Source organism: Bicyclus anynana, chromosome 1, assembly GCF_947172395.1.
Source record: "Bicyclus anynana chromosome 1, ilBicAnyn1.1, whole genome shotgun sequence".
In the NCBI taxonomy this organism is placed as follows: domain Eukaryota; kingdom Metazoa; phylum Arthropoda; class Insecta; order Lepidoptera; family Nymphalidae; genus Bicyclus; species Bicyclus anynana.
This window is the reverse complement of record NC_069083.1, coordinates 19,002,805-19,127,640: the sequence shown is the minus strand read 5'-3', so window position 1 is coordinate 19,127,640 and position 124,836 is coordinate 19,002,805. Positions and strand designations below refer to the sequence as shown.

Below are 124,836 nucleotides of genomic sequence, written 5' to 3'. Positions count from 1 at the left end.
AAATGAGACTATGTCAGACTTTAAAGAATCTTGGTTCAAAAGTCAAAAAATAGTATGTATGCCCACGGCTAGTACCTAGGTATACATCAGCTCTCATATAAGCTCGCACTTAATGTTGTAATAGGTGGACATAGGGAAAAGGAAACAAATTCTTTACTCGTCAATGTTGACATATGTCAAAAAATTTCGGTCACCCAAGTCTCGAACACTCGGAAAGTGTGACATCTCTCTAAATTACATTCCCTTTTACGATCTGTATAGCCACAAGAAGTCGTCCGACATTACAAAGAAGCTGAGGGCTATCCACTGAACGGTTTTTACAACGACCAGTATACCGTTCACAGTAAACTTACTCCGTTTTCGAATGTTAGCCTTTATTCACGTTGAAATATGGTTGTAGTTCCTTTGAATTGATAAATAAATGTGATTTATGGAAGCGTGTACGACGATTTAAGATAAATAATGTCGTATGGCGCATCTGCGTCGTGATAGTTTAAAGTAATTTATAGCAGTTGAGCGGCTGTATTGATGGTTGCGGCGGTTGAAGCTTTAATGCTTTATGATCTCTGGGATTTAGAGAAAATCATAAGCTATTTAGCTTATTTAGCTAGTCCAGACGAGTAACATTAATCGCGTGAAAATCGTTTTTCTTAATTCCAACCTTTTTTTCCTTAAATTTGCAAAAATTTTTAGACCTCTTTAATCCGGCCCGCTCGTGAAATCCGTTCGTAGCATACGTCCAGTATAAACTACCTCCATGCCAAGAACTTGCTCTAGAACTCCCGTATAAGCGCAAATTAATTCATTTTAAAACCGAATTCCGACACATCATAGTTCTTCATGCACCCATACATTATTATTAAATAAAAAGTGTCTTAAATAACATTTTATTATTAATTTAATGTTTATGCCTTAAATCCCTGGCCAGACTAAATACTCGTGGCGCTATTTGTTGAAAAACAGTTCCCCACGTGCAGAGAGGTCGATTTACATTTCTGTTTAGTAATCCTCTATCAAAGTAAGTGCTATCCGATCCCGAACGTCTCTATTTTCCGTCGCAGAGATCAATTCCTTCTGATAAAGGAGCAGGCGTGGATCATTTCAACGGATGACGAGCGATTTGAATAAAGATATGATGAGGCATTGATAGCAGCGCCAACGACACACGAACTAAATATATACACACAGACAATGGTAGTTTGCAAATAGTCTTGTCTCGAATGACTTGTAAACTAAACCTACTTGAAATAGATACATTTTGATTTTGTTTTTTTTTTACATGCACATGTCAGCTCTTTTATTTCTTTTATTCAATGACAAGTTAGACTTGCCTTGATGCTATCTCTGATGTAATTTAAGATGCAGTCAAATGGAGGCTTAGTTGGAAGAGGTACGAGCTTCTAGTACACAAACCTCTAACTGACGCTTTATACTTAAACTGTTGAGGGTTTGGATTTTGGGCCCTTGTTACCTGCTATCTACCAAAGCCGCCACAGTCCAAACTGTATATTTGGTTACCATAATTATCTATGGTAGGAGCATAAACTGACAAAATTGCAGCCTTTCTATAATTCATTGGAGATGGATGAAATTTTCTATAATGAGGGATATCTGAGTATCTCTCGAATAAAGACTGGGACTTAAACGGTTATCTAAATCACAGTATTACCACAGCCAACCAACTTTCCAACTCCGGGCTCAGAATAATTGCTGAGAATATCGCTGGAAGAAATAAAAGCTCGACAATTCATAACCCGGCCGGATTCATAACCAGGACCTCGAGTTCTGTAATTGATACTGTGCTAATAAGTAATAGATACTGTATTTATGTCTATAAAATCTCAAAAAAAAATATCTCCGTATCTTTGTCCTCACTATATCAACGTGATCAGAATGTAATAACTCTCGATGGGGACTGATAAGAGGATTGAGATATTTTACGCAAAATTCTGAGCTCCGTTTACCTTGCGATTATTTTTTTGATTTCGATTAAAAGAATTTGCTCTCAAAGACACGGGGGTGTAACACCACCATGCAATATGAATTGATACTAAATATATTTCAAAAATCCTCAATATACTCAATATATTATAATATATGTGTACCAGGCGTCCATAATCCGAAGGCATGTAGACTAATCACTGGACTAACTAGACAGGAGAAGAATTTGATGAGCTCTTATAAATCTAATTTGCTGAAATTCTGCACTTTTATTTAGTGCTGAGGGAACTTTCTAACTAGCAACATGAGATGTGAGGCTCACATCTCAGTTATAATGAGGCACGCCCGCAGGGACGCCGCAGCCGTGTATCTCCATATCGCCTTCAAATTACTCGTACATTTTCCGGTTACCATATATCGAATATCGAAGTTACTTTGCATAGCACATTGGAATTTTATTCGATTTCAATAAGGAAATTACTTCAGTAATTTCTTTTTTAAAACCAAAATAACTGTAATAACTTAACGCGATTACTTCTTGTGTGTTCTGGTTCATTACAGATGAAAGCATCAATAGTTCCACGATAAAGAAGGGGTTGGTTGGGGTTGGACATCACCAAGAGTTTATGGTTCAATAAGTCAGCTCGACTATTAAACTTATAATTATTGTAGTCAACCTGTTATTTTCCAAAATAAATTATAATCAATTATAAATTAAAATAGGCCTTACGGAGCACACGAACAGTCTGCATTGTAATCATCTGTGGGATATCTTAGTATGAGCTTGTACTTAAATGTATTCTGTGGTAAGTATGTGGTAAGTCGATAGATGCAGATAGATGCAAAATCCTTCCTATAGACTAAACGATAAAAGATGAAGTTGACCTGTTCACTGTTTCTATCTCTATTTTATGTCTATTATAATAAATGGATACAAGCGCGACCCGCTGTCACCGGGCTCTAGGGATTTTAATACACACCCAAATGCTATACGAGTGGAGTAGGTAGTCCCTCAGCACGAGGTTAGAATAGCACAACATTTGTAGTTGTAGATTTGTAAAGTATCGCAACTATAAACGAAATTTCCTAAAATTAGCATTATTTAAAATCTTAAGCAAGTGCGAGTTGGTTTCACTCACGCTCAAGGTTGAACTTATTAATTAAAAGATTGATCTATTCACAGCTTTATCCTGAGTATATTATGGTTTTAATTTCATCAATCATTCGGGTCTAGACAGACAGATAACAACGTGGTTCTATAAGATTTCCGTTTTTTTTTTTTTGCGGTACGGTGCAATGATAATTTACACTAAATTATCATTGGTACCTATTGGTGCTTTAAAAAGTTTAAAAATCCAATCAGGCCATCCGTTTGATATCTTTGGTGACACTTTATACATACATACATACACACATACGTAGATTCCACATACACATAAAATATACACTCAATAAACTTATAATACCCCTTTTTGTTACAATTTCCAATGTTAAATATGAGATAAGATGTATAGTCCGCGCGCATCGATAGGAAACACTTTATCCTGGATGATTTATTGCGAAGCCATTTTATTTGCTCCGCTTGCGCTGCGGAGCACGGAGGGGTGAGAGATAGCGCAATAATTCCTACTTTATTGTGTTAACTGCAACTGTTTGCTGCTGTCCGGATGCCAGTTAAGTGTCTCAACGCCGACGCTTGCAGTTTTATGCAGATGAGATTTTTACATTTACATTTTGTTGAAAATGTATTTTGTTCTGCGAAAATTACATTACGAACGAGCGTTGTGAATGATATTTTTAACGATAGATCAGATTTTCCTCCTTAAAGGCGAGGGATAAGGAACTTGGACTTTACGCTGACTCAACGCAGGTTGGAGAAGTTATAGTTATAATGTTAACCTTTATTAACCGAGGTCTCCGAACGCAGAGCTCAGTATTCAGAGCTCAATAAAGGACTCGAACCCCGGACTTCATGGTCCGAAGCCGCAGGTTGTCCTCTGGACCAAGGAGGCAGTTATAAAAAACAATGATGTGACAGGTACCTAGACACCTCAATAAAATAAGATATCTACTTTATCTGCCACAAATATAACCATTCGGTTCTTTTAGTGCACAATTTCTACCTTATTTCGTCATCAAGGATCTTAAATCGCCTCGTCCTTTTAAATCAACTTCCAATATCTATTATTTGGGCGTGAATTGTTACATTTTGACCTCTGTTGGTCATTCACCTTAAGTATGAAAGCGTAAACAACCTCTATTATTATTGGTTTCAAAATCATCGAATATGAATTTCATACAATATAATAACTACGTGGAAATTTTATATGGAAATATATTTTAATAAATAAGTTATGAACCTCACAAAATCAATTATTGGTGCCCTGGTTTTTCGGAAATCGGTTAAATAGGGCGGCGCTATTACCGGTGGATTCAACCGATGTGGCAAAAATTCACCAATAAATTGTACTTCTTACCTTGTTAGTGTAGTATTTACGTTGAACCAACGTGACTTCGGATACCAGGGTCTTGAGTTCCTATGAAGTAGCTGATTAGTAACACCTTTTAGTAACTTCGTCATTGATACAAGTTAAGTGGAGGGTAGTTTACCACAAGTTGTTACTAACCAAATGTTTTTTTTTACTGTTGCTTAATTAATAGTTATACAATTTAACAGCCACAGTGTCCTACAAATTGCGTGATACATTGTCTCGTTTCAGACGGTCAGAATTTTTTAATACCTGGTAACCCAGTTAGATACCAGAATCAAGAATTTAAATAAAGAAGTCGGTTAAAAAGTTGAGCATCTCATCAAGATGAAGCTACTCACGGAAAATTAACTTGATAGTAATCAGTTCCACGGATCCCGGGCTAGAGTGAATATTACGATATAAAATTTATAGTTGGGTTGTAGACACAGGATATATTGGTGTTAAATATTTTCGATGTGTGAGTTTACCTCGTCCTCCTCAAAAATCGACAAACAATTTTGTTGATGAATTTGAGTGCGATTCAAGTCTAATGGAAGGTAATTGGTCTGAGGAGTGAAATTTCAGGTCCAAATCTTTGCCCTAAGGTGACAGCAGGGCGGCTTAATAGACTTGCTCCTTGCATGACCTTGAAAGTCCTACGTTGTTGTAGACGATAAACAATATTGCTTGGAAATGAAATGTATTACATAACAGGCTACTTATATACCTATTGTTAAATGGTAATAAACTAAAAAAGGATAAACTTGGCTGAGTTTGTTGTGGGCTCTTCTCGGACCAAGGCGCGATTGGAACCCTCGTAACTTTAATTTCAAGTTTTCGAATAATTATTATCACCATTATCTTAAGTTTAATATTATTACCTGACGTTTCGAAAGACTTGTAAACTAAGCCTATTTGAAATAAATGAATTTTGACTTTGACTTTGATGGTTATCTACTTACCTTCAGCATAGACGTATAAAGGGCGGAGGTCAGGTGGGCCGTTCCCAGTGCCCACCCTAGAATGGACCTGTGATTCTGGGCTACCGATATGGTATTATATCGTTACTAATAATAAATGGACTTGATGTTGAGGGCCAGGTCCACCCTAGGAAATAATCCTAGATACGCCAATGACCTTCAGATGGACCTTCTAATACCGGCTTAATGGATAAAGGTTTCCATAATGTCAACAATATACATTTTTATATAATAAAGAAAATGATATTCATCAAAAATATCAGCCGCAGAATATAATAATAAGCTCTTGAAGGAGTTCAATTTATCAATTTTCATAGATTCAATATCTGCTCGCTCCATTTAACACAATGACTGATCTCGTTACGGGGTTTAACAATTTACGAATTGTTTACAATCAGCTCACGTTTCAGCAATAGAGTAAAAGGAATATGTTCTTCTTCTTATTTTTAATGTAGTGACTCTACAGTCTACAGATATACATACAGTCCCTGTACCACCGCTTCCACCCGCCCGCGCTGTAGCATGGTGCGGGTGACAGTTGCCTTATGACGTTCATAATACGTACTATTATCGTAAATCGCGGAAAATTTTAAAAGTGAAATGAACCGTCACCCGCACCATGCTACAGCGCTCAAACTATAAAGTTCGACAACTTCTCTGACGCAGTTGACAGTGCTGTGGCTCTCAACGGAGAGGTCCTGGGTTCGATTTCCCACACGGGTTAGATTCGGATTTTATAATTGACTCAGGTCTAGTTTGTTGGTAGGCATCGGCCGTGCCTAGTTATCACCCTACCGGAAACATCCTCCTTAGTTCGCGTTAGTACTTCAGAAGCAGCTTTATTAAAGAAGGATTTTACTTACTTACTTTACTTTAGTGTTTCATTCCTAGAAGTTTTCTCCAGCGATTGAAAGTGCCTATATCGTAGTAACCGTTGGTTGGCAAGATGAGTTTAGCCAAGCGTTTAGATTAACAGAAAGGCTGCCTAGGCTCATCTGATATAATTTGTGTGATATCCTAGCTTCTTGTTTGTCTGTTTTATCATTCCCAACTATTCCTGCATATCCCTGAACCCAACGAAGAATAACCTGATTGCAGCTTTCCAAGTTGTTTAAAAATTTTTCAGCAGTTTCCGACAAGCCTTGAGATACCTCAGCAAATAAGGTAAACATTGCAAAATACGATTTCAATACAGAACCTCCTTTTAAGTATTCAATTAAAACATATGCATCTAAACTGAATGATACGAGTACATAAAGGGTTATTTGAAGAGATCTCTCTCATTAACCGTGAATTAGAAGTGAAGCTTGTCATTACCTTCGTGCATATTTGACGACGCGCCACCAATGAGCTTAGAGAGCTCGTAGTGCGACGTGCATACTTAATAACCGTGCAAAATGTTGAGCAAAATGTACATGAATACTAAAATTAATTAAGTAGGTAGGTGTGTCTATATAACAAATTTATTTTAGTTATTCTTTACAAGTTAGCTCTTGACTACAATCTCTCACAGAGAGTAGAAAGAAAATCCACATTTCTTTCGATTTCTACATGATATCGTACCGGAACTTTAAATCGCATAGTGCTATTTCTTTGCCGGTAGGTTGGTAACTAGCCACGACTGAAGCCTCCCACCAGCCAACCCGGACCAATTAAGAAAACTTCAATCAGCATAGCCGGGGATCGATCCCAGGTCCTCCGTCTTGTAAGTCCACCGCGCATAGCACTGCGCCACGGAGGTCGTCAATAGGACGTGTGTCTATAATAAATACATAATCAATAATGTCAGTGTCTGTCTGCTCGATGGATCAGCCGTTAACTTGTGCGGCTTCGGATCTGAAGGTTGTATGAGGTCGACTCCTGAGTCATCATCATCATTATCAGCCTATTTTAACGGCCTATTATGGAGCCAGGCCTCTTTTCTTATAGGAGAGAGGATATGGAATTATGGAGCTGTGACCCATTACGCTGTTCCAATGCGGGTTGACGGGCTTCAGGTGATAATGTTTCATTAATTATCGACCACTATCATGATGTTATTGATAGTGACCTGAACCGACAGCTTAACGTACTCTCCGCGAAAGATAGCATGTAAAACCACCAATTTAACCACCAATTCATTCCATCCAACGCCGGGCAGAGAATTTAACAGAAAATTTCTTAAAAGAAAGTAAAACTCAATCTTAACATATAAATACGAAAGGTCATTCATCACGAAATTTCAAAAACCGCTTCATTTTGCGATAGGGCCGGATTAGAGGTGTAAGGGCGGACAGAGTCGCGGACGTTCGCTAGTATATCATAAAGCCCGATCCAGGATCCGAACCCATGACCTCATTCATGATCCGAATAGAGATCCATTTTTTCAAAATATACTCTGCAGTAGCCCAGATTAAAAAAGCTAGTGACGATAACAACCTCGTACCTCGAATAGCACGATAAAAGTGTCTGATCAATTATTATCAACATGCATCTAATAGCGATCGTTAGAATTAATATAAGCCATCACCCTGTGTGTGAAACGTGGTGAATCGAAACTCAAATTCTCTCTCCTATACAGCGAAAGGTCTCTGCCCTATAGTGGATTAAATATGTGGTGATGATAATGAGACATACTGTATGCATGTGTGTGTGCGGACAAGCGTAATGTCGGATTGTCCGCCCCGTTACACGCTCATTTGTATCGTGCGCCACCGGTCACGCGAATACTCAACTAAATTACGTGCCTACATGGATCTACTGATGACCTACGGATCCCAGACGCGATCGCTAACAGTGCCTCCATTGGTTGAATGAATCTGATTTCATATGAAGGCTCAAAATCACTCAGCGCGCTACATATTTTTGGAGTATCTCCGCGTCATCGAATCAGAAACGAGGATGTATGCAGAAGAAACAGAGTCAACGACATAGCTCGAGTCGCGAAGTTGACGTGGCAATAGACGGGCCATGTTGTTCGAAGTTAATATAAAATCATTCGCTACCACCCTGTTTAAAAAGAAGCTAACAAAAACACCCAATTATTATTATTAAATAAATACATAATTTGCGTTTCCTTTCAATTTTATATACGCACATAATCGATCTCCTTTGAAGAGGGCACATCCATCTTCAGCATAGAGATGTGAAAAGGTTCGCTAAAAGAAACGTGTCTTTATTTTGAGCTGATGCGATTTGAGACAATGAGGTATTTTTATTCGTTCTATCTCTGCTTTTTGATATTAAAGGTATCTGCAATGTAGTGCCTTTGATACGTTGTACACGATTCCTTTCTACAAAGTCCAGTCCTCTGGTCTTAACAGGGATTAGGGAGGCCTGGGAGCCGGACCTGCCTGCTCTATGTTTATTTTTATAATTCAGCAAAAAAAAAAAACAATTATTATTATCGATAGAACAACAATGTGACAATCAACTCCATATACTTGTAAAAATACTGGTTGTATCCACTGAAGGTAAAATTATATTACCCACACTTACTCATAATTATATTTTTTATAATAATTAATTAACTATAAGAACTTGTATTTAATTAAAATTCAAACTCCTTAATATTTCATACGTAAGTTTAAAACAGTTACTGTAAAACTTACCTATTTAACAAACTTGTATTATACATACATTATTGTCTTTTTCTGACCACTGTAATAGAATGGTCAGTTAATTTAAATTTTCTTATTAGATATATTCCATACACAGCTATTTCTATGATTGAAATAGTTTACTCACTGTTGAGTCATTTCGTGAGCCTGTGTGCCGATGATGTGGTGATATGGTTCATCATCATTTATTCATTTATATCCTTCAGTCGCCCTGCCCTATTACACCGTTTCCATCTTCAAAGCAAACAGCCCCGTCCTGAGGCTTACAAATCAATTTCTGAGTCTTACTTGAAAAAAAAATATCGTAAACAACTTCTTTTGATGTTTCATCGGGAATTAGCCTAAATAATATTTCTCATTACATACTTCAATTTGATTTTTATTTGCTATTTTATTGAAAGCTGATGTACCCTACTAATCGAGAGAGTTTAAAATTAAAAACCAAAATTCATTTACCTACTTCAAGTAAGGCGACGAAGTTATCCGCACTTTTCTACTCGTATTATGCTGGAAATAATTTCTGACGTGAAAATTCGGTATTTATTTAAATTTATGACTGTCGGGGGCGTTTAAATTTTTTTAATTTTAACTTATTCCTCTTTAATTAAACCTTGAAAAACGCCGATAAAAGTTTTATCTCCCAGGTGCTGTATAAATAAAATCTATTAAACAAATACCTCTTACAGCACTCTTAAAATTGAAATTAAAATCTCCCGTAGACCGAGTCCCTCGGAGCTTAATCTATAACTTTGACAAATCCCTCCTCCCAATAATCTTCGTCCCGCTATGACATAATATTTTATGCATTAATTCGGCGGCACGCAGCGCTTTAACTTTTTTAATAAAGAAAATCCCCGAACTCCCGCCCAGAGAGGGACCCGGCCTAGCAACAGGGCGGGGTGTGTCTGATAGCAAGATTCTTCACAGAATACAAGTTATTATCAGTTGAGTTTTCACCGCCGCGCGGTTTCACCTGCGTGGTCCCCGTTCCCGTAGGAATAATGGCATAATATATAGCCTCTTTAGAAATTAAGCTTTTAGCCTTTCTTGATAAATAGGCTATCTAAAACTGAAAGTATTTTTCAAATCGTTCCTAGAATTTAGCAGCGCGTTTAACCAACCAAACAAACAAACTCATCAGCTTTATAATATTAGCATAGATGAGTATGTTACGCTGATAAGGTCGTAAACTAAAATCGTTAAAAATTTATTTTTATCAAAATATTCTCGTTAATCGCATAATGTGATGTGACCTTTTAAGAAGACTCAGAATCACTCAGCGGGTGATGAGTTTCTCTGCGTGATCGAGTCAGAAACGAGATGATCCGGCCATAGAACCAAACTTACAGACCCGACAAAGCTTAACGAGTCGCTAAGCTGAGGGACAATGGGCGGGGCACATAATTCGAAAAGTCGATGGACGTCTCAAAATGCAGGAATTCATCAGAAACTGATCTTTGACCTCCCATTGGACTGGTGACATTCGCAGGGTAGTCGCCTCTGCAGCCAGCTCAGGAATGTCCATACAAAAGGCCTATGTCCAGTAGAGGACGTCCGTCGGCTGAAATGATGATTATGATGATATCATTACCTTACCTTACCTTATCAGCCGATAGACGTCCACTGTTGTACATAGGCCTCTTGCATGGACCTCGAAGCACAACGATCTCGAGCCGATGTCATTATACAGTTTATTTTAATTTCATTATTTAAGTTGTATGATGAGAATCAAATAAATAATTGTTAAACCCGCTGTCAATCGAGGCACACTCACACGAGCTCACAAATAGCAGTTCGTTACCGTACAGCGAGTTCGCAACTTGTGAGTTGTGAGTTCGTGACAGAAGTATCCCTGCTACTCCGCCGGGCCCGGCGCGCCGAGCTGGGGAACTTCGATAGTATATCTACAACCACAGCGGCGGTAGAGTCAATACAGACAGACAAACTAAACGTTTCAAAAGTGCTTTTATACTAGGTATTTTGAAATTAAACTTACAAGCAATAAGCACTAATTTATTTCGACTTTCGAATATAGTTAATGAAATAAAACCTCAATATCTCAATAGTTTTCTTTGTACGTTATTAATGATAAATCGACGTAGATACAACTTACCTTACAAAGATAGGTACCTACTTGGTACTTATTACTTACTAGTGAAATTAAAGAAGCGTAAGTAAATGATCTAGATCTAGATCTTTAATAGATCTAGACTTACAACAACCACCAGAACAAGCAGGATTTAGAACAAACTACTCAACATGCGATCATCTACAAAGCATACAACAAATAATGGAAAAGTCAAAAGAATATCAAATAGCCCTGTTCATAGCATTCATTGACTTTAATAAAGCATTTGATTCTATTGAACACAAATCACTATGGAACGCCTTGAAAATGGATGGAATACCAAAAGCGTACATTGAATTGATCAGAAAACTGTATACCAATAACGAAGCACTAATAAAACTTGAATCAAAAGGCAAAAAATTCCAGATTGAAAGGGGCGTAAAACAAGGAGACCCAATGTCTCCAAAATTATTTAACTCAGTTCTTCAGAATATATTCTTAAAACTAAGGACTAAGTGGGAGAAATTGGGAATTAAAGTATATGGTCAAAAGTTAACGAACCTTCGATTTGCGGATGATGTCGTATTGTTTTCAAACACTGTAGATGACTTAAAAATAATGATACAAGGTTTAGAACTAGAAAGCAAATCAGTTGGGCTATCTATGAATATGAAAAAAACAAAAATAATGGGAAGTACAGACGAATCTATAAATATTGAAATAAATAACACTAAATTAGAAGTTGTAGATAAATACACATATCTAGGACAAACCGTATCATTTAAAAATTGGCAGGAAATGGAAATCAATAAAAGAATACAACAAGGTTGGAATAAATACTGGAGCCTAAAATATATCTTTAAAAACAAGGACATACCAGTAAGTCTCAAAGCGAATACTTTTGATGCATGTATAACACCATCCCTTACCTATGGTTGTCAAACATGGGCATTGAATAGAAACCATATAAAGAGACTAAAAACAACACAACGCAACATGGAAAGAAACTTCTTAAACATAAAATTGATTGAAAGGGTGCCAAATACCCATATTCGACTAAAAAGTAAAGTGAAAGACGTAGGAAAAATAACAAAGAGGTTGAAATGGAACTGGGCAGGACACATAACAAGAAAATTAAATGACGATTGGAGTAGCATAACAACATCGTGGTGCCCAAGGGAGGAAAAAAGAAAAAGAGGCAGACCAATTAGTAGATGGAAAGACGATCTGATTGCCTTTGAAGGGACATACTGGACCCGATCAGCAATGGAAAGGACACAATGGAAGAGGAAGGGGGAGGCCTTTGCCCAGCAGTGGGATGAAATTTAACTTTAATAAATTTAACTGTAATAAATATTATGTAATTTAGATTGTAAAGGCTTAAATAAATAAATAAAAGTAAATGATCCTTGTTTTTTTTCATTTGTCATCTCTCAACCAACTCTCAACAAAATAATTTATCATAATTATGTCTGTGGTTACTGAGCAATGTATTTTTGGGAAACGGGTTTCATTGCCACACGCCTCCCTCCATATCACTCTAAAGTCTAGAAACCAAAGATATCTATATACACACTGTATATCTAGCAACACTTAATTTAAAAATTTAATGATTTTCTGCTGTGTTAATGTTTCTTTAGGTTACACACACAATACAATCATGTACGTGCAATATCCAAACTAAAGCCAACCTGTCTTTCAAAAATAAAAAAAAAAACTATACCTTACCTTAGGCCGGCCATACACGGGCAGCTCGAGTAGTTAGCCAGTCAACATACGTGGACCGATCTTGCAGTCATAGTAAACTTGAAACTGCCATTGATAACTGCTCGAGCCGTTTGCTTAACTGCTGGAGCAGTTGAACATTTCAATTGTAATTCATGTTCTAGTGTTTTTTTTAATTTATTTATCGCGTCACAATCTACGTTCTCGTTATTTTTTTTCAATAAACAAACGAAGCACAAGCAAGCGGGCGGGTCGTGGAATGAAGAGCGCGGGAGTGAGTAACTGCGCGAGAGCAGTCCACAGCTCGCGAGCAGTCAGTGGATGCCACAGAGTGTAATAGTACCCGGGGCGTAGCTACCGCCGTATCAGCCGTATTAATAATAAGCCGGGGCCCTTGGGCTACAGGAGCCCCTTATGTGTAAAACCAAAAATCACCGTGCTGCCAAGCGCGCTAAGCAGTTGCAACTGCTCAAACTCACACAGAAATGTGTAGTTGGCTATGTCGATCCTGACCGTTCGTGTATGTCCGGCATTAAACGCACAAACCGTCGCGGGGAATAAGCAGGGAAATGTAATGAATTTATTCAACGATAGGCGCCATAAAAGTGGAGTAAATCATAACAAAACATTATGTTTCCATCCCGCCGAGCCGCCGCCCGCCGCGACCGCCCCGCCCGCCCCGTTCGCCGCGCGATCGTTTACGACGGGCTTAATTTTTCTTTTACAGCCAATGCTAACGGTTTTAGACGAAAAAGACGTTTCACCGAATAAAGTCATTTATTTGACACGCAGGGTACCTAAAGCTAAATTGGCTTTTAATAATAAAACATCCGACTTTCCATTTATTAGCAAATAAATTATTATGAAAGACTTGACTTTCATAACCGCGACTCTACTCTTATGAGCGACTCGGCACATGTCCACGAAAACAGAAGAAGATTGATTGTTTACCCATTAATTTTAATGTAAAACCAAGAATATTTTTTTTTGAGAGGTCCGATTTAGATAATTCTCCTTTTATTGGAAAGGTTATATTCCGAAGATGGTCTCGTATTTTGAAGAAAACAATTCGTACCATAAGGCTAGGTAAACAGAGTACAATAATTGATTGTCTACCCATTAATTGTACCATTGGCACTGAAAACAAAGTGAACAGTAGGTAGATACTAAATACTAGTTGAGCGTAATGCTTTCTTTTACTTATTAGGTACTATTATTGTGTAAACAATACACGTCCCCACTTCAAAAAGTTTCTGATTTCAAACAATATCAAAAAACAAACTTAATAAAAAAAACATCAAAAACTGAGCCATTACTAAGGACTTCAAAAGAAAATGCTCTATTGATTGGACTACAATGAGCTTAACAGCTATGCCTATTTGTATTTAAGCAATGACGTGCACTTTACACAATCGCTGCAGTACATTGACTCGAACTGGTACTTATTTAAGTATAAGAAATCATCTAAATTAACCAAATCTAAAAAATGTTACACTTTTGCTGCAGTTTAAATCGTGCCCCAAGGCATAATTTAAAAGCCAATACAACCAGCCAGCGTACAGCTGCATGGTTTCATATTGCAGTGTATAACGACTTAGGTATTTAAGGTAGGTACCTATGCAGCGAACACGTCATTACAACATTAGAACTTAATGCATTGGGTCTTTAAAAACTCATTAGCAAAAAATAAGTAAAGGCTTGATAATAATGAATGCGCAATGGACAGCAGTAACACAGCTGTAGGTATATACCTAGGTAGGTATACATTACGAACCTATACACTGCTAGTTTATAGATCATCCTTTATCATCCGTCTAAAAACGAACGGTACTATTTTAAATCTTAGCAAAGAGTTTTTATGTTTTTATGCTCAATATTTTATGAACGCAAACCCAAAAAAATTTAAACGCTGGTGTGCGCACTTCGTTATCTGTGCAAAAATTACAAGCGCATCAAAATGTCATCTTATCGTAAACAGGCAAAGATGCACATGGTTTTCAGAAGGAAGGTGTTTCATCTCAAATGTGTTTTAAAACGTCGTATGACATACGTGCGCTTTTTGTGCCTCTGCTTTCTTACTATAGCTCTCGCCTTTGGCTCGGCTGCAATATCGCCTCGGCTGCAATTTTCAACTTACCGCACTTATATGATAATGTACTATACTTTACGGGTACAGCCAGGAGCTCAAACCCAAATCGTCGTCATCAACCCATATTCGGCTCACTGCTGAGCTCGAGTCTCCTCTCAGAATGAGAGGGGTTAGGCCAGTAGTCCACCACGCTGGCCCAATGCGGATTGGCAGACTTCACACACGCAGAGAACTAAGATAATTCTCTGGTATGTAGGTTTCCTCACGATGTTTTCCTTCACCGATTGAGACACATGATATTTAATTTCTTAAAATGCACACAACTGAAAAGTTGGAGGTGCATGCCCCGGACCGGATTCGAACCCACACCCTCCGGAATCGAAGGCAGAGGTCATATCCACTGGGCTATCACAGCTCAAACCCAAATAATACACTGTAATCTTTGCTCAAACTAACCTAGCTAGAAACCAACTAGAAACTAAACTTGAGACAAGGCGCGACATCTATGATGTGCAGCACAAATCGTATAGAGTAATATCTTTTTCAGCATTTTTCAGTGATTTACTATAATTTATTTTAAGCCACTTAAATAATTGAAAAAATTACCGAAACCTCGATGCAGGAATTTGACTAAGATTTACCCAATTTTTGTAAATATAGGTCTTTATATAAGTACCGTAACTATTTTTAAACGTTTATTAGTTGTCATTGTCAAAATGGTGACTAAATGTCACTGTCAAACTAAATGTCAAGATAAGTAAAATCAAAACAAACCTCTGCTGATATGTGATAACTATTTGTAATTTGTATCAATAGATGATATTGGTTGCGTTATATTTTTTATTTATTTTTCTTTACTAATAACGTCACTTATTCTTAATAAACAGTTACGACAAGATAACAGCCAAGGTCATGTTAATGTAGCTCTGTTGCTAATGCACATACATCTGTGAAAACGAATTAACAAATAGTTTGTTTAGTTACCGACGATATGTCGCTAAAAGCCGTTTTACTAAAGTAAGTTTTTGTTCTTTTATAGATAACCACTCACTGTTTTCAACAACCATTTTCCTTAATCAAGTAATTTATGAGCAATGAATTACTAAAATGCTTTTATTCTCCGCGTAAACCTACCTCTTCTTTTTTCTTCGTTTTATGCCTTTTTTGATTCTTCAGCTTGGGCCACCCTAACAAGAATGTAATTTGTAAAGTCAAAATTATACTACTATAAAATTAAAAAGTAAAGTCAAAATTATACTGCACTCTCAGCTCTTGTTAACTGTTGTGTGACAATGCAGTCCAGGACAGTAGTGGTAATTTGAAAAATATAGCACCAAATGAATCTGCTTTGAATATGAGACAAATAGGCAAGTGTACAAAAAAGAATCCTAGCAGGATTTTAAAATCTGCACAGTTCAGTATTGCAAATTTAGAGAGGAATAGAAACTTAGCACATATTATTAAGATTTGACCTAGTAATCAAAATCCAGGATACTCTAGGAACAGCTATGGAAATTTTGATTGTGTTGTCACTTATGAATTATTTAAATTACATACATATTGTAACATACTTAATTATCAATTTGATTTCAGAAATTTACTAAGGCAAAGTAGGCTTAGCAGCTACACACCCATAGTAATTAATTACCATAGAGATTATAGATACAACAACACTGGCAAAGAAAAGAAGCATAACAGAAATGCTATATACGCTCTGTTGGGGTCTGTTATTGTTGGATCAGCAGCAAATAGTAAATAATATATTAATTTATTAAACATTTTAAGTATTTCTGTACATATAAAAGTTTAAGTATAAATAAAAAATAAAAAACTGGATTTTTTTTCATATTTGCAGTAAAACAGAAGGAAAGTAAAAACAGAGAGAAAGTAGAAGCTGGTGCCAAAAAACAAGGCTTACCCACTTATACTGCAGAGGAAGTCAGCAAACATGATAACAAGTGAGATGTTGTTTGTTTATTTGTACTCATAGGTATTGTATTGTATGGGTTTATTTCAAACTAGCAAACATCACACGGTTTAATCTGCGTAGTTCCTGTTCTCGTGGGAATACAGGGATAAAATATAGCCTATGTTTGTCAGGGATAATTTAGAATTTTAATAGTGAGAACTTTTCAATTTTCGGAGCCTTTTCAATGCAAACAAAAAACAATCAAATCTTTCCTTTTATAATAGTTTAGATTTTCAATAAAAACTGACAAAGAGCAAATTACTTGTAAGACTTCAATTATTTTATTTTAATTATTATTTAAATTCTAGGAAAAGTTTTTGGGTGACATACAAGTATGGAGTATATGATGTGACATCATTCCTGCCCTCCCACCCTGGGGGAGAGCAGATCTATAATGCAGCAGGACTTAGCATAGAACCATTCTGGAATGTCTATGGCATGCATAAGACTGAGGAAGTGTATAAACTTCTTGAGAGCTATAGGATAGGTAGGTACTTAACCAGATAATATCTATCTAATATTTATTATCTTATAATAATAATATTATCTTTGTATCCATACAATCAACAGTTATCATTGATATTGACTACGAAGACTTCAATAATTATTTTCTTTCACTATCAATCTAAAATTTCTTCATTTAATAAACACATTCAATAGATACTCAGACATCATATGCCATAATAGCTCCTCATTGGACTATCGGACCAATCCTAATACAGCCTTTCTAACTAAAAAATATTAAAAAACTAAAAGCCGTGTAGGCTCTTTAAAAACAGCATCTTGATGTGGAATTTCTTCCAACTTCTGTGTTTCCTGACAAGTAAGATTTGTGCACTGAAGGCAAGAGTGAATAGGCAAGGAAAACATGCTCCAACTAAGACCTCATCATTGCTTTCCACCAGGCATGATTGTAGTCAAGTACTAGCCCATTATGCATAAATAAAAAAAAGTGTTATATGTGCGTATATGCGTGCGAGTGTGTATGTGTGTGCGTTTGTACGTATATGGATTTTTCCATCACTTATATTCCAAGGTAACCTCCACGACGACGACGTGGTCGATCACAGCGACGACGAGCTGTGGGCGAGGGAACCGCACCGGGACCCGCGACTGTTGGTGATGACAGCAAAACCGTTCAACGCCGAGATACCGCCCCACTTACAGGTCCAGAACTTTGACACTCCTAAGTAAGATATTAACTGTCTAAATAAAAAAACGAGTGTGCTTGAGACCACACAACTGAAGTAAAACTTTTACAAATAAAAAACAAAGTGCCTCATACATAACTGCATCCCAATAGGTTCTTCAAATGTACAAAAAAGGATTGTTTCAAAGTTCTCTAAGAACGCCATCTTTTGGTAGTTTAAAAAAATACACTGTTTCACTGTACCGCTACTGCTGGGTTTCAGAAGCAACTAAGTGGGTTAACTAATAAAAACAACAGAGTATGTCCAGCAATTTTAATATTTAAACATCACAGCTAGCTCAGTAACGGAACATAAATTTATAAGTCGTGGGTGTAATACTCAATACTCTCCTTGTGAATCTGGCCGAAGATGTTAAGCTGCCTTCCGAGCACGGAGATGTAGGAAGGAGTTACGCGGCGTTTCAGGTCTTCCTCGTACTATCCTCGGCTTTAGCGCGCACGCGAAGAAAGCAGCCGGCAGCGTATATGCCCGGTTCACTGGTAGTGCCCATCGACACGTAATTCGTTGTGAGGCGTAGCCGCAGCTCCTAAAATAATCGTAAACCAAACTATTAAAAATTAAAAAGAAAAAAGAACTACAACAGTCATTTAAATTTCGAAAAATAATTAGGGTATAATAAATAAGAAAAAATAATGCTGATAAAGTACAAGTAAACGTAGCAACAAAAACAAAAGGAATATTTAATTTGCCCAAGTAGTCGAAGTATAAGTATCACTATAATTAATATTAAGGTATTATGTGTAACACAATTTTAAAATAAACGATTTTTGTTGTAAAATTTCTTAATGCACACTTGACTAGAGGAGTAAGTTATTGTATGCGTTACGAAAAGTGTAAACGGGTGAGGCTTTTAAGATGCGTACAGTCGTCTATTATAGAGGCATAGTGAAAGAATTTGTTATTTTAAACTACCAGCAGATGGCGTTCTTAGAGAACTTTGTAACAATCCTTTTTGTTTACTTCAAGAACCTGTTGTGATGCACTTATTATTAGGATCATAGATAACGCTTAGATTTTTGTTTTTGAATAAAGTTTCATTTCAGTTGTGTGGTTTTAAGGCAGTCGTTTTTCTTTCTTTCTTTCGTCCTGTCTAATTTAGTCCGTCCTATGCTAATGTAGTGATACAAAGCGTTTGATGATGTGCCAGCGAGCTGTTCTACGTGCGCCAACACATGCCGGTGCCGGAGCTGGACGCCAAGGAGCACAGGCTGCGCGTGGTGCTGGTGGGAGACACCACCACCGTGAAGGAGTTCAGCCTGGAGGAGCTGCAGCAGTTCCCCGCCGCGCGCCTCAGCGCCGCGCTCATGTGCGCGGGCAACAGGCGCAGCGAGATGAACAAGGTCGGTATACTCAGTATTCATTTTTAGGAAAATATGAAATCCCTTCTTGCAGACAGGTAAAAATGTGGCCTGCACCGCAAAGGCGAATTCCTACCGGCCCATACAACGTCGGCCCAAGGGATCCAGATATACCCCCGTATAAAAGTATATGGAGATGATAATTATGATGTATAAATGTGATCAAATAATTGGCTTAATAAAAGTATGCATCTTGAAGAAAAATGCTTTTTTGTCAGTCTTCTAGGGCAAAATATTCGCCGGTGTACTAAAGCGGCGAAGTAACAGCTTCACAAACAATAAAACGAACAAACAAATCAATCATAAGCCTTCAAAAATATAGTAAAACTCAGGCTGTATGGTCAAAGATCTTAGCTTGTCCCCGTTGTGGAAAATTTAAAGATGAATTAAAAATGTCGCGAAACGTTGTAGCAAACTCTTTTTTGATAAAGTAGTGACTTCATTATTAAAAGTAGAATTATCAAGAATTTTTTAGATGTAAGTAAATTGCCGGGTGGTTAGGGTCGGCCTGGGCCGGGGATTTCCTTTTCCAATCTGATATAGTTTAAAGCTCTCAAAGGATCATTTTCTTTTCCGTCGGTCTATCTGTTCGCGCAAAGCTAACACTTCCTATCTCTCCTATACACCAACGCATCCTATAAGTATCTCTGTCCCGCATAAATTCCCGTTACTTCCTTCGCACCTTTGGACACTTATCCAAATGAATTAGTCGCACGTTATCTATATATCGCTACATACGTTTTGCGCGCCGCGACCATTTTGGTAAGTTACCAAAACTCTCTTGGCTGGGATTGTAGAAGTGAAGATATGAAGCAGTTTACAGTAAGTCCCTTTACTCCTTTCCCGAGCAAAGCCAAACGCGAACACTATCTGTTAAAACCCGTTTTTAAATTTAACTCATATTAGCAGTTTGCAGACAACATCATGACTGTGTGTCTCTCAGTGGTCTAAATTTAATTGTCAGAATTGAGAAAATGTTGAACGACCATAGCTATGTACGTCTAGATAAGTGGGTTTAAACATAAAGCAATGAACAAAGTCAAAAAATTAAGCTCAATAGAGACGTCATGTTGAAGTTGTTCAGGAATACAACCTCGGCAAAATTCTTTTACTTTGCAAAAATAACTCGTTAAGGCGGATGAATGGCTTGCATTTGGGAAATTCTTTTTTTTTGGGTCGAAAGCCGTTTTTACCCCAAAGTATGTTTTACCTAAGTTAACTAGAGAGCTAAAATGCCATTGACCACAATAATCTAAAGTGATTTATGGTTTAGCAAACCATAGATCACTTTTAGACTGATTGAACAAAAATATGAGAATAAAAAAACTGATTTCAAAAGTATCTCTCAATATTATCAACCCATATTCGGCTGAGCTTCATTGCTTAGCTAGCGTCTCCTCTCAAAATGAGAGGGGTTTGGCCAATAGTTCACCACGCTGGCCCAATACGGATAGGCAGACTTCACACACGCAGAGAATTAAGAAAATTCTCTGGTATTTCCTCACGGTGTTTTCTTTCACCGTTTGAGACACGTGACATTTAACTTCTTAAAATGCACACAATTGAAAAGTTGTAGGTGTTGAGCCTACATCCTCCAGAATCGGAGGCAGAGGTCATATCACGGCATCTCTCTAAGTATGCTTGACAATAAAAACTGTGTGTCAGGTGAAGCCAGTGAAGGGCCTGAGCTGGACCACCGGCGCCATCAGCAACGCGCAGTGGGGCGGCGTGTACCTGCGCGACGTGCTGGCGCACTGCGGCCTCGACTTCGCCGCCGTGGAGGGGAAGCACGTCATAGTGAGTCTTCATCAGTGGTATGCGGTAGATTTGCAAGACGGAGGTTCGGTTCGATCCCCGGCTGGCCGGATTGAGGATTTCTTAATTTGTCTAGATCTGGCTGATGGGAGGCTTCAGCCGTAGCTAGTTACCACCCTCCGGTAAAGACTTACCGCCAAGCGATTTAGAGTTCCGGTACGATGTCGTGTAGAAACCGAAAGGGGTGTGGATTTTTCATCCTCCTCTTAACAAGTTGAAAGTGAAGTGCTTCCACTTCAGTTGAGTTGGCAAAATATGTCAATCTTTTCCATTCGCAACATCATCAGTCAACTCATCAACTGCTTTTACACACATGTGGTATATTGTGTGGTGAGCATAGCAGTTCTATATTACAAGTGAAGTTGCTCAGCAGAATTTGGAATTTTGAATATCCTGGGGCTAAAAGAAAATCTCTGCATATTACCATTACGTTCTTCATTGCGTTATGTGTTCATTGCATTGCATTGAACAGTCTAGAGTAATTAAAAAAAATAGGGATTTAGTAGAATGTTTACTATGTTTTATCGCAGTTCACGGGGTCGGACATAGACGCGACGGGGGTGAACTTCTCCACCTCGATCCCTCTGTACATGGCGCTGGACCCCAACGCGCAGATACTTCTGGCCACCAGCATGAACGGTGCACCCCTGCCGCCCGACCACGGCTACCCGCTGCGGGTCGTGGTGCCCGGCGCGCCCGCCGTGCGCAGCGTCAAATGGCTGCGTGAGTATGTACCGCTTCCTGCAGCTCTGACCACCACACGAACGGTGCACCCCTGCCGCCCGACCATGGCTACCCGCTGCGGGTCGTGGTGCCCGGCGCGCCCGCCGTGCGCAGCGTCAAATGGCTGCGTGAGTATGTACCGCTTCCTGCAGCTCTGACCACCACACGAACGGTGCACCCCTGCCGCCCGACCACGGCTACCCGCTGCGGGTCGTGCTGCCCGGCGCGCCCGCCGTGCGCAGCGTCAAGTGGCTGCGTGAGTATGTACCGCTTCCTGCAGCTCTGACCACCACACGAACGGTGCACCCCTGCCGCCCGACCACGGCTACCCGCTGCGGGTCGTGGTGCCCGGCGCGCCCGCCGTGCGCAGCGTCAAGTGGCTGCGTGAGTATGTACCGCTTCCTGCAGCTCTGACCACCACACGAACGGTGCACCCCTGCCGCTCGACCACGGCTACCCGCTGCGGGTCGTGGTGCCCGGCGCGCCCGCCGTGCGCAGCGTCAAGTGGCTGCGTGAGTATGTACCGCTTCCTGCAGCTCTGTCCACCACACGAACGGTGCACCCCTGCCGCCCGACCACGGCTACCCGCTGCGGGTCGTGGTGCCCGGCGCGCCCGCCGTGCGCAGCGTCAAGTGGCTGCGTGAGTATGTACCGCTTCCTGCAGCTCTGACCACCACACGAACGGTGCACCCCTGCCGCCCGACCACGGCTACCCGCTGCGGGTCGTGGTGCCCGGCGCGCACGCCGTGCGCAGCGTCAAGTGGCTGCGTGAGTATGTACCGCTTCCTGCAGCTCTGACCACCACACGAACGGTGCACCCCTGCCGCCCGACCACGGCTACCCGCTGCGGGTCGTGGTGCCCGGCGCGCCCGCCGTGCGCAGCGTCAAGTGGCTGCGTGAGTATGTACCGCTTCCTGCAGCTCCGTATTAACGCTTACGCAACATACTATTAGACATAGCAGTAGCCAGAGTTAGCTTCGATACTAAAAATGACGCTTTGCGGGTAGCCGAACTAAATTCAGACGCTATCTGCTCGATCGAACTATCAAAGCACTGTCAGCACTATGGAATGTTGTATGGAAAGTTTTTGCATATGGCAAAATGCCCTTGAAAATGCAGCGTCTTTAGGGATAGTAGCTAACAAAATTTCTTACCCTCCGCAGAGTCGATCACGATATCGAATGAAGAGAGCGGGTCGCACTGGCACCAGAAGGACTACCGCTCCTTCAACCCGACCAAGACGTGGGAGACGGCCGACTTCCCGTCCGCGCCGCCCGTCTACAGCCTGCCCGTCACCGCCGCCGCGTGCGAGCCGGCGGACGGCGCCACTGTCGCGCCGGTCGACGGACATATACAAGTTAAAGGTACAAGCGACACATTACTTCCCTCCGCGCCGCCCGTCTACAGCCTGCCCGTCACCGCCGCCGCGTGCGAGCCGGCGGACGGCGCCACTGTCGCGCCGGTCGACGGACATATACAAGTTAAAGGTACAAGCGACACATTACTTCCCTCCGCGCCGCCCGTCTACAGCCTGCCCGTCACCGCCGCTGCGTGCGAGCCGGCGGACGGCGCCACTGTCGCGCCGGTCGACGGACATATACAAGTTAAAGGTACAAGCGACACATTACCTCCCTTATCGCATCCTAGATGACAGATGTCCTGTTTATTGCTCCACTTATACTACTACCTACGTAAACATTTGGTCCCCGGGCGGTCTACGAATAATAATTATTGTGATGTCATGAATGTGATTGCTGGAATACTCTCTAAAGCATAGTTTATATCAATGCAAATAATACCTAGATCTACCTAAAGCCGGATTTATAATTCTCTGACGTGTCGTGTCGTGACGCGTCAGAACAGAATCGGTATCATACATTGTGTATGGTAACGTTTACACTTGTGTTGTGACATGTCGTAATGGCTTCTGATGCGTCGCATACAGAATGTATGAAACCGATACTGTTCTGATGCGTCACAACACAAGTCAGACAAATGTAAATCCGGCTTTAGTATAGATCGCGGCATGTGACCGTATTTCCTTCTTTCCAACATTCGACGCTCACGATATGGTTATGACTATTGTTATAACTCTGCATGATTCCCAAGTATTAAGGGTTTAGGTATGAAATTGCTGTTTTACTAAGGACCACGTTATGTCCCGAGGGATGCTCCAGTGATCAACTTCTCAACACATTAAGGTAACTTTGTTTCTAATACGAAACAATATGGAGGAAAGTTTAACTTACTTTGCTTCTGGACGTGTAGCGTTTTAGAAGTTTCAATTATTATTTATCAAACTAAATAAAAATAATTAATTTAAATACGTTCATAAGAATAACAATGTTTAGGGTACGCGTACTCGGGAGGCGGCGCAAAGATCCTGCGCGTGGACGTCAGTAGCGACCGCGGACGCACGTGGCGCGAGGCGCAGCTGCAGTGCGACGCCGCGCCGCCGCGGACGCACTACGCGTGGACGCTTTGGACCATCTCTATGCCCGTCGACGGCGCCTGTCAGGTACGACACGGCGATGTGCATCCACAGATACTGCGACAATGACAGATCTTGATCACGTGACCTGTCGATAGCAAATGTCTTTCCCATACATCTTTCTAGTTTCCGAAGCGGTAGCGATTATAGAAAGAGAATCGACATGCCACTTGGCTAGGGGAGCAGGAACGTGGTGTTTGGGAATCCCTACAAAAGGCCTATGTCCTGCAGTGGACGTTCCTCGGCTTATATGATGATGATAATGATGATGATAATGATGATGATGATGATGATGATGATGATGATGATGATGATGATAAGAAGAAGAATAACCAGTTTATATTACTTAACTTGCTCCTATTAAATTGTAATTCGTTGTACTCATTACCCGACTGCAAGAAGGGTTATGTTTTTCGCGCGTATCTTGTATATATCTATGTAAGTATGTATGTAATATTCTTTATTACCTTATATCTTCCAAACCGCTGAACGGATTTACGTAATTAAGATATCGTTAATTTTGTCTTAATTATCCAGTGTTCTTAAATACTTTAAAGTTAAAAACACAACACGACGACTATGAGACGCTATAAACTTGAGGTAAAAAGATTTTTTTTTCGAATATTGCAATATGGCTATCAAAGTCAAGGGCTCCTCAAGAGGATTTCATAATGGTGTATCATAGCCATATTTATAAACGTCCAAATACTAAATCGTTTTATTAATGGTTATACAAAATACGCGAGGCGGATGACAAGGTACGAGCAGGTTAGGTAGATTTTTTTTTATTTTTTTAATTATTTATTATTATTGTGTAGATGGAGATCTGGGTGAAGGCAACGGACAGCAACTTCAACACTCAGCCAGAGAACTTTGACGATATCTGGAACATCCGCGGGATACTCAGCAACGCTTATCATAGGATTAAAGTTAATATAAAACGTTGATATCTGTTACACTTCTCTAACTCACTAATTGTTTTATTATGTATGGTTAAATTGGTTTTTGTATATTATATTTTTAATGATTTGCAGTTTAATTTTGCATGAAAAACCTTTCGATTTAAAATAATTCGTTAATTGCAAAATAACAATACAACCAGCAATAGGAAACGTTTCCACTGGAACAGTGTCCAAAGTCCAGTCTAGCCTGAATAGTCTAGTCTAGTCTAGATAGTCAAAGAGTCTAGTCTAGCCTGAATAATCAAAGAGTCTAGTCTAAATAGCAATCCAATCTGTGGCTCCGTGTCAGTAGTAATGTTAAGCTAAAGTTGGAAATTAAGAAAATATTACTATGAAGCTCCTCTGCAAACAATAAGTAAGTGTCGTAATATCTTATCTAATATTTACGTTGGTATATTGTATGTAATTAGCGGGAACCATTTATCAAGGTTGCCGACCTTTATCTCAATTGTACGAACAGTGAACACCCAGTTGCGCCATTCAAAGTCCAACATGATCTTGTTGCGGAGGCTAGCCGATACTAATAAAATAAATTTGAGACAGTTCAAGGCAGTTATTACGAACAGTGACATCCATACTAACAGTGTTTTACAGAAGACTAATAAAGAAGATTTTTTGAAGGTAGACATTCAAGGAAATGAGTTGAGATTTCCGAATGTTTGGCTCCGGGACAATTGCCGATGTGAACAGTGCTTCCATCTATCGGCGAAAAGCCGGATCCTGGAATTGAATAAATTTAACGTAAATGTCAAGGTTAAAGACGTTATCCGGGAAGAAACATCTATTCAAGTGATCTGGGATGACGAACATTTGTCTCGATACAGTCTAAACTGGTTGAAGTTGCGAAGTTTTACTCCCCAAGAGCAGTTGAAATACACCAATGAACTGTACCGGCCAGTGAAAACCCCGTGGCACGGCAATGACTTCCACAAAGTTTGCACAAGGCACGATTACAAAGAAATATTAGATTCAGACGCCGCGCTTTATAGATGGTTGCTCGATTTGTCGACTTACGGAGTGGCGCTGGTGCAAAATGCACCACAATCTGAAGCCGCTTTGGACAAAATCGTGGAAAGAATTGGCTTCACCAAAAGGACTCACTATGGCGTAAAGTTTGTTGTGGAAAACGTTGCCAACACTAGCAACGTCGCCTATTTGTCCAGCAATTTGCAGATGCATGTAGATCTGCCATACTACGAATACTGTCCAGGAGTAAATATGCTGCACTGCTTAGTGCAAACTCTAGGCGAGGGGGGCGAGAATCTACTATCAGATGGTCACTTTGCTGCGAGTTATATGAAGGAGCATCATCCAGCAGAATACAAACTACTGATAGACACCGAGGTAGAGTGGAGTGACGTGGGTGTCGAACATGGTAACGAATTCTTTAAACTCTACAGATCGCCTGTAATATCATTGGACAGACACGGCCAAATAAAAAGGATTAACTTCTCGGTACCGCAAAGAGGCAGCCACTTTCCTTGCCCGATCGAAATAGTTAAGCCATGGTATGAGGCACATAATCTTTTTTATGAGCTAAATAAGAAATTTGCTGCCAAATTTAAGACCAAGGTGGGTGATATTCTGGTATTTGATAATATCAGACTGTTGCATGGTAGAAATGCTTATGAAGACAAATCTGATAATGTGAGGAAACTGATTGGTGCATATTTGGATTGGGATGAAATCTATTCCAGATTTCGGTGCTTGAAAGCAAAACTATACCCTATTGAAGGTATTTAAGAAAAGTAACCGTGAAATCATACCACATAGGTACTATTCAGTCACTTAATGGTGCAAGCCAACTTAATCAAATTCGGGTAAAATGAGATCCTCTGAGAGTTTCTTTAATCGCTTACTCTAACACGCTGGAGTTAACAAAGTACCTACAGTAAATTAGATTCATCAAACCAGATAATATGGTTGGAAATAGTTAGGATGATAAGATGATGATTGACTCCTGGAATATGTTCAGTGTTCACTATGAAAACTGCTCTAATATAGTGAAGGTGGATTTACATTAATTGTCTGATGTGCCATGACGTGACGCATCAGAACAGAATCGGTATCATACATTTTGTATGGCAACGTTTAAACTTGTGTTGTGTACAATTGGCGTCGCATACAAAATGTATGAAACCGATTCTGTTCTGATGCATCACAACATGACACGTCAGACAAATATAAATCCGGCTCAAGATCCCACCAATACCCGTGCGCATTAACATGTCACCTGGCTACCAGCCACATCCATACAAACACAGGACAAACATTATTTGAGCCAGGTATCAAGTTAATCCGAGCCATACTAAATTTGATGGGATAGGGAAAACAAAAAGAAGTGAAAGTGACTTTCGACATGTCAAAAAAGAACTTTTTTGCCTACCCCTGTGTCACGTTCTAGGACCTGGTTGGAGTAGTCTTCCTCTCTCACTGTCCCACACAATGAATGGGTTGTATTCTCATAAAAATATTGTATTCTTTATTCTTTTTTGTTCGTTATTAACCCATATTCGGTTCACTGCCGAGCTCGAGTCTCCTCTCAGAATGAGAGGGGTTGGGCCAATAGTCCACCACGCTGACCCAATACAGATTGGCAGACTTCACGCACGCCAAGAATTAAGAAAATTTTCTGGTATGCAGGTTTCCTCACAATGTTTTCCTTCACTGTTTGAGTCGTGATATTTAATTTCTTAAAATAAATTAAATTCTTATTCTTTTTATCTTTAAATCCTACAAATTACTAATATTATAAACGCAAAAGTTTGTATGGATGCTTGTTACTCTTTAACGCCACAACTAATAAACTGATTTGGAATGGAAATAGATTTTACTCTGGATTAACACATAGGCTACTTTTCATCCTGGAAAAATTCATGGTTCCTGAGGGATTTGTGAACTGAATTCCAAAAGGAAGTATAAAATAATAATAAGTGCATTGTTTTAGACAGAACATGAATTTTATTTCTTAAACAAAATTAACTTATTGTTTCAAAACAATAATGTATTTATTCATCCTCTTACAGTTTGTGTACAATATTATAGTTTTATTTACATTAACAGTAAGACTATTATCACAAAACCATAAATTAATAAGCTATTTTAATTTTTTTATAACTAAAATAGATTTTTTAAGTTAAGAACTAATTTGCTAACAAATCGAACACTACTGTATGACCAAACAGAGGTTAGCATTTCACATTATAAACTGTGCAAATGTGAAATTAAACTATTTTACAGGAAATACAAGGAAGCAAAATAATTATGATTTACTAGTCTATTGATTTTGTTCTCTATTATGGGATTTTTTGACCAAGAAACAGTTACTACTGATTATTCTTAATAAATTATCAACTATGCTACAAGAGTATGAAATAGTTACTTTTCTGTAGCTTATTTATTTAGCACATCTATCACGTCAGTCATAGAAGTTTATAACATCTCAGTCCACATCTTGAGTAACAGAGTATCTTAACTTGAGCTCAAGTTTTAATTTGTCTTGAGTGAGAGCAGGCACACACATTTCTTTCATCAGCAATTTTGTGCACAGCAGTTTACCATTAAGCAATACGCTGTCATTCAAGCTGTAAACTCAGTGGCACAAGACTCAATATATTTACAACTTAAGAACAACAATCACATTCAGTTCAATTAATTTAGTTGTTTTAAATTAATTACATAGAAATATTTAAGAACAGAAGGTCCACGGCTTCGGGAGTTCTATATGAGTGTATACATTGTAGTTTCTAATGGAGAACCTCATTAAGGGCATAATGTTGTCCAATTCTTCGGTCTCCTCCTCCACTTCCACGAGTGGGAAGTCTTCTGCTTGGGGTATGCTTTCTAGAGCGACTTCAACAGACTCAGTTGTGTAGAGCTGGATCTTGAAGCTACTATCTTCTGGTAAGGCATTGAACTTTTTGCTCACTGACCCTAAGAGTAAGCAGAAAGCGCGCAAATTCTGTTCGATCCTCACCAGGTAGGCATCAGCCGTCTCGTCGAAGTTCGCCATGAATTCGAAGTCAAAAACAAAACTAAATTCCGGCTTGTGGTTCAGGTCCGTCATAACCAACTCGACGCGATGCAACGCGTTTGACTTGAAGGCCTCCGCAAGAGATTTTAAGCATTTGTCTATGTACATAATCACAGCAGGGTGGAGACACCGATAGACCACGATGTTGTACTTCTTCCTCGTCTCGAATATAACCTTCGGGTATACAGAGGCGTAGTACAGTATATTATGAAAAGCTACAGACAGAAATTCCACTGTGATGTCCACAAAACATGCGTCCATCTCGAATGAATAACAGTTCCAGCGCTTACAGAAGGACCAGACTATCTTTGTATTGCTGGTTACGCTTTGCGAAGTAAATGATGAGCGGTCAGCGGATTTTTTTTAACACCTACTCGAATGAAGAAATATTATTCCCATTTAGCATTTAGTCCAACAAAACCAAATTTCAAAATCGGAAAACTGGTGAAAACAGAAGTCAGAACGCGAAGTACACGAACAGAGTAAATATGTTAGTTGGACAGCAACAGCAATACAGATTGTAGGATATTACGTTTTAGGCCCAGTTCGGACTACTTTAGTATTTTAGTCGAGTACGTAGAGGTACGATTTTTGGGCGGTAACTTTAAAAATTTTTCGTACTTGACTAAAATACTTAAGTAGTCTGTACGGCCTTTATACTTCTACAGAATATATATATATACCTTGATCGATTTTTTGCTGTTCCGTCAAAAGAATCGATTCTTTTTAGAAATTGTTTTTATTACAAATTTGATAAAATTATGGTAGAAATACTTACAAATGAAACGTTACTCCATCTTTTACTAAACTACAAGGTTTATTATGCCATTCAGCTACACAAACCGGCATTTTTAGGGAGCTCTTTACACGACGAAAACGATTACAACAATGAAACGTCGATTCCATAACAACAGTTTTTATAAACGCGTTAGATCATTGATTTTTGATCTTTGCCAGAGCGGTAACGGAAAGCGAGGCAGGTCCTGTTATTAATGGTCGAAGACACGCACAGATGTTTATACTCGAAATTTACTTAGATGACTTTTTTACACAACAATAATGGCCACCTATGAATCAAAGACAATCAGTAGGGTTGAGAAGTTAACGGCGGGCATCGGAACGATATCAAGTAGGTATCGTTATAACTGAAATACCTAAACTAAAACATCCGTTACTATACTACGTTATCTTAAAAGGGAACGTATAGTAACGTTTGTCGGTTGTGTGCATTTTAAGAAATTAAATATCACGTGTCACAAACGGTGAACGGTGCACGGTTTATGCCTATGGGTACGCGTGGTTAAGAAATGGGGTAATCTTTTTTTATTATTATTATAAATATACTTAAACAATACACATCACTATCTAGCACCAAAGTAAGCATACAGAGTAGCTTGTGTTATGGGTGCTAAGATAGTTGATATTATAGTATTAATATACAATTATATACTACATATAAATACTTATATACACTCATGCTCATCACACAAATATTTTCCAGTTGTGGGAATCGAACCCACAGCCGTGGATGCAAAAAGCAGGGTCACTACCCACTGCGCCACGCGGCCGTCTCTTTCTTTAATCTTTTGGGGACGTACTAACGTCCAAGATTTGCTTATACTTCAAAAAAGTGTGCACGTATCCACGTACATACTGGGTGTAAGGGACATGATACCGAAAACTGCGTGAAGAGGTTAAATTTAGTTTCCACAACGATATTTTAAATAACAATTACGTGGGAAATGAGAAAATTCAGATTTTGAAAATTTTGAGCACGCAATGTACAGCTAACAATGCGATAACAACGCTCCGCAATCTACTGTGTACGTACGAGTAGGTACGTACGCATCGACAGCAAATCGGCTGGCTACACTTACCTATCTAATACCTATTTTTTATACTTTACAAGTTTTTAACTAGGTACAGGTAATTAACTTACTTCAGGTTGTTTCTCGTTTACGAGACGTTCTGTCGTCATAGTAGGTACAATATTCATGAGTACTGAATTGATTTGATCTAAGCATTTCAAGACTTCTCAGTCAACACACACAAACACACACAATACAAACGACACAATTGTATGAGTATTCGTTACAGAAAATCACTACTAACATAACATAGAACATACACAAAGGTTTTTGAATTTTGGTTTGTTTGTCAACAGACCGCCGAACACGAACTAAAGAAAAAATAGCGTAGCGTCTAGCGAAAGGACCTAAAGTTTCAATATTTTGAAAATACCTATTAACCACGCCGCGCGGCTTAGGTTAGAGAGAGATAGCAATTATTTTCCTCGGCACCGGCGGCGGTCGGCAATACAACGTCGCGCAGTTTGTTTGTGACTTTGTATAGATAGACACCTATTAGTCGTGACCTGCCTATTTGACCTCTTGGAAAACAGCTGATCGCGCGCATTTTGCAAATTAAATTTACATTGCTAGTTTTTGTTAAAATCTTGATTTGACGATTTTTATTAAAAATCGTATTGAGATAATGTTATCCATACCAGTGTTTGAATAATGCTACTATTCGTAAGATATCTTTTACGCTATAGAATAACGTGAGCATATGTATTGTATAACATTTTTATTAAAAAACTATTTTTTAAAATAAAATGATTATAAAATATTTCATTTTCCCATCTTTAAACTAACAACATATCAATTATTAAAGAATCATTCATTATCATTTATCGATAAGTTAACACTCGATGTTATTTACCCATCCTTGCTTTTCATAGACAATCTAGCGTTACGAAATGTCAAATTGCCGTAATCGTAGTTAAGCTGTGCAAATTAATCTTGTTGTGATTTTGTTTTTCAGAAAATAAATGTGAATAAATCGTAAATTCGGTGTAGTTTTTGGTGTAATTCGTACTGTATGCGTATAATAAAGGATTTAGACACTTTGTTCTTTAGAAATTACGTATAACGTAAGTGAAATATGTGATTTTAGTGACAAGACGGGTTTGTTTTGGTGATAAGACTTCTAAGAAAATTTTTGGTATACATTTAAAAATAAAAAAAACAAATCTGTGACGTGCTTAGACCATTAATAAGAATGGACTTGTTTCGCAACCAAATTCGCTAACAAAAAAGTATGTCGTTTTTTAAAGGGGGACGAGGTAAACTCACACATCGAAAACATTTAACACCATTAAGAATATTGTGTGTCCATACACTACACACAACTATAAATTTGAATCATAACACACACACGCGTAATGTTTACACAGACTAACAAACACATTGCCACAGTAAAAATATATACTAAACTCTCCAAGTCACACAGGTTATGCACTGAATCCTCAAGGCAATAGGAAACTCAAGGCAATAGGAAATAAAATATAACTGTAATTATAGAACAAAATAATTTACTAATTTATACGTTTTCGCTTATTTCGATGATATAGCGAAATAAATCACTTGTTCGCTATTCATCGATATTGTAAACAATACTTTCTCAACACTACGTATACGGTAAAACAAAAACTCGTGAAATAATTCAACTCTTTAAAGGATTGCCCATAAAACCACGTATTGTAAAGCTTTGAATTAGTTAATGGGCCTTTATTATTATTATATTGAATTAGTCAATTAGCCTAATTAAAAAAAATACCTTTGAAATACTCAACTCAACAGAAAAATCAAAGATTTTAGTACTTACTTGTGAAATGAAATTCCCGCTAGTTTTGTTTGGGTTTTGTTGATGCAGGTGACAACTGCACACTTCCCTATTGTATAATATTTAATTTATTTTTCGATTCACAAGCTTATTGGTTAACATTTCCGTAATATTTCGAATACCGTTAAACCGGAACCACAACGATCACCATTTTGCGTCGACAAAAACAAAACATAATTTGGTTACAATTGACATAATTGATGTTGTCATGTAAAATATGTCTAACCTCTTTACGCAATGACTAAAAAATATCTATCTTGCTCCATTAAGGTAGCTTTGTTTAAGTTATAGAGGTTACGAAATAAATTCGTTTTCTTTAAAAAAATAATTTCTTGACCAAATTTGACGTAAAATGCCACATGTCCATTATATATATAAGTGTCAAAGCACCGTGCGTTCGTTACTGCGGCACAGTCGCGACTGTCTGCACCCCACGCCCCGAGTTCGAGGTGCGTAGGTATAGCTCGCGTTTCGACCTCTAGTATGAAGTCAAACTACTGCTTGTATATATTTTTACTGTGGCATTGCTTAGACTATCCACAGATTAAATACATAGAATATTTGATTACTGATCGATGTTTGGCTATTTCGTCAAAAGAATCGATTCTTTTTATAAATTGTTTGTATTAAAAATTTTATAAAATTAAGGTTTAAATACTTTAACGTTACTCCATCTTTTACTAAACTACAAGTTTTTGACCGTTTTTTATGTCATTTAACTACACAAACCTGCAATTTTAGGGAGCTCTTTTCACGACGAAAACGATTACAACAAAAAAACATCGATTCTGTAGCAACAGTTTTTATAAACGCGTAAGATCATAGAATTTTGATCTTTGCCCGAGGGTTAACGGTTAGCGAGCCAAGTCCTTTTATTAATGGTCTAAGGTGACGTGATAGTGTGTCACTAATAAGCAAGGAACCTAAAAGTTACTTCATTTCTGTCAAAGAGTAAATTATTTGATTCCTGTAGGGCCCAGTAGAGAGTATACACTACAATGCCTAGTTCGGATTACATTTGTTGGCTGGTGGGAGGTTTCGGCCGTGGCTAGTTACCACCCTACCGGCAAAGCCGTAGGTTCCGTCAGGCGATTTAGCGTTCCGGTATAATGCCGGGTAGAAACCGAAAGGGGTGTGGATTTTCATCCTCCTCAACAATTAGCCCGCTTCCATCTTGGACAGCATCATCACGTACCATTAGGTGAGATTGTAGTCAAGGGCTAACTTGTTAAGAATATAAAAAAAAACATTAATATTTTAGTCGAATACGAACCTACCGCCCAAAAATCGTTCGTAGTTCGTACTCGACTAAAATACTAAAGTAGTCCGAAGTAGGCCTAATAGATAGAACATACAGTGCCACAGAATACAATTACGTGCACTCCAAAGACCTTATACCAAAGACCTTATACTTACTAACTAGACTGTGCACTATGGCGAAGAAAACGGTCCGAGCGAGAGGGCTCTCCATGGTTGTGTATCCTTTTCTAATTAGGTGACCATGACAAAACAGGACACAGAACAAATTGCTTGTAAAAAGATTGTATAAGTATACTAATAAATATTGATGCTACATAACTATGCTATAATCTACCTAATTTATTGTGAGTAAAAATATATTATTTTAGAATGTGCTCACTTACACTTTGATTAAAAGAAAGACTGAAATTGGAATATTTTTTTCATTTCTTACTCGGAAAGTAGTGTTGTTTTGATCTGAGTATCGGGTGGAAAATGCTGCTTCCCACCATAGGGAGGGAATAACTCATACAAATTACTTCCCACCGGAATTAAGGCAATTAAGGGCCGGAATGAACTTTAAAATTAGAACTGCTGTCATCAGCTGTGAAGAGTTAAATACTTTTTTTTAATTTTTCCCCAACTAAATTCGGGGACAGGCAAAGATCGTAATTTAATATTAAAAAAAATCTAAACTGAATTTTGTCTAAAGTTATATTTGTACAAACACAAAACGTATTAATTTTTGAGTAAAAATTATTATTAAAATTATGTGAAAAAGGCGTTGCAAGATTTAAATCTTCAAGGTAATTTAAAGTAAGTTGGTACTTATCTAGTAGGTTGGTACTTATCTACCTAACTTTTACTACGAGACCACAGTACGAAACTTGAAAAATCTTTGATCTACTTATTTCATGGTGACCCTAAAGAATATTATTGTTGTTTTCACTTTCCCGTGGAAAGAAAAGCTGCTACCAAGATAAGACTCTTTTGTGCACCCTGTCACAATATGAATTTACCATTTTTCATGAAAAACATACAGGTTAAATAAGAAAATTTATGAAATCGCAAATCAAAGCACGAAAAGTAAACACAAAAACAAACCACCATCTTGCATTTAATATTACCAGTCTAAAACTTTTAAGTATTACTTTTACTCAGTTTTAATAGATTATGATTTAAATACAACGAAATAATATGACAGCAGTTCTAATTTTAAAGTTCATTCCGGCCCTTAATTGCCTTAATTCCGGTGGGAAGTAATTTGTATGAGTTATTCCCTCCCTATGGTGGGAAGCAGCATTTTCCACCCGATACTCAGATCAAAACAACACTACTTTCCGAGTAAGAAATGAAAAAAATATTTCAATTTAAGTCTTTCTTTTAATCAAAGTGTAAGTGAGCACATTCTAAAATAATATATTTTTACTCACAATAAATTAGGTAAATTTAGGTAGCATAGTTATGTAGCATCAATATTTATTAGTATACTTATACAATCTTTTTACAATTTTATTTATTTTTTTTATTTATTTATTTGTAACGCCAACAATGACAGCAGAAAACATTATATATAAGTGAGTTACAAAATTCTTGAACTACTGCAGCCATCTTTTACAGGCATTCACAACATTGCAGAGTCTGGTTAAAAACTTAAAGTAAAAGATTAACTTACAATCTAAAATAATTTACAATAATAAAAAAAATAATATAAAAAATAATAAAAAAAATAAAAAAAAATTTTTACAAGCAATTTGTTCTGTGTCCTGTTTTGTCATGGTCACCTAACTAACTTATAACGACATATAATACGTTATTCTACAACCACTCTGAGGCACAGGCAACTGGCGGCAATTTTCATCTAATAAAAAAAATTGTTATTCATTGTCAACAATATTGTATGATTTCAAAAAAATTTAATCTATATCTATACTAATATTATAAAGAGGTAAAGTTTGTAAGTTTGTAACAATTTTTTGAAATGGGGTAATCTTCGGAACTACTGGACCGATTTTAAAAATTCTTTCACCAGTAGAATGCTACGTTATCGGGGAGTGCTATAGACTATATTTTATATTTCTATCATATATAACTACTGAGATATCGCGGGTTTTCTCTTACAGGTCAGACCGAAAAACTTACTTATTCGCATGCGCTGCCTCAACCATTGCGTATAACTGAAATAAATGTATGGAGGCTTTTTGAACCTTTAAAAGTTCTACAAAAAAGTCCGCGACACCATATATCTATCTTTTATAATTTAGCAGATATAGTACCTTTAGTACTTTAATAAATTATTTAAATTTTAAACTAAGGTTTACGTCATTATTTACACAACTAAACTTAAATCCTTATCAAAATAAATTATTTAATAATCACAAGGATATTTTAGAGATAAGATTTGCCCTTTACAGTATGTTAATTAGTTATATAGTTTCGGAGATAATACAAAATTTCTGAAAGTCGCAGAAATGCCGCTATTTGACGCCCCGCGGTTTCAATTACGTGGTTCCCGTTCCCGTATGAATATGAGGACCAAACATAGCCTATGACACTAGCAAATAATGTAGCTTTCTATTGGTAAAAGAATTTTCCAAATCGGTCCAGTAGATCCAGAGATTACCCCCGACAACCACGCAAACTTTACATCTTTATAGTATTAGCATAGAAGTCGCTTGGGAAATTATAGTCTTTTGGTCATTGCACCACGCACAAAAGGCTGGACCAATTTTGCTGAGGGTAGGGATAAGATAGAGGTAGGGAAGGGGTAGGATAGAGGTAGGGTAGGGGTAATTTAGGGAAAGTGTAGGGTAGGGTAGGGTAGGGTACGGATAAGGTAGGGGTAGTGTAGGGTAGGGGCAAGGTAGAGGTAGGGGAAGGATATGGAACGTATAGGGTAGGGGAGGAGTAGGATAGGGGTAGGGTAGGTTAGGGGTAGGGTACGGGTAGGGTACGGGTAGGGTAGGGTTAGGGTAGGGATAAGGTAGGGGTAGGGAAGGGTTAGGGTTAGCGGTAGGGTAGGAGTAAGGTAGGGGTAGGGTAGGGGTAGGGTAGGATAGGGTATGGATAGGTTACGGGTAGGGTAAGGGTAGGGTAAGGTGGGGGGAGGGAAGGGTTAGCGGTAGGGTAGGAGTAAGGTAGGGGGTAGGGTAGGGTAGGGTAGGGTTGGGTAGGTTTACGAGCAGGGTAAGGTAGAGGTAGAGAAATTTACATCAATTTTTACGCGGACGAAGTCGCGGGCGTCCGCTAGTTTATACATAAAAAGCAAAGATTGACTGGATATTTGCAAAATAAATAAGATTATAAAATTTCAAAATCTATTAAAAATCTTTTATCGTAATTAGATAAAAATTCATACAGTTTTAGCTTCCTTACATTAAATGTGACATTTTTTAATATATGAACTATAAACATAAACGCAGAAATAACAAAGATATTAGTAATTTTGTTTAAAAGCCCATACAAATCTAACGATAATTGCCTACGACGTCATAAGTTCGTACCATTTTGTATAGGGCGTTTTTCAGGGAGCGCCGCAAATCTGACCCTTTAAATCCCTGTGGTCCGAAAGTAATGATCGCAGATACCCTGTTACTTTTACAAAATTGCTTTACTAATAGCCTACTCTTAATTTATATACAATTTAAAAAACTGTCATCATCCCCATTAATCTTTTAAGTTTTTAAGGTTCTAGTGTAATCTCTGGATATGCTTAACCAATTTTGAAAATTCTTGTAAATAAAATACCTACTTTAGCCACGTTATTTGTGGCTAATGTAGGTATTTTATCCCCGTACTCCCACGGGATCGGGGACTCGGAGGGTGAAACCGCGGGGCGTCTGATAGTTTAAATAGAAAACATAATAGGTAATTTTGATAATCATAATCATCACTGTTGAGCACGAGTCTCCTCTCAGAATGAGAAGGGTTAGGCCAATAGTCCATCACGCTGGCCGAATGCGGATTGGCCGACTTCACGTAGAGAATTATCAAAATTCTCAGGCATGTAGGTTTCCTCATGATGTTTTTTGTGTATAATATCCAAATTGATGAAATTAATAACCATGGATAGGTACAGATAACTATTTTAAATCTAATTTATCTTAGCTACCCACTTAGGTAGGTAGGTACTTGATACCATGTATGATGATATGTTGTAAATGAACCAACGATTATAATTACTTCGATGTATAGGTACCTAGCTAGTCTTGAAAAATATATTTTTAACATGAAAATTTAACCGACACTTTTTTTAAACTAAACCGATTTTCATGAAAATTAAACGGGACCAATCTGGAAGTATTAAACTCTATCAAACAAAAAAATATTTTTTAAAATTGTTCTATAAATGACAAAGTTATGAAGTTACATTAATAAATAATATACGAGTAGAATTGAAAAGCTCCTCCTTTTTTGAAGTCGGTAAAATTAGAATAAAGGTCGATCGATTGGAATCTCAGTGGTTAAAGAGTAAAGTTGTCCCTCTTATTACTTAAAATTTTGCAGACAGACTTTACTTTACCTAAATAAACAGACATACACAGAAACAGACAAAATTAAAAAAAAAAAACCTTTTTTTTATTAGAGGTCATATAGGTACGTCTAATCTGTAATTGTGTTTTAATTACAAGCGTTGTTCATGACGTAATATGAATATTGTAATAATTAAGTTCTCTGGTGATGAAAACCGTACATAAATAACTACTTTTGGGACACCTTTTTATATAGATATGCTAATCTATACTAATATTATAAAGAGGTAAAGTTTGTAAGTTTGTAAGTTTGTAACAATTTTTTGAAATGGGGTAATCTTCGGAACTACTGGACCGATTTTAAAAATTCTTTCACCAGTAGAATGCTACGTTATCGGGGAGTACTATAGGCTATATTTTATATTTCTATCATATATAGGGTCATTGTGGCTACAGTGGGTCATGTGGGAACACTTGGTCGGCAATATATTGGTGAAAAAGAGACGGTCTATAGTTGCGTCTCTTTCACATTATATTCGCGCTCCAACATGACTCACGCCAAGCTTGCCAGTGGATCGCTAGGAAGCGTTTTAAACGGTACAGGAATTAGTTTGTGTTTTGTGACTGCAAAAGTAGAAAAAATACGTAAGTTTTAATTTTTATTTCTTCCATAGTTATAGATGTTAGAAGTTGGTAAAAGTTTTTATGTTTTAAGTACTTATTAAGGTCTCATTTGATAGTAAATTGAGCTAGCTTTCTCAGTGAAGTATTCTGTTATTGCGTCGTTAAATTAAAATGGCGTGGGTGGTACACAGTGAGTCGTTTCCAAAGTGGGCACAGTGAGTCGACCCACTGTGGATCTATTGAAATAATCTATATTCTATACTAATATTTTAAAGTGGAAAGATTTGTATTTTCGTAGGTAACAAATAAACTCACAAACTACTAGACCGATTTGAAAAATTCTTTCAATAGAAAGCTACATTATCAGGGAGTAAAATAGGCTTTATATTATCACCTTTTTCCTATGGGAATTAGAACTGCGAGGTTCTTCTATTTCTATATAATATTGGGATCGATGGCTTAACGTGCTCTCCAGGACAAAGGACGTAACACCACCAACTTAACATCTACATATTGTAAGTTTATTTTACAGAAATCCAAAAAAACGCCCGTTATGTAGGAAAATAGGTAATCATACCGAAGAAGACATGAAAAAAGCTCTTCAAGATGTCAAATCAGGGAAAAAATACTTGCTGTTGCTAGAGAACAGAAAATTCCATTTTCGACGTTACAACATTATGCAGCCAAAGTTAAAGCATCACAAGTCCACAGCCACAAGTCCTGAAAATGTGAGACTTGTACCAGAGTTAAAAGAGTTTTCACGGATGAGCAAGAACAAGCATTAAAGGAGTATTATCAAAATTGCGCTCTTATGTTCTCAAATCGATATCCGTTAGTTGGTATTTGGAAAGGTTTTTATTTAATTTTATGTTTTGCTGATAATAATGTTATTACAAAAATCTCAATTGTGATTTATAGGTTAGGTAAAAAACGAAAGTGCTTTTAAATTGTTAAGTGGCTAAAGTAAAAAGTCTAGAAGCTAAGAATCATTTGTTTTGTTTAAAATTTATAATGTGGTTTTATGTTGGTTATATTTGAATGAATGAATATTATTATTATATTTGTTTATAAAGAAGAAGAACTTCATTTACTTTGACATTTTACATATGAAGACTTTTGGTTGACTAGTTAAGAATACTACATTTAAAAAAATCTGTTTGTCATAATATTAAAGGATTAATAATATGTTAAACAAAGTCTAAATACATTTTTTATACATAGATAAAAAATATTACCTTTTATTTTAGGTTAAACACCCAACTGACCCACTGTGACCTGACAACTGACTCACTGTACACACTATATAGGACACAGTGGATCAAAAGCCATTTTAAAAAAAAATATATATTTTTCAAAAACTATTAAGTATAATACATATATTTGTATACCGAAACGCAGCCAATTAGTCTACCTTTCTTCTACTAAAGTTTGACATCGATAGCTTTTATGGTTTTTGAGATATACGACTCGGAAAAAAGGGTGACCCACTGTTCCCACAATCACCCTAACTACTGAGTTATCGCGGGTTTTCTCTTACAGGTCGGACCGAAAAACTTACTTATTCGCATGCGCTGCCTCAACCATTGCGTATAACTGAAATAAATGTATGGAGGCTTTTTGAACCTTTAAAAGTTCTACAAAAAAGTCCGCGAAACCATATATCTATCTTTTATATTTTAGCAGATATAGTACCTTTAGTACTTTATTAAATTATTTAAATTTTAAACTAAGGTTTACGTCATTATTTACACAACTAAACTTAAATCCTTATCAAAATAAATTATTTAATAATCACAAGGATATTTTAGAGATAAGATTTGCCCTTTACAGTATGTTAATTAGTTATATAGTTTCGGAGATAATACAAAATTTCTGAAAGTCGCAGAAATGCCGCTATTTGACGCCCCGCGGTTTCAATTACGTGGTTCCCGTTCCCGTATGAATATGAGGACCAAACATAGCCTATGACACTCGCAAATAATGTAGCTTTCTATTCGTAAAAGAATTTTCCAAATCGGTCCAGTAGATCCAGAGATTACCCCCGACAACCACGCAAACTTTACATCTTTATAGTATTAGCATAGAAGTCGCTTGGGAAATTATAGTCTTTTGGTCATTGCACCACGCACAAAAGGCTGGACCAATTTTGCTGAGGGTAGGGATAAGATAGAGGTAGGGAAGGGGTAGGATAGAGGTAGGGTAGGGGTAATTTAGGGAAAGTGTAGGGTAGGGTAGGGTAGGGTACGGATAAGGTAGGGGTAGTGTAGGGTAGGGGCAAGGTAGAGGTAGGGGAAGGATATGGAACGTATAGGGTAGGGGAGGAGTAGGATAGGGGTAGGGTAGGGTAGGGGTAGGGTACGGGTAGGGTACGGTTAGGGTAGGGATAAGGTAGGGGTAGGGAAGGGTTAGGGTTAGCGGTAGGGTAGGAGTAAGGTAGGGGTAGGGTAGGATAGGGTATGGATAGGTTACGGGTAGGGTAAGGGTAGGGTAAGGTGGGGGGAGGGAAGGGTTAGCGTTAGCGGTAGGGTAGGAGTAAGGTAGGGGTATGGTAGGGTAGGGTTGGGTAGGTTTACGAGCAGGGTAAGGTAGAGGTAGAGAAATTTACATCAATTTTTACGCGGACGAAGTCGCGGGCGTCCGCTAGTCTTCAGATAAAGACGTAATATTTTGTCTGTATTAAATATAGACTTTAGAAACTTATTACAGCTTATTTCTAAATTATTATGAATTTATATTTTTTAGATGGACAACTCAATAATTAGGGCGATTTTAGGGGTTTTTGACACAAACTTTAGGGATATATATTTTGGAGAGTTGGTAACACTGCAATCATGTACAACTTTTTTAAAGTTCAAGAAATTAAATGAAATATATCAAGAATTTGTTTTGTTTACTTCGGTTCCACTCCACATCCACAATCTCAAATAACAGCTCCTGTGTACCGGATGTCTTAGGAGAATTGGAATGGCTAAGAATGCAATATCTCAATTAAGTACATCAAATATGAAGAGACAAATTTTTGATAAAAATTAAAATCATGAGTACTCTCGTTTCCTTTTTACTTTATGGGGCTGAGACTTTTACTTTGAGGTCTGCTGATTGCAAACAAATTGACGTGTTCGAAATGTGGAGCTGGAGGAAAATGCTCCTGATGGACTGCATGTCGGACCAATACATCTATTCTTCCCCAACTCAGTCTCTACCTTCTGCCTCAAGCGAATCCTGTAGAACTTCAAACACATTGCCAGGAAATACAAAAATAATCTCTAGAAACTGATGGTTTGAAAGTGGAAGAAAATCAGATCCGCACCACACTTGACTACTACAGTCTACAATGCACTCTGGGCAGAAGAGAGGTAGAACAAGATGGCTTGACACAATTTTTGAAAATTGAATTTTTGAATTTGTGATAATTAGTTATTTTGACTGGATACTATTAAGTGTTGTATTTAAATAAAACACCATTACCACACCATCTCTATATTTTCAAAGTAAACTAAGCTTTATGAATGTTATAAATTATGTTAATATGTTGAAGTTTATTTATCTGGCAAAGAATCCAAACCCTGAAACATAAAAGATAGAACTTATATAAAATGCAGTATTGTGAATGTGATTTCCTTAATTAGACTTTCAAAAATTAATAATATCTCAAAAACTATCTATTTTTGCTAGTTAAATTTTTACAAGTAGACTAACATAAACAAGAACTATCAAACATGAAATTTTCAACTCTCAAATTGATTGTGTAGATTGTACAGCTTAGCCGATTGTATTTGTTAAATACAAAAATATTAATTTTTGCTCTCTACAATATTATTATTGTAGATAAAGATGAAATTCTATGAAAGAGATTACTCCATCGGGGATTTGATGAGCAATATTAGAATACTCACATTAATTTTGTAAGGGTTTCCAGTTAGCCTCATGTCACGCATGTAGTGAACACGATCCAGCCGGGAATTGTGTGCGCGTCTGTGGTGCTACAACATATGACTTGTTACTTTATATCAGTGAAATTTTAATGAAACTTAGTAGAATAGAGAACATAATAACCCCAATATTACAAAACTACAAGATATTTTCAAGGAAGGTCCATCATTTTGCAAGTTTAGTTATTTTGTCAAATATGGATTATGTACATGAAATATACATAACTCTTTTTAGTTAAAACTTGTGTTATTGTAAGAGAGCAGTAATAGCTAACAGAAATAATGGACATGATATTATCTGTGGTTTCTAATTTTCTATGTTTAGCTTACAAACCTAGTTACCTAACACTTAAACAGTGATACTTACGTTGCCTAAGGTTAAATTGTGAATGTGATAAAGACCTAAGCCAGGCAAACCTAAGCCTGCAGTGATAATGAAGAAAGTAGGTACTATTTCATACCACATATTTAATAAATTGAATTTGAAAAGGAATCACAAAATTTACACAGATTTCGGTAATTACAAAATAACAGTGACAATGACAATGACAGCTGACAGCAGACCAACAAAAGCTGATTCTTCATTATTTACGTTTAGAAATAAATCTGAGTGTAACCACAATAAGAGAAAGCTTGGTAAGTATTTTTTATAATAATTTAATAACTAAGTACGCACATTTATTTTAATCTTTCTTCCTTTCTTCCTTTCTTCAGTGTGAGTGAGAGTGAGAGATTTTTTTTACTGATTCTTTGATTAAACTTAGTATCTATTAATCATTGGCTTATTGAATGTTTGAAGTTTGGGCAGAGATCTAGGTTTTAATTTAATCTGTGTTTCAAAGGTACACAGTCATCAAAAATGGCAGACGTACCGATCGATTGTGATTTCCCCGTTTGGGGATTAATGCCGAAAAAAGAAACAGGGGTCGTTACATTTTTAACTAAAAACGTAGAGTACGATGGTCGCAATACGGTCATTGCAATTTTGGATTCCGGCGTTGACCCGGCGGCCGCGGGACTTAAGGTAAAAAAATGACTCGTCACGATTTGTTTAGTTTTGCATTTTTTTGGTAATTTGTTGGTTAACGGGAGCTTAATTTTGTGTTCCAGGAGACCAGTACAGGGGAGACTAAAGTAATAGAAAGGTTCGACTGTAGCGGCTGTGGCGATGTGGACACAAGTACAGTTCGCAAGGTAGTGGACGGACATATTACCGGCATCACAGGCCGAAAACTGACGGTAAGTTTGATATTTTGTAGTTAGAAGTCTTACAAAATGTACAGAGAAATGCACTATTGCACTAAGTAATTTTATTTTAAACTACTTCCCTTTGTTATTTTACTGATGTCACAAGGTCATTGACTCTTATAGTGTCAAACTGTTACAGCTGTTCTTTGTATTTTTCGGCCCATACACGTTGCTTTGACCATTGTTTCATAAAGTGCGTTTATTTTGCTGGAACATTTACTTATTTAATGTGTATCTTCTTGTGTTTTTTCTTAAATATGACAATGTTAGGAGTGGGCCCAATAGGCGAGGATTCAACAGAAGACCTTACAGATGTGCTATAAGCTGTCCAATATGTCCATAATACTCAGATATACCTTCTGCAAATCATTAATGTTATTAATACTTTACTAGAGGGATTTCATTAAAATTTTTGTTATGCAATGCTATTGAAATCATATAAACACTTTAATACTAAATAGACTGGCTAAATTCCGAGGTCCAATACTAAATATATGTTCTATGCCACAGTGTTCATGACTTCTATAAGAACACATAACGAATCTCATAACATATTATAATTTTCAGCAAAATTAGCTTGCTATGTTGCAGAAATAATCTAATTTTTGTACAGACAGCTAAAATACTTGTGGCATCCCCAATCTAGGTTTTTTTTTATATTTCTGGTCAGGCATTTCTTGTGTAATTATCAAATAAATATTCAATATCTTTTAGATACCCAGTGAATGGGACAACCCTAAGGGAGAATGGCGTGTGGGAGTTCTCTACCCCTTCAGCCTATACCCCTCCAAAGTAAAAGAAAGAATACAAGAGCACAGAAAAAATAACTGGGATGTTGGTCACAAGCCTGCATTTGCACAGGCTAGCAAAGAGCTGCAGGAATTTGAAAATGAAGTGGGTAGGTATTTGTTGTATCTCTGAAGAGGGTGTTTATCACAGAGATATGGTTATCTACTATAGGTTGTTATGCTAAGTTAATTTCCTATTGCAAATTACAATAGACTACATTGCATGTCTTCTATGTAAAATATAAGCTCACAAACTGATTATAGATATGAAAGTGAGTGTGTTTATGCTTTAATTTATATTCTTCTGTTAGAGTATTTATAAACAATAAATAATGAATTCTTAACTGTTTATTAATCTTAAACATACTTTTCCATGTAAGCCCATTTCCATTTCAGTTTGCATTGTCAATAAATATATGTCCTACATTTTTATGAAGCCCAAAACCATGAGAGAAAAGACAATGACGGACAGTGCAGACAATCAATATACTTGTATACATAATTCAAGAGCTTTAACACTAACTACTCAGCCAATCATCATGTAATTTTATGTACACAGGGGCACAGCAAAAACATAAATCTTTCCTCTAAATAGCTGTTGTTCCTGAGGGATTTGTATACCAGGCTACATTGCAGGCACACTACAGCCTTATTCATTTACCATTTTGCAACATAATTATGATGTGCTATTAGATTCATCTCAGATATGGGAGTGATGAGACATTTTTAGGTTATTTTTAAGATCTATCCATCAGTTTTGCAGTAAATTTCTAACAAATTAAGATTATTCATGTCATTCCAGCATCAAAAACAACCCTCACACAAGAGGAAAAATTACAAAAAGAGGAATTGGAGGCCCGAGTGGAGGTATTGAAAGAAGCAGAGAAGAAATACACAGACTTAGGTCCCGCTTATGACTGTGTACTGTTCCACGATGGAACTGTTTGGAGGTAGGAATAGGAGCAAATGAAAATGTCCACTATTTGAATGTAACATACATTAAAATATGATACATTAGAATTTGTAAACACAATTATCATCTTCACACAGCCAGTCCGTAATGAATATCAATACAAATAGCTGCCATAAGTGAGTTTTACTATGGGAGACAAAAAGAAATCGTGCATTTAAAAATCATAAGAAAAATGCAACTTGTTGCTTTTTAATATCAGTCACTGAAAGTTGTTAACATGTGTCCTATAAAAAGTTTGCTTCTATAGAAAGTTAAGTCCTACATTTTATACTCGTAATTCATGCAAAGTCATAAGTCAGAAAAGATAAGTTACCAATATTGAAAAATTTTAGTATGTTGCATATAACAACAGAATACCTATTCTTATCTTAAAGGAATGCAAAAAAGTCTGAGATAACATATATATCTATCTTTTAGGAATAAATTACTACGTAAGAAACATACCTTACCTTACATTACACTACTTACACGCCTATGAGGCAGATTGTGTATGAACATTAAAATGTAACAATATCTGTATATGACCACATTCTGGCAATAAATGATTTATGATTTATGACTTACCTTATCAGCCGATAGACGTCCACTGCTGGACGTAGGCCTATTGCATGGACCTCCAAGCACAACAGTCTCGAGCCACCAGCATCTAGCAGCTCCCTGCAACCCGCTTAATATCTTTGGTCCACCTAGTAGGGGGTCCACCGGTGCGGAAAAATCCAGCCCTGCGAATGACCAACCCACATGCAGCGTGGTCATTCTATGGGCATTAACCTTATGGATAAGACATGTAAGTATAGATAAAGCAATGATATTAGAATGTTCACTCCACAGAGCATGTATAGACACGTCTGAGTCGGGCCAGCTGAGCGCCGGCACGCTGCTGGGCGAGTACAGCGCCACGCACGAGCACGCGCACCTCACGCCGCTGGACGAGATGACGGTCAGCGTCAACGTGCACGACGCCGGCAACACGCTGGAGGTGGTGGGCATGTGCTGTGAGTGTGCTTGTATCGCTCTAACTTGTGTATGTGGTATTTATGAAGGTACTTCAAGACTTTGGTGGTACAAATACAGTGGTTCTTTTTACAATGACATTAAAGGGAAACCATGTTGGTACGGTACTTATCCTTATAGAGAAACATAGCATATTAAGTGAGTTTGATTATTAATTTTCTAATGCATATTATATTATTGCACCTTTCTCCTCCTCCTTTGTTTCCCGAGATTTGCGAAAACTGATGATTTTGATGATATGCATGTTTGTTTCTCTTTCTCGCCTCAACTACTGAGCCGAATTAGCTGAAATCTCTTGTGAGATGTGTATGTTGGTTTAAAGCTCATATGGACCAATGATCTTTGTGAGTGAAATCCTGACTACCCCATTACTTAGGTTTTAGAGTGATAGCCTGCCAGGTCTTTGTTATTTTGATGTTGAAAGTAGTTTGTATCTTCCAGCAACCCACGGCACCCATGTGGCCGCGATAGCAGCTGGTTACTTCCCCGATGCGCCAGACAAGAATGGCGTCGCTCCCGGCGCTAAGATAGTGTCGTTAACAATCGGCGACAGCCGGCTGGGCTCCATGGAGACCGGCACGGCTCTCGTGAGGGCTTGCATCAAGGTCATGGAGCTGTCCAAGACCATGAAGATTGACGTTATCAACATGAGTTATGGGGAGCACGCACACTGGTCCAATGCTGGGTAAGTTGTATATGAGAAATGCTGTTACAATTATATTATTTAAGATATCATCAGTAAAACACTCGAGTTTGTAAGAATGTGTATTTTTTATCAGCCTACCCACAATTTACTATACTTATAATATGTATATTAGCAAAAAAGTGTCTGACACTAAAGACCTACATAACAAAAGGTATAAAGTTATAAAAAAAAGAAATACAATACAGTTAGCATAACCTCGTCTCAAAAAGTCGTTACAAAGTTTTCTTCATCAGTTTGAACGATGACTTGTTACAGCCATTGTTTGATTGAACTACAAGTAATTATTTTGCACTATGCCAGGCGAGTGGGCGACGTGATCAGCTCGGTGGTGAACCGCTACGGCGTGTCGTGGGTGGTGTCGGCCGGCAACCACGGGCCCGCGCTGGCCACCGTGGGCGCGCCGCCCGACATCGCGCAGCCCATACTCATCGGTGAGTGCGGAGTGTCGAGTCCTTACGCCTGAATAGTTTGTTTGTTTGCTTGAACGCGCTAATATCATGAACGACTGGTCTGATTTTTAAAATTCTTTCAGTGTTAGCCCATTTATCGACGAAGGCTATAGGTTATATATTATCCCCGTATTTCTGCGGGAATGGTAACCACTCGGATAAAATCGCTCGGCATCAGCTGGTTTATTAAGTTAAAAAATCTTTTAGAAAACTAGAACTTCTTAATCGATTTTTTACACATACACATTTACACTGCACAAACCGGCATTTTTAGGGAGTTCTTTACACTACGAAAACTATTAAATCAATGAAACATACAGTTTTTAGAAACAGTTTTTATAAGGTTGTCGGATCGTTGATCGTATACTTACTACAACAACATAGGAGTAACGTCTAGCGAGCCAGCTCCACATCTAGTTAGTCAATGAACGTGCCGCACTACACCAGCCGACACTACGTGTCGTGGGCGTGTTGTGGGCGAGTCGTGCGCGTGTCGTGCTACATGGTCGGTGTGCAGGCGTGGGCGCGTACGTGTCGGCGGAGATGATGCTGGCGGCGTACTCCATGCGCGTGCGCGGCGCGCCCGGCGCCTTCAGCTGGAGCTCGCGCGGGCCCTGCGCCGACGGCGCCGCCGGCCTGTCCGTGTGCGCGCCCGGCGGCGCCGTCGCCTCCGTCGCCAGGTACGAGCTTTCAAGTTTTTAAATATACTTCCTTTTCAGCCGATAGACGTCCACTGCTGGACATAGACCTTTTGCATGGACCTCCAAGCACAACGGTCTCGAGTCGCCAATATCCAGCGGATCCCTGCGACCCGCTTGATATCTTCGGTTCACCTAGTTTTGGTCAACCAAAATTGCGCTCTCAGGTGCGCCATTTCAGCACCTTGGGACCCCAAACTTTGAACTATGTGGCCTGCCCATTGCCACTTCAGCTTCGCCTCTCGCTGAGCTATGTGAGTGACTTTGGTTCGTCTGACGCTCTCCTCATTTGATCACGCAGCCCTGCGTATGACCAACCCGGCATGCCTGCTTCTTTGGATAAAGCAAAACACAAAAAAAAAAATTGGATAAAGATTATTCAACAGTAAAGGGCCTGGATGACAATAGCGCGGGAAAGAGAGAAATGGAAGAAATTGGAGGAGGCCTATACCCTACCAAGGGATTCCTATAAGTAATACAATTGTAAAATAAAACAAATTAACTAAATATTACTAACATAGAATTAAGAAAATATATAATATTTTGTAATTAGCTTAAGGTTTATAGGAAATAAAAGGCTTTTTTATTATTATTATTAAAGGGCCTGGATTCACAAGAGGTTGTGGCTTGATCCCTACTCGCTGCTATTTTCGTACCAACAGTCATATTTAAACAACAAATACTATAAATATTATAACAATAAAATAAATATTTAAGTAGGCGCCTATACAACAAACGTGATTTTTTTCCGTTTTTATAGATAACGGTACAGAACCCTTTGTGCCAGTCCGACTTGCACTTGGTCGGTTTATTTTAATAGCTCATTACAGCTATAAGTTCTAGTAGTTTTGAGTCCTAGGCTATGAGCGTTGACGTATGTTCACGACACTTATGGAGTCACTGTCCGTTAGGTTCACCCTGCGGAACTGTCAGCTGATGAACGGCACGTCGATGGCGGCGCCGCACGTCGCCGGAGCAGTCGGTATGTCAACACTGAATACATTCATTAGGTCGCTCTGTCTGTCTATCTGTTACCTTTACACTGAAACTGAAACCACTGAACCAATTTTGAAGAAATTCCATATAGAGATAAATTAGACATTTATAATAGCCTAATTGACACTTTTTTTAAATGGTCTTAAATAGTTCATCGACTGAATTTTTTTTATATTTTTTTCAGATGTGATTACATGAAAATTTTAGTTTTTAAATGTTTTTGACGATACGAGCCGAAACGCCTGTCGGCCATGACAGTCTATAATTCAGCTGTTTCATGACGTCACTATAAATCCCATACAAATGGAGCGTTTGGCAAAAATGTTAGTAAACAATTAGTTCGACGTTTAGTACATCAATTTTGATAGTGACGATACGATGTCGCGTAGAAACCGAAAAAGGGGCGTGGATTTTCATTCTTCTCCTAACAAGTTAGCCCGCTTCCATCTTAGATTGCATCATCACTTACCATCCGGTGAGATTGTAGTAAGGGCTAACTTGTAAATAAAAAAAAAATGTACTATGCTAAATTAATAATGTTTATATTAAATTAGTTATGAGTCAAGTACCGTGTTCCAGCGGTGCTAATATCGGGGCTGAAGGCTCAGGAGTTGCCTTACTCGCCGTACTCCATCAAGCGAGCGCTGGAGAACTCCGCCACCTACCTGGAGCACGTGGAGCCCTGGGCGCAGGGCTGCGGCCTGCTCAACATCGAAAAGGTAATCTACGTCTTCAGTTCGACTCCCGGACCGAGATAAAAAATGTCGAGAATTTGGGAAACTAACGGACGTTAAAAAAGCGTTCAAATAAAACAAATGCATTCCCAAGTTGCTTTTTTCTTCATTCATACTTCATAATAAAGGAGATGTCCCACTCCCCATACATCATTTACCCCAGGAAAAAAAGTTTTTTTCATCACGATGAAACTTTTACTGTTGAGCTGGTTTTCCTGGTCTGGATTAATAATAAATGATTTATTTTTACCATAATAGCGGGGGTTACGGATTGGGTACCTTAAAAAACGCTTGTGCGAATGAGGGCTAAGTATTATGATGAATGTCCTCCATGGTATATGGAGTTTAGGTCCATCACCATGATGCGGCCCAGGGTGGCAATGTTTGACTGTGTTACTATCACTATCAGATGCTATATAATCATTATCGGGTTGTTATGACCATGAATGTCACAAACAAAGTTTGATCAGTATGGGCAACAATAGAATGGTTTGTTACAGAGTAAAATCTTACTGTAAACCTACAAAACCATATTGGGGCAGAGTGGTGGGTGTATCCCATCTCCAATCTTTATAGGAATTGGGATATGGAAAAAACGTCTACATGACCTAGGATATAGGCTAGCAGTGAAATTACAAGACGGTACAATCTTTTTAACAAAAAAAAAAAATACCGTCTTCAAAGCTGCTCTAAAAAATGAAAAATAACATCGTATGTAAGTCCTTTCTATCAATCGGTTTGAAAGTGGTGCCATATAGGCCTCTTAAAGTTTATTTTGTTTTTTGTCACTGCCGCCCGCTGTCAGTTAAATTTATTTTGTTAAAAAGATTTAATTTTTCTGTTTTTGGTGTGCCCTAGCATAGTGACAACTTGCAACAGCTTATTTAGCTTATTTAGCTTATTTAGCTTATTTAGATTATGTCAAAAGTTACTCAAAAATTTTCAAACGTGTTTGTATTCTTGCGAAATCGTTACACATCAAACAGAAAATAATTGAGTCTGAGAACAAGATACAAACCACCTGGAATATAATTAATAGAGAATCAGGAAAAATCAAACCGCGGGATATCAGTTTTGAATTAATTGTCAATGACAAAAAGGTAAACACTGATATCGAGGTTGTTAATGCCTTTGAAGATTTTTTCCAGAATGTTCCTATCTTGTTAACTGATTCACTAGATTCGTCTGCTACGGAAGCCCAGAGACTATTAAGAGGCAATGTTAAAGAGTGCAACGTTCTTTTTGAATTTCACCACATAACTGTATCAGACATTAAAAAATCTTTCAATTTGTTAAAATTAAAAAGAACCGGAGATCTGTGGGGCATGTCAGTGAAAGTAATATCTAATATAATTGATGTCATTGCTCCCCACTTAGCCATTATTTTTAATGAATGTGTGGACTTAGGTATTTTTCCGAACCTAATGAAGCATGGCAAATTGATACCACTTTTTAAATCAGGAGACAAGTCAGATCTTAATAACTATAGACCGATTACAATATTGCCAACACTTAGCAAGGTCTTTGAAAAAATCATATTAAATCAACTTTTATGTCATTTTAATTTAAATAACTTGTTTCATCCTGAACAGTATGGTTTTACAAAAGGTCGCAATACAACTGATGCAGGGGCTAAACTTTTAAAACATATTTATGAAGCATGGGAAGGTTCTAAGAATGCTATTGGTGTGTTCTGTGATCTGTCCAAGGCGTTCGATTGTGTTGACCATAACACCCTTCTACTCAAGTTAAGCCACTATGGCATCAAAAGTGTTGCACTCGATCTCATTGCCTCTTATCTCAGTGATAGAACGCAGAAGGTATGCATAAATGATATAAAGTCGCACGGTTCCACTACCATAATGGGCGTCCCACAGGGTTCAATTCTGGGTCCTTTTCTATTTTTAGTGTACATAAACGATTTACCATACCATGTCAGCGGCATATGTGAGATTGTACTGTTTGCTGATGACACATCCTTAATTTTTAAGTTCGACAGAAATAAAGATAACTCTGACGACGTAAACCGTGCCATATCGCATGTGTCGCATTGGTTCACTGCAAATAATCTACTTTTGAATGCCAAGAAAACTAAATGTATTGAGTTTTCATTGCCAAATGTTAAAAAATTAGATAAGTCTATAATGATCGATGGTGAAACACTGGAAATGGAGAGTTCCACAGTTTTCCTGGGAGTGACCTTGGATTGTAAACTTCAGTGGGGTGCTCATATAGAAAAACTGTCTGGTAAACTTAGCTCAGCGGCATTTGCAGTGAGAAAAATAAGACAGTTTACTGATGTTGATACAGCTAGGCTTGTTTATTTTGCGTACTTTCACAGCGTAATGTCTTACGGTATTTTATTGTGGGGCAAGGCTGCCGATATACAATCTATATTTGTTCTTCAAAAAAGAGCAATTCGAGCAATATATCAATTTAAATCACGCGAGTCCCTTCGTCAAAAGTTTAAAGAAATAGGTATACTAACAGTAGCCTGTCAATATATATATAACAGTATAGTATATGTAAGACAAAATATTAATTTGTACAAACGAAAAGGAGATTTAAACCCACGTCTTACTAGACACGGGCATAAGTTAGTTATTTCTGCATATCGTCTCCAAAGAGTAAAAAAATCTTTTGTAGGTTTGGGTGTACTCTTCTATAATAAGATCCCCAAGACTGTGATGGACCTGCCAATGCATAGCTTTAAGCAATGTGTTAAAAAACATCTACTTAGTCGAGGGTACTACAACATTGATGAGTTCCTTAATGATAAAGATGCTTGGAGGTCGTTGGATCAGCTTCCACCTTCACACAGAAAGTAAAACTATAAAAAATGTAAACAGTAATTGTTATTAATTGTAAATTATAATACTGTATGACTTTTTCAAAAGAGCAACTGTTGAGTTTCTTGCCGGTATCTTCTCAGCAGAACCTGCCTTCCGAACCGGTGGTAGAATCTTTACAAATAGTCAACTGACGTGTCAAAAGTGCTTGTAAACTGAGCCTACTTGAAATAAATGATTTTTGATTTTGATTTTTTTGACAGTATTGGCAAATTAGTTAACTTATTTTGATTTTAACACAACAGTACTGAACCGACTTTCGTGAAAATTGAATGAGAACAATCTGAAATACTATACTCCTTAATACAAAAAAATATTTTCTAAATTAGTTAATAATGACAAAGTTATGAGGTAACAAACATAAAAAAACATACACATAGAATTTAGAAACTCTTCCTTTTTTTTGAAGTCTGTTAAAAATATCGCTTTTTCTTTCATTGCGATGGGACGGAAGAAGTGATATACACAATTCGTTAAAATAGTCTGATGATGATGACGATTCTCGTCTAGGCCTTCGAGCTGCTCACGAAGTACCACGACCAGCCCGAGTGTGACGTCACGTTCAGCCTCAAGTGCGGCACCAGCAACGCCAAGGGCATCTTCCTGCGGCCCAGGCTGGAAGAGGCGCCGCCCAAGGACATCGGCGTCACGGTGGAGCCGCAGTTCCTGGAGAACTATATGGATGAAGAAAGTGAGTATACTCTCTCAGTTGCATAGGGCCAACCACAATGTTTAACTATTTAAATCCTTAAATAAAAAGAGTTTTTAGAGTTTTTACCATTAATGAGCCATATAATCTTTACTATACAGGGTGCTGGGGAGTATTTCCCATAACTTACAGGTGTTGACGAGTCCACTTATACGAGCCGAACTGAATAACTAATATTTTTTTAATACATTCAAAGTAATGAAAATAATTCCGTCTATCCATGTAAAACAAGCCTTTATCTATCCTTGCATTTTAAAATACGTCAATATTGGCTATGTCATAATTATAACGATGCGTATAAAGGACACATTTTATTTTCACAAAAATTCACAAAAAAAATATGTTTAACTCTGAAAATATTCATTTTAAAACACATGTTCTTTTTACATTTTAAATTAATTTTCCTTGAAGAATATAAATAACCCTAGAGTTATGGAAAATACTCCCCAGCACCCTGTATAATTTATAAATACTTGTCAATTTTACTTACGCCGAAAGTAGGTGCTATGAGCAATTTGCCGCCTGGCGTCATCTGGTGGTAACAATCTCCTTCTTCAGTAGCCCTTCACTGATAGTATCCAGACTTGCGGCATGAGTTGCGACGGATAATAATACTAAAATGAATAACGTTATTTTCGTAAGAGCAGCAAAATGCTCATAGCAACCACTTTTGTGATTATATTATTAAGAAGTCATTTTACTGAGCGGATCCAACTACTGCTTTTGAATATTTCTTGGAAATAGCAGCTACACGTAATATGTCAAACATCACATTTCTTAAGTAAAAGGAGATCAACCACTTTGGACTTTTGGTACCCAAATATTTCGAAATTTGTTTAAAGTGGCATTTTTTCGGATTTAATCAAAACTTTATTTTAACAAGATTTAAATTATAAAATAATTGTTACATTTCTTCTCTTATTACTTCTGTCGATCTTACTATATAAGTAATTAAAAAAAACTACTTGATTCGTTGATTACTTGTCTAGCAGAGCAATGTTTTACAATTATGTCTGGGTGGTCAGTTTATCTACTAATTTTATCTTGTGAGGCAAGCCACCAGTAGTGTTGACGTGAATCCAAGTGAAATAGACAAAAATGTCATCCAATGGCGGCCGAGTTGTCCCCGTCCCATTTCTGTCGCTCCAACGCTATGAAATGTTTATTTCTCTTCACGTTGGTAGCATTGGTTAGTTGGTTAGCGCTACAGGTAGTTCACGTAGTGTTACGGACATTTACCTCTTATAATACAAGGACGCACAGTCATGTACAAAATTTCACTTAAAAACTGGCCATTTTTGCTTTGACAGTTTTAGAATTATTCGTAAAGAAAATTATACCTAAAGTTCTTTAAATATAGTCCAAAATTCAATAAAATCTTAAATTTAAAGCAAATTCAACCTTAAGGCTTGAGTTTAAGGTTGAATTTACAAATGTGAATGGAGTGCCAAGACATGCATTGAGTGGGGACGTTTTTTGGTCACTGATTGTGCATCCACTATTTAATGGGAGGTCGATGGTCACGGAGTATATGCACACATCGTGGCAAAGGGTGCAAAAGGCCCAAGAACTAAAAAGGAATGACGTATTGCAGATAATTTAACAAACTACTTAAAAATACATGTTCGAGATTCTTCACTGAGTGAACATAAACATAGACATTTTCCCTCGATTCAAGCGACAAAGATGCCCTTTTCAGCTAGTGAGATGAAAAGATGAGCGTTCACACAACAGTAATTAAATTCATTCCCTTTGCAATTGCTGAGTTTGAATTCTTTAACTTGTTTGATTTGAAATACTGAATTTACAACAAAGACATTTGCACATAGTGTAAACTAATATTTTTAGAGTAAAAATAACTAAAATACAATTATGGCATTCAATTAAAATAACAAACTAGTTAGATACAGATACAAAAAAACGTATGTAGCGTGCGTTGCGTTGCAGACAAGCTCGTCATACCCAAGCAGATCGCGTACGGGCAGCGCCTGGCGCTCACCTGCGCCGCCGCCTGGGTGTCGCACCCCGCGCACCTGGACCTCATGAACGCGCCGCGCCCGCTCGCCGTGCGCGTCAGCACCGCCGCGCTGCCGCCCGGCCCGCACTTCGCCAGGTAGGCCCGCCGTGCGCCGCCGGCCGTTGTCGCACCCCGCGCACCTGGACCTCATGAACGCGCCGCGCCCGCTCGCCGTGCGCGTCAGCACCGCCGCGCTGCCGCCCGGCCCGCACTTCGCCAGGTAGGCCCGCCGTGCGCCGCCGGCCGGTGTCGACCTCATGAACGCGCTACCAGCTGCAGCAGCATACACATAAAACGAAAAAAAAGTTGCATGTTTATCGCAAAAGTTACCTTATCAGCCGATAGACGTCCACTGCTGGACATAGGCCTCTTGCATGGACCTCCAAGCACAACAATCTCGAGCCGCCAGCATCCAGCGGCTCCCTGCAACCCGCTTGATATCCTCGGTCCACCTAGTGGGGGGTCGCCCAACACTGCGCTTTCCGGTGCGGGGTCGCCATTCCAGCACCTTGAGGCCCCAACGTCCATCGGCTCTTCGAACTATGTGGCCCGCCCATTGCCACTTCAGCTTCGCGACTCGCTGAGCTATGTCAGTGACTTTGGTTCGTCTGCGGATCTCCTCATTCCTGATTCGATCACGCAGAGTAACTCCAAGCATAGCTCGCTCCATCGCCCGCTGAGTGACTTTGAGCCTTCTAATAAGGCCCATAGTCAGCGACCAAGCGACTGTATTAAAGATGTGGTAATCGCAAAAGTTACCACATCGTTAATACAGTCAGAATTTTTTGTTAATTTGTATAAATACAATATGTGATAACATTCCAGTATAGACGCGTACGACGTGTCGTGCGTGGGCAAGGGGCCCGCCTTCCGCATCCCCATCACCGTGCTGCAGCCGCAGCCGCTGGCCGCCCCGCCCGCCGCGCCGCAGCTCGATGAGAAGGACGTGCTGTTCAAGCCGTCCACCATCAAGCGGCACATCGTCGTCGGTGAGTAGCGCCCCCCCCCCCCCCCTCCCGCGAGTGCTGGAGAGTGCGGCAGTAACGTGACGTCATGTGCAGTGCCGCTGGAGGCCACGTGGGGCGTGGTGCGCATCACGCGGCGCGGCGGCGAGAGCGGCGCGCGCTTCCTCGTGCACGCCATGCAGCTGGCGCCGCGCCGCTCGTGCCGCGCGCACGACACGCACCGCATGCTGGTGCTGGCGCCCGCCGCGCCCGTCGCCGCGCCCTTCCGCCTGCTGGTGAGTGACGCGTCTCTCGCGTGTTGTTGCTGACGTAACGGCGTTGTCTGACCTCACTCGTGTCCAGGGCGGCGTGACCCTGGAGGTGGTGATAGCCAAGTACTGGGCCAACGTGGGCGACATCACCGTGGACTACAGCATCGAGTTCCACGGCCTCAAGCCGGACTTCGGCAGCCGGCTCACCATGAGCGCGGCCGCGCTGGGCGCCGTGCAGCTGGCCGCGCTGCGCCCGCAGGAGGTGCAGCCCTCCGCGCAGCTCAAGCACATCGAGCCGGTGTACAGGTAGCTTCTGGTTCAAATTATATCAAAAAACAAACTTGACAAAAAAATAATCATCAAAATCGGAACTGTTTCTGAGAAAGTCGAGGGAAAATATTCTATTGATTGGACTATAAACCTGCAGAAAGTCTGCGTTCAAAACTAGGTGAAAGAATAAATTAGATTTGATTTGCAGACCGTCGGAGTCGAAGCTTGTGCCTCTGACGGCGCGCGACGTGATCCCGCCCAGCCGCCAGGTGTACCAGCTGCTCAACACCTACACCTTCCACATCGCCAAGGCCACCGAGGTGAGTCTCCGGGAGACGGTAGTGTGACGTGTCCTGCCGCTGGATGATGGCTTGGAAAGAAAAGACCTCATCATCATAGTTCGCCTTGTTCACAGTTTTGTCTGACTCCAGGACCCAGGACCTCCGTCTTGTAAATCTACCGCGAATACCACTGCGCTACGGAGGTCGTCAAATTTTTTAATTTCAACTTGAAAAAGTCTGAGAATGTTGAATTAGAGCTGCCACTGTATTGCAGGTGTCGCCGATAGTGCCGATGCTGTGTGACATGCTGTACGAGTCGGAGTTCGAGTCCCAGATGTGGATGCTGTACAACAGCTGCAAGCAGCTCATGGCTGTCGGAGACGCGTACCCTTCCAAGGTATCATCATCAGCACCATCATCAGCCATGACAATGAGGGTAAGATTAGGCTATGAAACATTGAGATTTTCGTTCTTCCAGGAAATTCTCAGTACCAAGCCTGATATTGAAAAGTTAGTCTTAAGGCAGGGCAGGTGTACAAAATTGGCAAACACAGTGAATTTTGATTCTACAGTGTGAAGAAATGATGTAAAATTTCTACTACACAAAAATTACTTTGGACTGATAAAATAACAAACTAATTCGACGTGGAAACCGAATAAAAAAAAAATCTTATTATTGTTGTAAAAAAATCCTAAATATTATCAAAGAAATAAACTTCTACAATGAAGATTTCGTAATTTTGAGCGATAACTATATGATTTCTTAAATAACACAGTGGTTCGTTAACTGAAGCCGTTTAAATCATAAAGTTTTACAATTTTCAGACAGTTCTTCCCCGTGGTTCTTTCAGAGAAGGCTTTAATTAATACCTTGGAGACCTTGAAGGCCTTGACACCACCACCACCGAAATACAACTTAGTATTAGTTACCTTAATAACATACTTCAAATCAGACATGTAAAAATAATTAAAACTCAGCTATTTTAGTGGAGCTTTAAAGCGTTTGACAAAAGTTCTGGCCCATGGACAGTGTCTGATACTTATGATACAACTTTAGAATAATGTTCTACACAACACATATAAAAATCAGACATAAAGTTAAGTAACACTTATTTTTAGTTACCTTTCTTACCTGGTACCTGCCCAGGTGTCACACGGCGCGCTCCACATTCAAAGCACATGAGATGCTACTGAGAATGTAAGGTTTCATCTATGCAAAAATAAGTTATGTCAGATCGCTCTGGGATCTTAGTCTATAATTTGTCGAGTTTTAGTTTGTTCGAATTATTAGATGTAAAATGACTAGCAATTTATACCCTAATTTTTAATTTGTTTGTCAATAAATATTGCTCATCAAGTTTGGCTTTGACATGGGATTCCTAAGATTTTCCCGCCGTACTCTCAATTGTGAAGTTTAAGTATTTTAAGTGTCTAGTAATAAGATCCATCTAACACCCGAATGCTAAGATGTTCGTCTCATACGGTATAATGTTGCCAGTACTCAGCGAAAGTGGAGAAGGGCGAGTACACGCTGCGCCTGAGCGTGCGACACGACAATCGCGCGCTGCTGGAGCGACTGTCGGAGATGCCGGTCGTCATACAGCAGCGACTCTCGCAGCCGATCACGCTTGACGCCTACTTCTCGCAGCCACAGGTCATAAGCATATTGCTAGATATAATACAATATTGCGGTTTTTTAGTCTTAGATTTTAGATTTTGTAATAACAAATTAAAATGGCTCCTGTAATATTATTATTCCATTTTGAAGACGGTTTGTTTTAAGATGTATTTGTCAGTTGACAACAAACACATTTGTGTACAGGAATGTCTACACACAAAACACGCATTGTTTAATTATTTAGAGTGTTTACAAAAAAAACTGTTGCCTAACAACCACTCGCATAAAGATTTAGGGGCTTGTCCGGTACCTCCTTATAAACGAATTATGACACAATTTAAACTAAAGATACCGTGTGTTACAGTGATATATATTAATGTGCTAAACTTTATAATACCATATAGTAATTTTCCAGGCGTTAACTGGTGGAAAGAAGTTTACGTCGACGTCGCTGGCAAATGGCGAGCTTCTACCTTTGTACTTCACTCCTGTGGCCGCTGAGAAGTAAGTTTAAGAAAATAGTAAATATTTGTTTCTAATGTACGAAAACAGTATTAGTGTTAAAACGGTTCTTCGAGACCAATCGAATCTAGTCCGGGGCAACACCTCCAACTTTTCAGTTGTGTGCATTTTAAGAAATTAAATATGTTTCAAACGGTGCAAGAAACATTGTGAGGAAACCTGCATACCGGAGAATTTTCTTAGTTCTCTAAGTCTGCCAATCCACGTTGGGCCAGCGGGGTGGACTACTGGCCTAACCCCTCTCAAACTCGAGCTCAGCAGTGAGCCGAATATGGGTTGATAACGAATATGGTGGAAGGACACAATATTACATTTAGTGGAGAATGTGGGTGTGATGCATCTCCATATGAAACTCCTCTGTCCGGCCAGGATCAGCCGCTCCAGCATCTCTGCGGGCGTGACGCTGACGGGCGCGGTGACGTTCGCCAAGGACGAGCTGGGCCACAAGACGGACGCGTACGCGCTGGCGCTGCTGGCGTGCGAGCCGCCGCGCCGCGCGCCGCGCGAGCCGCGCCCGCGCGACGACTACGCCGACGCCTACAAGGACTTCGTCGCGCTGTGGCTGCCCAAGCTGGGTGAGACTTCAAAATACGGAATAAGGCTGATATGACGGCCTCCGTGGCGCAGTGGTGTGCGCGGTGGATTTACAAAACGGAGGTCGTGGGTTCGATCCCCGGCTGGGCCGATTAAGATTTTCTTAATTGGTCAAGGTCTGAAATGAAATGAAATGAAAATGAAAATATACTTTATTGTACACCACAAAGAAACATACGCTACAAAAAAATAATGGAAAGAAAGAAAATGCACAATAGACGGCCTTATCGCTAAAAAGCGATCTCTTCCAGGCAACCTAACGAAGAAACTAATAATAAAAATAATTATATATAAACCAGGTCTGGCTCGTGGGAGGCTTCGGCCGTGGCTAGTTACCACCCTACCGGCAAAGACGTACCGCCAAGCGATTTAGCGTTCCGGTACGATGTCGTGTAGAAACCGAAAAGGGGTGTGGATTTTCATCCTCCTCCTAACAAGTTAGCCCGCTTCCATCTTAGTCTGCATCATCACTTACCATCAGGTGAGATTGTAGTCAAGGGCTAAGTTGTAAAGAATAAAAAAAAAAATATAGCCGCAAATGTAGGCAAAGTTAAAACCTTGAGAATGATTCTTCTACTATGTGTATGTTCCAGAGGGTGAAAAGCTGGAGCAGGCGTACGAAGAGCTGGTAGAGAAGTTCCCCAACTTCCTCGGCGCGCACATAGCGTACTTGCACGGCATCGACTCGCCCACCGACCCCAAGAAGTGAGCATTACTATTCTTTCTTACTGCTTAAGTTTAAGCTCAAATACACTTTCGACGCATTACCAAGTCCCAAAGTTAGCCGAATGTACCGAGGTGTTTCGTATCCGAACCTCAGATCACTTTGATTTTTTAACTAGAGTTAAAACTGACAACAATTGAAAGTTGAGCAATGAAGTGAAGCAGAAGTTTGTATCTATACTATAAGATTCAATTTACTTCGATCAACTTCGCAAGTAGTGTATTGCGGGTGTAATAATGTCAAATATTTACAACAGTTAATTTTACCAAATCTCGGGATGTTACCTTTATCATGGTTTTGTTATGCAAAAAATATATTACCTATTGTGAAAAGTGAAGTCAACAATTTGGTATACATTGTCACAGGTTGCCGAGTGCTACGGAAGAACCCGATGTCACCACCGCGTGGTGTGAACAGCTGATCACTACATCTGAAAAGGTATATGTTCTACTTGACTACCTACAATTAAAATGAATTATTTTCCCTGGCTAGGAAGCGGACGGATTTGTATTTGAGGGTATGAAGTCATTTTTACTCATTAGCGAATTCCTCTCTCCCTTTAGGTTATCTTCCACTAACCAATAAGCCGGCATATATTGCATGTTAGGCACTTATAAATGCTTCCGTGTCTGTGGGCAGGTCATAAAGCAGATAGAGCAAGACAAGCTGCTGGCCTACCTCGGCATGAAGAACGACACGCGGTGCGACGCCACCAAGATCAAACAGTGAGTACCGAACTATTGTATTATACTGCTATTTTATCACATTGCATAATATCTTAATCAGAAACAAGAAGTTATACGAGGATTGACTAATCCTTATGGCATGCTTAAAAACCAATATTGTCCCAATGGTTAGATTATCGTGGCATACTTGGATTATCTCATCAACCCAATATTTTCCTTTTCACTTCTTCGCACTCCTCAGTTAAATAAAAAAACGTATCTTTTTTGAGAATTTAAGGACTCGATGGTAAATAACCATAGTTTTTCAATAAAAATCCAATCTAATCCATCCAATTAAAAAAAATTATAAATTATTTGTTATGTCTATTGCAGAGAGCACGAGAAGCAGAAGACCTACCTCATAGACGCGCTGTGCCGCAAGGGCACGGCGCTGTGCCGGTTGAAGGCGCTGGCGGAGAGCCCGGCCGCCAAGGAGAAGCTCGCTGACGCGCTGCACACCAACATGGCCGACCTGCTCAAGTTCGCCGACCTCACCGACGCCAAGGTAACGCCAGAAGTTGTAAAGCCAGTGCTAGACCGGGGGAATATTCTATTGCCGTCAAGTCGCTCCCCGCGGCACCTTGGGGTCCATAGCAAGGACAGTTCACAGGAAAAACTATGCCCGTAGCTGTAAAGCGTAAGCAGCGTTACGCTGTAGATGCCGACAAAAGCTGCTTGACCGTTACAGCATCTATGCTTCAAGTCAGGGCAGTGCTCTGTAGGGTGTGTTCTTTGGTTGCCCCGCGAACTGTTTATAGTTCTCCCACTTACCATCACCGTTGGGCTGGGCTGTCTTTGGTACGTGAATAAGTGCTACAAAATAGTCACAGACCACACGACTGAAGTAAAACTTCAAAAATGAAAACAAATGAGCCTTAGACATAACTGCATCACAAAAGGTTCCGGAGGTGTACAAAAATGATTTGTTTCAAAGTTCTCTAAAAACGCCATCTACTGGTAATTTAAAATAACAAACACTGTGCCTGTAGATGGCAGCACTCATCGTGGTAATACACTTTCGTAACGCATTCACCGCTTGCAAGCGTGCCAAATGAAGTCCTACTTCAATTTTTTTTTTATAATTTTTGTTGATAAGTCGTATTATATTATGTGTTAACACCGATTATGATGATTAAATATTTCCATCCAGGTCATCCACTACGGCGTGTGGCACTGCTTCAGCCTGAAGCACTGGGGGCGGGCCATCAAGCTGCTCACCAAGATCCTGGAGGAGAAACCCTCCAAGGAGGTGGAAGAGAGGCTCGCGCAGGCAGCCAGCCAGCTCGGCTGGGAGTACCTGGACACCGCCACGAGACTGGCGATACCCGTCAAGTATCCGGCCTCCTACAGACCCTTCTGATGATGTCACCGACAGCACTTTCAGCCCAACGGTGTTCGCGCAACGTTGAACTATTGCTAGCAGCACAAGCTTTACGCTCAGTTGGGAGGGGAGATATTAGTCGAATTTAGTGTTCATCCAAGCAATACAATAAAATACAGTGTTCATCCAAGCAATACAATACAATTTAGTGTTCATACAAGCAATACAATTCAATATAGTGTTCATCCAAGCAATACAATACAATATAGCGTTCATACAAGCAATACAATAAAATATAGTGTTCATCCAAGCAATACAATACAATATAGTGTTCATCCAAGCAATACAATACAATATAGTGTTCATCCAAGTAATACAATATAGCGTTCATACAAGTAATACAATAAAATATAGTGTTCATACAAGCAATACAATACAATATAGTGTTCATACAAGCAATATAATACAATATACACTATATAATACAATATACAGTGTTCATCCAAGCAATAAATACAATTTAGTGTTCATACAAGCAATACAATTCAATATAGTGTTCAACCAAGCAATACAATACAATATAGCGTTCATACAAGCAATGCAATAAAATATAGTGTTCATCCAAGCAATACAATATAGCATTCATACAAGTAATACAATAAAATATAGTGTTCATACAAGCAATACAATACAATATAGTGTTCATACAAGCAATATAATACAATATAGTGTTCATCCAAGCAATACAATACAATATAACGTTCATACAATCAATACAATATATTATAGTGTTCATACAAGCAATACAATAGAATATAAAACAATATTATGTAGTTTGTCTACTTTTTGAAGTCTGTTTATCTTTGATGTATTACGGTGTACACAAACGTTTGACAGTTACCAGTAACTATTCTGTAACGTTTCTGTAATATGACAGTGTGAGCTCGGAATTCGTTTGTATCACTCGTTATTTTTAGTATGGAGTTAGACAGAGATAGAGATGAATTCGAGACTTACACTGTCGAATTATGAAAGAAAGAAACGTACGTCTCGGGACGCTCGACAGAAGTGATACCTTAAACCTGCGCCTGTATGCGTGATACAAAGGGAAGCCAAACATAGTGGCGCCGTAACGCGTAACGTTACGAAGTAGTTTGAGAAGGTTATAAGGACGTTTTGAAGTTATAAGAAGTTATAACTTCATCATCAAACGTCGTGTCAGAATAGAACTGCAGTGCGCGTTGGTGTGTAAAACTGATTGAACGAAACTTTCTGTTTATCACATACCGTTTGTATCTAATAAACAGAAAGTTTAAAGCAGTAAAGTTGGTTGGCATCTTACCATTCCATCCTAATTGACTCCCCGGAGTAGTGTAACTACATATATACATGGGACTTAGTCCGTGCATCACAAGTCACAGGATGTGTTTATAAATTAATTAAAAATGCTATATACTATACATGCATTCGCAAATAATGCTTTGTTATAAATTTTTAACCTTTCATTCACATCAGAGTAATAATAATTATAGATATTCTATTTTCAAAAGACTGTGTAGCTAGTTGCAGTCGGAAGGCGTACAGACACCGCGTTTGTGAAAATATTGTGTCAAGGTTAAAACTGAAAAAGGATTTTTTAATAGACGGGCTTGGAAATGTATCACTAAATAATAAAAATCTGTTACTGTTTTGCTGGCAACGTTATTTCTAACATCCAAATTACAAAGCCTTCCGAAAATAGAATATCTATACACTACTACTACACTATACTATTGCATAGCCACTATTTGTCTGTATTATATTATCTACATTAAACGCCATGAATGTCAGCTTAGCTTTTGTTATGCAGTGTAAGCTCTGTGTAGTTTGTACAATAAAAGCAGTTTGTCACACTAGGGCCGAAAGTGTTCTGTAAATGTGCCCTAAACTTGACTAATATTATTTAAAAACAGATTAGTGTATTATATTTAAATATATGAGGTACTTACGTTGCGTGTATTACTTTAATGCTTAAGATTCTCCATTGCCTTCACGCTTAGCATGCGTCTACGATATATCGGGAAGAGATGTACTGTCGACCAATAGCGAACATGTTTCTCTCTGTTTCGTCCAATTGTATCGGAAGTGAAAGTGATATCTTCGCTTTAATAGACGTATGCTAGTCGTTCTGCTATGCCTAAAAAACCGTTAAACGCTATTTCAAGCTTTTGTCAGTACTATTCTTGCTAATTGGGATGCAAAAATGGACTGAGAGTACTGTAATGGTCACATCTTCCTCATTTTATAAGGTCTGAAAGTTTACCAATACATGCTCCTACTACGTAACTACTAACTATAGAATTCACAGTTATTTATATGGCTTTGGCACAAAAGCAGGTTTCAAAAGTTCAGACTTTCAAATTTCCAAGGATTTGAGAAATCACTTAGCTTCATGACTGCTCTTTTAGAGACCCTTAATGTATAATCTTTAATAGTTCGGACCAGCCAGCAAGCTAGCGTAATGTTTTTCAAATTTTCCGCAGAACCATATAAAAAAAACAATTGGATGCACTCCGGGAGTACTGAATACTTAAACATTAACATTTTACATTTTTTAATATTTTGGAATGGTCAGGGAATAATTTCGTATTTTTATTTATCAGTATAAAAGTACTATCATTTATGTGGTAAAATACAATATTCATTTATTGCACACAAACATGACAAATTATATTACACGAAAAATTTAACACTTGCTGAAATAAGAAACGAATAGTCTTGATTCGAATTTACGTATCAATAGTAATTTTGTACTTCGTTGTGTCATGTGTCAAATTCATTCCAATCTGGCTACCTCCCAAAGCAACCACAGTCCAAAGACTACTTGGTGTACTTACTTGCCTAGGGCAGGAACATGGGCTGACAAATTTTCAGCTTTTATTAAATGAGGGAGGTCTCGCTGTTACAGTCTCTGGCTCTTTAATACAACAATAAATAATTGCAATTTGTTTGCCAAACCTTTGAAAGAGGCAGATGAATGGAGTTAGTCGTGTTAAATATAGATTATATGAAAATAGCTTAATTTAAATAGTCGCTAGTTTAGTGGGCATTTAAATAACCTCGTTTTTATATGAATCTGTCCAACAATTTCTATTACATTGTTGTGCGGGTCACAAATAGCCGATTAAAAATAGTTAAAAATAGTTTTTAAATTCTGTTCACATGGATGATATGTATAATATTTTTTTTGTATAAAATATTGTTCACAATATTGTAGAAGGGTGCTCAAAAGACTAGATCAATGTTAAGTTTTTTTTTAAATTTTTTAATTTTTTTATAATAGATAATAAACTAAGCAAGCGAATAGATGTCACCTCATTAGCTTAATTATACTTATAATCAACAACGAAATAAAGTTTTAATTAAGTAAAAAAAAATGTTTTTCGTTCATTCATACCTGTGTACCATAGAAACGTAGTAATAATTCCGACTGCTTAAATGTTAACAAATAACAATAAAAATATTATAGTCGGGGATCCGTAGAACATTTTGTACAAATGATTACTATCAAGTTAATTTTTCGTGAGTAGCTTCATCTCGATGAGACTTTCAGAAAAAGATTATACCAGGATATATATATTTTTTTAATTTTTTGATCTCGGAACGAGATAATGTACCACACAATTTGTAGGAAATTGTGGCTGTTAATTATATAATGATTTATTTATTTTGCTATCATCCGCGAAAATTCGGCGAACCCATGCGACAACGTCACCCAGGTCCGACAAAATACTCTCTACGTACGTTTTACCCCGAAACCGGAGCATCCTCAGGAGATGTTGACTCTACAACGTGCAATTGCAAAGTAACGCCTGCTTCTATCCAATATGTGGCTGTTAAGTTGTATAACTATTAATAAAGCAACAGTAAAAACACATCTGGTCAGTAATAACTTTTGATAATTACCCTCCTCCCAACTTGTATCAATAACGAGGTTATTAATTACCAGGATTTCTTTTATATTTTCTTTTATCATGGTCGTAGAAAAAGTATTGTACGCCACTGCACGTCGCTTGTCTATTGTGCAATGAGACGAAGCTGAAAAAATGGCGCCATTACATAACAGTGGCATAAATAATTATAACATCATTCATTTAATATTAAAACTCATTGAGCATAGTAGCAGCGTGGTGGGTCTAAGCTCCATATATTCTGGTCCTGTAATAAAAAATATCGATAGTTATGGCTATGGGTTCGGTATTTTTTTCACTGCCGACATCCCAGACTTGACGATGAACTTGCCAAATAGGTGTCATATACCTACTTACATAATATATAGGAAGATACGTGAAAACGTAGAGGAAGGTACATGGTATGGTATAATTGATCAAAAATACCCATGTAATAGAATATCTACTACATATATACTCTTCATCAAAGTTCATACAATAAATAGAATTCTGTGAATAGCTGTCCGTACCTAGCGCCGCTCAGATAATAAATCCATTGATTTCCATTTCTCCCAATAATGGAACTCGATTCAGCGATAAATTAATTAATTTGTTATCTGAAGACAACAACTCCGCAACAATAAATCGGGGCATTATATGAAACGTGTTGCGGTGTTATTATTTTATTTTTATCTCGACTCCCCAGCGGCGGCCGGCTGACGAATCGACGGGATTAACGACATCCTTTGACTGCGCGTTCAATCCAGATTTGTATGGCCTATAGGTACGATAGATACCTACATAACTATGTATTTACCTACCTAGTTTTTTATTCCACCACGTTGAAGCAATTATTTTCATTATACCCTTTAGCTATTGAAGCTTAAATAGCTCAAAAAGAGGCCGTCAGAACACCAGTGCGGTCGTGGTTCGATCCTCGTTTGCTGGTCCATTGTTCCCACTCCAAAGACTACACACATAGAAAACGCTAAAGCTGTTTTTTTCTGTGCTTTTTCGTTGGAGGGGAATGGGAGTACCTACCTATTGGTCATATTTAAAAGACATGGCGAATATATTCTTAAAAAAGGATCAAGTTAAAGGCACATGTAGCAGGTTGCTAATGCGCTGGACCAAGTAAAAAACTGCTTTAGTAGGTAGAACAGCTGCAGTACGTTCGTACGATATGACGATCACGAGTCACGACCACTCTGACAATGATGTGACGACGAAGAGTACCTGTAGGTAATAGTTGTAGGTATGTTACCTACCGAAGTATTATTTAAGTTGCTATGAAATATTGTAACAGTGTGACGGGTCCAGGGCCGGCCCGTCCATACGGCGAACGGAGCAGGCGCTCCAGGCGCCAAATCCTAGGGGGCGCCTAAATGGTAAAGAACAATAAAAGAAAGCGCCATCACTTCGCAATCCGGTGTCCGGGAGTATGATTTTAGAAGTTATCGATATTCTATAACCTACTACTAAAATCCTAGTCGACCGTAAACGGTACTGCACCTGATTTTCAATTGGTCACTGCAGAGTATGGTCGAGATCTTCGCGTTCCATACTTACTTTGGACTCACAATTGGTACATATAATTATTATTATATTATATAATATATTAATAATTGGATCTTGCTCCATTCTAAAATTTACTTCGGGTCGGCGCTGGACGGGTCTAAGCCATTCCTGTAAGGCGGGAGGCCTAATTGGGCCGATAAAATAGGCATAATGATGATGATCAACCTACAACGACACTGGTAGTGGTAATTGCTAGCAGTGCAAAATATATACATGCAATAAAACGTTATATTCAAAGCCGAAACATATTTGAGAGGAATACGAATAATCTATCCTCACCTAAGTCTAATGAATCCGACACACGCATGTTTGGATTCATTCCAATCGTTCGTCGATCAGAGAATGTTGCAACAGTTATTTGCTAAAAAATGTTCCCGCACTACCTGCCCGCTATCGGCGAGTATTACGCACCCCATGAAAAAAACATCCCTGTCAGCCTTTGACTTTGATCAATTCAGCTGAAATAAAAACCTACATTCCGACCGCGCGGGCGGATTCACAAATTTTTAGCGCGATTTGATCCAATTTATCAGCTCGCCTCGGTACCTAATGGTTGTTTGTTTTTATCATAAAAGTTACGAGCGGTTACGAGTCGAACCTTTCAGCAGGTAAATAAAATGAAATTGATTGTGGTTTTAGTATTTGTATATATACATAAAACCGATTTGAACAGGTAAGTAGGTTAGGTAGACAACCTGCACTAATTGCTTTCCATTGGAGCTTCTAATTCAATCCTTAAAATGTGGCATAGCTTCCGGTTCCTTTCTTAACTGCAGTTGAGTAGGTATAGTCTTATACCTATAATAGTAGGTAGGTGCTCATACTCATCCTGTGTCATTACCTACGGTAAGGAATTTACATATATGACGCCAGTACGGTATTAAATTTTTACTGTCTCTAAAATCCGATCATATTTATTACATATTTTCAATAACTTTATATATTTAGAAGTAAGTAGGTACGTTTTCTTATACGTACTGATGATACAAAGATGTGGAACGCTTTTCCAGCTTCCGTTTTCCCCACCACCTATAATATGCGTATCTTCAAGTCAAGAGTGAATTTGAATATATTGATTTTTATGATACGTTTGCGTAAATAAGGTCAATATTAACTAATTTATACATAAAAGGCAAATATCGTCTGGATATTTGCAAAATAAATAAGATTATAAAATTAAAAATCTTATAGTGTAATTAAATGAAAATTCATACAGTTTTAGCTTCCTTACATTAAATGTGACATTATTAATATATGAACTATAAACATAAACGCACAAATAACAAAGATATTAGTAATTTTGTTTGAACGCCCATACAAATCTAACGATCATTATGTACCTACGACGTTATCAGTTCGTATCATTTTGTATGTGGCGTTTTTCAGGGATCCGCGGCAGCGCCGCAAATCTGAACCTTGAAATCCCTGTAGCTCCGAAAGTAATGATCGCAGATACCCTGTTACTTTTACAAAATCGCTTTACTATTAGCATACTCCTAATTTATATACAATTTAAAAAACTGTCATCATCCCTTTAAAAAAATCACGCGGGCGCTTGTTGAAGTAAGCAGTGGAAGCAACTTCCTGCTGCGTTGTTGCTACTCAGTATTTATTATTAGTTATAATTAACGCCTTAATAACTTAGCGTTATAGGGTAGAGCCGAATAGATTGGAAAAGGGACACTGTAGGATCTTGAGAATTCGGTATTTTGAACAGTCATTTTGTTAAAAAATAATTGAATACCATTAATTACAATTGTAATTAATGGTATTCAATTAAAAAAAAACAGCTGAGCCGCCAAAAAATCCTTAGTTTGTAGAACGACTCATATGTTATCTGTGCTACTGGTAAATCCGCCACTTATTACCTATCAGTCATTCGCAAGGCTATAGAGTAGCATAAAAAAATATCTAAGTACGTAAACGTAATATTTGGTAGGTAGGTATATCCAATAAAACCATTTCGCTGGTAATAAATATTGTTTGCACGTTAATTCGCACATTCCGCGACGTCGCCCCGCGATCGGCTCTGCGAATGGATCCGCGTCTCGCTCGCGTCGGTACTCGGTAGCTGTTTCATGAATAAATTACTCGCGATCCATGCATTTATATCGCAATCTATTCCGACTGTAATGTGATCGTGTTGGAATTCATGTTACATTACTGTGATTTTTTAGATGAACGATAGTTGAGAAAATTATAGCTAAATACCTACCTAACTACACAAACCTTCGACCATTAATAACAGGACCTGCTTTGCAAACCGTTACCCCTCTGGCAAAGATCAAAAATCAATGATCTACGCGTTTAAAAAAACCGTCGCTATAAAATCGATGTTTCACTGTTGTTGTTTTCGTCTCGTAAAGAGCTCCCTAAAAATGCGTTACACACATCACATATCATGTCGGTTAGTTTCCCAAAATGTCAGACTTTTTTACGCCTGTCAGTAAGCAAATATGAAATTTATAGACAGTGGCGTAGCTAGATCACCAAAGGCCCCAGTGCAAATAATAAAATAGGGCCTCACTACTATCTAAACCGTTTTTCATCAAGTAAAAATATTAAATATACCAATACTTTAAAAATGCAAAGATAATTTATAATCAGCTCTTTTTCATGCACTGCAGGGCCAGTAATAAAAATATTAAACAGTAACGAGATAAATTACAATTAATACTTGATAAAGGTGAAGGCCCCGGGGCACTGCACCCCACTACGCCACTGTTTATAGAATACCTACAGAATACCTTCCAAAAAAATTACTAATATACAAATTAATAGGGATTCCATCAGTCAATCAATGCCAATTTTAAATTATTTAATTTCCGATTATTACTTATAAATCGGTATTTATAAATTCTGATTTTAACAACGTAAATTCCCTGATCTTCTAGCCCTAGCTATGGTATAATTAGCTGACGCTACGTAGATACTCGTATAAACTCCCTGATGATAAGCCCGCAGCAAATGGCCACAACAAGAAAACAACTGATCCAAATGTAAGCAATTGTAAGCAATAGGTTAGATTATAAACTAACGTTATTTACAATTTAATGGTAGCATTTAAATAAATATATCAAGGAATTACAGACAAAATTGTGCATGTGTGCGCTCAGTGGTGTAGCTAAATTCGTCGATGTAACCTATATCTATACTAATATTATAAAGCTGAAGAGTTTGTTTGTTTGTTTGATTGAACGCGCTAATCTCAGGAACTACTGTTCCGATTTGAAAAATTCTTTCAGTGTTAGATAGCCCATTTATCGAGGAAGGCTATAGGCTATATTTTATCCCCGTATTCCTACGGAAACGGAAACCACGCGGGTGAAACCGCGCGGCGTCAGCTAGTATAGTATAAAATGATCATTGGTTGTAGCTACTAACTGTATACTGCTCATTGTCCGGAGCGTTGCAATTCATCGATAATTGCGCGGACAGACAGTTACACGGTGGCTGTAATTGGACCGTTATTTGGTAATTTCGCGTTTGATAGTTCGGAATTTGCATTATTGTGCTATTTGCTGTGGACAGCGGGAAGCCTGCGTGGGACTACAATACCTATCGCTAGTACCTACCTGCTTGCTTTGTGTTTCAAATCTTAATAACTGAAGGTTGCGAACTGGTTTGAAAGGATTGTGCTATTAACGTCTTTGAAATTCTTAGGAGTAGCTAAGATTTAAATAGGTAAAGCCGTAAAGCTTGGATGAAAAGCTCAAGTTATGTTTTTGAAAATTGGTAACGACATGGACTATCGGTTATCGACATACGTGTAATGTGGCTAAAGATTTTTAATATAGGTGTCTACTTACAGAGGTTGAAAGATTACTTGTTTACAGAAGTTATTGTGTTTATATCTCTCTCATTCTGAGAGAGACTCACAAAAGAAACAAAAATGCTATATGTCGTAAAAATGCGTAGAGTCATTAATAAAAATGGACAGAACCGCTGACCTAACCTTGGTCATCGGCTCTGCCAATTACAATAGGTATGCTATGCTTAACCTCACTAATCGCTTACACAATACTACTCTTAATTTTACTATTTTACCCTGGTAGTTGTGGTAGAGGAAGTACATCGAGCAAGTCCCAGGACTTGTGACCATTGGGTGTGGTTTAAAGGCGCCTTTTAATACTAGTAAACACTCACCAACCCTGCCCGACGTGCTCTCCATGCCCACAGTAAACAATTTAAGATCAATAATTACTTCATCACGAAACATTATCGAACAAAATCACTAACGCGACAAGCAGCATGACGCCTCAAGCTGCTCAACAAAGAATTGAACCAATTAATAGCCCAAGTCACTAATTACTTTCCTTTTCTTAATAACACTACTTAACACTTCACTATTTCACTATACTTAACAAGTAGAAGACGATTATTCCATCTTAAAAGCGCGATTAGAACTGAATTACTAAATCAGCAGACTACGGAGACAGACGGAGGCAGAATGCCTCACTAGAGTGAATACACAGTGACGGTACACGCGTACGCGCCATTTGGGACGCGATTCCATTGGACGAGAGTTACGTGACGTTACGTTTCCTATTGGTCGATCGCCGACACGTTCGTTATGGTGGTAACGTTTTACAATCTTAATTACTTCAAGAGTAAATAATCAAAACCTAATTACATGAAAACTTGATTCTAAATTTATTAAATTAATTAACGTAGATTTTGCTGACCATTACGACAGCAAAATCTTAACACAGAACCTAAAGAGTTTCTTTTCTACTGCTGTCAACTGTCATCATTACTTGAGAGACCAATTATTAATCAAATCAAAACGGAACAGTATTTTGACTGCAAAATGATCAGACCACTAGATAACAAGTCAATTCGAAATAACCACAGAGCAAACATGACAACTATTAGGTCTGAGGCCATAGAGCCTTCAGTGAGCCAAGCTTCCCCGGCGACATATATTTTTGTCATTTCTGACGTTTCTTTTCCCAGGGAGCACCAAATTAAATGAGATTGTGGATCACATTTTGCTAATTTTTGCTTTTACACGTAAGGGGCCCCTGTAGTGCGGAGGCCCCGTATCATTGATACGGCTGATACGGCGGTAGCTACGTCCCTGGCGCACATCGTCATTATTCAACTATTATTAGCCGACTAACGTCCACTGCTGGACCTCTTGTAAAAAAATTCAAATACCACGGTCTTAAGCCGCCAGCATCCAGCGGCTCCCTGTAACCCGTTTGGAGTCTGTCGGTCCAACTAGTAAGAGGGTCGACTAATGGTAGGCGTCCACTGATCCGCATCGTAAGTACGTATCAAACACATCGCATCAAACAGATTTTTAATTTTACGATAGATAAAATCCGTTCGATGCGATGCGTACGATGTGGATTGGGACGCCTGCCTGTAACACTGCGCTTTCCGATGCGAGGTCACCATTTCAGCACCTTGGGACCCCGATGTTCATTGGCTTTTCGAACTCTTTACCCCGCCCTGTCCAATACATTACATACCATTTACATTCAGCTTTGCCACTCGCAGCCATGTCGGTAACTTTGGTTACTTCCAATCTCTTCATTTCTGAACCGAACACTCTGACTTTTAGAGATAAAATTCCTAAACATATACTCGAAACTCATATTTTCATCCTAAATATAAAAATCTCAAAATGATCGACTAAAAATGTTATCCCAAACGAGAAATGCACGTGAAATGATGATAAAAATTCACCGATAGTAAATCCAACGTTCTCTGAATTTGAAATCAGGGGTCGGAGTGAAATATTAAGGCGCTGAACGGATCGCCTAATGCTCTCCGGTGTCGGGTCCACTGCCTCGCGACCTTTGAACCCTGAGGGAAAATTATTATAAAATCTACGAATTTTCTGAAAAGAGACGAAAATTTTCAACGGAAATTGGTGATTTGCATTATAGAAAGCAAATAAGATCTTAAAGATATAAATTCTCAAAAGTAACGATTAAAGGTTTTGAAGCGTCCATCACAGTTTATTGTTTGGACTCAAATCCGAGGTCTTAACTCTTTAGATCAAACCCGTCTCTAAGGCCTAGTTCGGACTACTTTAGTATTCTAGTTGAGAACGAACGATTTTTGGGCGGTAAATCCAAATATTGTTCGTACTCGACCAAAGTACAAAAGTAGTCTGTATTGCCTGTCTATACGGCCTATTAGACGTCATATGTCCTAGCCATAGAGTAATAGGGATGATGACAGTTTTTTAAATTGTATATAAATTAAGAGTATGCTAATAGTAAAGCAATTTTGTAAAACAGGGTAACTGCGATCATTACTTCCGGAGCTACAGGGATTTAAAGGGTCAGATTTTCGGCGCTGCCGCGGATCCCTGAAAAACGCCCCATACAAAATGGTACGAACTAATGACGTCGTAGGCACTTAATGATCGTTAGATTTGTATGGGTGTTTAAACAAAATTACTAATATCTTTGTTATTTCTGCGTTTATGTTTATAGTTCAAATATTAAAAAATGTCACATTTAATTTAAGGAAGCTAAAACTGTATGAATTTTCGTCTAATTACGATAAAAGATTTTTAAACGATTTTAAAATTTTATAATCTTATTTATTTTGCAAATATTCAGTCAATCTTTGCTTTCTATGTATAAATTAGTTAACATTGATCTTACTCACCTGAATTTATTATAAAAATCAATATATTCAAACCTAGACATCATGACATCTAAGTAACTTATCTTATCTTATTAGTCATCTGACTAGTCTAAGTAGTAGTTGTAGCACAAACACAGAAAACATATCAGACTATTTACTAGTGATTTCAGCTTCTATAAGCTAATAGTACTAATGCAAATACGCATCTAAAACGTTTTTAATAAAAGAAATACAACTTTTTAATTTTAATAGGAAATCTATACTTAATATTATAAAGCTGAAGAGTTTGTTTGTTTGTTTGATTGAACGCGCTAATCTCAGAAACTACTGGTCCGATTTGAAAAATTCTTTCAGTGTTAGATAGCCCATTTATCGAGGAAGGCTATAGGCTATATATTATCCCCGTATTCCCACGGGAATGGGAACCACGCGGGTAAAACCGCGCGGTGTCAGCTAGTAAGCATATATATTGCTATTATATTGCGTGTATCATCTTATTTGAAAATGAACAATGTATTATAACAAGCAAACAGAAAGGGTTCCAATAATGACTGATGTCTGCTTTTCCGTCGCGATGTCAATTAGGAGCGGATTTCCCCGCTGTAATAGAGCCTCCGCGATAAATTGGAAAGTATTTTCCGATACTCGCCGCGCGGCGGGCGGGCGGGGCTATCAGCGCTGTTGGGAACTTTCTAGATAACGTATACGGCTTACGACTGCGCGAAGAGATCTGTTCACATGACATGATGTAACAACAATACCTACACTCCATTGATTTGTTTACTTTATACTGATATTTTATATATTGCCTCGTTGACCCAGTTTCTATCGTGTAATGTCCTACTTAGCTTTTACTTAGAAAATGTCAAAAACAGCTATGAACTGAACAACCTGGACCTGGAGAGCATTTCAAACCGTCTAGGTACTTATCACCAACCTCCGAATTCGACACTTACCAATGAAAATTTTCGGCAGTAAGAAAAGGTCAATATTTCGTAGCCCGACCTAGGACTTCAACATTATCATCATCTCCTCTACCTTGTTCCATTTAGGTGGGGTCGGCAAAATATGTCAATTCCTTCATTCGTCTCTATTTACTCGTCAACTCATCATTCACTTTTCCCTTCCCTTTACATATTGTCATCTACATACTTTTTTTTCTTTACAAGTTGGCCCTTGACTGCATTCTCACCTGATGGTGATGAAAATCCACACTCCTTTTGGTTTCTACGCGACCAGAACGCTAAATCGCTTGGCGGTACGTATTTGCCGGTAGGGTAGTTACGAGCCACGGCCGAAGTATCCCAGCAGCCAATAAAAAAATAATACTCCTATTTTACCTAGGACTGGAACATAGGACCTCATTGATCCAAACCTACGTAGGTTAACCACTGCACCACCGAGGTGCGAGTAGTCAGCGTATGGTAATCAGTGAGGAGCAGATAATTACCGCCAGCATCACCTCCAGCTTCTCGCGCAGTCGCCGGCGCGACGACGCGGTTGTTTGCGCTATAAACACGAGTCTTCAGCTGCCACGGTTTGAAGATATACAGATAACTAATTTTTGACAAATCTATTGGAGCGCCTAGGCTTAAGTTATATCAGCTTATCTTTTCTTTTCTGAAAACTAAAAAATCCTTTAGAAAACATAATCATATTACAAGATTCCCAAGATAGTTTTTGACCTACCAAAGTGTTGGGACACATTTTTATCAATCAAATCTTACCTTTCTTTATATTACCTCTTTATAATATTAGTATAAAAAACTTACTTGGAGTAATTTGTTTGGCTTTCATCTTCATACAACAAGCAGAATCAATAATTTGTTATTATAATAATCCATTGTAAACATGAATATTTCAAAAGAGTTACTGTTATTTTTCCGGCTTTTCGTTTTGCACATCATTAAGTCAATATGTATTTACAATTATTTACACTAACTAAAACAATAATATTTAACTAAAATAACTACCTAAATCAAAGAAAATATAAAATTATATTTAGAAATTATATTGGCATACATTGAACAAATTGAACAAACAAGCCGTATACGATATTTCACACCAAGAAAGTTATTTATAAAATGATATTGTGGGCGTCTGGCAGTCTGTAATATTAATGGGAAATCTTACACAAGTTATCCAACTGTATGATTGCTGCACCGCGCTCCAACGGACAATTTAGATCTGTTTATTACAGCTATTATCCTTATTCGCTTAAGTAAATATACTTAGCTGTAATACAGCTGCTTTTTCCGCTTGGCAATTTCCCGGTACGTATCACGCTTAATACTGATTATGCTTGTATAACTAAGTACTAATTGTTTACTTACTTAAACATTTAATATGATATTTACCGAGGAGATATTCCTGCATGTGTAAATATTCAAATTTGTCTATTTCCCTAAACTTAACACCAAACTGCAAGCAGTTTCTAAAATACAACTCTGTTTAGGTATTTGTTTAGTATTTAATAATACAGATTTGAGGATAATAAGTTGTTCAGTCAAGGCTTAAAATCTAACTAAATGTCATCAATTGTTTTAAATTACTTTTCTTTTTCTTTTATTCCCGTTTTGTAGGTAGTTATATTTATTTATTATTCTACGAATGTTTAACATTTTTCTTCTAAATGTGCCTATTTGCTTTCCTTTGTCATATTAACATCATCTTCTTCTGCTGTTACGAACGACTGAAAACATTTTGCCTTTACTTTCCAAGAAATATGATACGTAGAATACAAATTAGTATCTTTCTAGGTACGTCGAATACGAAATGAGCTTGTTATACTTATACTTACTATTGGCTTTATTTTTATTAACCTCTAACGGAAAAGAGAGGTGTTATACGGTATGTTATAATTTTTCTGTGTTCGCATCGTAGTTCCCAAAAGGATGGACCGATATAAATGCGTTATTTATAATAGAATTATGTCGATATGAGTTCTCTGATGTAGAGCCAACAGATATTTGTTCATCTACTTGCCCCATTCGCAAACATACCTTTGAGAAAGAAATGGCAGCGGGTCGATTATACCAGCTTTCATAAAAAAAGTTCTCCTTTATACGGAAAAACAACGTTTGCTAGATAAATAAAAAAGAAATACAATGTTTTGTCTAATTTAGTAGTGTCTATTTAAAACATTATGATATTCAACACAAATACGTCGTCTACAATACTCCTCTGTCTAGACTCTAGACGTAGCTGAAGCCACCATGTAGTGCGCGATGAAATGTAAATATCGTTTTAAAGCTGCAGTCTGAACCCGCGCTATAAGAAAGACGAAATATTTTTAATTACTTCAGCGGTTACGCGCGACATCGGATACATTGTGAACTTAATCAACTTGTAGTGCAAGGGAGCAGTGGAAGCGATTTAGATTGCTTTGGATATATATCATCACCATCATCATCATCATTTTCGGCCGATGGACGTCCCCTTCTTAATATAGGCTTCATGTAGACTCCCAAACACTAGATTCTGGAACCTACCGCATCCCGCGGCTTCGTTATGCAAGCTACAGACCTGCAGTTTTAATTTTACAGTCGAAATGTTTATTTAAATCGTCCGTGTATAAGGCAACACTGAACATCAATAATTGTACAGCTTTTTCTAATGATTTTGATTAGATAAAATCGTAAGTACATTTAAAGTCTAACGTCTCTAGCCCTGGTCGAAAAGGGGTCGAACAACACAGCGCTTTTCGGTGCGGGTTCACCATTCCAGCACCTTGGAACCCCAACTTACATCGGCTCTTCAAACTATGTGCTCTACCCATTGCCACTTAAGTTTTGTGACTCGTTGAGCTATGTCGGTGAAATTCCGAGCATAGTTCGCCCCGAGTCTAATTCTATATCATAAATTCTCAATTCCGCGAATTTTTTCTCAAAAATTTCTCAGTTTTTTACTGAAAATTTTTTAGAAGAAAGAAAAGCTCGGTAGTTGTTTCTAAGATCAACAATACCGGCGGTAATCATTTATTAACAAGAGATGACAAATAACATTAAGCCTCATCCTCATCAGTTTATGTCTTGAACCGCAATTTTAACGTGAGGAGGTGGTGACTTCGACCGCGGCTGTAAAATTTAATTAAACTATCTAATTAAATCCGCACGGCGACTTCATCTTTATTTTGTACGACTGCCGCGGAGTTGGTGCCGAACTTGTTTCATTTAATAAAAATATAATATTATTCTTACCGTATTTGCGTAGCGAGACTTAAAAATTTAATTAATTATGACAAAAAGAGTTAATTTTAGATAAGTGAGATCTGTGTGTTTTTACGTCTGTTAGAAAAAAATCATTTTGCGAGTTTTAGTGGTTTTTGCGTTTATATAAATGAAAATGGATATGACACTCCAATAGTGTAATCTATCTACCATCTTTGTATGGACGTTTGGAGACGACTCTTTAACGCCGCTACTACTGAAGCGATTTGGCTAAAATTTAGAATGGAAATGGATTTTACTCTAGATTAACACATAGGCTACTTTTTGTCCCGAAAAAATCCATGGTTTCCCGAGATTTGCGAAAACTGATGATTTTAATTATATGAATGTTTGATACTCTTTCACGCCTCGACTACTTAACCGAATTAGCTAAAATTTGATGTTGAGATATATTATAGCATGGATTAACACATAGGCTACATTATCCCGGAAAAATCCGTGGTTGCCGAGGGATTTGTGAAAAACTAAATTCCACGCGGACGAAGTCGCGGGCGTCCGCTAGTAATTATATACTGCAGAATACTTACTTTTATAGTTCAAAGATGGCAAATATTCCATTCTTTATTGTCAAGAAATAAAGTAGCTATCAAAATCAATATGGTGGATTCTTAGTTGCCATTAGTGCCATTCTCAGCGCTTGGCTCGCTGCCCAACGCTGCTCGTTTCAACATTTTAATTGTCCCATTTTTACTTCCCCTAAAATTCTTAACAATCTGTAATAATAGTTTTTAGAATGTTGACAAAATTCAATTCCCAAGTATTTTTCTTTCCTAATTTAATGTTGAAAATTGACCAGTTGTCGTGATTGTAGCAAATAAAGTTGAAATTTTACGAACCTTAAGACCCTTAACTACACTGTAAAACAACCTTTGTTCTATATTTAAGCTCTCTATGCCCAGTTTAGACTGTGCTATTGGAACACGAGCCTGCCATGCCAGACTTACTTCATTATAGACAGCTGTTTAAAGTTTGTCAGCTTATGCTTCTACCATACCTACACTTGAAATCTTGTTAGGGTAAAGTGGAACAAGTTTTTGCCTCAAATACATCCCAAAAATGTCCACCAGCTCGCCAGCTAGTAGCATGTTGATTTAAAAGCTTATTCTTTTCGTTTACACGATCTAGTTGTATATTGAAAAGTATTTTTTGTGCTACTAAGTAATATAACAGCGTTCCAGTCATTAATATGAATACCTACTACCTATTGTTAATACAAGTAGGTAGCAGGTATTTCAGGTTTACCAGAAATGGCTGCCACAACAAGTAATTGTTCGAGATAAAGCTGAAATCAGAAATGGGTAGCAGATACAGTTGATAGCAAATGTCGCTCGTACTGGCAGATATCTAATTTGTAGCGGATCAGATCTGTGGAGCGGCCGCCGGGACTACTGCATGATTATGGCTGTTAGGTCGAGTTACGTGACATTACGGTGACCACGACTGTGTTAAGTGTAGGATATACTCATTATATATGTTGGTCTCTCTGTTCGATTCGTTGTGGGTTCTCTACATCTTGGAAAATAGGCTACTTGCCTCTTTTGTAAACAGTGTTTTAACAGAATCATGAAAGTATTATAAGGTATATTTTATTTTGTCCCGTCAATAATAACCAGTAAAAAAATTAATATAAATGAAAAAAATAGCGATATCATTCATAGAAATAGCGTGATTGGCGTTTGCAGTGATGTGATTATATCACGTCACCGCAAGCGCCAATCTCATACCGATATATCCGCCTTGTAGCGAATGACGTTACAGTTTATGATTGGCGTTTGCGGTGACGTGATAAAAATACAATTTTGTTTTATAAAAATATTACAATTACGAGATTATTTTCACAAATAAAAATGTGATTAGAGTTTCTAGGCATCTAAACTGCCTCTATGCAAAAAATCTTCTTAGTTTTGTACAGCAGGCGAGTAGCGTATTGCGTAACTTGATCAGAACCGTTAAACAGGAAACTCATTACAATCAAAAGCGTTAGCGTTTTTTGTTCTGTGATTACAGTTTTGACAAGAGGAAAATATTTAATGAAAACTTCATATAAGTGAAATCCTATTAAAACATAAATGTGAAAATGGGAGCCAAATTCAATATCACAAATGCGTGTCGTTATCGACTTTGCCAAGAAAAGAAATGATATAGTGGGTGCCAAATTCTATACATTATAGAAGTTAGAATACATTAAAGCTCAAGATTTGAATTGACTGGATTTTACCAGCAAATAAAATCCTTAAAACAGTATTCTATATCCATAGTTTCTATATTGTTCGGTATTCTATATTCTTAGATTAAACGTAGATTAATAGGTCAACCTACAGGATAGAAATATTCAGCTGTTGGAAAGCTATCCGTACCTTAAGCACGTTAAGTCGTCGGCCGGTCATTATAATTAACATCTAAGAGAAATCCATTAGAGAGAGCTCTTCAAGATATATATTTTTTTTATTCTTTACAAGTTAACCCTTTGACCACTATCTCACCTGATGGTAAGTGATGATGCAATCTAAGATGAAAACGGGCTAACTTGTTAGAAGGAGGATGAAATCCACATCCCTTTTTCGGTTTCGTACATCGTACCGGAACGCTAAATCGCTTGACGGTACGTCTCTGTCGGTAGGGTGGTAACTAGCCAAGGCCGTAGCCTCCCACCAGTTAAAACTGGGCCAGTTAAAAAAACCTCAATCGGCCCAGCCGGGGATCGAACCCAGGACCTCCATCTTGAAAACTGCGCCACGGAGGCCGTCAACTTATATAAATTGCATCTATCGGTTAAAAAAATATGAAAATATAACAAAAGTTACCATGAAATCCGTGTGCACAAGCAAACAATCTAGCAAACAACTAAACCATATATTCCCTAACGAAATCTTACCGAAATTTCCTTTATGGTAGAAGAGCCCACGATGTTAAATTTAGATTTACTTGAGTGTCACAGGGTATTAGATTTGGTAGATAAGATGATAGGAAGAATAGGTTATAAATTGATATTTCAACATTTAAAAATCAACGGCGCTCGTGGCGTGAGCTCAGGAATACAATGATTTTATTTTGCTACTATTTACCTAATCCTTCCATTTCCTTAACGTAGGCGTCCACTGATCCGCATCGTATGACTTTCTATATATATATGAAATCCCCCAATTAGTCTAATAATAACCGAGATAAAATTTTGTAAGATAACTCGTATACTCGTAAAAGCCAATATTAATTTGATAGAAAATTATTATTCCCGAAAATGGGGCCTTAATATGAGGGGCTCATGTTGGTAATCATTTATGAACAAAATATATTATTATTTTTACAAAGAATACTAAAATCCGTGTGATGCGATGCGCGCGATACGTACGATGCGGATCAGTGGACGCCTACCAATAACAGATTTTTAAACTTTTTAACACTTTTTGTGCACATTGAAAATCTGTCTTTTTAGCTTACTTACTGATATCACTCAGTACTCATTCTTGCTGGACATACTCCACAACGTGCAAGGTATTTTATGTTCATCTGTCGCGCTAGTCCTAATAAATCCAAGAATCCCCTCTTCGGCTCCCCGACTATAACGAAAAGCGTTGTCCACGGCGAGGAGCTACGTGCACTCAGGTGCCACGCGGGAGTCCTACAGACTCCATCCTAATTTATATCATGCTGAAGTTACAGCTCGACCGTAGATATTGGCAGACCGCGGGGAGTGCTAAGTTTTCTCCGACAAGTATAATTAAGTGTATTTTATGATAGCGACGGGGCGACTATTGTAGAAAAGTAGGTTATAAATTCAGCTTTATTCGGATGCAATTTGGCTTAGATCTAGACTTTTTGTATGAGACTAGGTCCTAGGTGGACTCCAGCTACTTCACCCGAGACAATTATCGATTTTTTTTCCTTCATAATATGTATAATTACATTTAATTGGTACTGATAGTCAATCACCGGTTACGGTGTAGAATGATAGAATTTCCTTAACTTGAACTTATTTATGAACTAAATTTTAAAAATAATTTAAGTTTTTAGGCATATACAATAAAAAAAAAATGCAACTTCTTATCCGATTTATGCAGAATAGATAAAGAAAGACGGAAAAAAGTAGCAGCCTTGTCGGAAAATTTTTAGAGTATTTGTTACCGGATGCGTTATTGTCTGGATTAAAGTAGTGTTTGTAATTCTGTTTTGTGTATGATTGAAAAGTTTGTTGTTTCTGGGTCCTACTATTAACTGTAAGATCGATATCAGCTTTTTGAAATAATAAGGAATGAAAATAAATTATTCGGAATAAAAAAGAACTTACCAAAATATATAAAGGTCTCCCACTCACCCAGCTAGTTACAGCGCTGGCTTTCAGAGGGAGCCTTCAAGCCTTAAGCAACCGTCCACAGGCAGATGATGCATCCAAAGCAACGTTATACCTATGATCCACATTTTTTTCCCGCTTTCTGAGAAGTAGAAAGACTAAAACAAAAATGTTAATTGGATCGAAGAATTTAATCTATATTCTTTTTACGAAACTTTTATTCGATCTTGGAGTATCTACTTACGGCAGAAGTTTTCACTTCGTTCACTTGTGTAACATCGCCAAGTTTAATGTTACAAGTGAATTATCTAATTAGAGCCTTCGCGATTCGCAGCTGTTACCTGAAACGAAAGCCACGTCACTTTCTTCTCGTTATCACTCCGTTATAACTTACTTAGCGAGCACGTCCCGGCCTGCAATAACCAGATATACCTTAGTTTTACGAAGGCTGAAAAAATTCCGAATTGGACCCATTCTCCAGAATGATACAGAAATGAAAAATTAAAATCTTGTATTTTTATTACATTACTCCATTTGATTCTCAGACAAAATAACTACTACTACCTACTAATTGGCCAACAAGGAAAATAAGATGATTTCATTATTTTCCATCCAGCTTTGTAAATGATTTTATATATAACCAATGGTAATCAGTATTTCACTGATTGACATTGGTTATTAGCTATCTTTGAAAATGCGCGATATTTTTTAATGTGAACGTCAATGTCATCGAATATGTTGGACAGTCTGACTATTTTCCTAGATATTTTGAGAAAATATGTCAAATTAATGTCAAACCCATAGAAAATCTGTCAGTTTGATACAGATAGTGCAATGAATGTTATGTCAAACGGATCCCCGATCAAGTTGCGTAAATGCACCTTCAACATATAATTTAGCAAATTTAGCCAAGGTAGATTTTCCATAAAATTGGCCTCCTGAGATTTCCTTATTTAATCTAATTTAAGGCCAATTTCCAGCTTTGTATCGTTTTGGCCCGAGTTTGTATGGAAACTGGGTTTCTCCCTAAGTTGCAACCTTTATAAAATCTGGTATGTCTGGCTGTTGCTGGCCCTCGATCTATTAGCGAGCACGTCCCGGCCTGCGGGTAACGTTACGTTATATTATGACAAGCGTTCGTACAAAATATTTGTGAACTTGTCTGAAGGTACTCGACATAGAAAATAACTAAAAGTGATCGGAAAATAAATTTATACAAAATTTGTAATATTAATAACAATAACGAACTGAAATTTTGTACAAAAATAAAGGGTTAATAAATTTTTTAACTTCCTATTTATGAAAATATAAAATTACAATGATCAACTCACTGAATAAATATCTTTATTCGTGAAAACAAATTAATAAAATGAAATAAACAGTTGAATAAAAACCAATAATTTAATAAATAACTGCGAGATACCCGTATAACTACAGAAATAATATTCAGATTTTCTCCGCAAATATGTCTAGGAATATACGAATAGTTTTGAATGTGGTGTTTTTGTTGTATTTCTCTTCTTTGGCGAGCTGCGTTGCCTTTGATGTGGGAAATGAAATCGAAGCGAGAGGAAAAAAGAAAAAGATCGCCCTGTTCGGTGAGTAGATCAGTTTTATTTTCCTCCTTGTTCCTGAGGGGTAGGTTCGTGTCATTTTATATGTGACTACTATTCGTGATTCGTGAAGCCGTGATAGCCCAGTAGATATGACCTCCGCCTTCGATTCCGGAGGGTGTGGGTTCGAATCCAGACCGGGATAGGTCAGTACATTACAAAAACGGAATTTAATATCGAATATCGAATATCGATATTATCTCGCTCAGGTCGCTTCAAACTTCAATTTGACCAATCAATGATGTTTTTTGTTAAGTGATGTCTTAAACTTTAGTAACAATGAATGATTTATTTAGATACTTAAGATATTGTCAATTAGAATTAGGTATGTTTATGACGAACTTATTCCCCTGTAAAAGTTCCTTATTCTTAGTTAAATTTTTAGTCGAATATAAAAAGCCTATAAGATGTTGTTGTTCTGAAGGTCATCATCATATTAGCCTATGGAGGTCCACTGCAGGACATAGGCCTTTTGTAGGGACTTATAAACATCACGATACTGAGCCAGCATCCAGCGAATCCCTGCGACTCGCTTGATGTCGTCAGTCTACTTGGTTCTGAAGGTATTTCTTCTTTTTCAGTCTACTTCGCTGACTTGGTCGTCAAGAAGATTTTCATCCTGAAGGTGATATATGCGGTGGTGTTTTGGATCGTGATCCACAAGGCGGGCTACTTCCTCTCTTGGTTCGTTGGCTATCTGAAGGAGCACAAGAAACACCATCATGAACATTATGTGCCACATTACTATGGAAGTTCGGGTCCATATAGGAAAGTGAGTGGGCCTTATGGAAAAGAAAGTGGACCTTATCGAAAAGCGAGCCATGGGATCATTTGAACTTTGAAGTAGGGAGTTTAAGTCATAAATTGGTATGATTAGTCGTAAGTGATAGGTAATTTATAAATATTTTTATTTTCTTATTCTAGTCTACTCGTATCTATTTTGTAATTTTATTAATTGCTATAGTAGTTGTAATTAAATACAATTTTAATTGTCAAAAGAATTAGTTATTTTATTACGTTGTGCCCCGCCCATTGATTGCCCCTTCAGATTCGCAAATAGTTGAATTGTCGGCGACTTTGGTTCTTCTGAACCTCATCTCTGCCCCTGTAGCCAAGTGGCAAGTCGATTCTCTTTCTACGATCGCAAATGCTTCGAAAACTAATATGGAAATGACATTTGCTATCGACAGGTCACGTGATCAAGATCTGTCATTTCCATACATTTTTCTAGTTTTCGAAGCGTTTGTGATCGTAGAAAGAGAATTGACGTGCCATTTGGCTACAGGGGCAGATTTAATCACGCAGATAAACTGTCATCATAGCTCGTTCCATCGCCCGATGAGTGGTTCAGCGTCTTCGTATGAGGCCTTTAGTTAGCGATTTAATAACCAGGTATAGAATAACTTATACATAGGTGTAGAATTTAAACCTTGATACAAAAAAAAAAACACGGGAAGCTGGCACTGAAAACTGTTAGGTGTATTTTATTACCGCCACGTTTTCACATTTTCACGTCTAGCGCTCGAAATATTGCACAATAAGTTCGTATTGCGTTAAATTTAAGACGCGAGTCTTTTATTAGGTTTAGTGAATAAATAAAATGGATTACCCTCCGAGCCAGTGCAGTCTCGCAGTAAATAGATAGTCGAAGAGCTGGTTGATTTTTGGGTAGGTGTTTGAGGGAAACTGAAAACTTGTTCTGTACCAGCTACTATATACTCTAACACAGAATGCTGGATATCTAACTGATGAGTAATTAATCCCTATCTTTAGATAATTATTTGCAAAAAATATCCCTAAGGCAATCTGATTTTTATACCACTAAATTGAATATTTTTGTACTTTTTGTAAAATTAGACTTATTAATTTTTTCCCTCTATAAGATTTAAATTCTAAGATATAAAAATAAAAGTTCAGATTCCTCAAAGGATGATTTTACAAAAAAAATCGCTTCGGATATTTAAGGGTTGATTTAACCCCATTACATCTCGCCCTTCTTCTGAGTTAGTCTAGTATAGGAGAGGTACAGGACAACATTTCGATTTACTTCAAATACCTACCCAAAAAGTTGACCAGCTCTCAGACTCAAAGCTCGTTTAGTGTGAGAGTCGACGCACATGTCCGGTGTCCAGAGCTCCAGAGACCGGACAAATGTTACACTTGTCCTGCTTGCTGTTTCTATAAATTTTATAGTAAACTAAACCGGCTCGTACCTAGTAGGTACGAGGATAGATCTTTATTCTCGGAGGATGAGGCTTTGGCTGTTTTGGGTAGCAGTGGCGTAGCGTAGATTGCATGGTACAGAGTGGCATAGGGAATGTCTTTTTAACCGACTTCAAAAAGGAGGAGGTTCTCCATTCGGTCGGTATTTTTTTTTTTTTTTATGTATGTACACCGATTACTCAAAGAAGCCTGGACCGATTTAAAAAATTCTTTTTTTGTTTGAAACGGTATAGTCCCCATTTGGTCCCATTGCCATCATGTGAAGATCTGATGATGGAATCCTGGAAAAATTGAGGAGAACTTTCAAAAATTATATGGGTGTCTAGTGTGTTCGTAAACTTTTCCATTAAGTACTTTTAAGCACTACAATTTTATGAAGGTTTAAAATCGATCTGATGTTGGAGCCATAAAACTGACGAGGGAACTCCTCGGCGATTTACAGCAGTTACCTTGTGTTTGGGCTTGATTAATTTGTATTAATGAGAACTTTCCACATAGATAGGTTGTGACTGTCATTTAGGGGTTTGGTGATGAAGACCAAGGACAATTAAGGGAACTCCTTAACAGTTTACAGAAACTACCTTGTGTTTGGCCTTGATTAATTCGTATTGCTGAGAACTTTCTACCTAGATGAGTTGTGTCTGTTATTAGGGGTCTGATGATGAAGACCAAGGTCAATAAAGGGAACCCCTTAACGGTTTACGGTAGCTACCTTGTGCTTGGGCTTGATTAATTTGTATTGCTGAGGATTTTGTACCAAGATGGGTTGTGACTGTCACTAGGGGTCTGATGTATTCGTTTGAGAAAAAAATTTGACACTAAAAATGGAAAAATAATTGTTGTCTTAATTTAAGCCATTTCTGACAGGACCACATGAAACAACACTGTCTTCAAAATCTAAATCTATAACATGGCTTGAATTAATACATCACCGGCTTAGCACCGCCTTCACACTGATCAGCAGGTAGAACATATTATGATGTTATTTTTCGCTTTTTAGTTTAGTGGGTACGTTTTTAGGTTTTGAAGTCGGTTGTATTTTTTTTATTAAAATTTTTATTTATCCAAAAATATTTTTCAACTGTGCACTTGGTTGTAATGTGAGGTCGGTGCCTTGTTATGTCCATTCGACGAATCACTCCTAAAATTCGTGGTCTTTTGAAAAATGCAACACAATTTAAATATAAAATCAATTAATTTATTTGGTATGTTTATTTTATTTAATGCCATTAAAATTTACGACTTATTATCTTTAACTAAAACTAAATGGCTCAAATCGCATGGCTCAAAAAATCCTTTGCATTAAATAAAATGAAGTAAAAGGATTTTCTCGTTGGATGGTTTACTGAAAGAGTTATTATCGGAGAGCCGGAATGATCCGAGAGACAGTGAGCCAGTGAGCCACTGAGCTAAGACTGAGCGAGTCATCGCTTCAACCCATTCATCCTGTGAGCTGTTTCATTCAAAAACGGATAATTTATTACCTCCGTGTTCCAGTGGGTCCCGACTTTACAAAGAATACTTATTATCACGGCCGCAGAATATTAATATAAGTATCTACGTGACAAACATTTTATGAAATGGAAACTGATTAGGCGATTGGTCAAGATTTATTTCACGCTCCTGCTTATAAGCCCTAACGATAAGTATTATTCTACTGCTTAAAAAAAAGTCCCCCGTCGCATTTGTCGGTCTGTCTGTTCCCGTCGAAGAGAATGTAGATAATGCAAGCAATAAACCAATACAAGTAACAATATCCCACATATTCGTCATCTAAAGAAGCGTTCCACGCGGGTGAAGCCGCGGGCGACCATTATAGGAAACATTTCCCAGGGGACGAAGTCGCAGAAGTATTCTATAGGCATTTTATATTCGGAAATGGTTGGTTTCATTTATTTTTTCCGCTGTTATTTACTATTATTGCATTTTCAGGGAACAGCAAGTAATTTATAACTGGCTCTCAGTGTAGGGTGACCACAATTGCCTTGTGTCCACTAATCGTAAGAAATATATTTGACACTGAAACAATGGTTACCTAACTGAGTTTGTTTACAAATTATAATACCGCATAGTTCATAGTTGATGCCCACGTGAAGTTCAAAAATCCCGCAGGAATCATGGAATTATCTGAGATAAGTCATATTAATAAAGCATTATTGTTATTCACGAACGTTTCAAATGCCAGTCACATAATTATGACGTGAAATAAACTAACACATAAACTTTAATTTCTATTAAATTAGTGTGATTCACGTGAAGGCAGAGAGAGGAGTGTGACAAGGGGTGAGGAGGCGGGGGAGTTTCCAAAGCTAGACTTAAAACACAGCCCCCTATAAGCCCTATGAGAAAATATAATTTAAATAATGTAGTGTGCTACTAAAATATACATATTGGTTAACTGTCTTTATAACGGCATTAAGAACGATGGCAAACTATCCTTTAATTAGGTAGGTACATCTTTAATCCTCCTACAAAACTTTATACATTCGTTTCGATTTGTGTATACTTTTATTATGCTTTCTTTTTGTGATTCTATTTATTATTGGTTGATTTTGTTTTAAGTAAAAATGATTTCCTTTCTTTACTTTTTTTCGAGTTTCTTACTCATGATGTGGTCACCTTGCCAACGGTACAGTGATTCTTTACCGGAAAGCTATTTCTTCCCTGCAGCATTAACTGCCCTCTGTCAGTCGCATAATGTGAGCTTTACTTTGTAACAATTGTATTAAAACACAATATGAATCGACTTTAATATTTCTGCTTTACTAATGGGAAATACATTAAGCTTTTTTGAAAAGTCCCATTAAAGGATCCAAGAATAAAGAACCAAAGAAGGGAGTGTATAATATCCGCTTAACAATCAATCATCTGCCCAAACTTCAATGTCTATAAAATATTTACCGATTAAATAACCGACTTCAAAGATGTATTACCTACTCCAAAAAGCGAAACCTTGTCCTTTCTATTGATCGTTTCGAAGGCGGTGCTATATTGTTTTTGGCCTCGCCTTAAAACCGATCAATAGAAAGGTAGATAAAATCGAAAAATATATAGGTACGATGTTATTTTTCTATTTTTAGCGTCTAGTACTTGTAGTAATGCGTCTTTAAAGGCGATTAAATTTTTTTTTACACAAAATTACTGAACCGATTTTCTTGAAAATTTAATAAGACTAATTTTAAAGTATATTCTTTCAAACAAAAAATAATTTTCTAAATCGGTTTATAAACACCGAAGTAACAAACATAACAAAAACATACGAGTTGAATTGAAAATCTCCTACTTTTTTTGAAGTCGGTTAAACCTGTTGTTGTAGCCTCAAGAGAACGGACTCACGCCGAAAAGTCACGGGTTTAATTTTCAGAATAACTGGAACGGGAATATCGGTTACATTTTAAAGATACGGAAATTATTCTTTTACTAAAATACAGCATAGCATGTTTACGTTCTTCTTTTTAAGATGTAGGCCTTCATCATTAAAAGTACGCCTTCTTTGAGGTTGAGGTGGAAATATTTAGGTATTAGAAAAACGTTAAAAGTGAATACTAAAATTCCATTAGGGTTGTTTATTCAAAATCCAATCCAAGGAGCTGGCGACGTCCTTCCCAGGATACCCCTCCTGGCGCAAGGGCTCGCGGTCTGGTGGGCCATAGCTGTAGCCCACGGTGTCGTAACCCTGCGTGGGCGCTCCGTACAGCGGCGCGGGCTTCGGCTTCTCCGCCTTCATCTTCATGAAGTACTGGAGCACCAGGCCGCCGAACGAGAACAGCTTTTGGAAGACCGTCATCATGAGGAACACTGACACCGCCTTGAAGATTGCCACTTTTGAGAACACCAGCAGTAGGATCAGGCCTGAAAATATATATTGATGTGAGAAATCTTATGCGACGGGTTAGACCAGGGCTTGTAGCCCTGTAGTATGTCGATTCTCTTTCTACAAACGCTAACGCTTCGAAAACGAAAAGAAAATATATGGGAATGACCAACTTCATCGATAATCATTTTTCTTCTATTATTACATTCCAACCGATTTAAAAAAATAATTTCCACCTCCCATACTTTTTAGCAGAGGGCAATTTTTTATGAAAAAAAAAAGGTTATTGCATCAAAGCTTCTTCTACAAAACAAATAAAACTTTATTTTTAAAAATAGTAGGTATCACAGTACATTGGTACATAGTTTAGTAAGTATTACAATACATTGGTACATTGTTACATAATCCGTGTTATTTAACAAAAATCAGAACTTTATAATCTTAATTACAACAGGTACAGCATTGAAAAAACTGATTCAAGATAGAAAATTTTGAAAAATTTGAAAAGGATATATAAGTTATATATCCTTTTCAGATTTTCCAAGGTAACTTTAGGGATTTTTTCAAAACTGTTCAAATAAGTTTTAGGTAATAAGGTTGAGGTTGAGGTCTACCATTTCCGTTTTATCCCTTAATTACGGGACACCCTATGTATTTGCTATGTCCATTCTTATATTAAAATAAAAAAAAAAACATACATACAGCCGAACGTAGAACCTCCTCCTTTTTGGAAAAATATTTTATTAAATGATTAACATCGTACAACTTTTTGAAAATCGAGATGAACTACCACTGCTTCGGTACGAGCACAAAATCTATGAGGACAAATGACCAACCGAGCAATATCAACATGTGAAAGATGTACTTTTTTGTGCTACATATTGTCAGGAAGTTGTACAGTTGGATTTACCATTTTTTTTATTTTCAATTGACTTATCACTTGCATGCTTTTGTCTGCTTATTTGGCGCTCGAGTAAATCCAAAACCCCTTCGGCTCCTCATATTGCAATGAAACAAATCCCTGTACTGCACTAAATAAAGTTTTGTTACGAAAATCCGCATGATGATTTTCTACTATTTTTGATAAAATTTAATACAATTAGGAATAGTTAACTTACCAATCAGTTTCGCAGAACTCTTTTTCTTTTTGGCTCTTGATTCCAAAACCGATAATTCGTTACTTTCGAAACAATAACAACACACCAGGAACATCGCGAAGACTGCTATAGACTTCAACATTCTTTTAATAATAAAAAAAAAAATACAAAATCGAACTTGAAAAATATTTGCCACAATTTAAAATGCACCTTTTATTGTTTATAATTTTTTAAAATTCGAATTTTACTACGAACAATATTATAAATATCCCGCTTTTTTAATTTTGTCTATGATTTGTTTTTTTTTTATTTGCTAAGAGAGCACGGTATAGTACTATACAGCCAGGACGCTCTTAAATAAATACCACAGGTTGTAAAGAGCCCCGTAATTTGTTGTAGGCTCCAAGAATACATAGGAAAGTTGTTTTGTTTTCAGCACATGAACAAATTGACTTTTCCCCGCGCTGTGACTAATTTGCCTGTTTGGGAGCGATTAAAACCTCTTTGTTGTCCACTCGCACGCCATACATTATTCAAATTTTACGCTTTTCAAAAAAAATTTCACCGTTTCTACAGGTGTTTGGAACACAAAGCGTTGAAAAGCTGGCTATTTCACGGCGAAATGTGAATGATATTGCCAAAAAGTATTTTGATTAAGGGATATTTTGGAAATTTGTTTACTTTCGAATTCCTAAGCCGTTATAATTATGTGAAAATTTGTTTATTTTATTTAACCTTCAGTGTCGAATGAATTCTTTGACTTGTAACTTTGACTTTAACAATAAAATATAGTTCATTTCATACATCAAATCAGGATGCCTGGATTAAACTGCTATGTTTGGTAATGCAGCACAATGCTGAGCTGGTACCTTTTTGAAATTTGCGATAAATATGAAAGAGTGGTGTTTGTTTTTGCTAATTTGGTTGTGGTCTCAACATGCTCAGGTTTGTGAGACATTATACACTACTATGTAGTATTTTTCAAAATATTTCATTTCGTAGCATAATACAGTTAAAAATTTTGTATTTACGACAAGATGCCAAAACCAGGCAAGTCAAGTTAATAGTTAATGCAACATAACATAAACCTCAAAGACATAAAATTTTATATTTAATTTACCATTGCAACGACACGCCGTCCGCGGAATGAGAAAATTAAGGAAGATTAAGTGGACTCAGGACTCAGCTCTGGACGAGAGCTGTAATTAAAACAGCTTACTGCAGCTTGGCACCTCTCATATTTAAAAAGCCATCGCTAAATAGCAGTCACGTCCTGAAATGTTTTATTTTTTTAAGCACGATGAGCACTCCAGCTAATTCACTATCTTTGACGTATGCTAGTTGACATATACGAAATTGAGATTCTATGTAACAAATGCCTTCCGGTTCCTACTGGTGGATACTTCATTATCAACCAATCAGCAGCAGCTCAACTTTATAAGTACGATTCTTAGCTATAATAAGTACGATACTTAGCTATAATAAGTACGATACTTAGCTATAATAAGTACGATACTTAGCTATAATAAGTACGATACTTAGATAAGCATAGATACACTCGTAAGTTTATGGCATACTAGCGGACGCTTCCATATTTCCCGTTTCCTTGAGAATATGGAAGTATAAAATAGATAAGACACATATAACGTGGATCTATCTATTAGAAAAATAATTTTGAAAATCGGTTCATTAAATCTAGAGATTTTACGATTAGGGCCTAATTGAAGTGGAATAGGGATTTATTTTATTACCTATCAGATAATTTAACAACCTACTACAGGTCTCTCTCCTTATTGAAGAGGCTTATGCCCACTAATATAATACCAATACTCCAATGCAGTTTGGCGGGCTTAGCGTGATAAGTTGGTAACCCTCGGATTCTAAGATAGATTTTTTAATGCACACTTTATCTAATAACCGATTTACTTTGTCTTCAAATGAGATGCTGTTTATGTATTTCTGAAGTTGTTTTTTTTTTGGTTATCTAAACGTACCTAGCAAGCAATAGTATCAGTCAACAACATGTAAGTTATCCTCCTTTATGTTCATCTGCCGCACTCAATTAAATTAAAAAATCCCCTTTTCGGCTCTCCACCTATTAGGTAATATCATGTAGAAAGGCCGCCAACTCACTGAACCAATTTATGCCGAGTTTCAACTTTGATTTAAGTAAACGTTTGAAATTTGAACGTTTCAAAAAATATAAAAGTTGAATAGTTGCGTTCGTTCGGGAATTTTGCAAAACACAAAATTGTTATATTTGCTGTGTATGCTGTTTGTCGAGATAGTCGTACTAAATTCCGTTCCGCAAATCGACGCCGATGGCGACCCGCCGTACGTTCCGGGCACGTCCGGAATGATTCCGGAGGTGTTTTAGCGGAAACTTTATCTGGAACTAGGTTTGCGTTTGGCAGATTACGGAAGTACGGAAATTGGGTGAGAGGTTGAGATTTTGCCCTCGATTTTAAATTATTAATTTTGTATGAAACATGTACCTACCTATATATTATCTAATATATATTCTAATTTTTTGATTTAAAATTTTTCTGCTTGGCCGCTCTGGGTTATAGACCTTTTATTACCTTTTAATGATTTTTGATTTTATTTATAATATTTATTGACATCCAATTAAATTTATAGCAAATTAAAACGATTTTATGCGATTATTGAACGTCACTCAACGTGCTGACGCTAGATGGCGCGACTTGTTTCCGTAAAGAGTTGGGAGTTAGAGAGGGGTTGCGATTGGTTGGCGGGAACGACTTGCGATATAAGGGCCTCGTCGTGGCTTCAATATGCTCGTGGCGTTCGCCGTTCACATTTCTTATTGTGTAATTCTTTATGGGTTACTTGGGATAGGCGGGAAGAGTGACTTGAGTGAAAAAGGGGAGTGTTAGTTAACTGTCAAGGGATCCCTTAACCTTACTTACAACGATCACAAGTTCGTGACTCCACTCAAGGTCATTCTCTTCTATTCTAGGTTGTTATTTTGGTTACAGCTTGATTTGTTAATTAAGTTGCCCTGACAAAATGTTGCGAACCTTTGTTCGACATTGGTTTTCTTATTTTTGTAATCCACTTGTCTGCTAAACTAACTGAGTCTGCTAAAAAGATAATATTATAGAGAATCTATGAAACACTAAGCTAACGTCTGCTGATGTTTCTTTTACCATTAACTAATAACATTTTAGGTTTTTTTTTTCTTGGATAGGCTTGCGCTTTACTACAATCATGCCTGATGGGATAGTAAGCAATAATGAGGTCTAAGATGATGCCTATTCTCTCTTGCCTTGGTGCACAAATTGTAGGTTCAGCAAACACAGACGCCGGAAGAGCATTCCACATTTTAGCGGTTCTAATTAGTAACGTTGATGTAAAACGTTTCATGCGGGTTGAATGAACGTCGACAACAAAGGGATGCCATTTTTCACGACGTCTCGCTGTTCTGTGGTAGAATGGGGATGGAGAAACAAGATTATAAAGTTCCTGTGCACACTCTCCGAAGTATATCCGGTAAAAGACCAAAAGTTTCAAAAGTGCTTGTAAACTTTGATTGAAATAAATGAATTTTGACTTTGACTTTATATTATTTGATTTATAAATCTCACAGCTTAGAACGTTTTGATGACTTTGAAGTTAAGTGAAATCAGTTCTCATAAAATGAAACTCAGCATTATAAATGATCATTAAGAGGGCGAGCGATCCATCACAATGTACAGGGCGCTACACGACAATTTGTCAGGGCTCAAAAAACGGGCATCCGTCGTTTATCATCCAAGTGCCTGGAACTAGAGATTTACAAAGTATATAAAACATTCAGTTGGGTAAAGTAGAAAACAGTTTTTTTTTAGATTAATAAACGTATATCAATGTTTAAGAAAAATGTTCGGAATTATATCCATTTTGATATTCTTGTTTTCTTCTAATGAAATTCTTTTATACTTTTTATAATTATTTTAAAAATATTCAAATATTTTATCTCTCGTTTTATTTAATTAACTTATTTTATAATTATAAACTATTTTAGAAATAAAAATAAGCGGTATTTGCGATTCGGTCGGGCACCGCAACCGGTCATCAGGGCTCTAGCTTGAGGAACCTCCATTGAGAAGATTCCTTATGCTTAATATTCGCCGTCTCAAGGATTACGGATGATCTTCCAAACCGGCTCTATATTGAAAAGCTAAGCGAAAGCTTTCAAGGTATTGACTGAAGCTTTTAGCTATAGAGCCATTATAATATTAATTGTATTTTTTTCGTTTTAATTATTTTTATAATATAGATATAGATAGATTTTGAATGTCGAACATGATTTTGAATATCGCGAAATACCTGTGTTAATAAATCAGAAGGAGACAACTGTATGATTGTTCGTCGGGAACGTAGGCTCAAGCCGCCGAGCCGGGATATTGGAAGCGTACTCGTCGGGATGCAAAATGGATCCATTTGCATTCCGAGCCTTGCCTACTTACGGGAAGATTTTTCACTATCCCTATACAATGCCAGATGTCCTGCCAATCATTAGACATTATCTCGGTCGGATATTGAATCTAGGTTACAATTGTAGCATTCTTATGTACTTGCTTCCAATCTCGGCGTGTCTTTTCCCCACTTATTATTTTACTCGCAGACGCCCGCGACTTCGCTCGCATGAAATTCTGTTTTTCACAAATCCGTCAGGAACCGTGGGTTTTTTAAGGGATTAGGGGTGGCCTATATGATAGTCCGGGGTATGATCTATATCTATTTCAAGGCTTAGTTAATTTGGTTAAATAGTTTCAGCTCTAGGTCCATCCATTCATAATAAGACACCGGGGTCTTGCAGTTTGGGGATCATCTCTCTCTCTCTCTCATATCCCTAAAACTCGTACTCATTTTGTTTATTCATTTCTTATACTGCTATCTCCCAACACCCGAGTTTCATAAATCTTACAACTTGGGCATCTTCCCGCTCTTTCTTCGCAAGTCCTCTCGTCAGTGGTTGCCTGGTAGAGATTGTAAACCCGGCCGGTAAATTGTTGTACCGGTTTTATACCCGGCGGTAAGGCCGCCTTTATATGTTATTTCTTAGTTTAAATTGTTAATTTTTAACGTTTTTATTTATTTTTGTGTGCAATTTAGTATTTCTTCTTATTCTTTAAGAGTGCATAAGCATCTAGATGGGCAAGAAATTCAATTATTCTTATCACATTCTGTACGGAACTCTTGAGCCTGCTCTCCCACCGCTTGACCACTTTTGTTTAATTTTTAAGCGCTAGTTCGTTTTCTTTTGTTCTCAAAGTGGTTCGACAAAGCAAGTTTTTAACGAGGTGCAAACTTTCAGTGCAGCTGTTATACCGGCCGAGTTTACTTATGGAGCCAATTCGGTCGGTAATTCAACTTCTGAGCCAGAAACTTCTTTTACCGAAATACCGAGGTTATATCAATGTTCAAGTTAAATGTTCTGTTACAGTATACTTTGTTAAAATCTACGTATATTTACTTTTATAACTACCTCGATAGACTAGTCGTTAGTATGAGCCTATGAGCCTCTTGCTTCGGGATATGAAATAAGTATTAAGCTTTCTAGTAAAGTTAGGAAGTTGATAGTGTCACGCCCCCGTGCTTCGGAGAGCACGTTAATGACAGGCGTCCACAGATCCGCATCGTACGTATCCGACGCATCGCATCACACGGTTTTTAGTATTCTTTGTATAGAAAGTCATACAAGTGCGTCCACTGTACCGCATCTTACGGATCGTATCGATCGATTGTATATGTCACCGTTAGATTGTAAAATACGTTAGTTTAAAATCTCACTCGTGATATTATAATCCGCCGTCATATTGTGAACTGAAAATACTGATTACAATTTATCGTGTTATTTTTCGGTATATCGTTATCGTATTTTATAACTTAACGGTAACATAATATATGCCGTACAATTTAAATCCGTTAGATGCGTCCAATACGTACGATGCGGATAAGTGGATGCTTACGTTAAAACTGAATTTTGTACGCTGAATTCGTTGTACAAGAAACAATTTTCCGATCTCGTGTGACATAGAGAGAATTTTGAGTTTGTACTGTATAAGCGCAACCGTCATCGGAACTAGGTCACACCATAAACGCGCCTATAACGGGGTTATGGTGCGAAATACGGATAAGTGATATCATTATTGAATATTAGTGACAGTTTAGGTACTTCCCCTGCGTGAGAGAGGGGGATGTGAATCGTTCGGCGTGTCGGCAATCATCGTTAAATTTGGAAATAATGAGCGGTTTCCGTTTATGAGAGCTTATACGGCTCTAGTGATGTAGATTTTAATTTTTTTCTAATAATACTCGATGGCCGATCTGAAGTTAGAAGAAAAATCATATGAACACGCCCCCAAGCTCCCGTTAAATTGTAGCATTCATTTCTTTTAAATAACGATAACGAATAACTAGTTTCCATGAAAATTATGAAACGTGCATACATACAAATGTCTAAATGTATAAACTCCATTTTTGAATCAGTTGAGTCTGGTTTGGCAAGGCAAGCAAGTTTGGTAAGACCAGAACATAATATATAAATTACACTTCATTAACACAATATTTTTCAAAATTAAAACGAAATAAGCACGAAAAAAAAAGTTTTTAAACTTTTTAAAGCCTGACCAGAAAAATAAAAAAATCTTCGCCACATTGCGAAAGAAAAAGGAACTATAATATACTTAAATGAAAGTTTATTAGCAGTATGTTAATAAAAGTAGCACAGCCTGCTAAAAATACTTGTGCCCCTAATCCAGGTTTATATTGGTCATGCTATGCATGCAGCCTTAGGCTATATACCTAGTCAATCGTTGTCGATAGTTGAGTGTGAAGTCCATCACTAGCACACTTGTGCGAGCCATAATGCGTTCGTTTTGATGGCAGATGAAATAGTTGTAATGGCTCCGTGATTAAGGAGATTATTATCTGAACAACACCCACGTCACACGGCTGTCATTTATCTAGATTAAGATTATTTTTAGGTCATCCTTGTACAGGGAAGTGGTGATGGGTAGATCATGTTTTTCATGAAATTGTCATTTTAAGTAATAACGATCACATTAAATTCCTTCTAACAAGTAAATTGACTGACCATATTATACTCGTATGCAGTAGTTTAGCTTTTTGAAAGGATTTTTTAGAAAAATTAGTTTGTAAAGGGGTGAATTATATCAGCAGAAACAATAACGACACATCATTCCCAGAATCTATACTTATAAAAAAACTGTAACAGATCAAATTCTGTACATTGAAGACATTTTGAAAATTTTAATTGGAGAGCATTATAATCGTTACTGAAGCCAAAATTATTTATTTTCGTTTTTTTTTGTCTGTCGGTCTGTCCGTGTGTTTTGTTGACTAGGCATCACGCTGAAGCTACTGAATGGATTTAAATGAAACTTGGCACGATTTCAGACGATATTATGGAGAAGGTTACACTCCTAGGATATTTTTTGTTGCGGAAATTAAATCAGAAGGGGTCAAATAGGGGTTGAAAGTTTACATTAAGTTTCACACGGACGAAGTCGCGGGCGTCCGCTAGTCTGTTAAATTAATCTGTTTAATAAAGGACCTTGCTCGGAGTAACCGATGACCTACACAAAAATCCAAATTGGTAACCTTTAAATAAATGGAATTCTATTCCATTTATTTAAAGGTGCATAAGATTTATAAAAAAAACGTAAGAAACATTTCAAGAAAATATAAATATGTAAATTATCTTGGGCCTGAGGCCATATGGTACGTCTCTTTCTACAATCGCTACGAAAATTAAAATGTATGGGAATGACATTCCACGACAGGTCACGTTATTAAGTTATCGATCGGATTTGTCATTTCCATACATTCGAAGCGTTCTTTGGCGTTTGTTGAAAGAAAATCGACGTGCCACATGGCTATAGGTCCAGCCACTTACTAACCCTTTATTTCAAAAAAACTAGCTTTGTCAGTTATTACGCGTGTTACGCAATCTCCTGAAATCACAAACAGTTTACACAATAACGTGAAACCGCCTAAGCAAATAATCGTGAAATCCATAACTCTCCGTAAGAAATCTTCAGAGTCGCGTAACAATTGGCACTTTCACGGCATTTTCAATACTTATCGTCCTATTATCACTTCATTTCACTTCTATTATCACATAGGGCACCTGTATTAGCCACCTTGTGACTTTGGCATTACACGTACAGCCATAAAGCAGAGTACTAGACGATAAAATATATAATAATAATATAGATGTAAAAAAGGAATTAACTATAAAATCATTGAAAAAAGTGTTAAAAAAATAAAATAAAAATATTAAAAAAAAATAGATTATGTAAATAAATTATACAACGTTAAATTATATTATTCGTAATTGAAATAACAGAACAGTGATTGTTTTAATTTTATGACAAAGGTACTTATGTTAAGTGTTCATTAGACGTTAAACGTGCGAATGTAGATTTAAAAGTTAAAAATACTAAAAAAATCTGCTCGTTCCATCGACTATTAAGTAATTTAAAAAAACTAAGCGAGGTGAAGTGTAGTTAAGAAATTGAAAACTCAGGAAAATGTATACAAAAGTATTGGCTTTGATTCTCCCGATCTACGTAGCGAGTGTTGAAGCTTTTCAAATTCAAGAAAATGCCCTGGCGGAGGCGAGGGGTAAAGGAAAATATGCATTGTTAAGTAAGTGTATTTTCATTTGCTAACTAGTGTATATCCGCTACTATGTTTACGTCTACTACTAGATGAATGATAAATGCGTGAGCTGACTAACTTTGAGTCTTCACAAATGACGTAGGTATGGATATCGAAGGCTCTCGACGAGTCCATTATTGTTATAATTGACATGGTTTCTGTAGTCGAATGTCAAATGAAGGGTGAGTAAGTAAATATTTCTGATTAAGTATTTAGTTACTCAAAAATAATTGTAATTTAAAATAAACAATTCTGGGGCGTATATTTATTGAGTATTGTGTAGAGGACGTTCGTGACTTAGTCTGTGTGAAATTCAGTTTTTTAGGAACCTCGCGGACATGCGGTTCCCTCAGAAACCAATGATTTTTCCTGGATAAAAAGTACTCTTAAGCTCAATACGAGTAACCTGCTTTACCTTCTAGTAAAAGTCTTAGCTAAATTGGTTCAGCCTTTAAAGAAATTAAATAGTCCAAACAGACAGACAGAAACGCAAAAATGTAAAAAAAGCTTGTTTGTGTTTTAGTATCGTGTACCTAAATAGTTACGTACAAGCTTTTAAGAAAATACAGTTATTTTGTAATCGCAGACAAACGCTTAAATTTTATTTATATGTATCGATTGATACCGTGTTTGGGCCTATCTACGCGTACATCGCAGATTTTCATAAGCACGCATGATTTGCCAATGACGCGCGCTCCGCCAAATACTTTGATCGTCAAGAATAGTTCCGAAGCTCTCTCAAAGAGATTACATTTTATATTGCCGTCAAATACAAAGACGTTACATTATAATATGCGTTGCAAAGCCTAATATATTGCTAAGCCTGTTTTTCGTAATATATTTTATTTTTATATTACAGCCATCTTTCTTCAAATCCCCCTTTAAATAAGCGAAAAACTCTCGTTAGGAACGGATACAACCAGCTCAACTCAATCGCAGTTCCCAAGTCATTTGAAGGAAGTAGGTTTTTGTAGAATTGATGAATTCGGTTGACAGAAGTCAGAAGTAGGTTTTTGTAGGGTTGATGTATTCTGTTGACAGAAGTAGATTTTTGTAGGGTTGATGAATTTGGTTGACAGAAGTAGTTTTTTTTTCTCCTCTTCTGTTGAACAAGTTCAAGTTTTAGAGTTTTGTATGTTTATGTTATGTTTCGTTTATTAATGTCTAATTAATTATATGTCTAATAAATTTAAATCTACTTTATTACGTCTACTACTATGTATTTTATCTATCGTTGGTGGAAAGTTCTCTACATATATAATATATTCCTAGCCCTCTCATATTGATTAATACTTTTCCTTTTTACCGCTCCGCCATCACCTGAGAGTGGGTCGAAGTCGCTCGCACTATCTATCTCAGACCTGTCACTTAGATACTCGTAATGTCACCAAGGATTTATCCGAAAGTTGTCGGCTTATACTTATAATTCATCTTAGTCCGACTAGCTCCAATTGTAAAAACCTCTGTCAAATACTCAACTTATGGTTTTGTGTATATATATAATATACCTACGTATTTTAGATCATTCTGGGGGAAGCCTGTATCAAAAAACTATTGCTTAGAAATCAATTACAGGCAGATACCTAATAATTTAAAACATTACTTCTGTTTTACTGACGCTCCTTCCATTTCACACACGACCCTAAACCCGCCAACCTACATTAGACAAGCGTGCTGGGTCTAAGCTATATATCCCCTCTTTTATAATATTCTGTAGCAGACTATTAACGCAATGATAATACTAAAGATAAATATATTAATGACATCCTCTTAAGTGGTAAAAATCTAAATCGGGTTAGTAGTTCAGAGTCTAGTTGAGTGTATAATCGAACACACATCATATTATTTTAGAAATGCAATCTTTACGAGTGACTTTAGACTTCGACACTCGGCCGATTTGCGGGTGGCGGGAGCCACAAACTTTTTCGAGGATTAGATTCATGCCTGCGTAAATCCGGCAAATTAACCAGAGGTTGTTCTTTACAAAATTCTCAAATACAATTAATAATAACAATTTCTATTACTGTATTACATGAGCGATGGTCCAATGTCCTATAGCATCTTTGATATAATTGGGTTAACAAAGTAACAAACAGTAATTAGTTCAAATGTTTGTTACAGCCCACCTCGCAATCGTGCTGGCTGCCAAAGCGGGCTTGTACAAGATATCCCTGGCCATAGCTTTAGTGGTCGCCGTCATAAAGGCGATGGTGGTCATGGCGTGGATCCTAGCCGTTGCGCGATATGTACCGGACTTCTGGCCACATTTCAAAAGTCACGGATTGCCGAATTACCACTACAGTAGCTATCCTTCCGGACCAACATCCAATATTTTCTGGGATTTTATGAGTAGTTTCAAACACTATTGAAAGTACGTATTTAAGCATCTATTAGAAATTTCATTAAGATATTAAATTATTAGTGTTCTTTCACTTTATTTACTGTTGGAGAATTTATTGCCAAGTCAAGTCAGATAATTTGCGTAATTAAAAAAAAATCGCAGATTGTAAACCTCTTAAAAATAAAATAAAATACGTGTGCTAATATCCTTACATATTCTTAGACATTACAAAACAAAGATTTCCGCCGCGTCTGTCTGTCTGTTTGCAATAAACTTGAATGGTTTTAATCAGTAAAGGAATATAGAGCATAGAGGGATTGTTGGCAGTAGACACTTGACAGACAGCGTTCAGATGTGTAAAACTGAAAGAAAGTTCTAGAAACGAACCTATTTATACACACAAACGCGTTTTGTCTGGAATTTTACCACTACGTGGAAATAAAATAGTATAGGGTGTTGATGATGATGAGAGTTTTTTAAATTACAATTTTAATTTTCCTTACGTGCATACTGAAACGACCTCGCCTTGATTAAAATACGAAACGACACATAACCCGCGTTAGTGGTCGGTCAGAAAAATAAAAGGGAATGCAAAATTTTAATACGATTCGCACAGCTGCGCTGTTTATTGCGTTAAAACGTGGGCCAGACGTTATGAATGCAAAATTTGGTTAAACAGCCACCCAAGGATTGCAGGCAAACGGATCGCCAGCTGACTGTTGTGTGGGGAATAAATTATAGAGCAAACTGCATTTCTAGGCTCCGATTTAATCTGGTTTTCTTAAAACATGAGCAAATTGCTCTGCTTTGTACTTCGCTCGTTAAATTATTCTCGTAATCTCGAGATCATTTATTACGGATAGAATTAAGGAATTTGTATTCTCCTGTTTAAATATAAAAAAAATAGTCTTTATACAACAGCGCTAAAGATTAAAATTTTACGGTCTCTAGCGATGCTAAGTATCTGGCAACTGGGGACATTATTATTATATTACCTTATGTAAAATACCAAAAAACTTAGGATTACTGGGATAATAATAAAATAGTCTTTATTTTTAACACCGACTATCTCCAAAATTCACCATTTTTAAACTCCTTATTTGTCTACCGTATTCATTTTATTATTAGGTGTGATAGATCAACAGAACAATTTTAAGCTTTTATAAAATTATTAAGGTGTGGTCCTACCATTATTTGTATTGGTCATTTTATAGTTCTTATATTTAGAATAGGATATACTTAATTTGTTAGCACAACACATTAAAGATTTAATACTAACACACTTGATATTTAAAACCATTTTATATTAATACTTAGAATAAATTAATGTGTAAAAATAAAACGGATCCGATTATTTGGACTATTAATTGGAATATTTTTTGCTCAACTTTATATTTTGTCCAACCGCCAAATTACATCAGTGAAAGTGGGTAGATCTCTTTATCCCCTCTAATATATTCAAAATTCAAAAACTTAGGAGGCCTGGTCATGAAGCGGGCCTCAGGCTCAATTTGATGATTAGGAATTGATTAATATTTTTTTTTGTCCACAGTTCACTTCTTCTACGTGGTGGCCACAAAGCTTTTCGTCCTCAAAATAATCTACGGCGTCATTCTCTACATCATAGCTACAAAAGCGTGGCACTTTGTTCTGTGGCTCATACACTATCTCAAAGAAAAGGAGCACCATCACGATCACCAGGAAGTCTACGTGGCGTATGACCACGAGCCCTATCACAGCCATCACAGCTATCACGATCATCATGATGATCACAGCAGTTATGTGATAGACGACGATGCTTACGATCATCAACCGTACGGTGCATACTCTTCTAGCTATGGAAGAATTGATACAAGGCATACGCAGAAGAAAGTTTACGATGCCGATGGATCTTATTCTGTAGGAGGTTAGAAGATGTACTCAATAGAAATGCGTCTTTCCGGAAGCCAATATTGTACAATCAACATTTAGATATTTTGTATAGGATCATGTTTAGAGTAAGTGGATGTTAGTTTGCATAAGTTCATTATGGCAATTTCTTTTAGATCCAATTTGTCAGGAGATGATGATGTTCAATTGTGATGTAAAAGATTTTGGATACATCGTTTTTTCGCGGAGAATAGCAAAATAAATAAATTTTTAATTTTTACGTATTCAATCATTCGTAAAATTGTTATATGACTATAATATATTATGATATGCCTATATCTATTGTTATATAATGATATTTATTTGTTTAATCAATGTAAAGCCAATATATTCTACAATTAATTTTATATTGATGTCAATATTTTTTTTTTAATTGACACTATAGATACAAAGCTGTGACATTATATTAAGCGTTGCGAAGCCTATATTTAGTTTTTCGTAATATATTTTATTTTTATATTATATTACCCATCTTTCTTCAAACCCCCCTTTAAATAACCGAAAATCAATGTAAAGCCAACTTATTGATAACAAGTTTTCGAAAAGCGTTAAAGGGTGTGGGTGCTCAGGGTCACTGCTGAGGTCTTGAACTACATACCTACTCATTCACAACAAATATCTATAGACATGCTAGCTTATCGAAAGCAGCGTCATACCAAGGTGCATTAAATACGGGTACTTTAAAACGTAGATTGTATTATTTAATTATAATAATTTAGTAAAAAAGTGGATAAGGTTATGTTATAATTCTTGTAAATATTATTTTGGATTAAATTTATTTATTGACTCCTGTTTTTCATTTATATTGATTCAGTTTCATATGATTTTCCATTTTACTATTTGTTCGATGTCTTGTACCTAACATGTGCTCCTATTTGGTCATGAGTTCCTAGATTCGAGTCGGTTGGGCTATGAAAATAAAATGATTGGATTCCGGTAAACTCAGCGTGGTTACTAACTACTAACTACTAAGCCCCAAATTTAAGGGAAGGGGCTCCATGGCCTATTCACTAACTTTAGTGGACTACTTTTGATATTGTGATTTTCGTTAATAATAGGCTTTACGGAATACGAATATTTATAATAATATTGATATTAGTTATATTAGGTGAATTATTTGAATATAATTATATTAGGTGGTTTATATACCAAAGTTAGTAAAAGGTCAGCTGCAGGCAAAATCACTAACTTTGACGTATGCTAGTTGACAATACGAAATTGAGATTCTTTGTAAAAATACCATCCGGTGCTTACTTGTGGATATCATACAGTACGTATGTGACATTTCTGACTTAATTTGATGATTATTATAATAGGTAGATAATAAAGAAGAAAAGTGAATAGGCCATCTGGCCCTGCAGTGGCCTTCAAAATAGTAGGTAATGGTGATAATATTTTAAAGAAATTGAAATATATGGAAAAGCTTTTAGGCTTATGAGATTTTAATTTGTCAGACGTATAAAAACAATCAACCCATATTTAGCTCACTGCTGAGATGGAGTCTTCTCTCATAATGAGAGGGGTTAAGCCAATAGTCCACCACGCTGGCCCAATGCGGATTGGCCAACCCATGAAAACATTACATGGACAAAATATTCATTTAACTATGCCCTGGGGCAGTTAAACGGCAATATATCACAAATGCAATAGCCTATACATCTTCAGAGGCTGGCCGGCCATAAGCAACCTCGATAATATCCCCGGGGCATAACCAACATGTATACTCCGATATATATATATATTATCTTAGGTATATACAGGATGCTCGGAAGTATTTCCCATAACTTCAAAGTATTAACGAGATCACTTGTAGGAACCGATATGCATAACTAATATTTTATTAAAATTTAAAAAAAAATGTTTTCATAAAAAGTAATTCAAATAATACCGACTATCCATGTGACACACTCCTTTAGGTAACAAAGTGACAACGTTGCATTTTAAAATATAAATACGTCATCGTATGTCCAATACATTTTAAGATCTATTTACAAAAGGAGCATTAATTATTCTAAAAATATTAATTTTAGAACACATGTTCCTTGAACATTTTGAATTATTTTTTGTTAAAGAATATGGATATTTCCCTGGAGTTATGGGAAATACTCTCGAACACCCTGTATAGTAAGTATATAACCGAAATCAAATTAAACCAGTAACTTCTTTGTTAGAGCAGAATTTTTGATGGATGGGTTTATTCAAAAAGTTGGTTTACAATAGAATACGGTGCTCTTTTGTTAACCAAATTCTAAAATGGGATTTTGGGGTTCCGTATCTAAGAAAGAAAACAGGCATCCTTATAAGGTCACTCGTTTTGTTGTTCCAGTCGATCCGCACGAAAAGTTTCGCATGGACGTTTCTTATAAGAACAGTAGGATGTGAAGTGCCTTTCCTGATACGTATCATTTGTGCATCTTCAAGACAAGAGTAAATAGGCCTCATCTTTGCTCTCTACCATGCATGATTTTAGTTATTAAGCTCGAAGTTATAATGGTTTAAGTTGAAGGCATTAAAATAGATATGTTCGATACTATTTATTTTTAATGTCTAATACACATACTGCGTCAAGACATATTACTCTGGAATGCGTGAAAGGTATTGAGTTAAAATTAATACTAATTGCTTTTTTTAGATGCTTAGAAAAAATCAAACATCTAAAGCAAATTTTATCAATACTAATATTATAGAGTGGAAGAGTTTGGGTCAACGGGCAAATCTCAAGAACTGCAAATCAGATTGTAAAAAATATTTTTATGATACCCATGCGCTATTTAATGTAAGGCTATATTACGCTATTGAAACCGCAGGGTAGAGCTGGTGCCATATATTTCAAAACGCAAGGGAATCTAAACCTATCTACTTTATTTTTACTTAGAATCATGTATGAAAACACTTCAGACATGATTTAAAGTACTTATAATAAATAAATAACACATAATAAATTCACTTCATAGCAAAACATACGTAAACCGTTTTGGAATTTCAGTTCCTTTTTAAATAATATCCGTAAAAACGTTTGTCTATCCTAATTACTCGCAGTCATTAAAATATATTTTGTTAGGCGTTCGGTATCACAGCTTAGGCACTGTACTGGTCAGTGTTTTCAAAGTTCGTGAACTTCAATGAGCATGCACCATGCACCTAGCATCTATCAAATGTACGGAACCTCAGTGCACGACTTTTACGACTCGCACTTGTCCACTTTTTATGTTAAAATGGCTGGTTTCTTACTACAGGTTATATTTCAATTGAAATTTGACCGTTATTCGTTCAGTATCAATTAATAGTTTGCGAACAGTTGCGCTAAAAATTTATACAGGCGCACATGCACTATAGGTTTTTGTAATTATTCCGAATTGTTACTCTTAAATAGAGGCCTATGTCCATTGTCCAGCAGTGGACGTCCATTGGCTCATAGTGATGATTATTAAAGTTACCACATTTACCGATTCATTATTCATCATTATTAAGCGATGGAAGTCCACTGCTGGACATAGGCCTTGAGCCGCCAACATCCAGCGGCTCCTTGCAACCCGCTTGATGTCTTCGGTCCACCTAGTGGGGGGTCGACCAACACTGCGTTTTCCGGTGCGGGTTCGCCATTCCAGCACCTTGGGACCAACCAAACGATTAAACAAACTTAACTAAGCATGTTAATTCATGTTCGTACTACAAACTATTGACCTCTAGATGAGAAAATCAAGCACATGAAATGATGGCTGAAAATTAGCCGGATAGAGCCTCAGAATACATTCTGTATTCTGAGGATAGAGCATCATTTCAAGATCATCCGTAAAAAAACAATAAAATCGTTAATTGTAAAATTACTTAGTTTTTTTATGGTTTTCTAAAAAAAAATATTATTGTGCTGTTTTTTACAGTATAACGTAAAATGATAGACTAGCAGTTGTCTTCCTGCTATCTTTCTGCTGCTAGCAAAAATAAATGAACAAAACATATATACGACTGAAAAAGTTACACAATCATTTTCTTCCTTACTTCGATCCGAGAAAAGATTGTATGATCGAAAAAAGATTGTAGATAATTGAACAGTAAAAGCAAATAGTCGATTACTGGAGATGGGCTGTTACTGCTATGGAGGATTCTGCAAAAAGTCTTGTTTATAACTTAGACGTGACTTACCACAAATTGAAAGCCATGACTTGAACATTGTACTGATCAGTTGAAGATGATTTCGTTTGCCTAGTATTCGGTTATTTTTCGTATAACAAAAGGTTGAATAATTCCAAATCATTTCTATATAGCCTATATATATCCAGTACTTTCTCCTAATAGGGAAGAACATAATAGAGCTTATATAGAGCTTTGACTAACCACGCTGATTCAATGCGAGTTGGCGGGCTTGCTCTTTTATCGTAAAAGAGTTTAACACTCATCATCATCAACCCATATTCGGCTGACTGTTGAGCATTAGTCTCCTCTCAGAATGAGAGGGGTTCGGCTAATAGTCCACCACGCTGGCCCAATGCGGGTTGGCAGACGTCACATACGTAGGGAATTAGGAATAAGAAAAAAAAAAATTTTTTTACTGTTTGAATACTTTACAAGACTAGACTTTAATGAGAATGATCGCGAGAGAAGTTAAGCTTTCGATGTTTTATTTAAACGTTTGTAAACAATGACCGCCATTACCATTGTATTTGTAAGACTTCTCCGATTTCAAAAGCTTTCCAATCGCCTGCGCCATTATACTCCTGACTCCGTGCCTCGGAAGCCACTTTCTAAAAATAAAATAAGTAAAGCGTCTGGCATCGCAGCCGGCTATTGTAGTGATAACTTTAGAAGATCGGATTTTCCTTATAGCTAGACTAGTGATTGTTCCACGATTTCGTTTATGTACAAGCGAGGATGTTAGATTATATGACCTGTAGAGACCAGGCTTGTCCTAAAGCGTTTGTGGGCTTACTTTGACTTGACTCTGTTACGATCACGACCATACAATACAGACAGACAATACAAATAATACTTTTTATGTTGGAGGCTCAATTTTAATAACGGCAACGTGTATAAAACATTTTTGACCCCAAAATATATAATAACAATTTTAGTTGTCTTTTATTCAGCTACATCACCCACAATTCAGTTGCTATGCCAAGTTATAACTAGTTCGATTTTGTGAATATCGAAGTAGGTCTGCCTTTGCTGTGACCCAAGTAAATGCGTCGTGTGTTGTGACCTGGAACTTTACTAAGCTGGGACTATGACTTTAACTAAAGTCATAATAACATAAGTCATAAAACATCTGTTAAAAATTGAAAAAAAATTGAAATACACATTCAAATTAATTGAAATACTACATAATACATTCAAAGTAATCAAGTGTTAAATATTTTCCTTTAATTTTTAACTCTAGTTTAAAATCTAGATTTTACTCTATGATAAATTAAACAAGTTAATTCCATTCAGGTACAGAAATAAAAAAAAACAAAACTTAATAAATAACGTCTTTATTTAATTAAAACGAATAACTTTAATACTTAATTGACAAAACACCACAGCACTATCTCGTTCAACGAGATGCATTCACTCACTTTAAAGCTCATTTTCAGTCTTTTCCCATCCCCCTGCTCAGTCATTCACTCGTCGGTTTCGATTAGCGCGTAATCCAATCCGTTGCCGTCGATCCCCTTCGTGACTTCGTTATCTTTCGTCGTTTTCGTTGTTGTTTTCAGCTCTTTCTTCCTTATTTTCCCGACGTGAGTCGTCGCCTCCAAGTCGATTTGTTCTAATGGGGTAACTGATGAAGTGGGAATCGATGGCGCCGCCGTCTCTTTTATGTCCTCCTCCAGCTTTTCAGCGACCACTTCGGTATTCTCTTCTGGCAATATAACTTCGATCGGCACTTCCCTCTCCGGCAGAGGCGGCGGCAGCTCGTGCTTCGGTGCCGTTATAGACAGAACGCGCTTCTCGTTGTACACCGCTCTGACTTCCTCCTGCTGCGTGCCAGGCGGGAGTACGAAGCGTTGCACGAAGTGGTTCGCCATGTATTTCTTCTCGTTGTCCTTCTCCTTGTGTTTGCCTTCGACGATGATGTGTCGGTTCTTCACTTTGATTTTCAGTTCGTCCGGTTTGAATCTTCTGACGTTCAGGTTGATTAGGTATTTTTCTGAATCCGATATGATCTGCGGGTCTTCCAGGGACTCCTCGATGTCCAGTGCGGCCGCGGCGCGTATGAGCTGGTTCCACGGCCACAGGTAGTGGTACGCCAGTGAGTGTGTGAAGTGTCGGTCGATCATCGCGAAGGGGTCCACATACTGGGTGGTCTTGTGGGGTCTCTCCTCGCAGCCGGCGACGGCGAGCAGTGCAAGTGCTAGCGCGTATTTGTACATCGTGTTCTCGCGTGGTTGCTCTCGTGTGGTATTCAGTATATTGGCGGTCCCGCGTCGCTGCAGCGCTTATATAGTTTCGCCGGCTGTTCTAGAACGTACACCGACGCCGGTTTTGTTTCATTGATAACTACGCTGCCCGGCAGGCAGGGGCAGGTGTAGTCAACACGGGAAAGTGAAAATGAAATGTGTGGTTGAGTCACACTGACTCACGACGACCCTAAGTGGGTTACGTTTGTAGTGCGTTGACCTCGCAGACTGGTTTTTTGTTTTGATTTTATTTGTTGTTGTAGATTTTTATCTCGAGTGAAAGGATTAAATAAAACTTTTTCCTCGAAATTGTTATTGTTATCATAGAAAGTATAAGGAAAATTTTAAATATTATATCTGATATCTAATGCCTATTTTAAAAATGTTTTATACCACAGTTATATACAACATATAACATATACCTACGGATGATTTAAATATATATAATAAAACGTTCAAAGAAAATATAGTGTTACCAGAAAGAAGAAAATTATATCTTCTTTTGTGTTGTGATACTTGTTGTGTGATGTGTTGTAATGTGTGATACTTTGAAATCAATTCATATTTAAAGTTGGTTAAATCAAAAGTCGGACCACGGCTTGCGACCCCTGCGCCGGGATTAGTTAACACACACAACGACTGCGTGTGCGGGTACCGTTAACAGAAACGCCACTTGTAGGTCATCCTAACTCTTTCCGCCTGTTTCTTGTAGGTGTTTTACATAATTAAATAATTACATTACATCATTTTGCCATCCTGTTATAATCGATAGTTTTATATTGAATTAGATACGTTAACATTCATTCATAACTAGTTACGATCGAGATTAATCTATACTATATAATATTATGTAGAGAAAAGATTCGATTGTTTGTTTGTTTGTTTACATTAAACTATTCGGTTGGTGGTTGAAATATTCTTTCACAAAATACAATTAATCGATTGCTTTTCGAGTCAAATCGCATTACCATTTAAGAAAAAAACAAGCATTATAATGTTTATAATATTACTTTAAAAATGCAATGCATTTAAAATGCAATTCAGCATTTAAAAGTATGTTAAAATTTTCTATTTTGGGTAATTCGTTATGGAGATTTTGATTCAGTAAATTGCCAGCTTAGTTGTTTTGTGACTACTTTTGCACTTGCATTCTTTTGATTATGTATACAGTTTTCAGTTTAGAAAACAGAATGAAACTGGCAGCATGAAATGTAAACGTAAACAAGGCTGTGACTTCCGACCGTTAATGTCAACTTAAAAATTGTTTTGCTGTCTCTACGACGTTAAGGCGAAATAGCGTTCGAATTAAACCAACCCATTTTTACTCAAGCATAACCACACATACACTCGCAATCAAATATGAACCTCATTGCTTAAGTATTAAGATTTAAATTCAGCTTGAATACATACGTACATACGACGAGCGCATTCTAGAAAAGTGCACTAAAATTTCGAAACAAACCACTGCCTTAATAGGTGTTTTGTATGTTAAAGAAAAAGCAATTCAATTTCTTGAATTTAAAGTCGAGATTAGATTGCAGATGTCGATGCTAGAAAATTCCTTGGTACGTATGTAAACAAAGTCAACAGGTGGGACCACAGAGAGGGGACCGCAAGAGGAAGTCTAGCTGCAAGCTGAAATAAATAGATTGATAGAACTATAGACTACTAAAATTTCTATTTTTTCATTTTTTGTACGTCTCTCTGTCTGCCTGTCTGTATGTCTGTGATTTTGCTGACCGGGCATCAACATCGAGCCTTAACTAGCTTAATAGCACTGAATGAATTTAAATGAAACTTGGTACGATTAGAGATTATACGTAAAAGTTTATATGATACTTTTAATCAGAAGGGGGTGAAACAGGGGTTGATAGCTTTTATGGAAAGTCCATCATTTATCAAGAAGCACTTGTGAAAATTGGTATGTGTACCAACAGAAAAATACTTAAAATAATGTCATTCAAGAGATTTCAAAATTCTGCCCCTAAAGGGAAGCTGTTGAAGCTTTTTATAATATAAATCATCATGTTTTGAGTTAGGTTTATAACGTGTAGTGGACTATTTATTATATATTTATAACATGCGAAAATATTAATAGAAGGGGGTGAAATACTAGGTAAGGTAAGGTGGTTGGGGGGGTAGGGTGCATTATTTTAATGGCGCACTGATTTTTATGTTGCAACTAGCGGACGCCCGCGACTACGTTGGGGTGAAATTATAAAAAAAAAACAATTTCGCAAAAGCATAGGCTGACAGACTTTCAAGCTAAGGCAATTCTTCAATTTCTTCAAATTCTTTTCAAAAAATACTCCACCACGCTTGTCCAATGCGGATTGGCAGACTTCACACACGTAGAGAATTAAGAAAATTCTCTGGTATGCAAGTTTCCTCACGATGTTTTTCTTTCACCGTTTGAGACACGTGATATTTAATTTCTTAAAATCCTCACTCTTACAACTCGAACCCACACCCTCCGGAATCGGAGGCAGAGGTCATATCCAGTGGGCTATCACGTTGTCCAATTCATACTTACTAAATATATTTTTTAAAACCTTGGATTTTTATCATAGCGATACAAAAAACGTGATACTTTTATCAAGAGTTTATGCTTTAAAATCTGATTATTTTAATATTGCAATTAATTAATTTAATAATGTTTGAATAGTAACCAATTTACAACAGCTTAGTATTAGTGTAATATAAGACTGTATTTAAGATACTTTTGAAATAGTTCATCTACTACTAATATTATATAAAGGAAACATTTGTTTGTTTGTTTTAAATAGGCACTGAAACTACAGAACCCTTTCACTGTGGGGAAAAAACTCTTTCACTGTGGGGAAGCTACACTATCCCCGAGTGCTATAGGCTATATTTTATCCCCGTATTCCTACGGGAACGGGAACCACGCGAGTGAAACCGCCGGCGTCTGCTAGTTCATATAATAAATCCAAAACTACAGTGATAACTCATGTTTGTCTTTTGTTCACTGCAAAAAATGTATGTCCTGTCGCAGCCAGCCAGGTAACATGAATTTTCCGCACTGTTCACGGAAAAGTTACGGTCAAACTTTTCCTGTAAAATTAATATAAAAATGAATTGCGCAATGGAAAATTTCATTTTGCAAGCAACGCAATAGTTGTTTTTCTTTTAAAATGAATCATTTGTTCTAGTGTTTATTCAAACTACATTTATTTAACTTAGCACAGCTGTCAAATGTTTTTATGATTAAACATGTTAGTGTTTAATTTTGGCAATGGAAATAATATTTATTGGTATACTTACTATTGTCCGCTACTTTGTTCATATCATTATGAACCCATATTAGGCTCACTGCTGAGCACGAGTCTCCTCTCAGAATGAGAGGGGTTAGGCCATAGTCCACCACGCTGGCCCAATGCGGATTGGCAGACTTCACACGCGCACAGAAATAAATTTTTTAATACAGAAACAGAAATAGTTTTTCGGGTAGTATTAATAAGTGAAACTATTCTCTGGGTCTTAAATAACTAGGTATAAAACAAGTATTTATACTGCCGAACATATTACTAGAACCTCTATCCTTTTGGATGTAGGTTAATATAATTTTACAATACCATTAGATGTCGGTAAGTCAAATTCAAAATACTTTTATTTTAAGTAGACTTTTGAAATGGTTGATAAATTATTTTCTTAAGTAAAGTTAAAAACATAAAATTACAGTTACAAGGGTTCCAAACCCGCCATGATGACAGAAGAGTTCACAACAAAGTGTTGTTTTTGTTATCACCATTTTACAATATTCTCTAAAAATAAGTACCAAGAAAGCCACCGATCTCTATAAAACTCTCATTTGCGATAAATCAGCTAAACCAACTATAACGACAAACAGATACTTGAATGAACTTGTAAAAATATATTCCACGGAATATATTTGTGTAACAAATAACACACTTGTGATTATATTTCACCTTTGTAAACTCAGTCCGCTTTCTGGAAAGTTTTCAAGGATAATAAATTGTGTATGGTATAAAGTTTAAGTATATTCAAGTTTTACACTAAAGTAGGCAATTTTAAGTATATTTTGTGGTTTACGCTTTACAATTTTTGTAGTAGATTTACCCACTAATAACATTGGAGCTAATGCATCATAATAATCGCGAAAAACTGATTTTTGTAACCTTTAACCTTAAAAAACTTACGGTGCAGACAATATATTTTATTAGACAACTTTTAGAACATCCAAATGAGTATATTCTTTCATTCCCAGGTTGACCTATTTAATTTAAATAATTGACTGGGCTACTGAGTTAATTCTAGTTCGGATCACAACGATGTTGCTCGAAGGTAGATATAAGTATGCTAGTAGTACTTCCACGAAAGAAGCTGTACTACTACGAAAAGTATCCATGTCGATTTAATAAATAATTTTAGAAATTTGCGTTCAACCTAATTTTGTTTTGTATGAAATAGTCCAAGGGCAAAACTAGCCAAAATTAACAATAGTCTCTCTGTACAAAAATCAAACTACTTAAATCCCCAATTCCCCAAACAACTCGACAACCCTCGACTATTAGGGACGTAACCCTTTGAGGGGTGCTTGTTATTGTTGAGTGGATTCCCCGAAAGCCTTCGACAAGATTCCGGTAGAAAACTTGAAGATTATTCAGTTATTCACGGCTTACTTGCTCAAGACCAATATTGAATTGGTGGAACGTTGAAATTTTGAGTGGTACAGCACTAGTTCAAACTTCAAAGTTTGTCGAGTTTTATCCCATTATTTTCAAGTTATGGTGATTGTCTATGTCGGGCGAGAGGAAAGTGTGCTAACTTAGGAGGGGTTAGTGAGTTATTATAACATTTAGGTGTAACTGCCTCATTTGTCCCGTGGTAAGATGGTTCGGTTACGGAAAATGAGGCCCATGGTTCGAAACCTGGGTTATGCCAGCAAAAAATACGTTACGTCGAATACGTCTTCTTTCAAATTTTCTTATTACAAAATTTTTTAATAGAAGCCTGGACGTTGGCGGTGTTGGTACACCCCTGTGCTTCGGAGAGCATATAAACCCTCAGTCCTGCGCCTAATTTCTCACCGTTCGTGTCGGTCTGCCATCCCATCGGACAATGAGAGTGAGGGAATAGAGAGTGCACTGTGCTTGCGCAAACACTTGTGCACTATAATATCTCCTGCGTATATGGTTCATCTCGTCAATATATGGGCCGTCGTGGTCAAAAAATAAATTTGGTCGGGAGTATATTAGGTGTACTACGGACGTAAGATAAACAGAAGGTCATGATGCTTGAATCTTAACCGACTTCAATGATCATTGTTAGCGTGTTGAGAATCATAGCGCTACCAACTGAACCAGAGTGGTCGTCACAATTCATGTCGATGACACTGATAATGACCGACCCACAGAGTGTAACACTAATAACTTCACATGTTGGTAATAGCATGCGGGATGAGTCTCAAAATAACGAGATAGTCTGTTACAAATGAACTCATCGTGAAAAAAAAAAGACAGTTATTTGTGCTGTACGAGTATACCTAAGTCTTTGTATCCTCGCTCTCCCCACGCAGGAGTCACAAACAACACGGAGGGCTTCAATTGGATGATTGCACCTTTTTTATCTAACGATATACGAGTAAATTGTTCCGTAGCGAGACATGCTCCTGCTTGCCTCATGATAGGAGGAGTGAAAAAAAAAATAACTTTCATAATATTTAAATTGTCATTTTTATGTCATTTACAATTTTTAAAAGCTCATATTCGCTATAAGTGCCTTTACAAATGCAATTAATCGTTCCATTCTAGGCAATATTGTTAAAGTCACGATGCATAGCATAGACAACCTTTATTGAAGCAAAGCCTCCTTGTAGGAGGAGGAGGAGTTCGTGTGTGAAGTCTGCCAATCCGCATTGGGCCAACGCAGCGTCGTGGACTATTGGCCTAACCCCTCTCATTTTGAGAGGAGACTCGTGCTCAACAGTGAACTGAAAATGGGTTACTAATGATGATTAACTTTCGCTTTTGTATACATAATTATAGGTTTATTTTAAAGAAAGAAAAGCTCATTATGCTATAACCCAACACACGAGCTTGTGATTCGAACCCACAGGCTAGCTATTGGACAACCGAGAGAAGTATTTCCCTAGGGAGTAAGGTAGGCGACCTCACCCTACGCTATTGGCTATGATATAGTTAGTGTGTGAGGAGCATAAGGCACACTAATCAGGCGTAGCAATGTGCGAGACGTCTTGTGCAACAACTTGCAGTGAAAGCAAATTCCTATTATTATTGTGAAAGCTGTAAATGTTTTGCGTCTCCGTGTTGACCACAGAACAGAGATCGCTAAAAGCTAACGCTTTTAGCAATAGAAGTAGCATAGGGGCGTGGCCCGCTTACACCCGGGTGTGCGGAGCTTCGCAAGCCTATCCGCGCATGTACTAGCAGTCTTGTTTCGTTGACTGACACGTTACGTCCTGCGGTTGTCAAATACGGTAATTGAAAATAATTAAAAACGATTAGAAAAATGCTTAATTGTGCCGTTTTGCAATACAAAAATGATAGCCGCCACAAACATTTATCAAATTATGGTGTTTCGTACCATCGTTAAGACATATTTTATTATATTTTCATTAAAATATGAAAAAATAATTTTACTCAAAGTCACAAACTAAAATGAACATTACGGTAATAGTACTAAAGTTTACTTTATTGTAATACAAGTTCGATTTTCTCGAAGATTCTGTTGACATCAGTGGGCATACATTTGCTGCGTCAACAACAACAACAAAACTATCATAAATCAAAAATATACAAAAATGATTTTATTGCAATAATTCTTCTATTCCTAATTAAATGTATTAATTATTAATATTAATAATCCTTGTTATTTTATATTTAACGAAAACACCCATTGATTTTGCATAAAATTTACAACAAGAAATTGTAATTATTTGACTTTTGAATTTTCATTGTTAACGTGCGAAATATAATCCAAACTGCTATATTCTGAGTTGCGCGTTGTCAGTCGAACATTAATCACAAAATAATCTGTGTTACTTTTTAATTATATACAAAATTACCATATTTAGGAATGCTCCAGCTTTAAATAATAAAGTGAATTTTTAAATGAAAGTACCTTTTTGTATTATTTAAAAACTGTTGTTAGGCATATAAAATGTACCTGTTGTTAGGCATATAAAATGTACCTAAACGATCATTTCCTTTTAAACAATTTTAAGGTCAAAATAAACTTAAGAGACAGAGTTCGTTTTGCCTTTAGGTTCTTTAATATTTTTCAATGAATTTCTCTCTTTAGTCGGACCATCGGATTGGTGATCTACCTCGTGGCCGTTTTCCTTCTAAATACCACCACGTTTCCGCTATTATGACAGAGCTGTGAATTAATAAAAAAAAAGACATAAATGTAAGCGTTGAATCAGTAAAAATTAAATTACGTGTACGTGTACACCACCGCAGTATAAAATAAATAAATAAAAAAACAAGTGACGAAGGGGAATGTTTATTGATTTGAGACAGTGAAACAAGATTAATACCATTATTTTATCTCGTTTTAACTTGTGTTACATAAGAAATCAATAAATATACGATTATTTTATTGATTGAGCATATTTTATGCTTTTAATATCTCCTCTAGCATTAAGTTTATCAGAAAACTGCAAAACATTTTAAAAATTTGATTCCAATGTATATATTATGTATATATATATTATGCTTTATATAAAATAAGAGGAGAAATAGACCAAAAAATATTTTTTATTTTTCTTGTTTTAGTTCTCCTGAAAAAAGTGTAATTTTGATTTATGTTACTTTTGAATTTAAGCAGCTGCCATATGTCATTTGGCTATTCATTTAGGGATGTCTAATAATAATATATCGATATTTTATATCTACTACTATTATATTATGATGACACGATAATGATGAAATTTTCGGAATTTTTTTTAGGAATCCGGAGAGGAAAAAGTGAATCGAGGCGACTAGGAAGCAAAATTTGTTTTATGCAAAACCGCATTGTAATTTGTTCCAAACTTTTTACTCAGTCAGACACGTTAATGTAAAGTGGAAACAGAAGATATTTAGTAGTCACGGCAGTGCCAAACAAAAAGATTTTTTTTTTCTAAAAGTCATATTTGTGTCATTTAGGATACAAATAAAGTGACGTACTTAAAGTGTTAGGAACGTCAAGTCTGAGTATTTGTAATTGACCTATTTACTACTAACGGGTTGGAAAATAATCTACTGGTAACATTCATCATGAAACTCATTATAGTTAAATAGGAAATAATTGAGTTATTTTCTGCAAAAACCGACGATTAAAAAAAAATATACTATCGTGTTTTTTATATATTTAGGAACTATTTTTACTTCTTTGCAGAAAAGAGAATCTTTTCGTTGAAATATTTAGGAATTAAGTTTACGAAATACTTAGAGCAGCTGGTCACGTGTTTTTCAAAACTTAAACGAACTAATTTAGACATTGCAATAATGTGACATTGTGGTGTTTTTCTGATGATATCTAAAGTTGACAGATAGGCATTACAATACTTGCAGTTTGGTCTATTTTGTATTGGCAAATATTGTACAGTACATACTGAAAAAAATATAAAAAATCTTCTGTAAATAAATACAGTTCGAAAAGAATAGTCTGAGAAAGATATGACGAAACTGTACTAACTATCTCGGGTTTTATTTTTTATTATTTGTTTTTCATTTCATTTGTAAGTCAAATTGTCCTGAGAAAATTGTGAAACATTGTTTAATTGGTTGAAACATTCTTTTTTCCAAATGTATCACTCCGAAACTACTTAATAAAATCAAATGAAACTTAGCACAATTTAAGCAAATAGTACGAAGAAGGTTATAGATTCTTCATGTTGCGAATATAAAAATAGAAAGGGTGAAATAGGGTTATCCCCTAATTGTTAAGGTTTCGTGGAAAGTACTTAATTTTTCAAGTACACAAGTTATGGACTTGTGTTTGACCTTCTTAACAAAGAAGGTCAAACTTTGCACGATTCGAGTTTACACAACAGTGTAAACTCGAATCGTGCAAAGTTTTAGTTGAATTAATGTTTTTTCAGAGTCGTATATTAAAAAAAAATGCTTGTTTTTTACTTTCTTGTGTGTGTTTCTTCATATATTTTAATTTTGTTATAGACCTATGTTGTTCGTCTTAGTTTTATAAAATTCAATTTTTTTTTAAACAACAGACGTTCGTTTTATTTACTGCGAGTAACGAGACTATCGATGTTTAAGACTATCGTTATTTCACATCCCTAGACAATATTAATAAAACAAAGTTAGGATCATTTTGAATCTTATTTATAAGGTAATAAAGCTTATATATAGAGACAACTAGTGACGAGTAGCGGTACTACAGATTTCATTCATGAATTTTCATTCAAGAATTTTCATTTGTTCTGAGACAACGGTAATAAATAATTTTCAACTCTAAAATAAGGGTAATATATTTCTTTTTTCACTAAATATTAAACAGCCAATTAAGTGAAGAGTTTATCAGTGTGATAAGTATTATTACACTATAAATGTGTTTGTAAGGCCACGCCCCCGGGTACGCTGGTTTCAATACAAACAGTTGGCACTTTATAAATCTAGTTACTTCTTATATCTGTGGTGTTGACTATGAAAACCGCTGTGGTAGTTTTATTATATTATAACATCCATCTGTCAACACTTAAAAGGCGTAACGGCAATTGGGTTATGTATAATGAATATTTTGAATTTTATTAAAGCCTCCATAGCTCAACGGTTAGAGTGGTCGGACTTATCACCGAGGGGTGGTGGTTCGATCCCCGCCCGTTGGTCTGTTGTCGTACCCACTCCTAGCACAGGCTTTCCCGGCTAGTTGGAGGGGAATGGGAATATTGGTCATATTTAATACATATGGCAAATATTCTTTTAAGAAAAAAAAAATATGAGACTTAGGTATAGGAAAATTAATAACATAAATATCTATTGTCTGGATGTTAATAAAAGAAATCACACTGATATATATTAAAATGACGAAAGTTTGTTTGCATCGGACGGAGTCGTGAAAAACGGAAGACGTCCTCTAGTAAAGTTTTAAAAATGCAAAAGCAATCAAATTTTTTTTAAATTTATTTTTGCTATTTTTATCCCTGCATCCCCAAGAACATGATAGTTCCCGTTCCCGCGAAACCACGAGACGTTTACAGTTCGTGCCCTATAGCACGGTGCGAGTGACAGTTCGTTTCACTTTCGAGAGTTTGTCGCAATTCACGATAATATTACGTATTAAGAACGTCAAAAGGTAACTGTCACCCGCACTATGCTACAGCGCACATAGTACAGTTATTTTATTATAAATCAAAATCCAGATAAATCTAGATCAGCTGAATAGAGTATTTTCATGCAAAGACATAAAATGCATGCAAATATGAAGAAATTAGAGAGCACCTCCGTAGTTTGAGAAAGTTGACAACTAAGGACAGCAATTTTCCATTAAAACTGAGTCTGCTTACCGACCCACCTGCTCCCTCTGGCGAGCAGCCAAGAGATGCGCATACCTCATCCATTCGGCCAACTTTAAAATTGTTATAAAACAATCACATTAACATTATGAAAAACAGTAAAAGAACTGAAATGGATTCAGTGTAAAAAAACACTATCCATTTATTATTTAATCGTGACCACGTGGAGTGGTGGCAGAAATACTGGCTGCATTTGCTGCGTTGGACAGCCACGGGCCTTAGCATTGTGGCACGTCGATTCTCTTTCTACAAACGTTTCTTTCTGGAAATGACAGATCCGATCGACAACTTGGTCACGTGAGCTGTCGATTGCAGTTGTCATTCACATATATATTTTATTTTCAAAGCGTTAGCGTTTTAGAAAGAGAATTATCGTGCCACATGGCTACGGGCCCAGGTTGATCCTTTGCGCGAAAATTGAGCCAGTTCTTAGCCTCACTAGTCCCGGCAACTAGCCGCGGTGAAATAATCAGAAAAAAAAATTACATTATGATTTGATGACCCAAGGATAGTTATCTAACATAATCTGCTCTATCTAATCGTAATGGTGAAAACCCCATGAGTTGACGCCAAACAGAAACAGACGCAGTGAAGGACTTTCTTTTATAATAGGTACCTTTTATAATTGGTACCTATCTATAAAAGAATTTCCAATTTTTGAATGTTCTTTTAGATAGTTATTGCCGTGTTTATTTTTACCGTCTCATTGGACGTTACCTGGAAAATTGATAGGAATTTATTGGAAAATAAGACGTTTGAGAGCTGCCTTCTACGTGAAGGCTTTTAGAATTGCACCTGCTGTTGAAGTTGGTTCAATATTCTCAGAATAAGAAGTAGCTTGCACTTTATTGAGAAATATAAAGTTTATATAATGAATTTGACGTCTTAATTAGCTTAGTGTTTTGTTTAAGTTACCTGAAATATTCTGAATTTTAATTATTATCTAATAATATATCCCGTTTACCAGGAAACTTCAGGTACATAGTTCGAAGAACCGATGAACATTGGGGTCCTATGGTGCTGGAATGGCGACTGGAAAGCGCATTGATGCTCGACCCTCACCAGGTTGACTGACGACATAAAGTAAATTGCAGGAAGTCAATGGTTTTCGACGATTCAAGATCGTGGTAGAAGTCCATACGAAAGGCAGTGCTGCGGACGTCCTTTTGCTGATCACAATCAGTATTTTTAAAAGTAATCTTTACAAGTTAGCCCTTAACTACAATCTCACCTGACGGTAAGTGATGATGCAGTCTAAGATGGAAGCGGGCTAACTTGTTAGGAGGAGGATAAAAATCCACACCCCTTTCGGTTTCTACACGACATCGTTCCGGAACGCTAAATCGCTTGGCAGTACGTCTTTCACTGAAAAGTTCACTCATTTTTGGCCCGGAAAAATCCATGGTTCCCGCGGGATTTGAGAAAACTGAATTAAATGCGGACAGAGTCGTGGGCGTCCGGCAGTTATAAATAATAAACAAATATAAACATCACGGAGACAAAACAGAAAATACTACTCTTGAGTGTCAGTTTAGAAATGTTTTGACTCTTTGTGTTTCGTTCTAAAGAGACACTCAGATACCTATCTCAAACTGTACCTCACATTCAAAGCAAGACGTGGGGCGAACAGCGGAAAGACACTAAATAATTAAATTTATAAAGGAATTTTGTCTACAAAGGAAGTATTTTTTTTGTATTTTAAGATCAGCAACAGCTAGCATCTCCATATACCTATCTTTACCACATGAATCTAAC

At 37.3% G+C, this 124,836-nt stretch overlaps 7 protein-coding genes and 1 long non-coding RNA gene across 9 annotated transcripts; 5 read left to right on the top strand and 3 right to left on the bottom strand.

The window, feature by feature from the left end:
- The first annotated feature begins 15,621 nt into the window (after positions 1 to 15,621).
- LOC112047969 (sulfite oxidase) lies at positions 15,622 to 25,465 on the top strand. Of its 2 annotated transcripts, XM_052891532.1 has the most exons (11): positions 15,622 to 15,890; positions 16,467 to 16,624; positions 16,729 to 16,831; positions 17,151 to 17,329; positions 17,879 to 18,032; positions 19,201 to 19,393; positions 21,077 to 21,208; positions 21,757 to 21,949; positions 23,113 to 23,436; positions 24,301 to 24,467; positions 25,259 to 25,465. In XM_052891532.1, exons 1-11 carry the CDS (start codon positions 15,865 to 15,867, stop codon positions 25,385 to 25,387), a joined length of 1,758 nt encoding a protein of 585 aa, XP_052747492.1. In that variant the 5' UTR covers positions 15,622 to 15,864; the 3' UTR covers positions 25,388 to 25,465. The 2 variants fall into 2 exon arrangements, with proteins under 2 accessions (XP_052747492.1, XP_052747496.1); XM_052891536.1 differs by lacking the exon at positions 21,077 to 21,208.
- A 414-nt stretch (positions 25,466 to 25,879) lies between these two features.
- Positions 25,880 to 27,887, top strand: LOC112047972 (gamma-butyrobetaine dioxygenase). Its single transcript, XM_024085296.2, has one exon. It carries the CDS (start codon positions 25,895 to 25,897, stop codon positions 27,143 to 27,145), a length of 1,251 nt encoding a protein of 416 aa, XP_023941064.1. The 5' UTR covers positions 25,880 to 25,894; the 3' UTR covers positions 27,146 to 27,887.
- A 453-nt stretch (positions 27,888 to 28,340) lies between these two features.
- On the bottom strand, positions 28,341 to 29,942 carry LOC112047968 (mitotic spindle assembly checkpoint protein MAD2B-like). Its single transcript, XM_024085290.2, has one exon. It carries the CDS (start codon positions 29,694 to 29,696, stop codon positions 29,091 to 29,093), a length of 606 nt encoding a protein of 201 aa, XP_023941058.1. The 5' UTR covers positions 29,697 to 29,942; the 3' UTR covers positions 28,341 to 29,090.
- A 9,359-nt stretch (positions 29,943 to 39,301) lies between these two features.
- LOC128198594 (uncharacterized) lies at positions 39,302 to 41,180 on the top strand. Its single transcript, XR_008251336.1, has 2 exons — positions 39,302 to 39,475; positions 39,987 to 41,180. It is a non-coding gene; the product is annotated as an uncharacterized LOC128198594 (long non-coding RNA).
- A 2,723-nt stretch (positions 41,181 to 43,903) lies between these two features.
- Positions 43,904 to 67,254, top strand: LOC112047985 (tripeptidyl-peptidase 2). The gene is made up of 26 exons (XM_052884725.1): positions 43,904 to 44,022; positions 44,229 to 44,410; positions 44,497 to 44,625; positions 45,349 to 45,532; positions 46,225 to 46,372; positions 47,227 to 47,390; positions 47,851 to 48,094; positions 48,416 to 48,546; positions 49,082 to 49,244; positions 50,174 to 50,244; positions 50,838 to 50,977; positions 54,352 to 54,532; positions 56,498 to 56,663; positions 57,393 to 57,556; positions 57,629 to 57,807; positions 57,875 to 58,089; positions 58,262 to 58,373; positions 58,609 to 58,731; positions 59,833 to 59,988; positions 60,368 to 60,456; positions 60,844 to 61,049; positions 61,662 to 61,773; positions 62,158 to 62,230; positions 62,432 to 62,517; positions 62,851 to 63,022; positions 63,668 to 67,254. Exons 1-26 carry the CDS (start codon positions 43,926 to 43,928, stop codon positions 63,875 to 63,877), a joined length of 3,897 nt encoding a protein of 1,298 aa, XP_052740685.1. The 5' UTR covers positions 43,904 to 43,925; the 3' UTR covers positions 63,878 to 67,254.
- Positions 67,255 to 91,863: 24,609 nt separating this feature from the next.
- Positions 91,864 to 93,485, bottom strand: LOC112054674 (uncharacterized). The gene is made up of 2 exons (XM_024094537.2): positions 93,240 to 93,485; positions 91,864 to 92,159 (listed from the first exon to the last, which is right to left on the bottom strand). Exons 1-2 carry the CDS (start codon positions 93,358 to 93,360, stop codon positions 91,864 to 91,866), a joined length of 417 nt encoding a protein of 138 aa, XP_023950305.2. The 5' UTR covers positions 93,361 to 93,485.
- An 8,297-nt stretch (positions 93,486 to 101,782) lies between these two features.
- Positions 101,783 to 106,198, top strand: LOC128198168 (uncharacterized). Its single transcript, XM_052882079.1, has 2 exons — positions 101,783 to 101,900; positions 105,806 to 106,198. Exons 1-2 carry the CDS (start codon positions 101,783 to 101,785, stop codon positions 106,162 to 106,164), a joined length of 477 nt encoding a protein of 158 aa, XP_052738039.1. The 3' UTR covers positions 106,165 to 106,198.
- A 5,436-nt stretch (positions 106,199 to 111,634) lies between these two features.
- Positions 111,635 to 112,594, bottom strand: LOC112054673 (protein lethal(2)essential for life). The gene has a single exon (XM_024094536.2). It carries the CDS (start codon positions 112,530 to 112,532, stop codon positions 111,780 to 111,782), a length of 753 nt encoding a protein of 250 aa, XP_023950304.1. The 5' UTR covers positions 112,533 to 112,594; the 3' UTR covers positions 111,635 to 111,779.
- Positions 112,595 to 124,836: the final 12,242 nt, after the last annotated feature.

Coding starts and splice junctions, on each gene's coding strand:
- LOC112047969 (XM_052891532.1), top strand. CDS start 15,865: ATGTCGCTAAAAGCCGTTTTACTAAA. Junction 18,033..19,200: donor CAGAACTTTGACACTCCTAA/GTAAGATATTAA, acceptor ATGATGTGCCAG/CGAGCTGTTCTACGTGCGCC. Junction 24,468..25,258: donor CCGTCGACGGCGCCTGTCAG/GTACGACACGGC, acceptor ATTATTGTGTAG/ATGGAGATCTGGGTGAAGGC.
- LOC112047972 (XM_024085296.2), top strand. CDS start 25,895: ATGATCTTGTTGCGGAGGCTAGCCGATACTAATAAAATAAATTTGAGA.
- LOC112047968 (XM_024085290.2), bottom strand. CDS start 29,696: ATGGACGCATGTTTTGTGGACATCACAGTGGAATTTCTGTCTGTAGCT.
- LOC112047985 (XM_052884725.1), top strand. CDS start 43,926: ATGACAATGACAGCTGACAGCAGACCAACAAAAGCTGATTCTTCATTA. Junction 57,808..57,874: donor CCGCGCCCTTCCGCCTGCTG/GTGAGTGACGCG, acceptor ACTCGTGTCCAG/GGCGGCGTGACCCTGGAGGT. Junction 60,457..60,843: donor ACTCCTGTGGCCGCTGAGAA/GTAAGTTTAAGA, acceptor CTGTCCGGCCAG/GATCAGCCGCTCCAGCATCT.
- LOC112054674 (XM_024094537.2), bottom strand. CDS start 93,360: ATGTTGAAGTCTATAGCAGTCTTCGCGATGTTCCTGGTGTGTTGTTAT. Junction 92,160..93,239: donor GAGTTCTGCGAAACTGATTG/GTAAGTTAACTA, acceptor ATATATTTTCAG/GCCTGATCCTACTGCTGGTG.
- LOC128198168 (XM_052882079.1), top strand. CDS start 101,783: ATGTATACAAAAGTATTGGCTTTGATTCTCCCGATCTACGTAGCGAGT. Junction 101,901..105,805: donor AGGAAAATATGCATTGTTAA/GTAAGTGTATTT, acceptor TTTTGTCCACAG/TTCACTTCTTCTACGTGGTG.
- LOC112054673 (XM_024094536.2), bottom strand. CDS start 112,532: ATGTACAAATACGCGCTAGCACTTGCACTGCTCGCCGTCGCCGGCTGC.